The sequence below is a fragment of the Pelodiscus sinensis genome, chromosome 16 (genome assembly GCF_049634645.1).
Source record: "Pelodiscus sinensis isolate JC-2024 chromosome 16, ASM4963464v1, whole genome shotgun sequence".
In the NCBI taxonomy this organism is placed as follows: domain Eukaryota; kingdom Metazoa; phylum Chordata; order Testudines; family Trionychidae; genus Pelodiscus; species Pelodiscus sinensis.
The window spans coordinates 13,433,364-13,577,146 of NC_134726.1; the positions used below are offsets into that span (position 1 = coordinate 13,433,364).

The window sequence follows — 143,783 nt, forward strand, 5'->3', positions numbered from 1 at the left end:
TGTTTGATCTGGTCCATCTGACTTGGAAGTGGCTGTGGCCCGACATCCACAACCCTGAGAAGATTATCGAGGTGATTGTCCTTAACCGGTACATGAGGGGTTTACCCCCCAGGCCTTCAGGAGTGGGTAAGCCAGAATGACCCCACAATGTTTGATGAGCTAGTGACTCTCGTTGAGAGACGATTGACTGCTAAGGGACTTTCCCTCAGCCCCAGGGTCAAGGTGCAGCGGAGCAGAAGGTCCACCTTCACCCCGAGGACCTGTGCCCCTGGAGTTTCCGACAGAGTCCAGACAGGAAGAAAGGAAGCAGAAGAGCAACTGGAACTGGCAAAAGACCTTGGAGAGTGGACTGGAGAGGGCCAGAGATCAATCCCCAACAGCCCAAAGTGAAGGGGGCCATCCCACCCAGGTTATGGGTGTTATGCCTGTGGAGAGATAGGGCATATTGTGGTTCAGTGCCCCAACGCAGACGAGCCTATGCAATGTGACCTGGGGAACCTTCAAGACCCGAGTGCCCTAATCAACCTAGCAGGTGTAGCAGTGGGCTCCCATCAGTATCCTCGTCTGTGAAAATGAATGGGGTGGAAACCACTGCCTTAGTAGATTCCAGAAGCGCAGTTACATTGGTCTCGGGGAAGCTAGTAGGGCAGGACCAGCTGGCCCGAGCCAAATGAACTGGGCTATCTTGTGTAAATGGGGATGCTAATTATTATCCCACCATCCCGGTGGAAATAGAAGTACAAGGGCAGGTCACAGAGGTAACTGGGGGGGGGGGTGGTCCCCAGGCTCCCGTACCCAGCGGTCATTGGATGAGAATTTCCTGGGTTTAGTGACCTGCTGCCGCGGGACTGGGTGGAGGAGGATAGCTCCCTCCCTGCCTTCCATGAATTCTCTCAGGATCTGTTCTGGGTGCCTGGGGAACCCCAGAAAACCCAGTGGGAGAGAAGGGCTGCTAAAAAATTTGGGACAAGGATCTTGGCCCAAGGTCGGAAGCAGGCACTGGTAGAGGGGGAGGCCTACCCAACTACTAGGGCAGAAGCCTGGGGACAGGATGAGCCTGAAGCAGGACCCAGCTCATCAGGGGAAAAAAGGGGGCTAGGTTCCCTGGAGCCTGAGCAGGGTGAGACCTTTGGGCAGGATCAAGCCAATGATCCAATATATCAAAATATCCGTAAGGAGGTGGTTGAAGTTAATGGGGTCCCAGTGGAGGGGAGGAACAAAGGCACTGGGCCCTACTATATAATCAAGGGGATCTTCTATATAGGATAGCTCATATCCAGGGCCAAAAGGTGGAACAACTCTTGGTACCTCGAAAGCTCCGGAGGGCAGTACTGGAATTGGCACAAAGTCATTTATTTGGAGGGCATCTACGGGTGGATAAGACCCTGGACCACATTCTTTGGAGGTTCTCTTGGCCTGGGGTCTATGTAGAAGTCCGGAGGTATTGTACTTCCCACCCAGAGTGCCAATTACATGGGCTCTGACCGAACCTGAGGGCCCCACTAGTACCCCTACCAATCATTGAAGTCCCCTTTGAGCAGATTGCTATGGACATAATTGGCCCCCTAGAGAAGTATGCTCGGGGCCATCAGAGCATACTGATTTTAAGAAGGAGTTTATCTTGCAGACCGATGCCTCGGAAGTAGGACTAGGGGCTGTATTATCCCAAATGGTTGGGGAAGAGGAGCACCCAGTCCTGTACCTCAGCAGAAAGCTTCTGCCGAGGGAACAAAACTATGCAGTAGTTGAAAGGGAATGTCTCTCAGTAAAGTGGGCCATGGAAAGCCTTCGCTACTACCTCTTTGAGTGGAAGTTTACCCTGGTCACCGATCATTTACCCCTACAGTAGTTGCACCGAAACAAGGACAAGAATGCGAGGGTTACCTGGTGGTTCCTGTCCCTGCAGCCCTTCCACTTCCGCATGCAACACAGATCAGGAACCCAGCATGGGAACGCAGATGGGTTATCAAGGATGCATTCTTGTCTGACCCAAGTAACCTAACCCCATGGGGTTGAGCGAGGGGGGGGGGGGAGGAGGAATGTGTGACAGGATCAGGCCAGGGAGCTGCCGCAGAGTGGGTAAAGGCAGCCCAAAAGGGTAAAAACCCCTGCGAGGAAAAAGCAGAGAACTGCAGCCCAATTAGATGCAGTTGGGAGGGAGCTGGCTCAAGCAGATTGGGGCCAGCTGACTTTTCTGCTGACTGACTGAAGGCCTTTAAAAGCCTCAGCTGCTGGAGCAAGGCAGTGGAAAGACAGAGAGGAAGAAACTGGAGAGAACAATCTGGATCAGCACTAGGTAAAGGCAGCTAGGGAGGGAGCCTGAGGGCAGGTGGCCGGGCTCCCTAGCATTGAGATCTGCTGCAAAACCCCAACCCCTGGAGCTAGGAGGAAGAGGCCTACCCAGTGGTGGCTTGGGGAAGAGGGGCTCTTGCCACAGTACCTATAGCTAAATTAGCCCCCATCATACTGTATGTATAGCTGGGATTATTTTTTTTCCAATGTGCATTACTTTACAGTTAACATTAAAATTAATTTGCTATTTTGTTGCCTAATCACTTAGTTTGGTGAGATTTTTTTGAAGTTCTTCACAGTCTGCTTTGGTCTTAACTATGTTGAGCAGTTTAGTATCATCTGCAAATTTTTCCATCTCACCCCTTTCTCCAGATCATTTATAAATAGGATTGTTCCCAGTATGGATCCTTGGGGGATACCACTAGTTACTTCTCTCCATTCTGAAAACTAACCATTTATTCCTACCCTTTGTTTCTTATCTTTTAACCAGCTAGCAATACATGAGAGGACCTTGCGGCTTATCACATGACCAGTTACTTTTCTTACGAGCCTTTGATGAGGGCACTTGTGAAAGGCTTTCTGGAAATCTAAGTACACTATAACCACTGGACTCCCCTTGTCCACATGCTTGTTGACCCCTTCAAAGAATGAGTAGATTAATAAGGCATGATTTTCCTTTACAGAAACCCTGTTGACCTTTCCCCCCCAAAATATATGTTCATCTACGTGTATGTCTACACTACAGAGTTTTGTTGGAAAAAAGGCCATTTTTCCAACAAAACCTGAGTAATGTCCACACTGCAATCAAGTTCTTCTTCAGAAAGTAAATTGAAAGAACCCAGGGGTTTTTCCAGCATTGATAGTCCTCTTTGTGATGGACCACCTCCCTTCCTCCCATTCTTTTTTAAATCAACTTATGGACATGAGTTTATGTAACTCAAAGATGCTTTGAGCAAATTATTTTGTGTAACTGTAGGGGTTCCCCCCCTGTGCGGAGGGGCTTACGTCCGCCCCCCTCAGTTCTCTGATTATAAGCGCCTTGAAGTGGCCGATTCCGTTCGGTTTTGTTAGGCGGTTGGGAGAAGGGGGTCCGGGCCCGCCCTCGCTCCGGACCCCAGCCCAGGGCCCTAAGGTCGGGGAAAAGAACTCCCCACCTAGCGGGGGGGTCGAGACCCCTAAACTCCCCTGCCCTCAGGGTCCGCGTCCCTGCCCTGGGCTGCTTCTTCCCCCAGGACCCATAGGCTCACCTGGGCTCTTCCTCTGATCCTGCCCAGGGTCTCCTCGGCGTTCCCCCCTCTGGCTGGTCCACTGCGACCTTTTAAACTACCCGCCGGTCGCAGGCAGATTACGTCACCCCCCTCGTCGGCCTCCGGCCCCTCCCAGGACCATCCTCCCCGTGATGTCATCGCCACGTCAGCTCGGCCCCGCCCCCGCTCTGCGCTGCCGGCCGGCCCCGGCTCGTCACCCGGCCGGTGTGCCGGCCCCCCCATCTCTGCGCTGCCTGCCGGCCCCGGCTCGTCACCCGGCCGGTGTGCCGGCCCCCCCGCTCGGGGACAACGGGCGGTGATCCACTCCCCTCCGGGGGGTGAGCCTTCCCCCCGCGGCCGCGGCGTCCCGGCAGTTTCCGGGAGGGGCGGGACTACCCTGCCACAGTAACCCATCAATCTTCATGTCATAAACAGAACCAGCGGATCATCTTACTTAGGTGTATCTATCATTTGGGTGTGTAAAATTAGACCTATGGGGCTGTGTCTAGACTGGCAAGATTTTCCACAAATGCTTTCAACGGAAAAGTTTTTCTGTTAAAAGCTTTTGCGGAAAAGAGTGTATAGATTAGCACAGACGCTTTTGCGCAAAAGCACTTTTTGCAGAAAAGCGTCCATGCCAATCTAGGCGCGGTTTTGCGCAAGAAAGCCCCAATTGCCATTTTCGCCATCGGGGCTTTTTTGTGCAAAACAGTCCTTCCCTGTCTACACTGGCCCTCTTGCGCAAATACATTTGTGCAAGAGGGCTTATCCCTGAGTGGGAGCATCATAGGATTTGCGCAGGAACACTGACAATCTTACATTAGATCGTCAGTGTCCTTGCGCAAATTCAAGCGGCCAGTGCAGACAGCTGGCAAGTTTTTCCGCAAAAGCAAGTGCTTTTCCGGAAAAACTTGCCAGTCTAGATGCAGCCAATGGAGTGGGGAATACCTTGTGGGTTTCAAATGTGTGAATGAGACATGGAGGGTGTTACTTCAAAGTCTTGATGAGCAACTGTTAAACAATCTCTTTTGTCCTTCAGTCTGAGCAGTGGTTGGTAGGGAGTAGTCTCAATTCCTTAACAAAAAGAATAGGAAAGCAGAGGCCTTGGTCTTCTGGCTGGGCTAAATTATGAAGAAATCTAAACTTTAGAATTTTATCCAGTGAGAAGGCAATTGTGATAAATTATCTGGGAGGCACCTCACACCTCCCCTGTATTCCCTTCACACCTCCCCTGAGGAGGCGCACTTCACTGGTTAAGAACCCCTGACCTGAAGGAAAGAAGCCAAAGATCCCAGGGGTGGGATGTGGGGGAAAAGCCCTGGATTGTAGTGGCAGCTGGAAAAAAGGTTTTAGGGTGAGTTTGAAGAGTCTGTACTGAGCTTTTAGTAAAGAATTAGCCAAGCGTTTTTGTTTCTTTTGATTTGTAACCTACTTTGCTCTGCCTGTCCTCACTTATTGTCACGTAAATCCTACTGCTTCTCCTTAATAAAATCACTCCTATTTTCTATCAAACCCAGTGTAAATAATTGTTACCGGGGGGGACAATCAGCATGCACATTTCCCCTTTCATTGTTAAACGTGGCTTACCCGTATCTAATTCTTTGGGGAGTGTTATCCCAGGAAGCTGGGCCCTAAACTGCACTCTCCTTGGACCTGAAGAGGTTCGGAGTCTGTACTGCTTCTCAGTGGGGGCAGAGACGTCAGCTCGGGGCTTTAGCTGGGGAAGACCAGCAGAGCTGGCGCAGTAGAACCTGGCGGTGAGGAGCCCCTAGAGCGGGAAGATGAGTGGCAATGGCCGTGTCTGCATCCCAGGAGGCATCCCCAAGGGGTCATCTGTGACTGCACCCCATCACACCCTTTCTACGAGGAAGAAGCCGTGTGTGGACAGGGAAGAAGCTGTGTGTAGACAGCATGTATGATTATCTGCACTACAGACAGGTGGCATATGTGTGCATCTGATGCATGGAGCTCCTGGTTCTCTGGGTGTGTCTACACTTCATTCCTCTCGAGAGAGAGGAATGCAAATGCAGACACCCAAAATTGCAAATGAAGCGGGGATTTAAGTATCCTGTGCTTCATTTGCATAATCACGTTATGGTGCTATTTTGAAAGAACCCCATTATTTCTCTCGAAATAAAGCTATTTCAAAATAGCACCATAACGTGATTACTTAAATCCCTGCATCATTTGCAATTTTGGGTGTCTGCATTTGCATTCCTCTCTCTCGAGACAGAGAGGGGAATGAAGTGTAGACACACCCAGAAAGCCAGAGGCTCTGAGAAAGGTCCCGTATGCTTCTTTTAAGCATAACATTCTTACCCCAAAATCCTCACTCCAGCCTTCATCTTCATTTTCCTTCATTTTTAAAAAATACAATCATTGAAATAAATCATGCACATTTTTCATTTATTAAAAAAAATATTTCAGGTAAAGACCCAAGCAATGCTGGGCACATCTGCTAGTGCTGATATAGTGGTCTTCCTTTCTTTGTAAAGTAGCATGATTCCCATGCTCTGACTGGTTGTGCATCATGATCTGAGAAAGGAAACTTGAACATATGGCAATGTGCAATTTTAATCTTTTTCAGGTCACATCACTCAGGCCGGCAATTAAATCCACAGAAAGGGGTAAAAGGCAGGAAACCTCTGTGAGGATTCACTTGCAGAATTCCTCCCTGATCATTCTGGTGGAGAATGAGGTTTGCTTCTTACTACCTTTTTTGGAGATGGTGGGATAATAGCATGCTCCTTTGGCCTCACCCATGCCTAATATGGATCTATCTATGGGTATGTCTACACGACTAAGTTAATTCGAACTAACAGCCGTTAGTTCGAATTAACTTTAATAGCGATAGCGACTATACATACAAACCGCTAGTTCGAACTTAATTCGAACTAGTGGAGCGCTTAATTTGAACTAGGTAAACCTCATTCCACGAGGACTAACGCCTAGTTCGAATTAAGTAGTTCGAGTAAAGGCTGTGTAGCCACTTAATTCGAAGTAGTTGGAGGCTAGCCCTTCCCAGGTTACCCTGGTGGCCATTCTGGGCACAACCAGGGAAACTCTTCTGCCCCCTTCCCAGCCCCGGAGCCCTTAAAGGGCCATGGTGCTTGTGCCAGTTGCAAGTCTGCCAGCACCCAGCCAGCAGACCCTGCACCTGGCACGACATGAGCCAGCCACCTGCTGCCACCCAGTCCTCCGCCTCTTCCCAGGACCAGGCTGGCGGCTCCCAGGAGCCTGCCCGGGGCTGCAAGAGGCAGGCACCCGCCTGGTCTAGTGCGGAGATCATGGACCTCATCGAGGTTTGGGGGGAGGCCTCCAACATCCATGACCTCCGCACTAGGGACAGGAATGCAGCCGTCTAGGGCACGATAGCTGCCAGCCTGGCCACCAAAGGCCACATGCGAACCCAGGAGCAGGTTTGCAAATCCAGTGAGATTCCCGACCCTGATCCCTGAGCTTAGAACATAAGAATATAAGCCTTCCACAAACCGAGGCTAGGGACACCATTCCTACCCCCTGGCTAATAGCACTCCATGGACCCAACCTCCATGAATTTATCTAACTTCTCTTTAAACTCTGTTATAGTTCTAGCCTTCACAGCCTCCTGTGGCAAGGAGTTCCACAGGTTGACTATGCACTGTGTGAAGAAGAACTGTCGCTTATTAGTTTTAAACCTGCTGTCCATTCATTTCATTTGGTGTTCTCTAGTCCTTCTATTATGGGAACTAATGAGAAACTTTTCTCTATTCACCCTCTCCACACCACTCATGATTTTATAGACCTCTATCATATCCCCCCTCAGTCTCCTCTTTTCTAAGCTGAAAAGTCCCAGTCTCTTTAGCCTCTCTTCATATGGGACCTGTTCCAAACCCCTAATCATTGTAGTTGCCCTTTTCTGAACCCTTTCCAAGGCCAAAATATCTTTTTTGAGGTGAGGAGACCACATCTGTACACAGTACTGAAGATATGGCGTACCATAGTTTTATACTTCCCCTCCTCATTTTTCCCCCTTCCAGCTCCCTCCTCCCAGGTTTCCTCCTCCCCTCTCCCACCCTCTCTCTTCCCCCCCTCCCACCTCCTTTTCCCAGTCTCCCCAGAAGTTAATTCCCCCCCTCCCAGTTTTGTTAAATAAAGAGAGTTTCTATTTTTTGAACACCCGTGTCCTTTATTTTTTACATCAGGAAGGGGGGCTAGGGAAGGGTAAGTGGAAGGAGGTGAGGGAGGAATGGGGCACGAGCCCCTGATGGGGAGGACTAGGGTGGCTCTGCAGGCTCCTCGGGGTGGAAGCTCTCCTGCAGGGCCTCCTGGATCCTGACAGCCCCCGATTGACCTTCCCCCTCCCCCCGGATGGCAGCCTGCGGCAAGTGCAGCCAGGCTGATGGCCGAGTGCTGTGATGTGCTGAGTGTGGGCACTCAGGACACTCCAAGTCAGGACTGCTTTGCTGTCCCTCATCAAAGTAGACAAGCAAGCGGGGAACCCTGAGAACTGTCTGTCTGGGGTGGGAATCGGGTCCCTTTAAGCACAGCTCTCGGCAAGCCTGAGGCAGCAGCTCCACACTCTAAGTCCTAACCTGATGCCCTGCCAGCACTGCTTCCGGCCAGCCTTAACTTCGGTTCAGGGTCCACTTAGTTTTTAGGTCTAGATGCACTAGTTCAAATTAGCTTAGTTCGAATTAACTAAGTTGAATTAAGTTAGTTCGAATTAGTGCTGTAGTGTAGACATACCCTATTTCCTACATACAGCCCACAGAATCTCCTCATTTCCCTCTTGCTGTTTTTAAGTGCTTGGAATTCCCTAAAAAGATAATGAAGAGAATGGTGCTGTGGAGGTGCCTTGCCCCACCGGCAGGTGGAACAGGGAAGTGTTAGTAGATATTAACTGTTCAGTCCTCTTTTACTTGTGTATTAATTTAACTATTCTCTCACAATCTTTATCTTAGCAAAGAGTTTTTGGATTCTAAGGTGCAAAGTGTTCTCTCTTAACCTGTGAATGCCCAAGGCAGGACCAATCCCAACTAAATCAACCCAGCCAGGGCTTTGTCAAACTGAGACTTAAAAACCTCTAGGGATGGAGATTCCACCACCTCCCTAGGTAACCCATTCCAGTGCTTCACCTCTCTCCTAGGGAAATAGTTTTTCCTAATATCCAACCTAGACCTTTCCCACTGTAACTTGAGACCATTGCTCCTTGTTCTGCCACCCATCACTACTGTGAACAGCCTCTTTCCATCCTCTTTGGAACATCCCTTCAGGAAGTTGAATGCGGCTATCAAATCCCGCCTCACTCTTCTCTTCTGCAGACTAAACAAACCCAAATACCTTAGTTTCTCCTCATAGGTCATATGCTCCAGCCCCTTAATTATTTTGGTTGCCCTCCACTGGACCTTCTCCAATGCGTCCACAACCTTTCTATAGTGGGGGGCCCAGAACTGGACACAATACTCCAGATGTGGCCTCACCAGAACCAAATAAAGGGGAATCTCTAAGTAGACAGGGAATTAAATGTCTATTTAGACATGATTAAGTTATCTTCCTTGTTTTGTTGTTGAGTTAAACATCTCTGTGCTAAATCCATGTGCCTCCCCCCTCCCAGACATTGCATCAAGATAAATCCCAGAGATACACTTCTCTGTGTTTGAATCTGTTCTTAGTTGCTTTATATCACCTAGCAATCAACTATGCTTTATCAAGTATATCTTTTTGTTTTGCTAATAAAATCACCATTTTTAAGGCTATTATTTGATTCTTGTGTCTTGTAAGGTAATAGAAGATCTATGTAGACGGAGCTTGATCCTGCCTTGAGGGCGGGGGGCTGGACTCGATGACCTCTCGAGGTCCCTTCCAGTCCTATTATTCTATGATTCTATGTATGCATGCCTAAGACTGCAAGGTCAGCTATCAGAGATTAGTTTGTTTTCTTTCTTTTTTCAAGATCTCTTGTGAAAAAAGAGCTTGGAGGTACCCCTCTGGAATACACTGAAGTGCTTTTTTCTTAGGTTCAAGCAGAAGGGGTTTTCACTTGATGGTGTCAGCCTATCTCCCAAGGCCAGAGAATCTGTGACCTTGGGGAGATTTTTTAAGCAGAAGCTTATAGAGACAAAGCATTTTAGTTCTCTTGCAGGCTCCCACCTTCTCCACTCTGAGTTTCAGAGTGGGAAATAGCCTTGACAGATCTATATTCAGGAATCTCATGTGATTTTTGAATAGTGGATTGTACCTCATTATTGCTGATGCCTCCAACTCTGTGAGAATCCTAGAGTCCATTGAAATGGCCCTTCAAACTAAGAATAATAAACAAAGCTTGGTAATTGGTAAGGGATACTTATTACAGATAGATTCTGTAATGGATAAATAAGGTCCTACTCAAAGATGTTTCTAATTCCCTTGTCATTTGACTGGACTGATGACTAAAATGGAATCTCTATTTTCCATTGTAAAATAGTAAATTGAGGACTATGAAAGAAATTCCATTAATAATTAGGAAAACAGAGCACATGGGAAAAATTAATCCTGGGAAAGTATTTTTTCTTTCCAAAAGGAGTTTTTGCATCTTCCCCTTTAAAAGACAGCAAGGCCAGGAGTTAGTGAGAAATATCAACAATCACCATCCTACCTGGGGCAGAGGAAGAAACAGAAGCTGTCTCACTACCTCATGCCAAGGGTGATAATGCAGAACTCCTGCACTAGAACTTAAATTCATAGATGACAAACTTTCTAGCCCTTTTAGAATTGCTGGTCTCAGGGTCAGTTGTCCCTTCCTTCTCCCACTCTTCTCATCTTGGCAGTCCTGCCTGGAAGCAAACTGACCAGGGAGGAGAGGTAAAGCTTGTTAATAAGGCTTCTATCAATAGAGGCCTACAAATCCACTGAAATAAACTTTATAGCTGCAGGTATCCGCATCTCTGGAGGTGAATATCCATAGCGCCTCTTTGTGGATGCAGATACAAAATTTGTATCTAGAACCTTGCAAATTTGCTGGTATCTGCTTCATCCTGCACGGTGCTACACTAATCGGGTTGTCAAATAACAGGCTCAGATATAAAGATGAACAATCTCAAGCCATTTCAAAGCCACAACAGAAGAAACATGCAGAACGCCCCCCATGGACATTTTGGAGATTCACTCTGGGCTTTCCCAGGCACGAGCCGGCAAGACAGTTGGCATCCATTAGTATTTCTAACTATGTCCCCCTCCCCCTCCCCCTCCCCCTGCGGGTGCGCTGGCACGAGCGCCCAAACCGCCGTGGATTTTCCTTTCTCTTAATCAAATGGGAGTGAGCACGTTCCACGTGGCTCGCGCACCAGAGGCTCCTCCCCCGCTGTGACGTCAGGGTTGGGCTTTGGGTCTAGTCCAGGAGGCTCCGGAGAAGTTACTGCCTGACGCGGTTAAGGTGCAACGTAACGACGCCGCGAGCTGCGGCCCCTGCTGGCGCCCGTCTCCTTCCCGTCCAGCCGCTCGGGCACGTCACTAGCGCCGCGCAGCCACGAGGGGGCGCCCGTGCTGGAAGGTGCCGCCGGCCTGCTCGCTGCTCGCTGCCGCGCCTCCAGGCTCTGCCCAGCCCCGAGGTGACGGAACTCAGGTTTCTAGCCCATTGGCCGCGGGGTTTCTGACCCGGAAGCAGTTTGGCGCCAGGCGGAAGCGCTCGCAGCCGGCTGAGCCATGGCTGAGCTTCCGGGAGCCGCGCCGCCGCCGCAGGGTGAGGGGGGACTTGGCTGCGCCGCGCCAGGGACCTCGGCGGCGTCTCGTCTTCTCTAACCCGGATCCGCCCGTTCTCTCTCCTTCCCTTGCAGGCTGTCCCGGCACCAGCAGCGCCCAGGCGGGCACAGCCGCCGCCTGCCAGGGATGCCCCAACCAGGGGCTGTGCGCCTCCGGCGGCCCGGCCGCTCTGGACCCGGGTGAGCTGCGCTGGGGGCGGGAGAGGAGGGACCGGTCTGCCGAGGGCGAGAAATAAGGAGAAGGGTTCAACTCTGGCCCGCAGCCCTGTCAGGGAACGCTCCTGGGGCGCCCTCCCTTTGGTGCTCGTGGCTCAGACTCTTGGGACCGCCTTTGCCGTTACAGCTGTAGCAGAAATAAAGGAGAAAATGGAAATTGTGAAGCACAAAATCCTGGTTTTGTCGGGGAAAGGAGGAGTCGGCAAGAGCACTTTCAGTGCCCACTTGGCTCACGGCTTAGCAGAGGATGAGACTAAACAGGTGAGAAACACCTTTCACCTTTTTTTGTATAGATCAGTGGTCACCAACCAGTCGATCACGGACACGCTGCCAGTCAATCTCCATGCAGTGTTCCCAACTATTAACTATGGTTTGTAACCTATCCTTTAAATCAGCTTCTGTACCCAATGACTAGAAGATTGTTAATGTAATGCCAATATTTAAAAAGGGCTTTAGCGGTAATCCTGGCAATTACAGACCGCTAAGTCTATTGTCAGTACCAGGCAAATTAGTTGAAACAATAGTAAAGAGTAAAATTGTCAGACACATAGAAGAACATAATTTGTTGGGCAAAAGTCAACATGGTTTCTGTAAAGGGAAATAATCATGTCTTACTAATCTGTTAAAGTTGTTTGTTGACCCCTTCAAAGATGTGGATAAGGGGGATCCAGTAGATATAGTGTACTTAGATTTCCAGAAAGCCTTTGACAAGGTCCCTCGCCAAAGGCTCTAACATAAATTAAGTTGTCATGGGATAAGAGGGAAGGTCCTTTCATGACCCGAAAGGTCAGTCCTAGAACCAGTCAGTTCACTGGACTTTGCAGTGTAAGGCCTTTAACTTGCAGCCACTTATTCATGTAAAAACAGTGAGGAGTACTACGCTACCTTAGAGACTAACAGATTTATTAGGACCTTCACTTCCCTCTCAGCAAGCTAGGGCAGCACTGCGGGATTGGGCCTGGGTCAGAGACATGCTGCAGCCTGCAGCATCTGAAAGCTTGCAGAGGTGCCTGTGTCCCCCCCGCATGCTCTCGGCTGCGGGTCGCTGGTGGGCAAAGAAGGGGCGGGTTGGCTATGCACCACCTCCTGCGAATGGGACTCCTAGCCCCGTCCCACAATGCCGGCCTCCCTCAGTACCGCCTGAATGGAAACACCACCGGGCGCGGGTGGGGGAGTGAACCCCCCCATGACCTCCTACTGATTCCTTGCCGCACGGACCGGAGGTTAACTCCTTGCCAGCTCTGCGCCACGTGGGCCGGAGGTTAACCCCCTCTCCCTCCATGTGGCTCAAGTCTTGGGGCTAATCCTCCCCCCCCCCCCCCCCCCACAGTTCCCTGAGGCATCACAAAGGGGTAGCTCAGCAGTGTTCATAGCAACTGCCAACATGCTAGTGCCTGTTTCTTGGTTGGTTAGGGTGGCCATTCATGGGAGGGGGCAGGGTGTGTGTAGGGCAGGAGAAATGAGGATAGGGTGTGTGTGGAGATGGGCAGTGCAGTAAGGGGGCATGGTAGGGGTGAGGGGGATATAGGAATGGAAGCAGGAGGATGAGCAGTGTGAGAGTCAGGATGGGGAGCGGGTGTAGAAATAGGTGGGGAAGGGAAGGGTTATAGAGGATGAGTGGGTGTAGAAATGGAGGTAGAGGGGTGCGGTAGGATGGAAGGAGGGGTAGGGGGGTGCAAAAATGGAGGACGGAGGTGGGGGTAAGGAGGGAGATCGGCTGTGGTTCATGGAGCTCTGGGCCTCCCCTCTCCACAGCAGCACGCGTGTTTTCCCACAAGCCAAATCTGGTACAAAGCCTCAGGGTGTCTTTCTATCCCCACTCCCCTGGCAAGCGCTGGTGCTGTAATCTTGCCAGGGAAGGGGGTTTGAGGCTGGAGCATCAGGCAGGCAGCATCCTGAGTCAAGCCACCACCTCACTGCCCGCTGGCTTGCCCACCCCTTAGGCCAAAGGGGAGCTGAGAGGCAAGGGAGGGTTGTTGGGGGACAAGAGGATGGGGGGGGGGGGCCAAGAAGCCAGGACTGACTCCCTGGCGGCCAGGGGGAGAGCCAGACCTGTCAACCCCCAGAAACAGTGGTTGGCGAGCGTAGTGAGCAGGGTGCAATGTCCCCTAGCGTAATATAAAATAAGAAAATGATACTAAGTGGCAACTCTAAATTTCTCTTAACTGCAGTTTTCTGTGTTGTATACAGGCAGTCCCCGAGTTCCGCAGTTATGAACGGGGTTTGCTGCCCGTCTCCCTGGTCTGCTGAAGACAAGCAGACCAGGGAGACAGGAAGCAAAGCCTCTGAGGACGCTGGCAGCAGGACAGCCGAGGCGCATCTGGGCTGTCCGCTGCCCGCGTGCTCCGCGGCTTTGCTCCACGTCTTCCCAGACCAGGGAAACGGGGAGCAAAGCCGGGGAGCACGCGGGCAGCAGACAGCCCAGATGCGCCGCGGCTGTCCCGCTGCCGGCGTGCTCCGCAGCTTTGCTCCGCTTTGCTCCCCGTCTCCCTGGTCTGCTGGAGACTAGCAGACCAGGGAGACGGGGAGCAAAGCCACGGAGCACGCGGGCAGCAGGACAGCCGCGGCGCGTCTGGGCTGTCCCGCTGCCCCTGTGCTCCGCGGCTTTGCTCCGGACGCCTGTGGTACAGCAGCTGGGGCGCTGCCGGTTGGTCCGGTAGCGCTGCTCTGGGCGCTACTGGAGCAACCCAGCAGCACCCAAGCTGCTCTGCCCCAGGCATCCCCAAGTCAGCCGCTGCTGAAACTGACCAGCGCTGACTACAGGAAGCCCGAGGCAGAGTTGCTCTGCCCCGGGCTTCCTGGAATCAGCCGCTGATCAGTTTCAGCAGCAGCTGATTTGGGGATGCCTGGGGTTTTTAAGTTAAATCTGTATGTAAGAACTGGCGTCCAGATTCAGCCTGTTGAAACTGATCAGCGGCTGATTCCAGGAAGCCCGGGGCAGATCAGCTCTGCCTCGGGCTTCCTGTAGTCAGCCGCTGGTCAGTTTCAGCAGCGGCTGAATCTGGATGCCAGTTCCGACTTACATACAGATTCAACTTAAGAACAAACCTACAGTCCCTATCTTGTACGTAACCCAGGGACTGCCTGTACTTGGGTAGTAGATTCTAAACCTAGTTAACTAATTAAACAAGCCATAAGGATTAGCTAAGAAACTTTTTTTTCTCTCACAGCATCCAACACAGCAAACAGCTTGGGAATTTCTCAAAACGCATAGAGTCTTGAAGAATGAGGCATTGCTAAGTGAATTATTTAATTTACTAACCAGTTGACCCACTCTAGGGATGTCAATGGTTAATAGGGCTAGAGCAGCCTCCCATCCAGTGCAACCGGAGGGGTCCCCAGCCCGACTGGAACAGCCCACCGTGTAGCGGATAGGGAAGCACTCGAGCCCACATGAAGCAGTCCCTGCCCGTAGTTGGCCTGGCCGGAGCAGCCTGCCTAGCCAGAGTAGCCCCCACCCGACACTTGTTCTCATTTAAGCAGTTAACCAGTTAAACATAACATGTACCTGTTTAACTGATCAAACGGGATATTACATCCCTAATCCACTCAGCCATATTCACATCTTCATCTATATAATTTTCTCCCAATAAGCAGTTTTCCTTCTGATGTTACATTCTTGCAGCTAGGCCCCGCATCATCTTTTTTTAAGTGCTTACACTTGAAATCTTTTCATTTTTTACCCAGAGAACGAATTTCTTCAAAATATGCCCATATAGGGTCTCTTTTATACCCAGAAACCATGACTTTTTCTGCAGCAAAAGCGTATGTGTGTGGGGAGGGGGGGAGGATATTAAAATTGTGTGCATGCTGAATAATGTCTTTCCTTTTTCTTTCCAGTCCACTCCACTTTCTTTTGATGTTGCCTTTGACCTTTCCTTTATATCAGGATTGGGGAATCTTTTTTGGGTTGGAATTGGCTGACAACAGAAAAATTTGCCAGAGGCTGCACACATATGAGAAGCAAAAAAAAAAAAAAAAACCAACCCCCCCCCCACTCTCACTCACTGATGTGACCCTGACTGAGAAGGAGAAAGACACTCCCTACATTCCCCTCTCACACCAGAGCCCAAGGGGGCCCAGGCTAGTAGATTTTGTGTGCTCCAGCCCCGTGGACGGGGGAGGGTGGAGCATCAACATGGGCTCCCAGTCCTTGCTATATATTGTGTCTGTCTCTAAGACAGTGTCTTAACAAACTCCTTTGCCATACTTGGCCCAGGCATACCACCACATAAGCACAAAACAACCCTACCCAACTTGTGTATTTCTTTAACACGTGTTACTTTTTAGTCTGCTGAGAAACTGAAATTGAAAGCCCAGAACTTTCAAGAATCAAGAGCTAGTAGTTAAGCTGGACAGACTAGAGCCATTAATTCACTTTTATGAGACTGTAAGTGTAGGTGTAGTGTGTTTATCATGAGGTTTAATTTTGACTGGTATTTTTAAATGAGAAATTTAGTACTGATTTTAAAATAAAAAGATCAGATTTTTTTAAAAATAAAAACAGACTTATTCGCTCTGCTACATGTTATTACCAATGTGATGTATGGGAAAATTTGTTTTACATGCTTTCTAACCATGCTAGCAATAAAACTTAAAATGGAATGCCCTCTAACCATTGAAAATATGCAACTTGGACTTGTTCTTGTAGCTTAGATATAGCAGAGGGTGAGGATTCAGGTGCTATCCCTATGCAATTCCTGCTGCAGCTATCAAGGAAGACATTAAGCTATCAAGGAACATTCATTAAGATAGTGAATGAGTGCCCATTAGGACTAGGGATATGAAAGGTTAACTGATAGGACTGGAGCAGCTCCCTGCCCACTATGGACAGGGGCAATTCCAATCCCACAGGGCCTGCCATGGACAGGGGCTGCTCCTGTTCACAGTGGGCCTGGATGCATCAGAGGCAGGGGCTTCTCTCGATGTGCTGGAGCAGGCCCTGCCTGCATCTGTGGGCTGCTCTAACCTGGCCGTGGGCTGGAATGACCCTCCTTAATTGGTTAACCAGTTAATCATGAAGTAAACTCCACTGTTAAACAATTACATGGGAGTTTACATCCTTAATTAGAACTGGTCCTGCTGCTGAAAATAAATTTAGTAAAGGCAGTCTTGTCTTTAAGCTAGTGATCTAATGTCTGAATACATCGTTTCCCAGTGCTAGTCTAAGCTAAACACTCTCCAAATTTAAACTCATTTTAGTGTTTGCTTCCAATTTATATCATGTAAACAACTCTGTGCAAACTTACTTCCAACTTTTTTTTTTTAAGGTTGCTCTTCTGGATATAGATATTTGTGGACCATCAATCCCAAAAATAATGGGTATAGAAGGAGAACAGGTAAGATTGTTTTTATATTTTAAACAGTAAGAGAAACTTGTCGCAAGTGGCCTCATAGGTTATTTCCAGGAAGCTTTGCTTGATTCAGTTTGCCTTCAGTTTTGTGTATATTTAGGGCTTAAGAATAATTTCTTGGGAAATATTTGTGGAAATGCTTAAATAATAAAAAGCAAGTTGAGCTCCTCCAAATTCAGTACATCTTTAGCTAGCTTATAGAACAATACACACTCTTCAAGTAGACAGTTAATGCCAGGATAACACAACATAAAATGAACTTCATTTTTTTTGAAGATTATAATATTGTGGAATCATCTGTAGATATGCAATCTTATTATAACTTGTTCTTTAATTCTGGAGAAGTAGAAGCAAACTGTGTTTTGGTACTGGAGTAGATCAGAGTGGGGTCTCAATACCACTGCAGGTCAGAAGGTGCTAACCTGGCTCACTACAACCAGTAACTAGCCTGTGCTCTGGTTGGGTGTGAGTCAGTCTCTGAGTCGGTGAGGTTAGCCTGGCTGCAGGCAGAGCAGGAAATTAGTCCAGCCGAGGCTCTACTGTCTACTTCAGGGCAGGGCAAGCACAATCACTGAGCTTGGCCTGGCCTCAGGCAGAGAAACAAACAAGTATTTTAGCTGTAGCTGGGTGGAAAAAGAGAATACCACCCACGAAGGGTGGGTGGCAGGAGGGGCAGAGGCTCACCCATTCTGCTGTGCCCCAGCCCAGGTCCCTAATGGCAGCAGACTAATCTGCTGCGGAGTCAGCAGGGAGTCCACACTGCAACCCAGTGACTCATCAGGGTCCTTGATCAGCTGCTGGCTTCCCCTAGGTCAGTGTCAGGTGGTGGTCTTGGTGGTCCAAGTCAGTTGTCCTCCACCTCATCTCAGTCTCCCAGCCCAAGGAACTGTGAGGAACATCTGTCTCCTGTGGTGTCTGCACCCTAACTGAGCTCTCAGCTCCAGTCTTCTAGTCCTGCTGCTTGACTTCCAGGGAGTGGAGAGAGGCTGATCTGGCTCTGTCCTCCGGGGTATATTGAAGTGGCATTCCCTTTTTGGTCGGCAGGTGGCTAACTTGCCTCATTACAGATGCTAATTGGGAACACCATTGGTCTTAGCAAGAAGCTTCAGGGGGTAGCTGAGTTAGTCTGTACAGGATAAACTTAAAAAACAACAGCAAATAGTCTGATAGCACTTTATAGACTAACAAAACATATAGATGGTATCATGAGCTTTCATGGGCACAGCCCACTTCTTCAGATGACAGGAGTTTTGAGTTTAGGATGTGCAGAAATAAATAGGGGAGAAGGGAGAATTCTTTCTGGTAACCATGCTACACAACCACATCATAAAAACCCAGGAACCCAGCCCTGCAATCAGCCATAGTGCCAACTCCGCTCACATATCTATACAAGCGAATTCATTGCTGGAGCCAACAACATAAGCTATCAAATCAGAGGATCATTCAACAGTAATTTGATCTATACCATCAAATGCCAGCAGTGCCCCACTGCTATACATATTTGACAAACTGGACAGTCCCTATGGGAAAGAATCAATGGACACAAATCAGATGTATGTAAAGGGAACATACAGAAACCTGTTGGAGAGCACTTCAGTCTATCTAAACACTCTTTAAAAGATCTCCAGGCTGTCTTATCACAAACCAATTCTACAAGTCCAATACACAAGAGAGGTACTAGAATTACAATTCATCCACAATTTAAATTCTCATGCTGATGGCCTCAATCGAGATGAGGGATGGCTGGGACATTATCAACTTAACATTCAATGAAGGTGCAAACAGCTCTTTGTCTATGTAGATTCTTGCACAAGTACCCTTCCTTTCTATTGTTGTCCTTTGGTCCTTATCTGCTTCTTTTTAACTATCCAATCTTCAGGTGTTTGCCAGTTCTGCCTACTTGTTTTTCCCTTTGATATTTTCATACCCTCTGCTCCCTGTTTCCTGCCCCCTCCTTTTTTGTCCTCCTTCTCTCCCTTCCCTTCTTCCCTATTTATTTTGAGTCTGCACATCCTAAACTCAAAACACTGGTCATCTGAAGAAGTGGGCTATGCCCACGAAAGCTCATTCCACCATCTATGGGTACGTCTAGACTACATGGCTCCATCGACAGAGCCATGTAAAATAGTTTACTCGGCGTAATCAAAGAAGTGGGGATTTAAACGAGGTTTACCGGAACAGTCAACAGAGGCTTCCCTTGTCAACTGCACCACATCTAGGCTGCCGCGCTGTGCCAAATCAGCTTATCGTTGGCACAGCGCGGTGGCCATTTTTATTTTAATGAAGTGGGGATTATTTAAATCCCCGCTTCTTTGACTATGCCGAGTAAACTATTTTACATGGCTCTGTCAACAGAGCCATGTTATCTAAATGTACCCTATATGTTTTGTTAAGTCTATTAAGAGCTACCAAACTATTTGCTGTTGTTTTTTAAGTTGGTCTTAGCAAGGTTTGCCTTTGTTTGAGACTATCTGATATAGGACAAAGACACTTAACATTCTGAACAGGGAATTTACTTTTAAACAGTATTTATAGGTTATGGTACTGTTTGTATTAGAAGGATATTTGAGCCCTCTTTGCCATGGGATTAGCAGCTTCTAAAGCATTTATTTATGATCAGGTTAATACATTAATAGGAAAGTAATGTCATTGGCATAAACAAGTATTGTCTTTTGAGAAATGTGTATACGCTTGGTTTTTTTTTTTTTTTTTTTTTGAGTTGGTTGCCAGTCCCCTTTTTAGTTTTTGTATTTTATGATAAAACCTTCTCTGCATAGCAGACTTTTAGTACGTATCCCTGTATTTACGGGCAGCATCTGGCTTTTTTCTTTTCTTCCTGTTAGTGCTATATTGCAAATTGCTAGGCAGCATGTTTGCTGCCATAACCATTTAATCCACATCAACAGAATTCATTGTTTACAAACTAATTCAGGAACTCTTTCTTTTTGCAGTTTGCTATGGGATTTTGACTCTTTCAGTACAGATAGACTATTTCTTGGCATCTGGTTTGAAAGGAACATTACAATGTAGCTTATATTTTACATACATTGTGTATCTATTCTATATAAAGGTTTTTAAAACATTGCTTTTATCCTCAGGTTCACCAGAGTGGTTCTGGATGGTCTCCGGTGGTAAGTAGTGGGTCTTTTCTTTTTCTTAAAAAAAAAAAAAAAAAAAAAAAGAATGAGGGAGAAGAAAGAACCTAGTCCAGATAGAAACTAGGACTGGCTTCTCCTTTATCCTATTCTTTTCCATATGTAGAAGTCCTACTTCTTAAAGGGGCACTACAGGTTAAGAATCATAGCTTTAAAAAATTCCTTCTGTTACTAACATCACAGTGGGTGATTATAACTGAACATTTTAAAACAATGTAAAGTTTCTCTTTTTTTCAGCTTTCTCCCTTTACGCTTATTTTGGTTTGGACAATGAAAATAGATTAGTCTGTTTATTTCTGGTTCTAATGTAACCTTCACTTTCTGTTACAATACTGCAGGTACAAAATCCCAAGGAATAAGAGGTGATATTCTTAACAAAATGCATGGAAATATTTCAGATTTTGTTGAGACTTTTTGATGCTGAGAAGGGAAATCATTTTAGCAACATGTCTTCTCGGTAATAATTCTGTGAAGATTATTGCAGTAATTGGCATTATTAGTTTGGGCTCTTTAAAATATAAAGATAGTCAGATTAATGGCTGTATAGAAATCATTCAGCCTTTGACTGATTTTTAAAAAAAGTGTCCTTAATTTTCCACTAGGGATGTTAAATTGTGTGCAATCAGCTAATCAAGTAGTCCAGTGGTTCCCAACCTTTTTGAGCATATGGACCACTTTTCAATCTATTAAAATTTCATGGACTCTTCTCTTCTCCCCCTCCCCGCCCTGGTGATCCATTTTTGCTAGCCCAACTAAACCCTTCCTGCCACTCTAATTGCTTTTGAACAGTTCGAGCAGAGTGTCGTAGTCAAAAAAGAGAAAAAAAATTTATCGAGTGGTTGACCCATTTATGGGCTGACTCCAGAGAACAGTTGCAGCTTGCAAGCTTCAGCATGGACTGAGGGACATGCAAACTACAGGTCACAGAGCTTCTCAGGTCCCATTGGCTGCTGCCCCCCTGCACTCCGGGTTGTGGCTTGCTTTTGATCCCGTTCTCTGGACACTAAGAGGGTGAGGGGAAAATGTTTGCATCCCATGCATGTGCCTCACACACCAGCCAAGCATGAGAGACATGCATGGAATGCCAACACATTCACCTTGTTCCCTTAGCTTCCAGAGAACAGGATTAAAAGCAAGCCATGTCCTGGCATGCATGGCTGCTGCTTCCCCTCCTCCCATGCTCTGGGAAGGAGGGAGGGGAGGAAAAGAAAAGTAAGGAGTGAGCTGGGAATCAGCTGTCCCAGCTTGGCCAGGTCCCAGCTATGCCTCTGCCTCCCCTGCCCCCCCAGACAGTGCTGGGGGGAAATGGCTTTTAAGATGGCTTCCCCCTCCCCCAGCACTGGCTTCTGCTCTCCCTCTGCTGCCCCTCTCTCATAGAGGCAGCAAGGGGGTGGGGGAAGCAAGTATGCTTATCAGGTAGTCGACTTGTCACTTGCATCCCTATTTTCAACCAACAATAATTTTTTTAAACTATATTTTGCTGCGTTAAAATGTAAGAACTGTTAAAAAGATGTTTTGTCAATTAAATTTCTTTCTGGGCTATTTTAATAGTAAACTTCCTCTTTTTTTTAGTATGTTGAAGATAATTTAAGTGTCATGTCAGTGGGATTCTTGCTCAGTGGTCCTGACGATGCTGTTATCTGGAGAGGACCCAAAAAAAATGGTCCGTATCAAGTATTTTCACTGTTTTTTTTATTGTTGCATAAGGGAGCCTAAACTATTGCAATTTATCAAGTGCTTCATTTTTTCCATATAAAACTTAGTTTGTTAGAAAAGCAGTTAATCTTAACTATCCTATAGTGACATGAAATGCTATCTTGTATTGAACTGAGCTCTCTAGCATAATCTGAACAATTTAATTGTACGCATTCTATGGATTAAAATGTAAATCTACTTTTTTGCACTTGGGCAGAATTTATATTTAGTTTAGTGCTCCATGTTAACTAATGAACTTTCTGAATGGGCATGGATATAGCTCATGTTTTAAAATAAATCCTAAATTGATTGCATATCTAAAAGAAATCTCAATGTACAACAGCATAATTTTCAAATAATTTGACAATCAATTTTTGTAAATGAATGTAGGTAGCAAAACTGTCTTATTTGGTTAATAGTTTGTCTTTTTAACTGAATATTGTTTTACTATTAACTATTCTTTTGTGCATCAAAGAAAACTGGTAGGAATTAGACTACTTAGTTTGGTAGTAGAAGTAGCATTCTTTTGAGTCAATTTTGCTGATGAATTTATGTGATAAAACTGCTTAACCTTTCTTGAGACCTTAACGTGTGATTTCTGTGTTACTTTAGTTTTAAAATTACTTTGTTGTAACACTTTCAATCCCATTTCCCATTGCTTTCTACTTACATTTAACTAAATTCTAAATTTTCAGAAAACGAATATATCTAGCTTTTTTACTGCTAAAAGTCATTTTTAGTTTGACAGTAAATAATTTTAAATATAGTGCAATTTGAGTAGAGTGTTCTGTTGGAAGTACAGGCCGTCCCCGGGATACATACAAGATAGGGACTGTAGGTTTGTTCTTAAGTTGAATTTGTATGTAAGTCAGAACTGGTACATATTGTAGGGGAAACTCTAGCCAAACATTTCTCCAGAGCTCAGTTTTATTTTCCCACACCTCACTTCCCTCAGTCCTTTATTCTCAAGCTTCATTCTCAAGACCCTCCTTCCAGCCGACGGTGTGGGGGGGGGGAGGTGTTGGAGCTGCCCAGGGGCGTCCATGGGGCCAATTGACCCAAAGCTGGCGGGGGCGGGGTGCCTCCCCCACTGTTGCCGCCTCCCGCGGCATGGGGGGTGCTTCCCCTGAGGCGCTCGGGGCAGCGCCGGCTGAACTGCCTGTCAGGCGGCACATCTCGGAACAGGACCAGGTACCTACCCAAAATAAACCCAAGGACAGGGAATAGCAACACAAGTGAGGGATATCTACAGGGTGAAAAAGTGCAATGAGCATTTCTCCATTGAGTGTAGTGCTGAGGTCTGCGGATAGACATGGCTCTGGGACACCTTAAATTTCAAGCTGCTGCCTTTAAAGGCAAACAAGGGCCTCTACTGCTGCTCTTTGTGCAGCCGTGCGGGAGCCCGGCTGGCGGTGCACAGGAAAGAGACCTTGCACACAGCAATCCCCTTTCAACACCCCACCCCACCCCACCCCCGGAGGCTCTTCCACGGAGCTGTGCAGAAGCGGGGGTGGGGGGCACGGACAATCTCCCTTACACATGAAATTATTAGCAGGAAAAGCACGGAGGAAGGGGGTGAACAGGTAAAATGTCAGCAGGGGCAGAGTTAACCTTTCGCTGCAGGCAGAGGTGCCGGGGCAGCATTTGGAGGCGAAGCGCTGCAGCCGCCCCCCATTGCTGCCGCCGCAGCCCCGGGGAGGGCAGGGAAGGGGCGGAACGTTCCCCGCGAGCGGCGCATGCCAGGCTCCCCAGCCAGGGGACTCGTTGCCGCTGGGGCCCTGCGCCATAAAAAATGTTGGTGGGTGAAAAATTTAACCCGTCGCCTGCTGGCCTCGGCGTGGGGAGTTTTTTAAAGCGGTCCCGGCGGCGCTTCGCATCCCCTTCTTCCGCCCGCCGCCGCCCCCCCCCCCCCCCCCCCCCCCCGCGGCCGGGCTCTGGGGCCGGGCTCTGGGGCTGGGGCTGGGGCCAAGCAAGCCCCGTGCGCCCCGACCGGCCGCTGCAGCGCCCTGAGGCCGCAGCCCGGCGCAGGGCCGGGTGTTTAATGGCGGAGGTGGATTCCCCTTTAAATCTCCCTACCTGCCCCCCCCCCCCCGAGGTCTCCCTCTTACCGGCTCGCTCCTCGCCCTCCCTCCGCCTCCTCCCGCAAACGGGACTCCCAGCCCAGTCCCACAATGCGCTGGGCTCCCTCAGTGCCGCCTGAATGGAAATGCCGTCGCCGGGGCGCAGCTAGTGCGGGGTGCCTCCCCCACTGTTGCCGCCTCTGGCGGCACGGGGGGCGCTTCCCCCCCCAGCAGAAAAGGGAGACGCGGAGCTAGCGTGCCCCCCCCCCCCCCCCAGCAGACCAAGGAGACGCGGAGCGGCTTTTCTCGCTGCGGAGGACGTAGGCGGCGGGATCGCGGCGCGTCTTGGCGGTCCTGCTGCCCACGTCCTCCGCAGTGAGAAAAGCCGCTCCGCGTCTCCCTAGTCTGCTGGGGGGGGGAGGGGACAATAGCTCCGCGTCTCCCTACTCTGCTGGGGGGAAGCGCCCCCCGCGCCGCCGGAGGCAGCGACAGTGGGGCTGCCCCCTCCCCCGCCCCGTTTGTAACTAGGGATCCGACGTAAGTCGGATTGATGTAACCCGGGGACTTCCTGTATAACTTTTATGGTGCAGATCTTTCTGAACAGTGATTCTGTACTAATATTGTGAGGTTCCACGATTGATGAAGCCAAAACTTTCTATATTTAAAATGATCAAAAGATGGTGATTTTTAAGTACCAGTTTTGCAAATGATGGGATCTGAGAGCAGAACTAAAATCTTCACTTTTTATAGCACAACTCCAGTAATGAAACTTCTGCAGACAAAATTATGGCTTCAGCAACTTCTTTTATTACTTGTCTTAGATGGAGTTTTATGGATGTAAGTGATTAGAACTTGCTAAATAATTCTAAATAATTCTGATACATGCGAAGTAATACAGTCCACTTCATTCTTCTCTGTTGGCTCTATACTGTTAACAGAAGTAAAAATACATTGTTGCTGAAGTCAGATATTTTAAGTGGAAAGGTGCCATTTTACATACTCTCCTTGCAGAGTAGACGCATGCTTTGAGATTTTGAGTGTGGCTGCAGTCATATTTGGAGTAATCTTTCACCACAGAATAAATTCTCAAACTGCCTTTCTGACCTTTTTGAATAGCACACCACATTCTGATTTTATCATTCAACCTTTTGGGTCCTGTAAGTTTACAACAAATGTTGAATAAACTGAACAATTTGTGTATTTCTAGTTTGTATATTTCTAAGTTTCAAATTTTAGTTATGCATCTTGCATCTGTTTTTAGGAATGATCAAACAGTTTCTGCGTGATGTGGATTGGGGTGAAATTGACTACCTTATTGTGGACACACCTCCAGGAACTTCAGATGAACATTTATCTATTGTGCAATATCTAAATTCCACACACGTAGATGGAGCAGTTATAATCACTACTCCTCAGGTAAGACGAGTACAGTTACAAATTTAATGACAATTAAATCAAATACTTATTACCTTTACAGCTATGACCATGTCAATCAATTGTCGCGTGTGTACAAAAAGGGGAATAGATAAAAGTCTTTCCTTAGAAGGAGATGATTTAATTTAACCCAATTGGCTCCAGAGTCTACTTCCTGAATTTGGGATCCATGCCGAGTATAATTCCTTCATCACAACCAAATTATTTGATGCTGATCCTTAGAGATCAAATACATTGCATTAGCAGCAGTGTTAGCTCAGAACATCAGTATCTGAAAATTGAGGTCAAGAAAAGAATTTTCCCATCTAAATAACATGATGCTGAGCTTGCATACATCTCTATGGCAGATTATAGAGTTTCTTTGCCTTTTTCGAAAAAACCCCTGAGTCTGGACACAGCCCATGTAAAAGAAGCAGTGAGGGACAAAAAGGTATCTTTTAAGAAGTGGAAGTCCAATCCTAGTGCGATAAATAGAAAGGAACATAAACACTGTCAAATCAAGTGTAAAAATGTAATAGGAAAAGCAAAAAAAGATTTTGAGGAACAGCTAGTCAAAAACTCATAAATAAATAACAATGTTTAAGTACATTAGAAGCAGGAAGCCTGCTTAAAAAAAAAACCTGTGGGTCCCCTAGATGATCTAGATATAAAAGGAATAATCAAGGATGACAAAGCCATTGCGGAGAAACTAAATTATTTCTTTGCTTCAGTCTTCATGGCTGAGGACTTTAGGGAGATTCCCAAATTTGCACCGTCCTTTGTGGGTGCTGAATCTGAGGAACTGTCACGGATTGAAGTGTCATTAGAGGAGGTTTTGGAACAAATAGAAAAACTTAATGTTAACAAAACTCCGGGACCGGATGGCATTCATCCAAGGGTTCTAAAAGAATGGAAATGGGAAATTGCTGAACTATTATCTGTGGTTTGTAACCTATCCTTTAAATTGGCTTCCGTACCTAATGACTGGAAGGTAGCCAACGTGACACTAATTTAAAAAGGGCTCTAGAGGTGACCCTGGCAATTACAGACCGGTAAGTCTAACTTCAGTATCGGGCAAAATAGTCAAAACATAGTAAAGAATAAAATTGTGAGGCACGTAGAAGAACATAATTTGTTGGACACTTCCGTAAAGGGAAATCATGTCTTACTAATCTATTAGAGTTCTTTGAAGGGGTTAACAAACATGCAGACAAGGGGGATCCAGTAGATATAGTATACTTAGATTTTCAGAAAGCTGTTGACAAGGTCCCTCACCAAAGGCTCTTGTGTAAATTACATTGCCATGGGATAAGAGAGAAGGTCCTTTCTTGGATTCAGAACTAGTTAAGACAGGAAACAAAGGGTAGGAATAAATGGCAAATTTTCAGAATGGAGAGGGGTACCTAGTGGTGTCCCCCAAAGGTCAATCCTGGGACCAATGCTTTTCAACTTATTCATAAATGATCTGGAGAAAGGGGTAAGCAGTGAGGTTATAAAGTTTGTGGATGATACCAAACTGTTTAGGATAGTCAAGACAGAAGCAGACTGTGAGGGACTGCAAAAAGTTCTCACCAGACTGAGTGATTGGGCAACAAAATGGCAAATGAAATTGAATGTGGATAACTGTAAAGTAGTGCACATCGGGAAAAATAACCCCAACTATACGTACAGTATGATGGGGGCTAATTTGGCTATGACAAATCAGGAAAGAGATCTTGGAGTTATCATGGATAGTTCTCTGAAAAATTCCACACAGTGTGCAGCAGCGGTCAAAAAGGCAAATAGGATGCTAGGAATTATTAAGAAGGGGACAGAAAATAAGACACAGAATATCTTACTGCCCCTGTATAAAACTATGGTACATCCACATCTTGAATACTGTGTACAGATGTGGTCTCCTCACCTCAAAAAAGATATTTTGACCTTGGAAAGGGTTCAGAAAAGGGCAACTAAAATGATTAGGGGTTTGGAACGGGTCCCGTATGAAGAGAGGTTAAAGAGACTGGGACTTTTCAGTTTAGAAAAGAGGAGATTGGGAGAGATATGGTAGAGGTATATAAAATCATGAGTGGTGTGGAGAGGGTGGATAAAGAAAAGTTATTTATTAGTTCCCATAATAGAAGAACTAGAGGACACCAAATGAAATTAGTGGGTAGGAGATTTAAAACTAATAAAAGAAAGTTCTTCTTCACACAGCGTGTAGTCAACCTGTGGAACTCCTTGCCAGAGGAGGCTGTGAAGGCTAGGACTATAACAGAGTTTAAAGAGAAGCTAGATAATTTCCTAGAGGTTAGGTCCATAAAAGGCTATTAGCCAGGGGATAGAAATGGTGTCCCTGGCCTCTGTTTGTCAGAGGCTGGAGAAGGATTGCAGAAGATAAATCGCTTGATCATTGTCTTCGGTCCACCCTCTCTGGGGCACCTGGTGCTGGCCACTGTTGGCAGACAGGTTACTGGGCTGGATGGACCTTTGGATGACATAAGTCATTCTTATGTTCTTATGACTTACAGGTGGTGTTAGGAGGAAAGTAAGGCCTGGTAACAAGGAAGTTACTAGTGTTGTTCATACAGAAGGGAGTTGTGGTGAACTGCTTTTTCTTTTCTTTAAGGAAAGTAGAACCTCTATGGTTCACTCTACTTCTACTCTTCCTCCTTCGGATGTGTATGGAGGTGAGGGAGAATGTTTAAGTGGAGAAGAAGCTCTCCATTTGAAGTCATCCAGCAGAGCTGAGTTAGTGATAGAAGTCTAGCTAAATAAAAAGTGTATTCTTAGTGGGCAATTTGAAAGAGGGGAGAAGAGGCCAACTGAGCAGGAAGAGGCACAGTTTTCCAGGAGTTAGGAGCATCAAGAAAATGTTCAGAGGCACAAGGGACAGGAAACAAATGGAATACTGAATAGGGAGTAGGGAGCAGAATGCAAGGTATGGGGTAGGAGGAAGTAGAAGGAAATGAGGTCATGCATGTGTATGAGAAGGGTGAGAGGGAATGGTGTTGAGTTTACTTTGGAAATAGTGAGTAAACCATTCTTGCACGTTTTCCTCAATACCTTGACCAGATTTTGATTGCTCTTTCTGAACTAACAGTAGATGCAAATGTAATCTCTGCTTAATGTTTTATTTAAAGAATACTTTTCACTGAATATATGATATGAATACAGGTGATAGACATAAAGGTGGTTGATCCTCATGCTAGAGATAGTGAATAGATTTAAAGATGCTGGAAGCAAAGTTGTTTGAATAAAGATCTAAACAGTTTGATAATCTTTGGTTAGTCTCAAGACAGAAGATCCTTATTTGAGTAAACCAGATAGTAGGTTATATGTTTAATCTGGTGGTGGAAAACATACTCAGAATGTGAAGAGAGGTCTGCAAGAACTCAGTAAAAGCTCTTGAAATCATTGCTTGAAATATTTCTGTGCTAGGAAAGTTTTCTCTGCAGGAAATTCCATAGATGAAAGACAACTATATGTGGACTGACAAAAATAACACTTTCATTTGATAGGAAGTATCACTTCAGGATGTTCGAAAAGAGATCAGCTTCTGTCATAAGGTGAAATTGCCCATCATAGGTGTTGTTGAAAATATGAGTGGTTTTGTATGCCCAAAATGTAAGGTAAGACTATCTAAATCTTATTGCTAATATTTTTCACTCTTGTGTTAATATACACATTCCAAATGTATGTATGTTAGGTGGTAAAGGATTTACTTATCATGGCAGAAACTTGTTTGATCTGCTTGATAAAGCTGTTTATTTCAAAAACCATTTTTTTAACAGTACGGGGTGGGGAATCTGTTTCTGTTGGTGGAAACAGCATCAAGCGCTTTTATAACAGGTACTGTTGTCTAAGGATAGGCATGAAGGGTGCTTCCCTGAAGCCAAGGATTAGTTTTGTCTGTTTTTAGGAGCCAGGACATCATATAAATATGGCAGTTCTAAAGTGCAGGCTTCGGTTACACATCTGTGTTTAACAATTTAATGTCTTAAATTCTCCTGTTAAAAGGAGCCACTGGCTGGCATCTCTGAACAGCTGATGTGGGATGCTGCAGCCTTTGAAATGTAATACAATTCCAAAGTACTCTGCATTCAAGAACTACTGTATCCTCCCTTCAGTTTTGCTCAAAATGATCTTCTCTGAAGTTGTCTTCTGTTACTTGTCATGTATTTATTATTATCTTTTTATATTACAGATTGAAACTCAGATCTTTCCTCCAACAACTGGAGGAGCAGAGAAGATGTGCCAAAATTTAAATATTTCTCTACTGGGTAAAGTGCCACTAGATCCTCGAATAGGTAATCCTGGCAAATTACATAATAAAAAACAACAATGTACCTGCCATTACTTGGGATTATTTTTGGTGTATCTGCTAAGTGTTAGTTGCTCACTGTGACAAACACACAACATAGGGTCCAATAGGTAACCTTTGTAGAATTAAAATCCTGTAACTATGGAACTGATATAACATGCCTTGGGCATGTTAAACGGGTAAAACGATGAATTGTTTAGGTTTAAATAGTAATCATCCAGTCCTGCACACTTGAAATAAGTCATGTTAATAAAGGTAAAATATTTTGAAAAATTGCTCATTTATAATTGCAGACTGGATGAAAACATACCATAAGGAAGAATACAGTTTAATACAGTTAAAACTAGAGCTTCTATAACTGAAAAACTGCTATTCAGAATTTAGTTGGAATTTTTCATTGGGTAATTAGATATATTAAAAAATAATAGTTGGTATGTGATCAACCAAGTTACTAATACACAACATACACCAAACTACACTGAATCGAGTCCAAAGAAAGACCAGATTGGTGGTGCTGTTTTGTGGAGTAAAGGAAGAGCATCCCAGGTAGGTGGAAAGAAGGTATAGACAGAGCGACTGCATAGATTTCTAAATCTAGGACTTCAGTCTGTTACTTCTAATAGCCATCTATAAGAAAATAGCTATCATGCTTCATTTGTTTCACCGCGCAGGAAGAATGTAAATCTTTTGTTTCACTGGATTAGTACAGTAACTCCTCAATATTGTTATGTTCCTGAAAAGTGCAACTTTAAGCAAAACGGTGTTAAGTGAATCCAGTTTCCCCATAAGAATTAATGTAAAAAGTGGTGGTTAGGTTCTAGGCAAACTTTGCCAGACAAAAAAACATTACTTGCAGTTTGACTCACAGCTGTGACTAGATAAGTGACTATCCTCTGGCCCCAGAGCTCTGCTGAGGTTGTGGAACAATGCCACCCCTATTCCTAGGCCTGCAGAGTTCTTTCTGTATAAGCTTTGTAGGTTAGGTTTAGACACAAGGGCCAGGCAGAGCAGGCAAGCAGCAGCACATAGGAAAGGACACTGCTTCTTCCTTCCTCAGCAGCTGATGGAGATGTCTCTGCTGGCTTCTGATCAGGAGATCATACATATGCCTGCTCCAATTATTCACTGAACATGCCACCACTCCCCGGGGTTTTGGAGACAGGTTGTCTCCTAAAGGAACCAGGTTACATGTTACATTTGGACACAACACTGAAGGAGGCGTTCTCCATATTTGTTGCACAAATGGAGACAGCCGTAGGAGGGGCAGCTAATCCCATGAGAAGGAGGTGGAGCGAGCAGTAGCAGCCATGACACACAGCGATATCGCAAGAGGAGAAAGCAGCTTGAAGGCAGCCACTCCGCTGGAGCAGGCTGCTGTTGGTCATGACAGCATTTGTAAGCTTTGCAGAGCACATAATCTGCAGGCACATGTTTTTCAAATTGGCTCAATCCCCAACTCCCCCACAAACCCTGCCCCCACTCCACTGCTTACCCCAATGCCCTGCCATGCTTCTCCCTGCCCCTGTTCTGCTCCACCTCAGCTCACTTTTTTCCAGTTCTGCCACCTCCCCTGAGTGCACAGTGTTCTTGCTCCTGCTCCTTCCCTCCCAGCCTCCTGGCATGCACTGAAATATCTGATTGTGGCAGTCAGGTGCTAGAGAGAGAGAGGAGATGCGGAGACCATTATAACAGAACATTGCATGACTTTAAGCATATTTTCGAATAGGACAGCAATGATACAATGTTAACAGGAATGACTTTAAGTGAGGAGCTACCGTACAGTAATTTGGGGAAATAATTTGGGGCGTTGTTTTAGGATTACTCCCTCCCCCTTTTTTTTTTTCTTTTAGGGAAAAGTTGTGACCAAGGCCAATCTTTTTTTTCTGAAATACCTGAGTCTCCAGCTACTTTATCTTATAGGCATATCATCCAAAGTAAGTTTGTCATGTTAGAAGGCTGATGAGTGAATGACTTGAATGAGCAGTTCTGTTATGAAGGTGTCAAAAGCTTGATTTTTGACAAATATGCAGTATAAGATCATGAAATTCACCATTTGTTCTCTTGTCTCAGAGAATTACTTCAGTCACTTATATTTTAAACTATTAAATTCTGTCAAAATGATAGCTACTTAATTCCCAATTAAAAATAAGTGTGTCATTTATAGGTTTTTTGACCTTCATTGAGTTCCAGCAAATATATCATAAAACAGTTTATCAAAACTTTCTACAAATCGGCCTTTCTTAAGAATTTTTATAGCTTACCAGTAGGGATGTTAAATTTCGATTAATCAACTAATCAAATAGTCGATGGAATTTCCATCGACTACTCAATTAGTTATGGTAAGGCGCTCATTATCCCTGCTGTCCCTCAAATAGTCCCCATTCATCTTGGATTCCGCCTTTCCCTTTAAAATGTACCAAGAGCCCTGTGGAGTGGACCACTTCAGTCCCTGCTCGCGCCATTTTCTCATGGCACCTCTGCTTCCACTGCCCGCCTCCCTTCCCCCTCTCCCCCCCCAATGGAGAGAGTGCTGGGGAGGAACTGGCTTTTGAACTGCCCCCCCCCCCCCCTTGCTGCTTCTCTGATAGAGGCGACAGGGGGGAGTGATTAGTCATGTCTCTACTCCACTACCCAATACGCATACATCCCTACTTATCAGTGAGTGAACTTATAAATGTCCCACTTACATTTCTGGAAGAGCAATTGTACAAAATACAGAAAGTATTCAAATTGCAGAAGAAAAGTAGGTCTAAAAGTCATGTTGAGAAATTCTTTTACCATTTCAAATGTAAGTCAAGGTAATAGACAAAATGTTGTGATTTATTCTCCAAGCAGTCACCTCTATATATATATATATATATATATATATATATATATATATATATATATATATATAGACAGAGACTGACTCTGTTCAAGAACTCCTAAAACAGTAAGAAATTCGGTATACAGCTTCTTATAACTTAAAGCAGTGTAAGGGTTTGGTTGTGTTGGGAAAGTGGGATATGCCTTGAATCGGATTTTCTTATAAAACCATACAGAAGAGAGACAGACAGAATCACCAGGCAGGTGAAAGTGGTTTGCTAAGGGTGTGTCTTCTCTCCCCCCCCCCCCCCCCCCTTACCTTTGACTGCCCCAGCCCTGAGCCTTCAATCCTCCAGGTGCTCTGTAGGCTCCCACTGCCCAGATTCGTACAGGGACATGGCTGGCTGTTCCCCCTTTGTTTCTCTTCCTGTGCTGCCCAGCCAGAGTGAAGAATGCAGCAAACTGCATTTTCCCCTTGCTCCCTGACAATCTGTGCACTTTGCCCTTGCTCCCTGACAGGGACAGGAAGGGGAAAAGCCAGCAGCCCTGATACAGCTCTCAGGAGGGTGAGGGGAGTCTTTGGCCCTCCCAATTTCCCATCCACATGCATGCGCGCACACCAGCCCAGAGCCCCGCTCTCATCCACCAACCCTGACTCCTCTGCCTTTCACGCTCCCAGCTCTCTGCCCTGAGCCCCTCCTTAAGAACCTGAGCAATGCGGGTAAATGTGCTAGTAATACATAATATAAGTTCACTGCTACCTTGTTTCTGCCTCTTTGCAGGGATTCAGGAATACTGTGGCCTACACCACACACAAGAAAAATTATCTAACTAGGAAACGGAATAAATGTGCAGTTAATTATAGGAAAGCAACTATTTTTTCCTGAATTGATAGTAAGAATGTGGAGACTTCTATTTCTTTTCTATATTATGAATAAATAATTAAATTAAAGTTCTTGTGTTAATTTCTCTGTGTGATCACCTTAATATTTGAATACAAGGTAATCTATCTGATGTCTTAAAGCTTTATTACTTTTATAAATTTATAAGTCACCTTACTTATCAGAGAGGTAATTTAAATGCAGTATTTTGTGGTATCTGAAATCTTGCATATGGGGTTAGTGAAATTAATCTCCATAGATGTGCACACACAGACTTTATTCAGAAACTCTTATGCATTACATTTTTAATTGCACTATTTACCTCAGTCTTTTTAAATATTCATATTTTCAATCCTTCTTAATTGTGTGTGCATTTCCATGCTGTTTCATTGGATAAGATCATTTGGACATCTTTTTCTTTGACTAGAGTTCCATATTTAGAGTGCAGTCATTTAAATTTAAGGTGGTCTCTTTTGTGACCACAGTGTCTGAGGAAAGAAAAATAAGTTTCAGCCTAGTGAGAAGAAACTACTAACCAATGTTTTTTAAACTTAAAGTTAATTTTAGTTTCTTTGTTTGTAATACAAGTAAATTGGAGGACAAATGGCAGGAGAGGATAAACTGTATCTGCTTTTAAATTTAAACCAATATGAACTTGACTGCATGGCTGCATAACAGAATGAGGCCTGGTTGATTTTATAATGAATGAGTATACACCACCAATCCCCTTCTGTGAATCTTAAAGGCTTTTAAGGTCAACAGGTGTATTAGTACTAAATTTGACCTTCGGGGGGGGGGGGGATCAGCTTTGAGGTTGTGCAGACATAGCACTGTTGATGTCTGTGTTCTTGGACTTTGGGAGGTTTCCCAATGTGACTGCTTTGGCCAGCATTTTCAATTATGGTGCATTCTCAGGTACACAGGAGGGGCCCTAGGAACTTTTGAATTTCATTTCCTATGTCGCCAGCCCAGCAGCATATCTGAATATGAATGACTGGGGTCATCAATGATCTCCAGCATGGAGTGTGCAGGAGATACTGGATCTGATTTCTGTAAGGAGAGAAGAACTCCAAAGCAGTGGAAGAAGCACTAAGATCTGTGCCAAAATTTGCACAGGGGATGGTGGAAAAAGGATACAGTATGGACACCCAGCTCTGGTAAATGTACCAAAAGACAAAGGACACAAATGGCTGGTCCAGATTAGAGCTTCAGATATGCTGCTTCTATGAACAGCTGCATGGGATTCTAGAGAGGGACCTAACCACTGTCAAAAACTGTCCATGGATACCTCCAAAGCTACTCTTCAGGCAGTCTTGGGCAACAACAAGGAGGACATTTGTAGATGATGAGGAGGAGGAGAATGCTCCACAGGCACACCAAGAATCTGACATCACCAACAGCAGGACCTTTTCCAATCTTTGGAACGAGTCTCCTTCTAGACCCTATTGTTGCCGGACTCTGTTGGCAGGGAGGGCACTTAAGGTGAGTTCACTCTTGTAATCACGCTACAGTGGTTAAATGTAATTGGGTTTGATCTGCCCAAAGTAATTGGGATATGGTGGTGGTTAGTTGGCCTTCTCAGTGGGAGGTCCCCAGAAAAGTTTAATGTGTCTGGTAATGGAGCAAGAACCCTCCTTGTACATCTCTACAAAGCACTCATTGGGGTACTCTTCAGCCCTCCTCAGATGGTATCTGGGGAGGGCTGCCTTATTCCATCCATTAAGCTACCAGTAAGTGATCTGGCATCATTGCAGTACAAAGCAAGCATCATAAGATCCATGTTTCTGGCCACATTCATTCAGCATCTACTTCCTATCTTTCTCTCTGATTCAGAGAAGCATGGCCTGGTTATCACGCATGGTAATCTGGAGAAGGTTTTGGAACAAACTGATAAACTTAACAGTAACAAGTTACCGGGAACAGATGTCATTCATCTAAGAGTTCTGAAAGAACTCAAATGGGAAACTGGAGAACTGTTACCTTTGGCTTGTAACCTATCCTTTAAATCAGCTTCCATACATAATGACTGGAATATAGCTAACGTGACACCAATATTAAAAAAGGGTTCTAGAGGTGATCCTGGCAATTACAGATTGGTAAGTCAACTAATTTGCCCGGTACTAAGTTAGAAACTATAGTAAAGAATAAAATTGGCAGACACGTTGATGAACAGAATTTGTTGGGGGAAAGTCAACATGGTTTCTGTAAAGGGAAATCATGCTTTTCTAATCTGCTCGAGTTCTTTGAGGGAGTTAACTATGTGTACAAGGGGAATCCACTAGATACAGTATACTTAGATTTCCAGAAAGCCTTTGACAAAGTCCCTCACCAAAGGCTCTTAAGTAAAGTATGTTGTCATGGGATAAGAGGGAAGTTCCTTCTATGGATTTAGATCTGATTAAAAGACCGGAAACAAAGGGTAAGAATAAATGGTCAGTTTTCCAAATGGAGAGAGGTAACTAATGGGGTCCCCCTAGGATCTGTCCTGGGGTCAAACCTATTCAACTTAGTTATAAATGATCTAGAGAAAGGGGTAAGCAGTGAGGTGGCAAAATTTACAGATGATACCAAACTTCTCAAGATAGTTAAGACCAAAGCACACTGTGAAGAACTTCATAAAGATCTCACCAAACTAAGTGACTGGGCAACAAAATGGCAAATGAAATTTAATGGGGATAAATGTAAAGTAATGCACATTGGAAAAAATAACCCCAACTATGCATATAATATGATGGGGGGCTAATTTAGCTACATCTAATCAGGAAAGAGATCTTGGAGTCATTGTGGATAGTTCTCTGAAAACATCCACTCAGTATGCAGCAGCAGTCAAAAAAGCAAACACAATGTAAGGAATCATTAAAAAAGCCATAGAGAATAAGACAGAATATATATTAATGTCTCTATTATAAAACCATGGTACGCCCACATCTTGAATACTGTGTACAGATGTGGTCACTTCATCTCAAAAAAGATATATTGGCTTTGGAAAAGGTTCAGAAAAGGGCAACAAAAATGATTAGGGGTTTGGAATGGGTCCCATATGAAGAGAGATTAAAAAGACTTGAACTTTCAGTTTAGAAGAGAGGAGACTAAGGGGGGATATAATAGAGGTCTATAAAATCATGACTGGTGTGGAAAAAGTGAATAAGGAAAACTAGGGATCACCAAATGAAATTAATAGACAGCAGGTTTAAAACAAACAAAAGGAAGTTTTTCTTCACTCAGCGCACAGTCAACCTGTGGAACTCCTTGCTAGAGGATGCAGTGAAGACTTTAACAGGATTCAAAAAAGATCTAGATAGATTCATGGAGGTTAGGTCCATCGATGGCTATTAGCCAGGATAGATGGGAATGGTGTCTAGCCTCTGTTTCTCTGGAGGTGGGTGACAGGGGATGGATTGTGTGAGGATTACCTGTTGTGTTTCCCCTCTCTGGGGCACCTGATATTGGCCACTGTTGGCAAACAGGATATTAGACTGCATGGACTGCTGGTCTGACCCAGTGTGGCCGTTCTTATGATGAAATGAGAGAAGTTCTGTAACTGATAGCAGGGAGGCAATCCACTTCTTTGCTTATCCCCCACAAATCATGATCCCTAGGGCAGCTGCCCTGTTCGTGATGGGTTTGAAGGGATAATCTTGGAGAACAGCCATGCTGTACTGAAGGAGGTGCAACTATGTGCTTGCTATGAGCCTCTATAAACTTGCCCACTCTATTTGGCAAAGGAGGATTGCAGCCTGCAACCAAGCTGTGCAGAAGACCCACTCTCCCCTCCCATCTTCCCCCCATGTAAACACCTAAACAATGAGGGCTGTAGTTTGTAAGCACACTTTCCCATATATTTTCAAAGCAGGTGCGAAAGAGCACTCCAAATGTACTGCTTACCATGCCTGCCATCAGAGTTCCGTTGCCCAGTGCTCTGCTGTGTGTTGTATCTTACCGGTAGGGGCTCAGTTTTAAATGTTTTTATGCAGTTTAATAAGTTTTTTGTGCAGCATAGTGCTTCATTCATTGTAAAAGAGTTAACCTTCTTCTTTAAAGTCTACTCTTTTCCTAAACCAGATGGAACAATCGATCTACCTGCTGCCCTCACTCTTCCCACTGTTAGGCTACCAAAGTTTAAAAAAAAAAAAAAAAGTACACCAGATGAAATCTTTAACAAGATACTGCAATCCACTTGCACTGATAGGGCTCAACTGAATGCATGGAGACTAACACTGTTAGAGGTCATCCACATTGAACAGGAGGACAGGAAAGCATGCAAGGAACATGATCATAAGGTACAGGATGAGACATTGAAGCTCATGGGGGAGCAAACAGAGCTGATGAGTAGAAGTGTAGGAAAAGCAGCTGGAACACTGAGTATTCCTGTATCATGTGGTAAACTACCTTCCTTTCCCACCAAGTTCCACAGCGGCTTCTCCTAGACATCTTAGAACACTGGGTGTGAGATAGGAAGGGGAAAAGCCAGGAAGCCTTTCACTCAACTTTCAGGGATGGCTCCTGGAGCAGAAGGCTGTCATTCCCAAAGTTTTGATTGTTACATAGGTATATTATAATAAGCCTTGTCCTCCATTATCAGATCTTACACTCACACCCCTCTTCTATTCAGCTATATCTGTTTTCCCTAAATAAGTGTATGATTTCAGAATAACAGGATGTTTATTCATTGTGCCATTTACGTTTGGGCAGGGGCTACACGTATAACGGGACATCTTGAAAAGAGCAGTATATGTAACACATCATTGTCTGATCATTCCCAAAACTGGTTTTCAGAGCCTCTCTGATGCGCAATGCCCCTTGATGTGCTTTCCTTATTGCCCGTAATTAGCTGCTAGGCGCAGTGCCCCTTGATGTGCTTTCCTTATTGCCCGTAATTAGCTGCTAGGCGCAGTGCCCCTTGATGTGCTTTCCTTATTGCCCGTAATTAGCTGCTAGGCGCAGTGCCCCTTGATGTGCTTTCCTTATTGCCCGTAATTGCCTGCCAGAAACCCTCTTATTTTCACAGTTATTATGCTGCACCCATCAAGCTGCAATAACAATGGAAATATTGCTTTTGCTGAGGTCTAACCTAGTCAAACTGCACCAGCATCCCTTTAAACGGCCAAAGGTACATTCTACCACCATTCTGCACTTGTTCAGCCTATGATTGAACTGCTCGTTACTGCTGTGAAGGTTACCTGTATAGAGTCTCATGAGCCATGGGAGCAAGGGAGGCCCAGCTGGCCCAAGATAACTATTGACATTTTTAAATCTCTACTGGTAATTTTCTGATCCAAGAAGAAAGTTCCATCACGGCTTTCTGAAGAGAGCAGAGTTCCTAAAGATACATCATGCATCTTTCCGGACCATCCCATGATGACATCAATGAAACAGCCCTTGTGATCCAGCACCACCTACATCACTGAAGAATATCTCTTGTGGTTTTAGTATTCTTTGTCAAGGTAATCTGGTGCTAAGATAGTTATAGATATGAGTTCTGTCACCCACTACAGTTTGGGAACTCCATTATGGCAAACTCATCCACTATGTCCTGCATGTTCCCCAGAGTTACTATCCTTCCTAGCAGAAGGGTATTGATTGCCTGGGCTAGTTGGCTCAAAGCAGCCTACACTGGAGATTTACCCACTCCAAATTGATTCCAGACTGACTGGTGGCAATCTAGCATTGCAAGCTTGCACCAGGACTATTGCTGCTAGCTTCTCAACTGCCAGAGCAGGTCTCATTCAGTAATGCTGCACTTAAGAGTTGGGGGAAGCAACTAGCTAAGTTCTATGAAAGTGGCCATACATATGCAAAAGTTTTGCAGCCACTGGTCGTCATCACATATCCGCGTAACTATGCAGTCGCATCAGTCTGTACTTGTTTCCCAGGACCAAAATTGGCATTTTACCCATAAAAGCTCCATGATACTATATATATTTGTTAGTCTCTAAGGTGCCCTTGGTGAGCAGATTTCAGCCGTGCGTCCCGTTTACCAGCGGCGCGCAAATGCGCAATGCGGGGCTGGCAAGCAGCTTTCACTGCCATTTGTCAAGCCCTAGGTATTTTCATGCTGCGTGTGACAAGTCTTTTGTTCAAACTCTGAGAAAGGAGTAGCATGTAGTATAAGGGGGAAAAATAGTTACCTCTGTAACTGTTGTTCTTCGAGATATGTTACTCATCTTCATTCCATGTAGGTGTGGGCGTGCTGCATGCATATGTCATGGGAAGGTTTTTTTTTTCCCCTTAGCATCACCCATTGGGCCAGCAGGGGGGCCCCCTGGAATGGCAACTCTGTTTTGGCTGCTGGCCCTCAACCCCATCAGTTCCTTCTGACTGAACTACTCCAAAGAAGGGAAGGTGGGCGGGATTTGGTATGGACATGAGCAACACACCTTTGTAATTGCTGTTCAAGGTAAGTAACCATTTTTTCTTCTTCAAGTGATCGCTCATGTCCATTCCATGTAGGTGACTCCAAAGCAGAAATCCTAGGAAGCAGGGTTGGAGTTCTAACCCACCCAGGGCTGTGTCCTCCCTAGCCTAGTGGGCCAATGCATAATGACTGGCAAAGGTGTGGACTGAAGACCATGTGGCAGCGCTGCAGAGATCCAGGATTGGGACCTGGGCCATTAGGGCAGGTCTCCATCACAGCCTTCATGGAGTGAGCCGTGGGGTAACCACCACCAGAAGGATCTGAACCTGGACCTCTGGAACTTAGTACAGGAGCTGCTACCCTTTGAGCTAAAATCCAGGTGGCCCTCAGCCCATGCTCTAGAGGTCTCTTGTTCTTATCTGTGGCTGTGGTCTAGGTGTCACTGCATGGAACAGTGAACTACGCCAGATATGTGGGTTACACTGGCACCCCGTCAGCCCAAAGCACTCCTTGATACAGGATGTGATCTACGAGGAGATCCTCTGCCCAGAGACGGGCTGGCCCTTCAGCCGTTCTGTGGTTGCTACAAAGAGCTGTGGAGATCTATGGAAGAACTTTGTTCTTTCCAAATAAAAGGCTAAAGCTCTCCTGACATCTAATTGGTATAGTGCCTATTCCTTACCTGAAGCATGAGGCTTGGGGTAAAAAACTTGGAGAAAAATGTCCTGAGATATGTGAAAGTGAGAGACAATCTTCAGAAGCAAGGCAGGGTAGAGGTGCAACCTGACCTTGTGCTTGAAGCAAACCATATACTGGGGGGGAGGGGGGGGTCCTGAGGTGAGAGCTTTCAGTTCGGACACATGCCTGGCTGACATGATAGCCACCAGGAAGGACACCTTCTAGGAGAACTGCATCAGCAATCATGTCTCCAGCAGCTCAAAGGAGGCCCTATGAGCTTGGACAGTTTAGGTCCCACTGACGGACGTGGAGGTAAAGTCTGTCCAAACCCCTAAAGAATCTGTGGACTGTGGGATGTGCAAAGAGTGTTGTGTCCCTAGAGCCCAGGTGAAAGGCGGAAAGAGCCACCAGGTGAACCATGATGGATGAGGAGAACAACCCTTGGACCCTAAGGTCAAGGAGATAGTCCAGAACCAGCGGGACCTGTGTGCACATTGGGGCAATACCCTTCTGAGCAGCCCAAATGGAGAAATGTTTCCATTTATCCAGATAGGTAGCCCTAATGGAAGGTTTCCTACAGGTTTCCAGCAGGACTTCCTGAACCCACTCCAAGCACTGGAGCTCCGCCACTGTCAGCCGTGGAGCTTCCAGGCCATTAGGTGGAGGGACTAGTTTTGGGTGGCAAAGCCTGCCACAGTCCTGAGTTATTTGGTCTGGATAGAGGGGGAGAGTGATCGCTTTCTCACACATGTTCAGCAGGAGCATGAACCAATGCTTTCTGGGCCAAGTTGGCATTATAAGAAGGAGAGAGGCCCTGAATTCCGTCACTTTCAGAAGCACCTTATGCACCAGCAGAAATGGGGGAGCGCATAAAGCAGGCCCTTAGGCCAGACAGGTGAGTGTCTCCTAAGAACCCATGACACATCCCCATGAGGGAGAAAAATCTGGGGTACTTCTTGATCTGCTGTTTTGCAAAGAGGTACAGGAGGGAAAATCCCCACCTGTGGAAGATGTGGAGGCCATTCCCATAAAATGCCATTCATGGCAGGAGAAGGACCGGCTCAGCTGGTCTGCCAGAGTGTTCTGGACCCCAAGAAGATAGGCTGTTATATTCACTGGGTGAATATCTGTCCCTATGCAGACTTCCCAGAGCCAGAGGGCTTCCTGGCACCGGGGAGGGGAGCACACTCCACCCTGCCTGTTGATACAGGCAACCACCATCATATTGCTGGACAGGATGAGAATTGTCCAGCCCCTGAGAAGAAGGAAGGTGGACAGCCCACAGTGCATGGATGCTGAAATGCAGGGAACATTCCTCCCATGACCACATATCTTGCTTCCTTATGTTGACAATGTGGGCTGCCCAACCAATGTCAGAAACATCCGTCACAATCCTCAGGTTTGGAAGGGGCCTGGAGAACGGGACTCCAGCATGAACCATCTCCTCCTGGGTCCACGAGTCTAGGGACTGAAGAACGCCTGAAGGCACTGTCACCACTCTGTCCCAGGAGTGAATGGAGGGGTTGGGAACCTGCACCAGCCACAGCTGCAGGGGGTGCATACGAAGTCTGGCATTATGAATCACATATGTACAGGTGGCCATGAGCCCCAGGAGGCACATGCAGTTTCTGACCATGGTCATAAGGGAATGCCCTTAAGGATAGCTTCCTTGATAGCCAGGAAATGGGATCTGGGTAGGGAGACCATGGCCGATATGGAGTCCAGACAACTCTATGTCCTGAGTGGAGACCATGGTAGACTTGGCCACATTCAGGAGGAGACCCAGCTCCGAGAAAAGGGCCTGCATCAAAGCAATATGCACTAGTACCTGGTCTGAGGATGAAGCCTGCACCAGCCAGTCATCGAGATAGGGGAATATTTGGACCCCTTGTTTTTTTTTTAGAGAGGCAGCTACTATGGCTATTTCGTAAATACTCGCAGGGGCTGTAAATTGGTAATGGTCTGGGCTAACTGTAAAATACAAGAATCTTCTGTGATCGGAAGTGATTGAAATGTGGAAATAAGCGTCCTTTAGATCGAGGGCAGTGTACCAGTCTACGAAGACTAGCACTAGGAAGTACCTTGAGTAGAACCCTTTTTCCCTGAACTTCTGAGGGACCGCTTTGGCAGCTCCCAGCCTTAACAGCTGTTGCACCTCCTCCCTGAGGAGATGCTCATGAGAGGGGTCCTTCAAGAGGGATGGAGTGGAAGGGGAAAGTGGGAGGAAGGGGATGGTGTATCCCTTCCCTACTGTTTCTAGGACCCACTGTAGTGGAAATGCAGAAGACGATTGTGAGCTCGAAGAAATTAGGTGGTGTACCACAGTCATTCCTTTTATGCCTGCATCTCCTGTCAGGCCTGGATGCTCTAGGCAGCCATTTGTGCTGCTTGCTTCTTACTATTCTTTTGTTATTCTCAAAGAGTTAGCTGTTTGCTCAGTGTAGGAATGCACTGTTGACTTTAAACAAGTTCTGGGACAGGTCCCAAGGCTATGCACCTGGTATGGGAGTGCAGGAGGGCTTGGGAAGATCACATAGCTATCTTTTGCTGAATGTTTCCCATCTGATAATGCTAATTATTTGGCCTGGTAAATATGCAAAGTATCAACAAGCTAATTATTGGATGTGGGAAAATATGGAATGTATCAACGATTTTGTTAGGTTCTCAAAACAACAGGGGTGATTACTGTAGATCCAACAATATATAAGTGCCAGGGATATTCCTAATATTAGAACCTCGGCATAGACCGAAGCTGCAGGAGTATCAATGCAATGGTGCTACGTAATGGCCACTGGGGTCCGTCTGCTGTCCTCCTTCAGGGGGTTCCCGACAGCAGAAGGGACGTATGCATTGCATTTTATTCTGAGATCTGCTTAGGCTTAAGTACTGTATTTTATTCTAAGATTTGCTTCATTGTACTTTACTCCAATATTAAGTATTGTTCTTTACCTTAATATTTGCTTAGTAAAATCTTTAAGCCTTCACCCAATTTGTGCACTTATTGCCTCCGAATCCCTTAAGGACCATTGTCTCTTGGCAATACACCCACCTGTCAGAGGTGATAGATTCCCATGCCCGGTAGAAAGGGAATAGGTGATGTAAAAATGGGAGAGGTGAGGCTGGTATGCTGTTCCTGGGTGCATCTTCAAAACCCTTGGCGTTGGCCCTAGGAATTGTTAGAGGGGCCCGCACCTTGCTTTGATGGGTCCTGGTGAGAACTTGAGTCCATCGAGAGCATAGATAATAGTACCCCTCCGAGGGCCTCATCAGGGGATGAGGAAGTCGACCTCCTGAGACCCACCTTCTCTGCATCCTGGGATTTGCGAAGGGGCCTGGGAGGCTGCTGAGGATACTAGCATGGGGAGCTGTGATGAAGATGGCCCCCTCTCCACGGAGGGTCTGGTCAAAGCCTGCCTCAGGGGTAGCATCTGACCCAATGTAGAGGAGCAGCTCAGTGGGATTGCCAATGGACAGGTCTGGGCCCAGAGATGATGGACTCCATTCTAGAGGGACCCATGCTCTGGCTCTGGTGATATGCCCAGGGGGGTCAGAAGGGCCATTGTCCAGGAGCCTGCCACTAGGGTGGCCAGGACTGCTGCCCCAGCTGCATTGTGGTTGGTTGTGGGGCCCAGGACTGTTGCAAGTGCCTAGACTTCAGTGCTTCGGTGCCTATGTGCTTCGGTGCCAGGAGTAGGACCTGTGCCTCAGTCTCAATCTGGAGCCCCATGACAACACGGATGACTCCACCTTCAAGTCGGGTGAATATTTGGAGGTTGACCAGGGTGGTGCCATAGCTGTTGCAGCCGGCGACCTATGCCTGGGGCATTCCAGGCCATAGATTCTCACTTTCCTCCGTGCCGAGGGAGAGGTGGTGGCGGCATCGAGGCAATACTGCTGGGCCTCTTGTCACCAAGGACAAAGCAGACAAACTCGGTGCCGCGTGTGTGTTCTGGCTCGAAGACGGCGACGGTGGTACCGCTATGGCTGATGCCAGCATCGATGTCGATGGCACTGGGACAGTGCAGTGGTGGGCCCTCATATCCGATGCTGGGCCTGGCGGTGCTGTGGTTGCAGCCCGGTGGTGCCTCGCTTGACACTTCCTGATGGGGGCCGGTGGAGAGATCGGGGACGTGATCAGTTTGATAAGGTCCCTCACAGCCTCAAAGGTGTCAAGGGCTCCAGGAAGTCTGACGCAGGCTGGAATGGTGCCCACCCAACCTCCATCGTCTGGCTGCTGATCCTGCTGGTGCCATGTGTTCTGCCTGAGGGCGCACTGACACACGTGTCTCGATGGAGACTTGCCCCGGCTAGGTCTCCGTTTCTTCTGAGGCATTGGAGACTGGGACTGGTGCCGATGCCTTTGCAGTACTAGAGAGGTGCTTGAGTGGCTGAGTGTCTCCCACACCAAAGCTGGTGCACTGTGGGTTGTCAGTGCTGGGTCCGATGCTGGTGCTGGGCAGAGAGCCACTTCCATGAGTATGATCTTCAAGTGGGACTCTCTTTTTTGCTTGGTCCACGGCTTGAAACCCATACAAATTTTGCAGGCCTCTGACAGATGCGCTTCTCCGTGGGGGTCTCCATAGGGCATAGGCTTCTGGCACTTAACGCAGAGCTTGAAGCCTTGCTACTTAAACTATTTACAACTGTGATAAGAGCTTTCTTGTTCTTCGTTAACTAACAGAACTACAAATGGGTGAGACCTGCTAGGAGCACTTGCAAAGCAAGAGCAGAGCAGGTTCCAACAACCATCATGAGCAGAAAGTAAGAGTGGGTGGAAGTCCAGCAGGGGCATATATTAGCCGATATAGTGGCACCACTCCAGGGGGCTCCCCTGCTGGCCCAATGAGTACTGCTAAGGGAAAATACTTCCGACAACACGTGCACGCAGCACAAACACACCTACATGGAATGGACATGAGCAATCATTGGAAGAAGAAACTGCAGTTGTCTTTTATATTACACTTCTGAAATTATGCTGCCTGATCTTTATAGTATGAATACCACAGAGCTGTATTATAAGAAATACCCAAAGAAATCCTCCAGTGTTTATCTTGATGATTAAAATGACCCAATTGTTAACAAACTCGATATTAACTTCTCAAACAGAAGCAAAAAATTACTGCATAGTAGGATATAAAGCTACCCTTTAGCCTGTTTTAAAGTAAAAAATGAAATTTTACTTTCTTTACAAAGGAACTCAGTCAGTAAAAGTAGGTTGACATGTTTTAACCAAGCAATTCTTTATTCGTGTTCAGACAGGATTGATTCTCTAGAATACAGTTACTTATGAAGAACTGCTTTAGTAAATGTTGTCTTGTTGCTTATATCAATTTTTCCAATATCAGTTCTCCACTTACATGGTCACTTAGTGGTTGTTTATTTCCATATCCTTCAGGACATCCATACCCTGAATTTCTTCTTGTCTCTCCTGTTGAATGAACACATGAAACCCAATGATGTTGTTCTGCTAACCTAGTGCTTTTCCATTCGTATCTAGAACACTTCGTGTGATTAACACAACTCAGAGTGCAATCCAGCATTCCTCACATCCTCAATCATGTCCATCAAGTGTAATCAAGTCCATCAAATCAGCATAATGCCTAATTCATAAAAAGCTGCTATAGAAAATATAGACATAATGCAACTACTGAGAATAACTAACCTTAATACTTACCCTCTGAAACATCTGTTGTGACAAAAACCTTGAAGTTACTTTGGTGATGCTTTTTTTCCCTCCTAATTTACAGTGGATGTATCCATATAAATTAGCAGTTTGAAGAGAGATTCCAGCTATCACGAGAGCCTGCAGAAGTTAGCCCAATAAAAGATATTAACTCACCCAACTTGTCTCTCCAAGAGGGTTACAAATGAAAAGCATACTATGGACAAAATGACAGTGTTTAATGTAAGCAATAACGAGGAATTTGCCATCAAATAATAAATTAAAACTTGCATTTTATGAAGCGTAAATAACCAGTTACACCCCTCCTTACTTACTGACAGATTAGCCTCAGCGGAGAGAGACTCACTTTATATTTTAAGGGTGGAAATAATTATTTTTCTAGCTTTGGTCTCTCTCCTTCCAGGTTGGGCCATTTTTTCAGTGCTTTTTACCTAATTGTAATGCATCAGTCTAACTCAAAAGAATCTCTTTAAATCTACACAACAGTATTTGGTAAACATTTCTAATAGTACAGTTTCAGCAGCTTTCTGAATCATAGAAATGTAGGGTTGCTGGAAGGACCTTTATCAAGGCCAGCACTCTGTGCTGACACAGACCCAATTATATTTAGACCATCCTTATATTTAAAAATGTTCATTGATGGGAATTCTGCAATCTCCCTTGGAAACCTTGTCCAGAGCTTAACTATATCACTGTCAAAGCATTTCCTAATACAGGCAGTCCCCGAGTTAGGCGGATCCGACTTATGTCGGATCCGCAGTTATGAACGGGACCCTCTCCCTGGTCTCCAGCAGACCAGGGAGAGGAAGCAAAGCGGCGGAGCACATGGGCAGCGGACAGCCCAGACGCGCGTCTGGGCTGTCCGCTGCCCGCGTGTTCTGCCGCTTTGCTCTGCTTTGCTCCCCGTCCCCCTGGTCTGCAGACCAGGGGGACGGGGAGCAAAGCAGAGCAAAGCCGCTGAGTCCGAGGGCAGCAGAACAGCCACGGCGCGTCTGGGCTGTCCCGCTGCCCCCATGCTCCGCGGCTTTGCTCCAGACGCCTGTGGTACAGCAGCTGGGGCGCTGCTGGTTGGTCCTGTAGCGCCGCTCTGGGCGCTACTGGACCAACCAGGCAGCACCCCAGCTGCTCTGCCCCAGGTGTCCTGATTCAGCCACTGCTGGTCAGTTTCAGCAGCAGCTGAATCAGGACGCCTGGGGCAGAGCGGCTTGGGTGCTGCTGGGTTGGTCCAGTAGCGCCGAGGAGCGGCGGCGCTACTGGACCAACCCAGCAGCACCCCAGCTGCTCTGCCCCAGGCATCCCCAAGTCAGCCGCTGCTGAAACTGACCAGTGGCTGACTACAGGAAGCCCCTGCCCCGGGCTTCCTGGAATCAGCCGCTGATCAGTTTCAGCAGCAGCTGACTTGGGGATGCCTGGGGTTCTTAAATTGAATCTGTATGTAAGTCAGAACTGGCATCCAGATTCAGCCGCTGTTGAAACTGATCAGTTTCAGCAGCGGCTGAATCTGGACGCCAGTTCCGACTTACATACAGATTCAACTTAAGAACAAACCTACAGTCCCTATCTTGTACGTAACCCGGGGACTGCCTGTATCTAATCTAAATTTCCCTTGCTGCAGCTTGAGCCCATTATTTCTTGTCTTACCTTCAGCAGACATAGAGAACAATTGGTCACTGTCCTCTTTAAAATAGCATTAAAACATATCTAAAGACTTAACAAGTTCCCCCTTTGTTGTCTTCTCTCAAGACTTAAGTACACCCAGATTGTTTTAATTTATCCAAAGGTCAAGGGTTTTCTAAACAATTTAAAAAAGTTACATGATTGATTTTTTTCCATAATTCCTGTGGAGAAAGTGAGCTTATTTGGTGATTAAATGGTGATAGGTGTTATCTTTTTTACTCTGCTCTGGACTCTTTTCACTTTCTCCAATCCTCCAAGAGTAGCACTCAGTACTGGGCACAGTACTCCACGTGAGGCCTCATCAGTGGCAAGCAGAGTGGGGTAATTGCTTCCTGTGTCTTATACATGACTGTTAATGCACTGCAGAATATTAATCTTTTTCACAACTACATTGCGCTGTTAATTCATACTCAACAAGTGATTCTCTATAACACCTAGATCCATCTCAGCAGTAATACCACCTAGCCAGTTATTCCCATTTTGTAACTATGAATTTGATTTCTTCCATCCTAAGTAAAGCACTTTGCACTTCCCATATAGTTTTGTACACTGAACTTAAGAAAATTAATATTATTGGTAGTACTCGCTTCCAAAGAAAGTATTCAGATGTTTTCTAAAAAAATAGTATCTTTGTTTTTGAACCACTAACTGTCACTGAATTTTAAAAGGCCTCAGTTCAAACATATACTGTCACAGGTGTAGGAACTAGAAGAGGGTGGGGGTGCTGCAGCACCCTCCAGGTTTTAATTGGGATTTTATCTGCTAGCCCCCCATGCCTGCTTCCAACTTGGGAGGGGAAAAAGGCAAGAGAAAGGGGACTGGCTTTCAGCTATTTGAATACTGCTGCCCCACTGAATGCTATACACCAGTGTTTCTTAAACTGTGTTCCGCAGCACACCAGTGTGCCATGAGGCAGTCAGAGATGTGCTTTGGAGAAAAACAGAGCTTAAAATGGCCGTCTTAAAGGGGCAGGCGAGTTTTTTCAACTTTCCCCATGAGTTTTTTGGGTTTTTTTTTGCTCATTAACTCCCCTCGACCCTTATTTTTTCTCAACAAAAAATCCTTGGTGTTCCTCATAAAACAATTGTTTGGTGTTCCATGGTCTTAAAAGGTTTAAGAAACACTGCTATACACCGAGTAATTTCAGTATCTTAATTAATATTCATTGTTACATATATGAATCCTGCTATATCACTTGTCACGTTATAACCCTGGAAAAGCCAGTATAATGATACAATCAGCACCTGCTGATTTCCAGTAATGCCTGTCAAAATATTAAATAATGCAACCACTGACACTGCAAGTCATGGAGACCAAGTGGCTGGGTGATGAAAGGATTAGAGGATTTTAGTAAAAATATTATCAAAGTCCCAAGAAGACATAGAAAAGTAAAACCCAGCTACAGATTCTAGTCTTCTGGGTAGGGTTCTCTGGTACTAGCAACTTTTTAGCTGTGCATATTGTATAGGACATGTGGAGTTCTCTGAAATGAAGCTTGCAGTGGTAGCTGCCAGGTGAAATATCTATTTGACTCGGAAGAGGGCTAATTGACCAGAACCTGTTGAGGATGGTGTCATAACCATGAGGGATGGCCAGCAGCCTGGGGACTAAAGGGTTAACTATGTCCCCTGTACCTAGCCAGGTACCAGTCAGCCAACAGAAATGCAGGTAGGGATTTCAAACTGAGACGCAGGAATTTTGGGGTTTTCCCTCCTTTGTCTCTGAGCCAGTTTTGCTCTCTAGATACTGAGGGAGACAGAAGATAAGTCTCTCTCCAAGAAAAAGACTCCTCATAATGTGTAAGTAGGGTAAAGTCTAGATAAATCCATCAGGTTTTATTGTTGTTCTGGTTTGGGAATTTGGATCTGATGTCTGTGCTGTTAGAAATGATTTTTACTTTCTTTTGTAACTAGGTCCCCCATGAGTATATTAATTGGTGATTTTTCCATCTAGTCATTATACTTACAATGATAGTAGTATTTTGGATAAGTTTCTTTCTTTTTTTTTAACTAACCTGGTATTGGTTCATTTCTGTGTCCTGGAAAATCTGTCAGTGGATATCTGCATACTTCTAACTACAGGACAGTGACCACAGACTGCAGCTTGTATTTTCTCTCTTCTTTTTCAAGCTCTTTAGGGATTTCTTTTTTAAGCTCTGAGGTTTTTAGGGAGGAGGTTTCCCAAGTTACCTCTTCCCTATTTTTTTTTCTTGTGATACTTGGGTGGTGGCAATGGTTTTTATTTCCCAAAGTCCAGGTATTAGGATTTTGGGGGAAGCTTTTGTACCAAAGCCTGTAGAGATCAGGTTTTGGGGTTGCTTTTGTAGGCCCCCACTTCTGCATTCATTGTGCCAGAGTGGGGAACAGACTTGACAGATGGAGAGTAAAGATATATTAAGTCTGTGCCAGGCTTAGGGGTTAACTTCAGTTTGGGAACAGAAGCTTGCTCTACAACTTCTTGAAACTGTCATTGGAATCTTCTACTTAGATTAGTAAGACTCTAACTTCAAGCTACATTTTAATAGACTTGTTTTTCTGCACCCCATCATTGCACTCATCACCCACAGATCACATGCAGTTACCCTATGCTTACCAGCCATTTCAACTTTAAGGAAAACAAAGTGCTAAAAAAGAACACTGTCCAAATAACTGGACATATAATCAGTCCAAGCCAAAAGATTCGAGCTTCAGCTTCAGTTGAGGCAGCTATGCTTGTAGATACCTAGAAAGAAAAACATATGTTTTCATTACTTTAAAACCCTAACCGTGGTTAAGAACTGAGCTATTTATTTCACAGGTTATTTGTATGCACTGTCATGTGCTTGTTTCTGCTGAGTTTTATAGACTATCTGCTATAGCTACTTGAAATAAATTATTTCCTATTCCTGGCTTTATGCTTCCTTGGTATTCAGTCAATGCTGGAAGAATGATATACAGGTTCTAAATACAGCATTCATTTTATTTATATTGGGCATGACCAATTTGTCTGAACTAAGTTCAGGAAAGACCTTCTCCATCAAGCTGTGCAGGATCCAAACAAGAAGGGAGCTCTACCAGCTCCTGCTACTTCAGGAGGCCAGAAGAGAAGTCCTGAAATTGGCCCATTCAATACCATCAGCTGGCCATCTTGGCCAGGAGAAAACATTATCCCACTTACTGGCTCGATTTTTCTGGTCAGCAATCCATAAGGAGGCTGCTAATTTTTGTGCATCTTGTCCTAATTGTCAGTAAGTGGCACCAAAAGGTTCAGGGTGAGCTTCCCTGATACCCTTCCACATTTGTGGATACAGCCTTTGAAAGAATAGGGGTTGATATTGTGGGCCCCTTAAAGAAAAATGCCTGGGGCCACCAACACATACTGGTGATTGTGGACTATGCCACACATTATCCAGAAGTGGTCCTCTTGCACTCAATAACTGTGCGAACCGTAGTCACTGTGGTCCACCTTTTCTCTCGGGTAGGTCTACCTACTGAAATCCAGATGGACTAGGGGACAAATTTCATGTTGCAATTGTTAAGAGAGATTTGGACCCTTCTCAAGGTAAAGACCCTCTGAACATTGGTGTACAATCCCCAAACTTATCTACTCACTGTCTCTTTTTTTTTCTTCCTCCCCTCCATTTTTTTCCCTCCTTCCCTTATTTATTCTTGGATCTGGACTTCCAACACTCCTGTCCTCTGAAGAAGTGGGTTGTGCCCATGAAAGCTTATGATACCATCTACTTGTTTTGTTAGTCTTTAAGGTGCTAGTAGACTATTTGTTGTTTTTTAAGTTTTTCCTGTTACAGACTAACTCAGCTACCCCCTGAAGCTTTTAATCCGCAAACTGATGGCTTGGTAGAGAGGTTCAAATGAACCCTGAGGAAATTTGTAAATACTGACTCTCATAATTGGGACTAACTACTTCCCTACTTGATGTTTGTGGTGCAGGACGCACCTCAGGCCTCAATGGGGTTTTCTCCATTTGAGTTTATATATGGCCGGCAGCTTCAAGGAATACTGGAGGAAGAAATATGGGAAGAACAATCCTCCTAGACTCAAAACGTAACCCAGTACATGGTACAGATGTGGGAATGACTAGGCCAGGTTTGCCCAAGAAAATTTTAGAAAGAGCTCAACAAACCTAGGCTTGCCATTATAACAAGGGTTCCCTGAAAAAGCTCTGTCAACCTGGGGATCGTGTCTTGTTGCTGCGACCTAGCTCCAAAAATAAACTCTTGGCCAAATGGCAAGGTCCCTATGAGGTTATATGACAAGTAGGTGAGGTGGACTATGAGATCCATTGTCCAGCTAAGAAAAAGAAAAAACAGATCTTCCATGTGAATTTACTAAAACCCTGGAGAGCCCAAGAGGCCCTATTCATAGACCTCCAGGATGAGCCTGATGATTTAGGCTCAGAGGTGAAACCCCAGCAGGCCCTGATGAAATAAATACCCATTGTAGAAATAACCATCATCCTGCTGAGGCATTTCAATGATCTTTTTTCCTCCTGACCCAGTTGGATTCATTTGATGGCACACCAAATCTGGACACAAGATTTATTGAGTTCCCAAAAAGCTCCAGGGGACCCTGGAGCAGGATGTTCAGACAATGTTAGAGTTGGGGGTTACTGAAGAGTCCCAAAGCCCTTCATGCAATTCAGTTGTCTTAATACCTAAACCCAATGGCACAGTCCGATTCTGTGAGGACTTCAGGGCCCTGAATACAGCCTTGCAGTTTGATGCTTATCGCTTACCCTGCATGAATGAACTCTTACACTGGTTTGGAAAAGCATGGTACATAGGCCTTGGTTAAGTCCTGAGTGGTTATTAGCAAATACCGCTCTTGGACTATGTCTACACTGGCGGGTTATTGTGCAAGAACAGTGGTTCTTCCGGAAAGCGTCCACACTGTCCACCCGCTCTTGCGCAAGAAGATTTACAGTACAGCGTGGTAAAGAGGACTTCTTGCACAAGAGCTACGCTCTATTTTAACAGGTGTAAGCCCTCGTGCGCAGGAGCTCTTGCACAAGAGGACAGAGTGGATGCTCGGCAGCGGTTTCTTGTGCAAGAAAGCCATATGGCTAAAATGGCCATCGGAGCTTTCTTGCACAAGAGAGAGTGCACACTGCCATGGGCACTCTGACACAAAAGCACATATCACACATGGCAGCGTGGACATGTTCTTGCGCAAGACTTCTTGCACAAGATGTTCTTGCGCAAGAAGCCACCTGTGTAGACATAGCCTTTCAGTTTACAGCTATGCCCTTCGGACTACATGGGGTACTGGCCACCTTCCAGCACCTAATGGATCAGGTGGTGTGATATTGTGGGCAATTTTCTGCAGCCTATTTAGATGATGTGATGATCTGTAAAGACTGCAGGTTACATTTATCCTATATAGCATCCATTCCACAGGCACTGTTGAGAAACTGGGTTCACAGCAAACCCCAAGAAGTACAAGTTTGGCATGGAAGAGACCAGGTATTTGAGATATCTGGTGGGGAATGGGAAGACACAGACCCTACATGACAAAACTTAAGCCCCAGACAAAACCCCTATACCTCAAAGAAGCTGGTGTGGGTCTATTCCCCATTTTGCAACCCTGGGTTTATTCCCCATTTTGCAACCATTGACAGACCTAACCAAGATCTAAGCACCAAATGCGGTACTTTGGACCTCAGAAAGCCAAAAAATGTATCAAAGTATAAAAAACTTTTTGTAATGGCTAGAGAGCCCTATAAAACTGTAACCATAGTTTCCAACACAAGTTCTTGAATTTCAGTGCAGAACTGCCGTCAGTAACAGGAATATACAAATCGTCAGGCTATCACATGAGGTTCTCTCCCCTAGGAAATAGAAACTAAATGTACAAGCAGTAAAATAATATAAATTTGTCATAAAGCCAGGTCCTATTGTTGCTGCCAAAGTCAGAGTTGAAAATGTACCATGACAAAAATTTAGTACTATGAAAAGAACCTTACATTTGTGATATATCTATGTAATCTCAATTCCTTTAATATTGCTCTGGAAATTTACTCCAAGAGAGAGAAAAATCTAGAAAAAAATATCCTTTATAACAGGGGTGGGCAAAGCCTCTCAGCAAGCCAGATCCAGCCTGCCTAGGACTTTGATCTGGCCCAAGAGGAAGTTTCAGGCCCTGCACCCTAGCTCATTGCCTCAGAGTGAGAGAGGGAAGTGAGCCTGTCTAACTGCTTCTATTTAAAGGGCTCATGTCTTTCCCACGCCTTGCCTAGCAGCTGCGGGGAAACCACAAGCCCTTTAAACAGAACCAGTTCAAAGGGCTGGTGTCCCTGGCTTCCTAGCAATGCACTAGAGGCACAGGGAGCTGTGAGCCCTTTCAGCTGTTTCTATTTAAAGGGATCTTCTGTTCCTCACAGCTACTAGGCAGTGCGTTGCCTGACAGGCACGGGGAAGGGTCCAGCCCTTAAAGAGAAACAGCTGAAAGGACTTGCAGCTCTCTGTGCTTCTAGCACAGGGCTAGGGAGCCAGAGACTTCAGCCCTTTCAACTGTTTGTGTAACAGGGGAGCCCTTTAAATAGAAACAGCTGAAAGGGATCTCGGTCACTGGGCAGCACCCTAGAGGAGTGGGGAGCCCTGAGAGTTGTTTCTATTTAAAGGGCTGGCACCTTCCCTGTGCCTGTCAGGCAATGTGTTGCCTAGCAGCTGCGGAGAACAGGAGAGCCCTTTAAATAGAAACAACTGAGAGGGCTCGCAGTTCCCAGTGCCTCTAGCACATTGCCTGAGACGCAAGCTCTTTCTATTTAAAGGGCTTTCCTGTTCCCCAGGTCTGCTAGGCAAGCATTGCCTGACAGGCACAGAGAACGCACCAGCCCTTTAAATAGAAGCACTGTCGTTAACAGACTTGAGTCTCTGATTCCCTAGCAATGCATTAGAGGCTGGGGGAAGCTGCAAGCCATTACAGCTGTTTCTATTTAAAGGGCTGGCACCTTCCCTGTGCCTGTCAGGCAATGCTTGCCTGGCAGCTGTGGGTAACACAAGAGCCCTTTAAATAGAAATAGCTGAAAGGGTTTGCAGCTCACCATGCCTCTTGCATTGCTAGAGACCCAGGATCCCTTTCTACTGCTTCTATTTAAAGGGCTCTCTCGTTCCACGCAGCTGCTAGGCAACACATTGCCTGACAGATGCAGGGAAGGCACCAGCCCTTTAAATAATTATTATTAAAATTTAATTTCTTTGTTGTGTAAAAAACATTGGCATCATTTTACAGCACATCATTTTACCTACCCCTTTTGCCCGAGGCCCCGCCCCTTCTGGGTCAGCTCGCAGACACTTCTGAAATTTGTGAAGTGGCACCCCTTGAAAAATTATTACCCACCCCTGCTTTACAACATTAAAATTCCAGAATTAATTGCACATAATAAGTACCAGTGATATTGATCATCAGTTTATTATTATACATTGTAATGTGGATAATATGTTACTATCATTCTTACTTTAAAAGTACCTTTTTTGCTTCAAAAATCCAGTGGCTTTTTCCATCTTCATCAATCTGGTTCCACCAACGTAAGCCAACTAAGAGTCTTCCAGTTACATTCTAGTGACAGAGTTAGTCGGTTATTTCCACATATCAATGAAATAATTCATATTAGTAGAAATCTTGAGCTCTATAATACTGTTCTAATATAAGACTTAATATAATAGGTTTTTTTCAGTGAGAGTCCATTACAAGAGGAGTTATTTGGCTAGTTAAATTCAATGGGGCACATTTAGGCTACATCTGGACTGCAGAGTTCTTGTGCAAGAAGCTTTTTGCAGAAGAGCTCTTCAGAAAAGGGATGCGTTTTTGCACCAGAGAGCATCCAGACTGCATGGACGCTCTCTGGCAAGGAAGCCCTGATTGCCATTAACAGAATGAACACTTGTGCTTCTTTTGATAGGCTGTTTTTGCACACAAAAAAACTGTTTCCCTCCCCACACACCTTTTAGTGCAAGAGCTCTTGCACAAAAAGGAGTTATTCCTCATAGAAAGAGGAATACCTATACCGCAAAAACCCCTCTGTTCTGTTAATTCACTGTACATTTTCTGGTGCAAAAATGTGCTTGAGGTGTGAATGCTCCATGAGTTTTTGCACAAAAACTCTGCAGTGTAGACGTAGCTTGAGAGGGAAAATCAAAAAGAGAATAGAACAGGTGTGACGTAGTGTGGGTACCTTGCTGGGGCTGTGGGTGACCTCTGCTGTCTGTAGCATGACCCAGCAGGGCAGGGGGTGAGTCATTATGCAAAGGGGGCTCCAAACCTGTCTGACCAGCTACCCCCCAGGGAGAGAAACAACGGAAAGTGGAATGCCGCCCCTGGCTGGGAGGCAGGGCTGGAAGAGAGTGAGTGAGTTTCAGTCTGGGAAGCAGGGGAGAAGGAGCTGGGGAAGGGGCTGTGATTGTAGGGCCCAGCCACCCCCCATATCAAGGGGGGGCTGAGGCATCCTAGCCCCAGTCCCTGTAACCAGATTACATCTGTGCTGTGCTGTGCCCTGGAGAGGCAATAAACTCCCTCTATTCTAATGGCTGGTGGAGTCTATCCGTGCCACTACGAGGGTGCAGGAGACGGGAAAACCCCAACGCGCCGTCACAACAGGCAGAAAAGAACACTCATTATAAACAAGCAAGTAACTGAGATTCAAGATTCACAAACAAAAAAGTTAGACATTAATCTTTTCATTTGGATGAATACTGTAACAATTTTTTCAATATGCACCTATAAACTAACACACAATCCCTGTTCCATTTCTCTCGCTTTTCCCTTCTTTCTAAGACTCTTTGAATGTAAGGTTAACACACATTCAGCTGCTCATTTTAATCCAGAGGCCCTCCCCAACATCAAATATGATCTATACACTTTTGAAGTAAAATGGAAAGGCCTATGAAGGGGCATCCACAGACTTTATAGCTCAGGCTTATTTTTTCTCCCAGATGAAAAAAAAATCCTACATTTAACATCGAGCTCCATTTGTGACCAGCTCTGTTGACCAAAAATTTAAATAGAAAGCTTTGGACTACTTTAAATAAATTTAAGACATCCTAGCCAGGCAGAACAAGATTAAAAGTTTATTTTCTTCACTTTGTCTTAATTTTAAATTTTCTTTTCAAATAACTAGCTAGTGACAGATTTTTTCTGTCAACATCACTAGACTTTTCTGCAAGATGGGGTTAAATCCAGAAGGCCTACCATATTAGTGGCAATATTGCTGTTTTGTAATGTTCAAGCTGCTGAATCAAGACTTCACTGGTCCTTGTTACCTATGCAGAGCCCCACTAGTTTCTGTGTGAGTTCCATGCAGGCACAGGAGTCTACTCACTAATTTGATTGTAAAATCAGTGCCTTAGTGCTTCTCTCTTGTATTCTTTGCAATTTCTCTATTATTAAGTTGTTTAGAACTGCAATATGCTGTGGAATTATAGTCTGAAGTTATTACAGACTATATCACTTTACACTTTCAGAGTACGTAGACTACAGGCTTTTAAAAAGATGTATAAATGAAAATTCATGTTAGTGATTTTCCCCCTTCTACATCAACAGCTTTTCAATCTCAAAACCTGGTATTATAGCCAACATCCCTTTTGGAGCTAATCACTCTGTCAGTTGAGTGTAAAGATCAACATTAAGGCACAGAAAGCTATACTACCTGATTTCAGAGATAAAGCATAAATATACTACCATAAGTGAGGTAATTTCCTTAATATTTGTACTAAATTGTGTAAATGCGGCTTCCATCTTGTTAAAACAAAGCTGTTCAGTGGGTTTAATAAAGAAGGAGCAGTAGATTGATATCTAATGGTTCTTTTGCACTGTATTTGCCATTAAGAAAAATCAAAATCAAGAAATAGAGTATTTTATACTTCATTACTCGTTCAGGATGTTCTTACCTTAACAGACCAAAAGTCGAAGGACAGAAGGAGAAGAATAGTGACAAAACAGGCAACAAAGCTTTTGCTGAACCAGTCACAGAGCAAGTAGGTAACAATAGCACTCACTCGGAAAAACAAGTGAAAAAAGGTGGCCAACGGATGCCTAGAAAAACAATCCAAAACACTTACTAATTTAAGAGACAAAACATATTACAAAATTTACACTTTGTGGGTGCTCCACCTTAGGTGTTCGAGCACCACTATACCTCAGGTCAGAGAATTATGATAGCAGTGTCCTTGGTAGGCTGCACACATGGAACAGCCAGCACACAGCGTTTGAAGTGGTTACCCCACATGCACAGCAACCATCCCTTCAGTTCCTTCTCTGCCCCAGAAATTAAATGTTCCAAAGCAGAGGGGAGAAAGGGTGGGTGGTGGAGCACTCAAAGGGATAACCAACTCAAAGAACTTCAGTTACTGCACAAGGTAAGTAACCTTTTCTTCTCTGAGGCGTGTTCCTGTGGGTGTTCAACCTTAGGTGACTATAAAACAGTACTTCGGTTCACAGAAAGGAGCTTCAGTTTCTCAGTCTGTACCATAGACAGTGTGTCCAAAATGCGTGTCAGAGGCTGAATATTTCTCTAAAGTGTAATATTTGGTAAAAGGTGTGTGCGGAAGCTCAGGTGGTGGCTCTGCAAATGTCAGTTATAGGTATGTTTTTTAGGAAGGTTGTAGAGGCAGCCATTGCCCTCATGGAGTCAGCCCAGACTACTGTTGGGGGTCTTGATTAAGGGTGTGATAAGAGAGCTGAATGGATTTGGAGATCCATTTGGATAATCTTTGATTAGAGATAATTAAAGGGTCTTGAGGATTTGCACAACGGCTTAGTTCTTTCTTTTTTTAAAAAAAGAAAAGCAATTGCCCTGTGGACATCCAAGTTGTGCAGAGCTCTTTCTGTTGTCTGCATGAGGTTTTGGAAAGAAAACAGGTACTCATTGGCTCATTACAGTGAAAGGAGATAGGTACCATAGGGAGAAACTTGAGATGTGGACAGAGAATGACTGGCAGCTCTTAATACATTTAAAAGGTAGATCCGCAGAGGGATTAGCTCCTAGGGTCGGAAGCTAACCCCACTGGGGCTCTGCAGTTTCACCCCCTTATCAACTAATCAACTAGTTGATGGAAATTCAATTGACTAGTCGATTAGCTGATTAAACACCTTTAAACATCCCATGTGTGCGTGCGTGCAAGTGCTAGATTGGTTTTTGTTTTTAAACCACCCAGCTGGTAGCCTTTTTTGAGATTTTAAAAAATTTTAAGTAAGAAGTATTATTTTTAGTATTTTATAGGAATACCTATAATTATTTTTACATTTTTATTTTATTGATTTTTATTGTTTTATAGAATACTAAGACTGGAAGGGACCTCGAGAGGTCATCGAGTCCAGTCCCCTACCCTCATGGCAGGACCAAGTACTGTCTAGACCATCCCTGATAGACATTTATCTAACCTACTCTTAAATATCTCCACAGATGGAGATTCCACAACCTCCCTGCGCAATTTATTCCAGTGTCTGACTACCCTGACAGTTAGGAACTTTTTCCTAAACCTCCCTTGCTGCAGTTTAAGCCCATTGCTTCTTGTTCTATCCCCAGAGGCCAAGATGAACATACCTCCTCCTTATGACACCCTTTTAGAGATCTGAAAACTGCTATCCTGTCCCCTCTCAATCTTCTCTTTTCTAAACTAAACAAACCCTAATTCCTTCAGCCTTCCCTCATAGGTCATGTTTTCTAGACTGTTAATCATTCTTGTTGCTCTTCTCTGGACCCTCTCGAATTTCTCCACATCTTTCTTGAAATGTGGTGCCCAGAACTGAACACAATACTCCAATTGGAGCCTAACCAGCGCAGCGTAGAGTGGAAGAATGACTTCTCGTGTCTTACTCACAACACACCTGTTAAGGCATCCCAGAATCATGTTTGCTTTCTTTGCAACAGCATCACACTGCTGACTCGTATTCAACTTGTGGTCCACTATAGCCCCTAGATCCCTTTCTGCCGTACTCCTTCCCAGACAGTCGCTTCCCATTCTGTATGTATGAAACTGATTGTTCCTTCCTAAGTGGAGCACTTTGCTTTTGTCTTTATTAAACTTCATCCTATTTACCTCAGACCATTTCTCCAATTTGTCCAGGTCATTTTGAATTATGACCCTATCCTCCAGATTAGTCGCAACCCCTCCCAGCTTGGTATCATCTGCAAACTTAATAAGCGTACTTTCTATACCAATATCTAAATTGTTGATGAAGATACTGAAGCGAGCCGGTCCCAAAACAGACCCCTGCGGAATCCCACTTGTTATGCCTTTCCAGCAGGATTGTGAACTACTCTCTGAGTACGGTTTTCCAGCCAGTTATGCACCTACCTCATAGTAGCCCTATCTAAGTTCTATTTACCTAGTTTATTGATAAGAATATAATGCGAGACCATATCAAATGCCTTACTAAAGTCTAGGTATACCACATCCACCGCTTCTCCCTTATCCACAAGACTCGTTATCCTATTAAAGAAAGCTATCAGATTGGTTTGACATGATTTGTTCTTTACAAATCCATGTTGACTGTTCCCTATCACCTTGCCACTTTCCAAGTGTTTACAGATGATTTCCTTAATTACTTGCTACTTAATTACTTGTTTTAGTTGCTTTATTATTGACAGAGGGATTTAGGGTGTTTAATTTGGGTCTGTCTCTTTATTTTCACTCATTTTATGTTTAATATTAATCACTCGGGAAAAAAAAGTTAAACTGTGAAAGCATCAGGACACTTGAAGAGATAACTAACAAAGTTACGGCTGTTAGTAGACACTGCCAGCTAAAGAGTAGCTGTCAGTTTTGCAACCTTGTATAAAATATTTGAATGTATGTTTAAAAAGTTGATTTATTTTATATATATAATTTTTAAAAGTGTTTTTTTTAAAATGTGAGGTCCCTTGATATGTTTATTATGAGAGACTAAACATTTTAAACTTTCTTGGCTTACCTTTTACTAGCTGAAATTTTGAACTTTTGTTTTGAAAATGATTTTAGACTTTCAAAGAGCTTTGGGGAAGAGGGTATAAATTGCAAGTTAGGAACAAATGACTCATTTAAGTTGCTTACATTTCTAAACTGCTATTCATTTCTATATTTAAGCTTTGACCAAGGTTGGGGTTTTTTCCATCTGAGATCTTTTGGCCTGGGCTTTGATTACTTCCATATTTTAGCAATGTTTAGTTCCATCTTTTCCTTACATGTTTCTGCTGTCTGATCTTAACTAAATTTTATATAGTTAAACAATTTAAATGGGATTGTTCTTGTACCTGCTGCAGTCATCACAATTCATTATTTACAGGCTCATTTGTTAGGAAGCATCCATTTCCTTTAGAATGGCTGTAAGGCCTTCTGTGTTGTGTGTGGTGACAAATCACATAGTGCAGGGGTAGTCAATAAGCAGATTGCGGGACAAAGACAATACATTAGCACATAGGGTCAGCCATAATAATAAAGATGTATGGGTGAAAGTGCTGATTTAACAGCTCTTTTTATTCTTTATGACTGGGAAAAGGCAGTTTAGTACTCTTTCTTCCATAGCATACATATATATTTATATATAGGCGCAAATGACCTTAATATTAGTGTGCAAGACAAAACTCACTCCACTCATGATGGATGGAAAATCTTAGAGCAGGGGTCAGCAAACTTTCCGAAGTGGCGTCCCAAGATTTAACCCTCTAGCCCTGGACCATGACGCTCTCACGGAAAGGCGTGAGGTGCTCTCCCACTGCAAGCGCCATGGACCATCTGGGTCAACGCAAACCTTTCCACGGACTACCAGTTGCTAATGGAAACTCACTGTCAATTACATAATTACACCTAAGCCATTTTGCTAGTGCTGCAGCTGGAGAGAAGTTTAATTTAAATTATTAAACAGATTAAGCATTTTCTACACTTTTGCTAGTCTCTAAGGGTATGTCTACACTTCAAAGTTAATTCGAAATAACAGCTGTTATTTCTAATTAACTTTAATAGCGTCTATACATGCTATTTCAAAATTAATTTGAAATAATGGAGCGCTTAATTTGAATTTGGTAAACCTCATTCTATGAGGCGTAATGCCAAATTCAAAATAGCTATTTCAAATTAAGTGCTGTGTAGATACTTAATTCGAAATAGGGGTCCTTCAGCCCTTCCCAGGGAGTCCTGCTGGCCACTCTGAGAACAACCAGGAAAGCTTACTCTCCTCTCCCCCAGCCCCGGAGCCATTAAAGGGGTAAACCCTGGCCACAGTGCCTGTGCCAGCTCCAAGCCTGCCAGCCCAGAGCCAGCAGTGGCCACCGAGGCCCCTGACCCAGTGGCCCTAAAACATGAGGCAGCAAGCCCCTGGCAACCAGCCCTCCACCTCTCCCGGGGAGCAGTCTGCCAGCTCCCAGCAGCCTGACAGGAGCTGGAGAAGGCAGACGCCTTCCTGGTTTAGGATGGAGATCATGGACCTCATTCAGGTTTGGGGGGGATGCCCCCAACGTCCATGATCTCCGCACTAGACAGGAATGCGGCCGCTTATGGCAGGATAGCTGCCAGCCTGGTCACCAAAGGCCACATGCGAACCCAGGAGCAGGTTTGCATGAAAATCAAGTTGGTCCGGTGAGACCCCTAAACGTGAGCCCTGAGCTTCCCCTCCCCCTTCTTCTCCTGGCTTTCCCCTTCCAGCTCCCTCCTCCCAGGTTTCCCCCTCTCCTTTCCCACTTTCTCTCTTCCCCTCTCCCACCTCCTTTTCCCAGTCTCCCCAGAGTTTCATTCCCCCGCCAGTTTTGTTCAATAAACCCAGCTTCTGTTTTTGAACATGTGTGTCTTTTGTTTGACATCAGGAAGGGGGGCTAGGGAGGGGTAAGTGGAAGGACGTGAGGGAGGAATGGGGCATGAGCCCCTGGTGGGGAGGACCGGGGTGGCTCTGAGGGCTCCTCGGGGTGGACGCTCTCCTGCAGGGCCTCTTGAATCCTGACAGCCCCCTGATGGATCCCCGGATGGCAGCCTGCAGCAAGTGCAGCCGGGCTGATGGCAACGACTCCACAAGGTGCACTGGCATGCCCAGGGGCAGCTCTGGCTCTATGTGGCCAAGTGTTGTGGTGTCCCGAGTGCGGGCACTCCAAGACAGGGATGCTTTACTGTCCCTCATCGGGGGCGGGGGAGGAGACAAGCAAGCGGGGAACTCTGAGAACTGTCTGTCTGGGGTGGGGGTAGGGTCCCTTTAAGCACGGAGCTCAGTTAGCCTCAAGCAGCAGCCCCACACATTAATTCCTAACATGATGCCCTGTTGGCACTGGTTCTGGCCAGCCTTAACTTCGGTTCAGGGTCCACTCAGTGTGGACGTGCTATTTTGAAATAGGTTTTGTGTGTAGATGTGTTAATTCGAATTAGCTTAATTCAAATTAACTATTTCGAATTAAGTTAACTCAAATTAACGTCGTAGTGTAGACATACCCTGAGGTACTACAAAGACTATTCATTATTCTTTACGTTTTTTCAGTTACAGACTAATACAGCTACCCCTTTGAAACTTTTTAACTTTCTCATGTTAGTTTATCAAACTTCGTTTTAAATAAAGTAAAATATTATGTCCAATACAAAAGATTTCAGTATTTTCTTTATTTATGACAAGAGTGAGGAACCTTTCTTGGGCCACAGAAAAATCAGATGGGGACCACACAAATAAGAAACAAAAACGCCTCCAAAACCCCCCAACCTTCATTGATGTGGCCCTCAACTGAGATACCTTACTCTTCTGGCATTCCAGCCCCCATGGGATGAGGGGAAGGGAGAAGGAGGACTGAGGTTCAGGGCTTCCTATAAGCCAGATTTAGTTTTCTGGGGTTCCAGAGTTAATGGATTTTGAGGCCCCCCTTAGGCTCAAGGGTGGGAACAAAAATGAGTGGTTCAGTGTTTGGGACAGGGCTGCCAGCAAGTGGGATAGAGATGCAGGGTCTAGAAGGGCATTTGGCAGCAGAAGAGGGTCTGGGGTGGGGGTATGAGAGGGAGGTTGAGGATGGAAGGGGGTTAGGGGAGTAATGCAGAAAAAGTGAGAGGATGAGAATGCAGCTAAATAGCTAGTTGAGGAAGGAGGCAAAGAAATGGGGAGTAAAGGAAAGTGCAGCTTCTGCAAAGTAAAATTGTATCCCCCCCTCACATCTTCCCTCTGCTCCAGTCTTGCTCCCCTCAGTCCCATGATCCCCCCATCTGATCCCTTGCATCTCCTCATGCCCTTCAGTGACTCCCCTTTCCCCTCCCATCCTGCCTTTGCAGCCTGTTCCCCTGCATCATCCCATGCCCCTCAGTGCACACCCTGCCCCCTCCCATGCTGCCCCTACATCCTTCTTCACCACCCCCCCATTTGCCCCCACATCCCTGTGCCCCCAATGCACTCACCAGCAGGGCAGCAGTGCTGGAACGAGGAGACGCAGGGGGGAAGGCAGAGTCTCTTCCCTGCCCAGCCCAGCCCTTTGCCTGCAGCTCTGGAGCTGGGGCAGGCGGGGCCTGGGGCTTCCCAAGGCTGATTCCAGCTCAGTGGGGCACCCGGGAAGGGACTCACTGACCCCATACACAGCTCATGGGGAACAGCCCAGCCTCCAGCACTCCACATGTGACTGGTTGCCCAGGCTGGCTCTAAGCTGGGCAGAGGCAGACCCAAGAATGTGCACCTCTCCCACCATCCCCAGCAGGAAGCTGGAGCTGTTGTTCTAGCATGCAGCGGTGCAGCTGAGACTGGAGCAACAGCACGGGCTCCCCACTGTGCAGGGGGGAGAGAATGGACTCGCATGCTGCTTGTGGCACATGTGCCAGGGCTTGCCGATCTGTCTTAGGGTACATCTAGACTACCACGTTTTGTCGACGGAAGTTTTGTCGACAGATACTGTCGACAAAACTTCCGTCAACAATTTGTGTCCAGACACATGGAGTTCTGTCGACAAAGCAAGCCGCTTTGTCGACAGAACTCCGTAGTCTGGACGCAGTGTTACAGGCAATAACACCTTCTGTCGACAGAGTTCTGTCGACAGAAAGTGTTATGCCTCGTAAACTGAGGTATACCAGCGTCGACAAAACCGCGGAGTTCTGTCGACGTTATGTCGACAGAACTCCACGGTAGTGTAGACGCTGGTATTGTTTTGTCAATAAAAGTCCACTTTTGTCGACAAAACTAGGTAGTCTAGACACACCCTTAGAGGGAACACTGTAGCCTGCTCCTGCACCCTCCCTTGCTGCTGCACTCTCCCCCTGACCCTACACCATCCCCCTTGACCTGACACCCTAACACAAGCCTGCTCCTGCACCTTCCCTCCTGGCCAGACTCTGCACCCTCACCCACTTCTACACTCCACCTCCCACGCTCCTACACTCCACCTCCCACCCAGATCCTGCACTCCATCCTTATCTCAACTCACTGGCAGAGTGTGAGAATGCAGGGAGAGGGAGGAGGCCAGGTGGCTCCTGCCTCCCTGGCCCTGGAGCAACAGGGATGGGGGAGGGAGGAGTCTGCAGAGGGGCTGCAGTCAGTAGGATTGCAGTGTCACGAATCATGGGTAGTGTGAATGGTTAGCATGAGTGAATCAACAGTAAGTGAGCTGAAGAGAGGCCATGCTGAGGTCCAGGCAAGAGCCCTGGAGGATTATGGATTTGTTTGGTCCAGTCAAGGGCCCTGTAGAATTATGGACTTGTTTACAACTTTAAGAAGGACTGTGTGAAATAAAAGAACTGTATGGCTGTGTCTACACTGCACCCCTCTTCCGGAAAAGGGATGCAGATTAGACACTTTGGAATAGGCAAATCCGCGGGGGATTTAAATATCCCCCGCGGCATTTGCATTAACATGGCTGCTGCTTTTTTCCGGCTTGGGGATAAGCCGGAGAAAAGCGCCAGTCTAGACGTGATTCTCCGGAAAAGGGTTTATTTTCCGGAGAATCACGTCTAGACTGGCGCTTTTCTCCGGCTTATCCCCAAGCCGGAAAAAAGCAGCAGCCATGTTAATGCAAATGCCGCGGGGGATATTTAAATCCCCCGCGGATTTGCCTATTCCAAAGTGTCTCATTAGCATCCCTTTTCCGGAAAGGGATGCCAATGTAGACACAGCCTATGTGTGCTAAGGCAGCGTTTCCAGCATTTTCAGATAAGAAAAAAGTAACAAGGGAAGAATCTAACCAAGGACAGACTATTGTTTTTCACTTGTGGTGAGACACGCAAAATTGGATGGTGCAAAAAACAGGTGTTTCTGGATCAGTTGTAGACACACCAGTAAGAAGAAAGGGGTGTCACTAGCGGACATCACCCCACCTGGACTGTGTGCAACCAGTGGATGGCATCCCACCGGACTGGCCCCCTGCTGAGGGGATATATACCACACCATTTTGCCCCACAAATTGGAGTCAATTGATTCGGCATATTGGGGTGACGTGCACGTTGGACTTCCGCCTCAACCAAATTAACCGGCATTACCTGGTGTCCAGCCAGACCCAGAGGGTGAGTGTGTGTGTGTGTTAAATTGAATTAAGAATTAGGCTCCTAAATCGGGTTAAAGATTAGATGTAGATTAATTATTCCATTTAAATAATGTCTTTTAATGCTGTTTTAATTGCTTAATACTAAATATACATATACACAGGGGTCGACAAATTATGGAAAACCCTACTCACCAGACAAAAAAGGGACTTGCCACCTTTCCCCACAAAAAGTGTTTTTTAATGGCATAAATTCCTAATAAGAATAAGAACAGTAATTACTAATAAGTTATTAATAAATATCACCCAAGTTATTAATAAATATCTTATAAACCTCTACCTTTTGTCTCTGCTACCATGTCTCCTCCCCTTGCTCCATCAGCTCCCCTGGTGCCTACTGCCCCCCAACCCCTCATCCTCCTCTGCTGTCCTGACTCCTGCCCTTTTCACTGCCCTCAGCATTCCTGAGACCTGCCCACCTCCGCCAGCCCTTCTCTCCCCCCTGTGCCCACTCCTCCAGTAGCCCAACTCTGATCATGTGAGCTACCCCTCCTCATCCCCTCTCCTAAAACCTCCCTCAACACACCTGCCCTGCCTCTCTCCTCTGGTGCTGGTCCCTCCCCTGCAGGTGTCTGCCCTTCTGCTTCACCCCCAGAATCCTTTGGCACCTGCACCTTCCCTTACCCTTGCACCCTCCTAGTGCCTCCCCCTTCCCTCACTGCCCCTACTCCCTTTGCCCTCTTTTTTCCTGATACCCACCCCCTCACCACCCTCTGCCCCGTTCCCCTCATGCCCCTGTGCCCTCACAGATGCCTTGCTCCATGCCCACCCCTTCTTTCAAGCTTTCTCCCAGCACCTCCTCCTCCTCCCTCTAGTCCCCAGTGCCCTTACCCTCTCCTCTCCCAGCATCACCCTGTCCCCCCTCCCACTGACACCTCCCCTCCTGCCCTTTTCCTCATTGTCTGCACTTGGCCCCCTGGCATTTGTCTCTCCTGCACTTCTGTCCCTTGGTGCCTTCCCCTTTCTTCTTCTTCTGACCTCCTCCCTTCCCCTCCCTTCCCCTCAGCACAAGTCCCTTCCCCATATTTTCCCCCTCCCCTACATTTCCCACAGCCCAGCCCAGCCCAGCACCTTCCCCTCCCGCACAGCCAGCTCTAGGTTTTTTGCTGCCCCAAGCAAAACATTTTTTGGCCGCCCTCCCCCCCTTTTTTGTTGTCCTTTACACGTTTGCATTTTGCAATGGGTTTTTTTTGTTTGTTTTTGTTTTTGTCCCAACATTTTAGCTCTATAAATAGCAAATAGCATTTTCATTCATTTTTTTCCCATAAAGGCAAAGGTGCTTCAAGTGAACTCCTCCTTTCACTCACTGCTGGGTCACAGCAGCCTTTTCTCTCCCCTGTCCAGCCCCTCCCTATGGACAAGTACCCTTCACTCCCGACCCACAGGGAGTGCAGGGACAGCACAGAGCCAGAGGGGTGCAGAGAACAGTGGGGGGATACGGGGGTGGCACGGGGAATGGGAGGCACAGAGCCAGAGGTACGCAGGGATCGGGGGGAGCAGGGTGCAGTGGAGGCATGGGGAATGGGACGCGGGGAACGGTAGAGGCAGAGGGAACGGGCAGTACAGAACTGAGAGGGGCAAGGATTAGGGGGAGCAGGGTGCGGTGGAGGCACGGGGAATGGGACGTGGGGAACGGGAGGGGCAGAGGGATCGGAGTCTAGGGGCAGTGCAGGGAATGGACAGAACAGAGCTGGGGGGCAGGGATCAGGGGGAGCAGGGAGCGGGGTGCAAGGGTAGCGCAGAGCCGGGGCAGCGGGGGGCACAGAGACAAAGGGGGGCTGGAGCCGTGGCAGGACTGGAGTCAGCGGGGCAACCCTGGCTGTGCCGCATCCAGCTCCCAGGGACACACGGCCAGAGCCGAGAAGCCACGGCCCTTTAAAATCAGCGGGGCCATGTCACGCCAGTGTCCTGGCATCCCACCCCGCCTCCTCACGCCGGAGCTGCACGCAGGCAGCCCAGTGGGAAGAATCGCCGCACTTCCCCCTTCCCAGCTGTGCTCTGCTCCTCCACCGGCCGGTGGATCGGATGGGGCTGTGCCACCCGTAGTGCGGGCTTCTGCCAGCCTGTCACAAAGGCCCACTGGGCCAGTCCGCCCCTGCACTCGCCAGCTGGTAAAATCTACTCACCATGGGCGAGTGTATTTGTCGAGCCCTGCATATACATATAGGCTGTGTCTACACTGGGCCACTTATTCCGGAAAATCAGCCGCTTTTCCGGAATAAGCTGCGAGCTGTCTACACAGGCCCTGGAATTTCCGGAAAAGCAACGACGCTCTACTGTACAAAATCAGCCGCTATTCCGGAAAAACTATTCTGCTCCCGCTCAGGCATAAGTCCTTATTCCGGAACACTGTTCCGAAAAAGGGCCAGTGTAGACAGCCCAGTAGTCTTTTCCGGAAAAAAGCTCCGATCGCGAAAATGGTGATCGGGGCTCTTTTCTGGAAAAGCGCATCTACATTGGCCACAGACGCTTTTCCGGAAAAAGGGCTTTTCCGGAAAAGCAGCCTGCCAATGTAGACGCTCCTTTTCCGGAAAAACTGAAAACGGAATAGTATTCCGTTTTAAGCAGTTCCGGAAATTCATGCCAGTGTAGACACAGCCTTAGTGCTTTAAAACTGCCCCATAATTGCATGTAATAAAATTTGTTAAAGGTATGTTTAAGATGCTATGGAAGACTCTTTTGTTCTGTGAATGCTGAACCATATGCGTATTGTGATACAGCTTGATCAACTGGATCACAGCGCCCTCTTGTACAGCGGGGAAGAGGCCAGTCAGTGTGAAAATTGGCCAGGGCCAGGGGGCAGGCCCGGATGACTGGCGGCAATGGTGGCATGGCGTGAGGAGGGGCTGCAGCCAGTAGGGCTGTGGGGAAAGAGGCTGGTCAGTGTGGAAGGCAGCTGGGGCTAGGAAGTGAGGGCAGAAGCTGGTGGTGGTGGCCTAAGATGACCCCGCCTCCCATGGGCGAGCGATGTAAGGGCTAGAGGAATTGTCTGGAGCTAAACATGGGCTGGGGATGGGGCGATGCAGAGTGACGTGGTGACATCATTTTGTTGTCCTGCAGGAAAATTGTTTTTATAGAGAGAAATTATTTAACGGGAGCCTGCCAGAAGGGCTCAGAGCTCACCCACCCTTCTTGCCAAAGTAATGGCTACTAAAGAGACCATTTTGATGGATAAGTGTAATAGTGAGGAGATAGCCAGGGGTTCACATGGCTTGACTGTTACAAATTGAGGTCCCAGGCTGGATTTGGGGTTTTTATAGGCAGCTATGTATTTTGAATTCCCTTCATAAATTGTTTGATGCTAGGATGAGTGAAAACAGAATGGTCTTGTAAGGGGAGATGAAATGAATCATAGAATCCTAAGGCTGGAAGAGACCTCAGCAGGTCATCGAGTCCAGCCCCCTGCCCAAAGCAGGACCAACCCTAACTGTTGCTGTTATTGCAGCTAAATGTACTTTTAGGGAACTAAGGGAGATGCCTATGGTTTTGAGAAATAAAAGGTACAAGAGTATATAGGGAAGTAAGGCTGATATGAGTAAAATGTGGTGAATCTGGAGAATCTGTGCCATTTGTGCAAATATGTTTTTCTGGTAGATGGCCTGTGGTAATTCAGGGGGTTCTCCTGGATAGGTACGGAGCAAGACATTTCAAGTGATGTCAGTCAGCAAGAAGCCACGTACAAAGTTGCAGAATCTATATGGTTGCATGAGAAGGCAAGGGACAGGTGGAAAGTGCCACAGCACCGTTACCATCATTTGGAGAAGGTAAGGGAACCAGGTTTGTCTGAGCCAACTGTGTGGTATTAGAATGACAATGGATCTGTCCTGTTTTATCTTGAGGCGTATGCAATGCAGAAGCATACATGAGGGGAGCATCCCACTTTATTGTGAAGGTCTCCATTAAGTCCGTGGTCACCAACCCATAGATTGCAATCGACTGGTCTATCACGAGGCCTCGATCAGTCGATCGCGAGGCGTTCGGGCAGCCCCGCCCCCCATTTTCCCCACCACCACCGAGAAGCCCCACTACCTACCTCTAGTGTAGTGCCGGCTTCCCGCGGGGTGGACGGAAGACCTACCTGAAGCCCGCGTCACTTCCGGGGGTTCTGGAAGTGCACGGGCTGCTCCTCCTCCCACAGCTCTGTTGCGTGCTGGGGAAGGGGGCGTTGGCCCTAGAGGAGGAGTGCGGAGGCTTCCCTGTGCTGCTGTTGCCGGAGGGGTGAGTTGGGCACAGGGGTTTCCCTGCACCGCAGGAGCAGGAGTGGGAGTCGGCCCCGGGGTTTGGCCACGCTGCGGGAGGGGGGTTTGACCTGGGGCAGGCGCCCGCGGGGGTTGGCCATGCTGCAGGAGGGGGTTGGCCGCACTGCGCCGCAGGAGGGGGATTTGGCCCTGGGGCAGGTGCCCGTGGGGGTTGGCCGCGCTGCAGGAGGGGAGGGGCCACGCCGTGGAAGAGGGGTTTGGCCCCGGGGCAGGCGCCACGGGTGGGGTGGAGGTTGCCCCTGGGGCAGGCTCCTGCAGGGAGGTGGGGGTTAGCCCAGGGGCAGACACGCTCGGGGTTTCCCTGCGCTGCAGGGGGGCCCAGAGGAGGCATGTGCTGGCTTCCCTGGGGGGTGAGAGAATCCTGGGAGGAGGCAGATGCAGGGGACTCTGCTGCCACTGGCACCCTGCCCCCTGTCCCCGCTCCCCAGACTCCACTCCCCTGTCCCCAGCTATAGAATTCTGTCCCCACTTCCATCCCCACTCCCTGAACTCTGTCCCCACTCCTCTGTCCCCAGCTACAGAGCTCTGCCCCCACTCCCCTGTCCCCACGTCCCTATCCCCAGCTACAGAACTCTGTCCCCATTCCCGTCCCCACTCCCCAAACTCTGTCCCCACTGGTACCCTGTCCCCTGCTGCAGAACCCTGTCCTCTCCCCTCCTAGCACCCTGTTCCCTCTCCCCTGCCCCAGCCGCAGAACTCTGTCCCCACAAAATGTATTACTATAAATGCTTCATTTTAGATTTAAATATCATGAATAAAAATCAGACCATTTATTTCATAACTATAAACACGTGATTTTAATTTTATATATTGCATAATTTAAAAATAAAGTGTTTATCATAGTGTGTAAGGGCTGGGGATAGCAAGTGATGGACAGGAGGAGAATAGAGAGGGCGGGGCTTCAAGGAAGGGGCAGGGCGGTAGATCTTCCCCTGTTCTGAGATTTAAAAAGTGATCTTCGGTGTAAAAAGGTTGGAGACCACTGCCCTAAGTACTAGGGACTGATGATGTCTGCTTGGGAGCAGTAAAATGGGCATTTAGTATTGGTATTGGTGCTGGTTGCAAATAGGTCTATTGTTGAGTAGCCTCACCATTTGAATACCAAGGCTAGCATTTTGAGGTTAAGTTCCCACTTCTGATTTACAGCAAAATGTCTGCTGAGTTTGTCTGCCGTAAAATTGTCCTTGCCTGGTAAGTAGATGACTCTCAGATGTATGTGGTGAATGTACCACTTCCATAATTGAACTGCTTCTGAGCATAGTGACAAGAACGGGCCCAGCCCTGACTGTTTATGAAGTACACTGTCATTAGATTGTCCGTAAAAATCTGGAATGGGTGTTCTGTTCTGAATCAAGGGTAGAAAGTGTTGACATGGATTGTACTCCGCTCTCAGTTTTATATGAAGCCAGGAATCCTCTGGAGACCAATGTGATTGGATGGTATGATGACTGATATGGGCACCCAAACCGATAAGAGAAGTGTCTATATTGATAGTTACAGATGGTGGTTTGGGGTAGAAAGGGACTTCACTGTAGACATTGCACTGTCCACCAGGATAGGGACTCCTTTATTTTGGTTGGCATAGAAAGCTGCTTGTTGATGTGGTAATAGTGTGGCCTGTATACTATTGGTAACCATTTGTGTAGTGGCCTCATGTGTGGCCAAGCCTGGACCATGAATGTAGCTGCTGCCATATGGCCTAGAAGTTGTAGACAAAGTTTTATTGTGACCTGCATGCTGTTCTGTACTGTTGATACAAGATCTGCAAGCACTAGAAACCTCTGACAAGGGAGTGATGCTTTGGCGGACACGCAATCTAGATAAGTGCTGATGAACTCCCACTTTTGGAGACTAGTCATTCTGTGTCATGGTAGGATTGTCAAGAGATAATTTTCCAAATACGGGAAAATGACTCTTCCTAGTTTGTGGAGGTATGCCACTGCCATCATCAGGACCTTGGAAAAGACCCAAGTGACCATGGAAAGCCCAAATGAACGGACGCTGTGTGCCACGTTGTAACAGGGCAGCTGCCCTGTACTGGCCCTTTAAGAGCCAAACCCCAGCCTGGAGCAGGCCCGGGGAGTTCAGCCCAGCTGGGCGGCGTTGGCCAATTAAGGCCCAGCTGGGAGCTATAAAAGGGAAGGGCTGCTTCAGCAAAGGGAGTGTGAGCCTGGCTGCCGAGGGAGCAGGACGCTCTCTGGAGCTAGGGCAGGGCTAGAGAGTCAGGCTGGGTCAGGGCGCTCGGACAGCCAACCGGCCAGCCTGCTAGGCCTGCGGAAAGGCCTGCTGGAGAGACACCAAACCCCCGGAAGGGGGGCTCAGAGCGAGTGACTTGGGCACTGCCGGAGGGCAGTGTGGCGAAGAGAGCAACGCGACTGGAAGATTCCAGAGGGGAAACGCCACGTGAGCGGAGGCCTGTGCGGGCGGAATGGACTGATCCCGGGGACAGATGACGGACCCCTGCTACGGTGGTGAGTGACCCCCTCACACACGTGTATTGTGATATGAAAATATGCATCCTCTAGGTCTAGAGTCGGCAGTCAGCCTCCCTTCTCCATGGCAGGGATTATTATGGCAAGAGCTGGCAAGAGTTATCGCCAGCTGCCCCCACCCCTGCCCTGAGCCCTGCCTCTTGAGGCCCCCCCACCTCCGAATCTCCTGCCTTGACTCCTTCCCCCCCACTCTCTGTCCTGAGTCCTTCCTCACTCCTCAACCCTTGAGGATTGAATCTTGAAACCGTGTGCACGAATGAATTGGCTGAGGTTGCATAAGTAAAGGATAGGTCTACATACTCCCGTTTTCTTGCTTGTAAGAAAAATAGTGGAAGTAAACCTCCCTTCTCCTGGGTTGTTGAGGTATATGTTCTATTGCTCTGAGCTACAAGAGATGACTCAAAGAAATGACTTTGTGAGATGGGTCCCTGAAGAATAATGGTTGAAGGAAGTGAGTGGGTGGGGGAGGGGAGTTGACATAAAAAGGGAGGCAATAACAATTTGTTTGCACAATTTTTAGCACTTATTAGTCCATGAGGATGTTATCCCAGGCTGTATAGAAAGATGCTAGGGGGTTCCTGAATGGAGTAGAGTTGATCGGATGTGACCTTGGAGAGTTTGGCACTGTCCAGGCTTTGCCCAACCCTTTAAAAGGTTTGTCTGAATGTTTAGGGTTGAGAAGTTTATTGGTTTACGGCAGTGGTCTCCAACCTTTTTAAGCATGAGATCACTTTTTGAATTTAAATGCAGTCCAAGATCTACCTCAAATATAAATACCCTTGTCCCGCCTCCCTCCTGTCCCTTCTCCAAAACCCCACCCCTGCTCACTCCATCCTCCCTCTCTTGCACATCCTCCCTCACTTTCATCAGGCTACGGCAGAGGGTTGGGGTGCAGGCTCTGGTCTTGAGAAGGATCTGGAGTGCAAGAGGGGCTCTGAGCTGCTCTTGGGGGAAGCAGTTGGGATGTAGGAGGGGGGTTCTAGGTGCAGGCTCTGGGACAGTGTTTGGATGCAGGGGTGCTTGGGGCTTGGAGTGCAGGAGGGGGTTAATGACTGGGGTAAGAGTTCATGCTGAGGGCTCCAGCAGGTTCCTGCCTGTCTTGGCTCCTGGGTGGTGGTGCAGTGGGGCTAAGGCAGGCTCACCCCTGCCCTGGCCCTGTACCACTCTCAAAAGCAACCAGCAAATTTTCTCCATCCCAAGTCCTGTTGTGCCCCCTCTCTGCTCCACGGAGAAAGGATACAGAATGGGAGGGGGCACCTCGACATCAGCATCCTCCTCTACCTTCCCTGCCCTGCGCAGAAAGCAGGAGGTTCCCCAGGGGAAGGGGAAGGTCCAAGGCAAAGGGCAGGAGATGCACAGCAGTGTGAGGAAGGGCAGCTGAAGTGCCAGCACTTGATAGTCTCTTGGCCAAACCAGTCAGGATCACCTGCCAGAGGCTCCAAGATCTACCAGTTGGTGACGACTAGTCTACGGGCTGCTTATGTCTGGTCTGATGTTGTTTGCACCTGTTGTCGTAATGCCTCTGAGGCTATGTTCTATCCTCTGATTAAAGAATCTCCTGACTTCTCTTGGTTACAGGCACACGTATCCCAAGAGTTTTGAGAGCAGAGCAGGAGTCCTTCAAGGTGTGTTGAGAAGCATCAATGGATTTGGAGAAAAGTTTTGAACCTTCAAACAGCAAAACTTCTACCATGGCCTAGACTTCCCTGGGGAACCCTGATAGATGTAGCTAGGATGCCCAGTGCATGACTATCATGGTGGAGATGGAACATGCTTCTGTACCCACTGACTCTAGTGCAGCTTATTGTGTGGTATGGGAAATAAGCACACCTTCACTGATATTTGCCTTGTACTGTTCTCGTTTGTTGTCTGGCAGGTGTTCAATAAAAGATGACATTTGTTCGAACACATTGTGTATGAAATATCAATCTGAAATCGTGAACTGGAGGGTGTGGCTGATGAATATATTTTCCTTCAAAATAAATCTAGGTCAGTGTTTCTCAAAGTGTGTTCTGCAGACCACTAGCCTTACAGGTGGCCCGTGGCTTGAGCTTAGCCCCACTCCTTCCCCCCACGCAGTGCAGAGCCCGCGCTGCAGCACCAGCTTCCCACTCGGAGGGCACATACGTGCATGGGATGTGTGTGAAGAAAGCCACGACCTTTCCCACCAGACCAGCTTGCATAGAGAGGCAGAGCATGTGATTTTATGCGCTGCTGCTCTCCCTTTCCTCCCCACTCCATTGGGGGGAATGGCAGTGCATGGAATTGCTTGCTCTGCCTATCTCTGCAAGCTGGGTCTGGCAGGGAAAGTCAGGGCTTTCTTCATTCCCCCCAACCCCCACACCCTCTGAGTGGAAAGCTGGATCTGATGCTCCAGCCTCATGGCTGCACAGCGACAGCAAGGCTGGAGCAGCAGCATAGGCTCCCTGTTGCATGGGAGAAGAAGGGGGTAATTCCCCCTCGATGGGGGAACAGCAGCGCAATGATGCATTGTCCAGAGGTTTTCTCCGCTGCTCCCATTGGCCAGCCAAAGGGACCAGTTGGAGGCAGTACTTGGGAGCAATAGGGGTGCAAAGCCAAATAAGTGACCCTCATGCCCACACCCCCACACCCTAATTTCCTCACTCATCTCTCCCAAGATCCCCAGCTTGCTCCTGCAGTCTCCCTCCTGGCCACACTGAACCCTCCCTTGTTCTTGCTTCCTCCCCCTAGCCAGACATCCTACTCCCAGTCTGCTTCTGCACCCTATCTCACACCCAGACCTTGCACCCTCACCCCCTGCCTGTACCCCACCTCCTGCCCAGATCCTGTACCCCCAACCCTATCTCATTCACTGGCAGCCCTGTCCTGCACTCTGAACCCCTCATTTTTGTCCCCACCCCAAAGCCTAAGGGGTTCCACTAACTCCAGAACCACAAAAAAGTAAATCTGGCCTATGGGAAGCCCTGAACCTCAGTCCTCCATGTCCCTTCCAGTGTTCCCTCTAAGATTTTCCATTCTTGGGCAGGTTGAATTTTCTTTTGGGCGGGTTGAAATTTCTTATGTACAACACCAATACTGAGGCAGTGCACGGCTACTCAACTTTGGAAGCTCCAGGGGCCACGATGACAATCACAGCACATGCTGAGGGCTGCAACTTAAGTGTGATTGTGTGTGTGTATATATATATGCAAATAGCTTCTTTCACACTGACGGGCATGAATACAAAGATTAAGCCTTAAGATTAAGCCAAAGATTAAGCCTTTGGGTGCCAGACCCAAACATGGCCAGTGTGAGCCAGTTAGCACCTCTCAGCCTCTGACCACAAGGCTAAGCGGTCAGAACTTCTCACAATGCCCCAGTGCTCCCAGCACCTTCTCCCTGGGGGCTAGAAATGCTGACACCCTGTACCCGTCTGTTCCAGCCAGCCCATCCGCTTGTGTCTTTCAATGATGCCTTGCTGTTGTGGAGCATGTTCCCAGTGGAGGCCATGTTCAAAGGTTCCCACCCACGGGCCACATACTGAGCCCTGCGTAAACCCAAACCACACCACAGGCCGCAAAAACAACGGGCTGCTGTTGCTGAGAAGCCCTGAGGAAGTGTGTGGATGTGCATCCACCAGTACAAACAAAAAGGCTACATCTAGACTGGCATGATTTTCCGGAAATGCTTTTAACGGAAAAGTTTTCCGTTAAAAGCATTTTCAGAATAGAGCGTCTAGATTGGCACGGACGCTTTTTCGTGAAAGCACTTTTTGCGGAAAAGCGTCTGAGCCAATCTAGATGCGCTTTTCCGCAAAAAAGCCCTGATCGCCATTTTCGCAATCGGGGCTTTTTTGCGGAAAACAAATCTGGGCTGTCTACACTGGCCCTTTTGCGCAAAAGTTTTGCGCAAAAGGACTTTTGCCCGAACGGGAGCAGCAAAGTATTTCCGCAAGAACACTGACAATCTCACATGAGATAATCAGTGCTTTTGCGGAAATTCAAGAGGCCAGTGTAGACAGCTGGCAAGTTTTTCCAGAAAAGTGGCGGATTTACCAGAAAAACTGGCCAGTCTAGACACAGCCAAACTGTAGATATAAATATATATTTCAAATAGTCCATAGGTTTGGAAGAAAACATATTTAAACAAGGGATAATTAGCAAGGAGCAATGCTTATGATGTTTAATATGAAATCAAATAAAAAAAATTAACATTACCCTTGGTTGAAGAAATGGGTTGTACCCATGAAAGCTCATTATATTTACATATTTTTGTTAGTCTAAGGTGCTACAGGACCATTGTTGTTTTTAAGTATTTTTAGTTGCAGACTATAACACAGCTGTCTGAGACCTTGGAGTACATGTATCCTCATTCTTTCTAACAAACAAATACATGTTTCAGAGATCTTGCAAATAAGGTTTCATCCTACAAAACAGCTACTTCTGACTCATAAGAGCCAGAACTCTATCAGATAGCAAAGATCTGGCCATAATGCAAAACAGTTTACCATGTGTTAATTAGTAACATAGGATTAAAAAAATCCTTAAGATCAGAGTTTTAGATATTCGCAACACTAAAAAAAATTCCATTAAAAGAATCTTTTTCTTAAGTCATTAAAACACTTACGTAAACTTTGTTTGAAATGAAAAGTAATCATGCAACTGTCCTGGTGCATGCGCGCGCACACACACACACACACTTTGTCTTGATTCAAGCAGAAAACCATCCCCTCCACCCATTTGCAGCCTCTGCACATGTAGACTGTGGCTGTCCTGTTTCCTGCAGCCAGGGAGGGAAGTTTCCCAAGCATAGATCTCAGAAAGTTAAAAAGGGGAGAGGGCCAAAGTGATCAATGAGCTGCTGAAACTGGGGGGGAGGGGTTGTTTCCCATTTTCAGTGACAGTGCATGAGAAATTTGTTGTTGCTCTCACTGTAGGAGATACTAAGCTGATTCCAAACAGGGTGAAAGTATGAAAGCATGGGGGAGGGGGAAGAAAGAGGTGTTGTCTTATTACCGTGGAGTGAGGGAGGGGTGCAAACTGGCAAGAGCAGAAGGAAAATAGGAGGAAGAGAAGTAAAAGGTAACGGTCTTGCTCTGAATGTGCAGCAAAGGAGTGGACACAGGTGAAAACCTTACCCAGCCAATTCCTCAATGGGAGGGCTAAGGGAGAAGCAGGAAAGGGTGAGGCTGCTGCCCTTTTAGCAGTTCACGGGGCAGGGGAGGATTTGGGAACAAAGAGAAGCTGATGGATTTCCTGTAATTTACCCAGCTTTTTCCACATGGCTAATGGCAGGAAATGAAGCATGAATCCCTCTCCCCTTCAGCTGGCAGCTTCCCCATGATCTGGGTCACATGATCCTCTAAGTACCTCCTGCCTCTTACTGGAGAACTTGCTCACACACACTCTTCCCCCAGTACAGACCTTCCAAGGAAGGGGGGAAAGAAGGTGGGGGAGGACCAGAGCAGAGTCTGGAGCTAGTATAGCAGGCAGCAGTTGCTGCTGCCTCTATTCCTCCACCTCCCCAAAGCAAGTGCCCTGCCCCCTTCTTCAGCCAACCAGCTGAGCTCACTGCCTGCCTGCACAGGAGCTCTGAACCTCTGTGTGGGACTCAGAAAAGGGCTGCATGGGCATGCAACTTACAGGGAACCTTGGTCCCTTCTCCTTGCCCCATGGGGCTAGAGCACCAGAGGAGTGAGTTGTCTCAGTTGGGGGCCACATCAGTAAGGGTCGTTTTGGAGGGTTTTTTGGGTTTGGAGGGTTTTTTTGCTTCTCACTTACGTGGTCCCCAATTGATTTTTTTCTGTGGGTTCCCCACCTCTGCCATAAATGAAGAAAATATTGAAACCTTTTGTGTTGGGTATCAATTAATATTTTACTTTATTTAAAATGAAGTTTCATAAACTAACATGAGAGTTAAAATGCTTAATCTGTTTAATAATTTAAATTAAACCATTCTCCCTAGCTGCAGAACTAGCAAATGGCAGAGGCATAATTATGTAATTAGTGGTGAGTTTCCATTAGCAACCGGTGGCCCACGGAAAGGTTTGCATTAAGCCGGGTGGGCCATAGGCCGAAAAATTTGAGAATCACTCATTTAGGTGCTTCCAATCCCTATTGTAGTCATAGGTTGTAATGTCACCAGTGTTCTCCTTGTGCAGGTAATAAATCAAAAGGACAACTAAGAAATTTGGAGTGGGGTGAGAAAATAAAAAGTCTGCTCCCTGCCATACATTCTTTTTATCAGACTTTCTGAGGCTGGAGGAATTGTGGCTGTAGTCTGCTATATAGTCTTAGCGGGGTCCATCAAAACTGGGTTCATTGGTAGAGCCAGCTTAGTAGCAGGGTAAGCATGGAGGATATCTGTGAGCCTGTGTTGGGTCTCTAGTAGGTTCACCAGAGAAATCTCTAGGAGTCTGCCACCCTTTTTTAGGGTTCTTGAAAGGACCTGAAATCGTCCCCTGCAGTGGATGGCAGGGGTATGATGGTATCATCAGGTGAGGAAGAAGATATTTGTGTTGGTGAATCAACTATTGGCTTTTCCTCCATCACCTCAGGATCATCTTCCTCTTCAGCTACAGCCTGACTGAGCTGGAAAAGTCTGTAATCTGTATGAGGGAGCAGGCAGTGGAACAGGCTGAGGCTGTTGGGACTTACATATGGCAAATGGGTCCTAATACGGCCGATTAGCTGGCATTGGCATAGGCAGAGGCAGCCACTGTGGAAGCTGCCACTTAAGTGGTTGTTGTGTTGGCCTTGGTGAGGAGTGATGAAGAGTGCAGAGGTACAAAGAGGATTCTTCTTCCTCATGGTTTGAGTGGGGGTGCTGATCTCACCTGTGTGACTGGTAAACTGAAGTGAGAAATAGAGGGAGTGCCATTTGTGCCGAACAGCCATGTTCTGGGCACTGAGGTAACTAAGAAGTACACTTCAGTAGTAAATGACTGCAATAATGGGAGCGTCAGTGCCGGCACAGGGGAGCAAATGCTGGTACGGTGTCAAATGCTTGGCATGTTTCGATAGCACATCAGGTGGTGGCATGGACGACCTCAGTGCCGAGGCAGAACATGATTTTGCCAGTGCCAAGGCAGTCTGTTGGTGCCAATGGTGCTGACTTGGGCTTTACTTGGGAAGATGCCTTGGAGCTGATCCATGCTGGGTCTTTTGCTCCTCTGGCCATCTCAGTGCAGGATGCACCCAGTGCCTCACGGTCTAGTGCCTTGGGTGCCACTAAGGCTGGGGCCAATTTCTTTGGCAGAGAGCACTTTTTTGCAGAGGAATCACCCCAGGATGAAGAATGGGAGTACTTCTTTAAGGACTGTGCCAAAGCAGAGTCTGTAGTGCTAATCCCTGAGGGAGCTGCCTTCTTTGACACTACCATATTAGACAGTTGTCTTGGCAATGTCATATGCTCTTGATCAGAGGCCAGATGGAGTGATATCTCCAGGAGCAGCAGTTTAAGTTGAAGCTCCCTAACTTTCCTTGTTCTTACAGTGAGCTTTTTACAATGTGGGTACTCACTAGTTGAGTGTACCTAACCCAAGCACTGAACGCACTGCAAGTATCAATCGGATCCTGGAATCAAAAATCTGCAAGTCATACACTTTTTAAAACCTGGAGATCCAGGCATCTCCAAAAACTACCGCAAGAGTGGGAACAACAAACAAAAATAGCATGAAGAACAGTAAACAGACCCCCCCTTCTGTTAGGTGAGGGATGATAACTAGGTAACAGAAGGTGGCAACCTGGTACGTCAGAAGTGATACAATTTGTTTGTATATGTCTATAAAAGGGCACTGCAAAGGGTGATCGCCAGCTGACCATGGGGATGTACGATGGTGCTTAATGGGTGTTAGCACATTGTCACAGCTTACATGAGGTATAGTGGCACAGTGGTGAGTCTGTTCGCTGCTAACTATTAGGCTGAGTCTAGACTGGCCACTTTTTCCAGAAAATCAGCTGCTTTTCCGGAAAAACTTGCCAGCTGTCTACACTGGCCGCTTGAATTTCCACAAAAGCACTGACTTCCTACTGTAAGAAATCAGTGCTTTTTGCGGAAATACTATGCTGCTCCCGTTCGGGCAAAAGTCTTTTTCCGAAAGACTTTTGCGCAAAAGGGCCAGTGTAGACAGCTGAGATTTCTTTTCTGCAAAAATGCCCCGATCGCGAAAATGGCGATCGGGGCTTTTTTGCAGAAAAGCATGTCTAGATTGGCCACGGACACTTTTCTGCAAAAAAGTGCTTTTGCGGAAAAGCGTGCTGCCAATGTAGACTCTCTTTTCCGAAAATGCTTTTAACAGAAAACTTTTCCTTTAAAAGCATTTCCAGAAAATCATGCCAGTGTAGACGTAGCCTTAATGTATATCATTTGGCAATAAACTTGCTCATGTGATTTTGATCCTTATTTTATTTTGGTCTCTGGGAGTCTGTTATGGTAACTAATTGCTTAGACAGGAGCAAATACAGGCGCTCATGCAGCTGAGAGTTTATCATCATTGCCGGAGTTGAGGCTCTGTCAGGAACCCATTGGGATGAACCCTGAAACCAGACTGTACAACAATAGTTATATGAAAGTATGCGTCCTGAAGGTTGAGGGCTAAGAACCAGTCCCCTTTGTCCAGGGTTGGTATAATAAGAATCACCATTCTGAATTTGCTGTTACGAATGAATTTGTTGAGTTTTCAGAGATCTAAAATGGACCTCCAACCGCCTGTCTTTTTCACAGGAAATAATTGGAATAGAACCCTCTCTTCCTTGAAATTCTGCTGGAATTGGCTCTTGCCCCTAGGCTGAGTAGTTTTTGTACCTCCACTTGTAGCAGGGATTCGTGGAGGGGACCCTGAAGAGGGACAGGGAAGGGAGGGTGTTTAAGAGGATTGTGTAGTCCAGGGGTGGCCAACCCGTGGCTCACAAGCCGCAAGAAAAAAACTGCACCTCCTGACGGAACCGGGACGGAACCCAGAACTGCTCAGGCCAACCGCTCTCACGGACGGGCGGCTGTGAGCCGCATGCGCGTTCACGGCCCGCGTTGGTCAGCTCACGGTCCCCAGCACACAACGTCATATCCAGCACGTGCTGGCCAGCTCGCACACAATGTCCCAGCCTACATGTGCTAGCAGCCAGCTGCTGAGCGCAGGCAGCGGCTCTGGTTGCGGCGGTGGTGCCAGTGGAGGCTCCAAGATCTGGGCATAAGCTTAGTGAGGGAGGGGGATTGGGTTAGAGTGGGGAGGTGAGGTGTCTGTCTCTGAGAAAGGGGGGGAAGAAGAGAAGAGGGCAGGGGAGGAGGGGTGCACACAGCGTGCTGGCCGCTCAGCGCACATGTCCCAGCACCTGGAGGGAGATGTGCTGCTGTAGCAGTGGCAGCAGCTCCAGGACCTAAGAATTAGGTTAGAACAGGGGGTGGGGAGTTGCCTGGCTCTAGTCTGGGAGAGGAGAGGAGGGGAGGGGAAGGGAGAGAAGAGGAAGAGAGGGGGATTGGGTTGGGGGGGTGTTCCTAGCTTTGGGGAAAGGGAGGGAGATTGAGTTAGGGGGTGATTGTGTGTGCGCCTGGCTCTGGGGAATGGGACGGGGATTGGGTTAGAGCAGGGGGGTGCCTGGCGGAGGGGAAGGGAAGAGCAGCCAGCATGCTTCCTAAAACCTGGGACCCCCAGGTATTGGCCCCAGCTGTCTCTGTCCCTTCCTCCTGGTCAGACCCCCGCACCCGCACGAGTACCCTGCCCCAGCACCCTGTCCCCACCAGCACAGTTGGGGCCACATTAGTGAGGCTTGTGGGGGTTGGGAGTGGTTGTTTTTTTGCATCTCACTTGTGTGGCTCTGACTGACTTTTCTGTGGGTCAGTCACCCCTGACTCAAAACAGGTTCCCCGCCCCTCTCATAAATAAAGACAAAGCTGAAACTTTTTGTGTTTGACGTAATATTTTATTAAAATGAAGCCTGGCCAACAAGCCCCCAGTTGGGGCCAAGCCCCCATCTGGCAGCAGCATCATAACACTCCTGCACCACCCCGACCCCAAACCTGAGCCTATCATACACTGGAACCCACTGTCCTGAGCCTCTCACATCCCCAAACTCCTGCACCCTCACATCCCCAATCTTCTGCCACAACACTCCTGCAAATCTGTGTCCTGAGCCCATCATACTCCCAGACTCCCTGCCCTTGAGCCCCTCATGCTTGCTTAGCACCCCAACCCTCCACCTGACCCCAACACTCTCCAGCCTGGAGCCCCTCCCTGAGCCAGCATCCTCTTCTCTACTTCCTCCTGCACCCAAATTCCCTCCCAGAGCTTGCACCTCTCACCCCTTCCCAGTGCTTTTTTTGTGAGCCGCAATAGCAGTGGAGACAAAGTGAAGATCCAGGGAAAAGTAACAAAAAAAAAAAAAAAAGCCGTGGATGCACTAGCATTTATTTTCCCCCAGTGCGACTGCTTTTTTTTTTTTCGCTCAACAACTTTGCCCCGGATCTTCACGCTGTCTCCACTGCTATTGTGGCTCTTTGTCTGGAACGGGTTGGCCGCCCCGGTGTAGTCCAATTTGATGATCTCAAGAATCCACTTGTCCACAGTAATAAGGGCCCACTGTTGGTAAAAGGGTGTCAGACGGTGACAGAAAATTGTCTTGGTATGCACTGGATCTTCGGGGTGGTTGCTCAGACCCTCAACCACGTCTTCATATCTGCTGTTTGTTTGAGGTAGATTGATTATTGGAGGGTGTTGAGCCCCCTCTCTTTGGATGTTGCTTGGGTCTGCTATCGTATGGCCTTATTGCTGCCTCTGATCGTTCAAGTCTTTTGGTCTTTGGTATGGGGTGTATCTGCATCTTTTATTAGGTGGGATGTACACGCTTAAGCTATGCAGTGTAGTACGCAAGTCTTTCATTAACTGAAGTGTAGGAGCATAAGCTTTCGCGGGCAAAGACCCACTTCATCAGATGCATGTAGTGGAAATTTCCAGAGGCAGGTATAAATATGCAGGCCAGAATCAGGCTGGAGATGACGAGGTGGATCCAATCAGGGAGGATGAGGCCCACTTCTAGTAGCTGATCTGGAGGTGTGAATTCCAAGAGAGCAGAAGCTGCTTTTGTAGTTAGCGAGCCGTTCACAGTCTTTGTTTAATCCTGAGTAGGTTGTGTCAAACTTGAAGATGAACTGTAGCTAAGCAGTTTCTCTTTGAAGTCTGGTCCTGAAGTTTTTTTTGCTGCAGGATGGCTACCTTTAGATATGCAATTGTGTGTCCAGGAAGATTGAAGTGTTCCCCTACAGGTTTTTGTATGTTGCCATTCCTAATATCTGATTTGTGTCCATTGATTCTTTTATGTAGGGACTGTCCAGTTTAGCTGATGTATATAGCAGTGGGGCATTGTTGGCACATGATGGCATATATTACGTTAGTAGATGTGCAGGAGAATGAACCAGTGACAGTATGGCTGATCTGGTTAGGTCCTGTGATGGTGTTGCTGGTGTATATATGTAGGCAGAGTTGGCACCAAGGTTTGTTGCATGGATTGGTTCCCGAGTTAGAGTTACTATGGTGCGGTGTGTAGTTGCTGGTGAGAATATGCTTCAGGTTGGCGGGTTGTCTGTGGGCCTCGTCCTCCCTGATTGGATCCACCTCGTCATATCCAGCCTGATTCTGGCCTGCATATTTATACCTGCCTCTGGAAATTTCCACTACATGCATCTGACGAAGTGGATCTTTGCCCACGAAAGCTTATGCTCCAACACTTCAGTTAGTCTATAAGGTGCCACAGGACTCCTTGCCGCTTTTGCAGATTCAGACTAACACGGCTACCCCTCTGATACTTGAAGTCTTTAATTGAGTGTAAAACCTGATCTGTTTTTATAGCAAAAAGTTGGTTCCTATCGAAGAGGAGATCCTCCACCTTTGTTTGTAGCTTCTTTGGGACTCCAGATGATAGTAACCATGACATTCTGTGCATGACTATTGCTGTAGCTATGGTTCTAGCTGCTGTATCAGCCACATCCATCACAGCTTGGAGAGCTCTTTTTGCTATAGATTGCCCTTCTTTTATCATCAACTGGCTCTCTGGCTGGTTTTCAGGGAGATCCTGTAGGAGCTCTTGTAATCTGAGATAATTAGCATGAGCATAGTTAGCCAGGAGGGCAGTATAATTTAATAATCTAAACTGGAGGGGAGCAGATGAGTATATTATCCTCGAAAAGATGTCTAGTCGTTTGTGATCTTTCTCCTGAGGCATAAATTTGTATTGAGGGTATTTTGATTTCTGATTAACAGAGTCCATGACCAATGAATTTGGGTGGGGATGTGAAAAGAGAAAATTCATCCTTTTGGCCAGGACAAAGTATTTTCTATCTGCTCTCTGGCTGGTGAGAGGGATAACAGTTGGCATTTGCCAGAGTATGTCAGATGGCTCCATGATTGGTAATGCTATCTTGGAGGATATAGCCAGTTGAAGTATTTTGAGAAATTTGTATTGTTTCTCTTGCACCGCTTGAAGTGCAGAGTCCTGAGCCTGAGCCACTCATTTGAATAATTATTGAAATTGTCGTCTGCAGGTGGAGAGGATGATGATTGGAAAATGGCCTCATCTGGAGAACAGGAAGACTACGGGACCTGTGAAGAGCTATCTGAATTGGCCTGAGGTAAGTTCTCATCCTTGTTTGCTGGTTCAGCCTGGGTTATTACCCATGGAGGACGAGATGATGATGATTGTGCCATTGTAATCGGGGACTGTGTAGCCGTATGCACTGGTGTGGAGACTGGTGTGTTGCATGGGCAGTGGCAATGGGAAAAGCGGCATTGATGCCATGGTTCCCAATGAGGCCACTGAGATTGAAACTGTTGCAATGGTACTGCTATTGGTGATTAAACCCTGAAAACTGCAGAGGTTGTTGAAAAGCTTGGTGTTGAGTGGAGCACCATGAAGCCACTGATCCCATGGGGGATGAGTGCTGTGACAAAAATCTACTTTTCTGCCCAGAGCTGTGTTAAGTTCCCAGTGACGACAGTGAGGGAGAGTAAGAAAGAATATCCACAGCTTGTTTATGTGGGCTAACGTGAGGTATTGTTGGACAGCTTGGTGGTTAAGCTACATTCAGCACCGATCAAGATGATGTGCCCAGCTGTGGGATTCTATGTATGTGGTACTTTTTGCTCACAGCCTTCTTAGGTGTCAGTACATGCTTCAGTTCTGGCTGCTGGGAACTGGTGCATTTGGCCGGTGTCATGTTGCCTGCAGGTGCCCAAGGCTGTGGCAAATTCGGCTCTGTCAGTGTGGGTCGAGTAACCACATCGGTGGGTGTCAATGTGGTTTTCCTCTTTAGTTCCAACTCAGTTCTCTTAGATGGAGCAAATTTTCATTTCTCTGCAGTGCCGGAAGTTAATGGCACCAGAGAACAAACAGCCTGAGATGTAGCAGGCAATGATCGTGCCAGAGAAGCCTGTGGCACATGATACACTCTGGGGAAATGAATTAGCCCTCTTATGGGGCATTGAGTGCGCCCGTGTCTTTGGGAACATATCCCCCAGTAGTTGAAGGGATTTCTCCCAGAGGAGATTCTTCAGCCTCATTTCACTCTGGCCATCATGTTTTGGCAATGTGGGCACTTTTGTATTACATGGCTTTTGCCTAAGCATTTTATATAGGGTGCATGTCTGTCAGATATGGGCACAGAGTCCCGACATGAGTTGCATTTTTTTAAACCAGGAGAGTCTGGCAAGTTGAAAAATGTGAGGATTCAGAACTTGAAGAAAACCGGCATGGGGAGGAAAAGTAACCCAGGGAAGTGGTTTATTTTATTTATTTTTTTAATAAAGAACTAGGTAAAACTAACTACAAAGTGACTAAAACTACTGAAAAACTGTAAATCAACCACACTGTTTTTCCATTTTCTGTCAGTAAGGAAAGCACTGCTGTGACTGTCTTCAGCTGAGGATGGTATAAAAAGAACTGAGGGACACTCACGTGGCACCTGCACCTAACAGACAAGAACAGCGTGAGACGGTAACTGCGCATGTGCGGTGCAGGAAGGCACTGCTAGACAAAAATCTCAGGGACGCACCAAGACCTGAGTGGAGCACTCACAGAAACACTACTCAAAGGAGAACTATCTAATTTTTCAACCAGCAATCTAACAAATTGTTGAGCTTGATTGCTGGATTCCAACCAAATCCAATGGCAACAGAGAAGGAACTGGGGACTGTTGGCTACACATGCAGGGAAACCACCCCAAATGCTGTGTGCCAGCTGCTCTGAGTGCACAGCCCACCGAGGATGCCTCTATCATAATTCTCTGACTTGAGGTGCAGTGGTGCTCAAACACCTAAGGTGGAGCACCCACAGGAATACTCCTCAAAGAAGCAGCTGTTTTACTAAGGAATGTTTTATCTTGATTACTCAACAGCTTCCATTTGCAATGTAGCAGACTAACTATTAATTAACAAATTAATGCCAGTGTTGGCCAATTAATTTTAGAGGCAGTTCCATTTTAGGATTCCGCCAATCACCCCCGTTCCCTCTTTGACAATGTGCTAGAAAAACAGAATTCACCTTCTGAATAAAACAGATAATTTGTTATATTTAAATCAATTAGTCTAATTTCCTATTTTAATAATTATGTAAGCTATAGGCAAAACTACAGTATATCTCTTTACTTACTCTCTAAAGAAAGTTATTTTAAAAAAATGAATAATAACTGTTATGAACAGGAGGAGTGCTGATCACCACTAGGTGACTAAGGGGCTAACTCAGGTACCTAGCAAAAATGTCAGCCGGGGGCCAGAAGAGCCTATCAAGATAGAGGGTTGAAATTTGAATTAGATATAGGCTCCCTGACTGCTTTCCTTGTTTGGGAGAGTTATACCAAGAGCTGAGAGACACAGAATGATTTAAACCCAGGAAGGACTACCATGCCTCCTCCCCACCATGGAATTCAGAGTATGGGAGCAAACTGAACAAAGAGAAAATTAGAAGGTGAGTACCAGGGAAATGTGAGTCCAGTCATGTTCAGGGTAATTTTTCTTTATTTTGTGATTTGGTTTGAACTGCTCTGTATGACTCTATGCTTCCTCTCCTCATTTACTATCATCTAAGTATTGTGCCAGAGGTTTTTTTCTCTGTTTTAATTTGGTTTCCTCAGTTGCTCTGTAACATCTAGCAACCAAGTATGCTTTATCAAGTTTATCTTTTGTTTTGCAATAAAAATCACTTCTTTTAAGGTGATGATTTGATTCTTGTGTCCTGGAAGGTCTGTCTATGGGTATCTGCAGGCCTTTTACTGAGGAATCAGCTATCAGAGACTGCAGCTTGTTTTTCTCTTTTCTTTTTCAAGCTCTTTTGGGCAAAAGAGCTTGGCGTACCCGTGGGGGTGATTTCAAGTGTTCACCCCTGGGTTTTTTAAGGGATCAAAAAGCACTTGATGGTGGCAGCAAGTTCCTAAAAATCTGTGTATTACGATTCAAGTGAATGGGGAGGAGAGTTTTTATAACCAGTGTCTGTAGAGGCAAGGTTTTGAAGCTCTCTTGTGGGCCCCCACCTTCTGCATATAGGGTATGTCTACACTGCCACCCTAGTTCGAACTAGGGTGGCTAATGTAGGCATTCGAAGTTGCAAATGAAGCCCGGGATTTAAATATCTTGGGCTTCATTTGCAGCTTGCTGGGCGCCGCCATTTTTAAATCCCCGTTAGTGCGGACTCCGTGCCCGCGGGCTACACGCGGCACGGAGTAGGTAGTTCAAATTAGGCTCTCTAATTCGAACTACCGTTACACCTCGAGAGCCTAATTCGAACTACCTACTCCATGCCGTGTGTAGCCGCGGGCACGGAGTCCGCACTAACGGGGATTTAAAAATGGCGGCGCCCGGCAAGATGCAAATTAAGCCCGGGATATTTAAATCCCGGGCTTCATTTGCAACTTCGAATGCCTTCATTAGCCACCCTACTTCGAACTAGGGTGGCAGTGTAGACATACCCTCTGGCACTCTGAGTGAGGAACAGCCTTAACAATAACTAACTCAAATCTGACAAGTAGCAGGAAGGGGAAGGTATACCCAGTGTTGGGTCTCTAATATAAAACTCACAACATTGCCTACATATAAAATGTTAGCATTCTATCTATAAAGATGCCATTAATTAGTATAATCAATGAACTTTACATGATATAATCAATATGTTATTAACAGATTAGAGGCAGCAGGGGGAGGAAGGGTAGGGGATGCTGCCATGAAGCAGCCTCTCTCCATGGTGGGCTGAGGCTTGCTGCAGGCAGAGGTTGCTCTGGCAGCAGCTCCTGTTCTCAAGGATCCCAGCAGGGAGCTGGGCCCCCCATGGACAGGGATGGATGGGGCTGCTGCCATGAAGTAAGAGCCTGGTGGCTCTTATTACATTTAAAATGCAGAGCTGCAGTGGTCCAGAGCCAGTGTGAGCCAGGACTCTTCAGCTGCAGCTCTGCAGAGTGACTCCCCTTATTGACTAATTTATTAGTCAATACAAACTGTATCGACTACACAATTAGCCAAATAATTTCTCCTTAACATCCTTATATCGCATTAGAGGATGTGCAGTTGTATAAGCCTCTAATGTAGTGGCTTATTTGGTTAGGTCCTGTGATAGTGTTGTTTGTATAGATGTGTTGACAGAGTTGGCAACAGAGTTTATTGTGAGGGTATGTTCCTCGGTGAATATGTTTGAGGTGTAATGTGTGGTTGCTGCAAAGAATTTGCTACTGGTTAGTGGGACTGAAGCAAAACTGGATGTACCTTAGGCCCTGACTGTAAACAACTGATCGTGTGATGTGTCCTGGATGGAAACTAGAGGCAGGTAAATAAGAATAATGGTCAGTAGGTTTCCGGTATAGGATGGTGGAAATGTGGCCATCATTTAATTGTACTGTAGTATCAAGGAACTGGCTGTGTGGACTGATTCAGGCTAAGGTTGATGGTGGGGTGGAAGTTTTTAAAATTCCTGTGGAATTCTTCAAGGGTCTCCTTCACATGGGTCTATATAATGAAGATGTCAATGTAGCGTAAATAGAGTATGGGTACTAAGGGACGAGAGCCGAGAAAATGTTCGAGGTCAGCTCTAAAGATGTTGGCATATTGTGAGTCCATGTTGGTGCCCATAGCTGAGCCACTGACTTGAAAATGTAAGTTGTCCCCAAATTGGAAATAGTTGTGGGTGAAGATAGTCACATAGCTCAGTACCCACGTGTGCAGTGGTGTCATCTGGGATAGTGTTCCTGACAGCTAATACTCTATCATCGTGTGGAATGTTGGTATAAGGAACTTCTACATCTCTGGTGGCCACAATGATATTTTCAAGATTACCGATGCTCTGTATTTCCTCAGGAAGTCAGTGGAAAGGAAGATAGATAGGAGTTCTGGTAGCATAGGGTCTGAGTTGAGAGTCAACATAACTGGATAATTCTGCTGTAAGTGTGTCAATGCCTGAGATGATGGGATATCTGGGATTTCCAGGTTTCTGGACCTTGGGTAGCAGATAGAAAACTCTCTGGTCTGGGATTTGGGGGTGCATTTGTATAGATTTGGTCTCAAGTTTTAGCAGGGAGTTTCACAAGCAGATGGTGTAGGTTTTTTTGGTATTCTCCAGTGGGATCAGAGGGAAGAGGCCTATAGAATGTGGTGTTAAGTTGTCTGGCAGCCTCTTGTTCATAATCTGTCCTGTTTATGTGACTACAGCACTCCCTTTACGAGCCTTACAGTGGGCTCTCAGAAGGCGTTTAGGAGTAAATTAGAGTTAAATTACAGCACAGAACACAGAGAGCCAGGACTGGTGGCTGTAAACAAGCTTTATGGGATCACAGGAAACTTGGCCACACCCATGGTAAGTGGACATCTAGCTAGCTAAAATCATGCTGGACCACAGATGTTGCCGGACCAGAGTGTGTCAGACTAGAGAGGTGCAACCTGCAGCAGTATTTTCAAAAGTACATGATTAAGATATGGTTGGTTATGACAGTTACAATCAAATAGCACTATAGTGTGCCATATTAATGCACATCAAATCAATTCAGCATTTTTACATGCCACGCCACATCATGGAATCTGGAAATTAAGCTGGTTTTTTTCCTAGCTCATTAAACTAGTCAAAGTTTCTGTAGGTCAGCAGTTCTCAAACTTTTTGGGCTCTGAAATCCTTTACATGTGTAAAAATTTATGCGGCGCCCCAGCAGTCCACTAATTGTATGAGCAGAGCCCCAGCGGTCCACTGGATTGTATGTGTTGTATCTATCAATGTTTCCAGTTTGTCAACCATGCGGAGCCCCTGGAGATGTCTTGCGGAGCCCCTGGGGCTCCACAGAGCACAGTTTGAGAAACACTGCTGTAGTCAAAACTAGGTTAGCAATGGTTTATGATGTGCTGGCCAGAACAGAATACTTAATTCCTCCGGAACTACCTGGCAATGCAGTGCTCACAGAAGAGGTAAACTCACTTTAATAATACAACAAGAATGACATAAGGAGCAAATCCAAGTAAAGATGACTTGCTATTTTATCACTGCTGATCATACACTAAACTCAAACTTTCAAAAAAATCTTCTAGTTTACAACTAAGCATACAAAATTTTAGATTAAAACTTTCTGCTTCCTCTGAGTAGCTTCTATGTAAAAACATGGAAATTGTTAAAACTGGAAGGATTGAATTGCTATTGCAGTTTTGTAATGTGTGCTGGCTTCACTCCAGGGATGTAATGAGGATTCTATGTTTAATACTTTCTGGATTCAACTAGGAATATAAAATCCTGTTTAATTATAACTAATTAGTTAACTAACCAGTTAACTGATTAAGTGGGAGCAAGGATGCTGGGAGCTGGCAGTCCTCTCCCCAACCTCCACCCATGTGTGTCTCAGAGAATGGTTAACTGTTACCCAGTAATCATCATCCGTTAAGAGTGATGGCTACCGGGTGACCATTTAACTGGTTACCCATTCACATCCTTAGTTTCAACAAAAGGGAAATGTAGGGTGTCTGAGCAATAATCATTGCCAGGGTGTTTGAGAAGATTTGTGATATTAATGAAATGGACCAAAAGAGCAAGTGACTGTTATTCTGCTGTGGTAACAAGGAGAGGTAATACAAGGCAGGGCTTCACATAAAAGGTGTGTAGTGCTGATAAAGATTAATGATGGGTAAGGACTGCCAGAATAGTATTCAGAATACTGCTGAAAGGTACTAGCAGTACTAATGCTGAGGGATGTTAGGGTATTAACAGTGGTACCAGGATGTAGAGATGTTCTGATCCCAGACTTGGAGAAGTATTCCCCGGAAGAAGCATTCTTTGAAGCAGTAGGGATGAACTGGACATGGACAGGACTCTGAGGTGACACCAAACATTCTCTCTCTCAGATGCTTGACTGGCTGGTTCTTGCTCACATGTTCAGATCTAATTGATTACCATATGTGAGACTGGGAAGGAATTTTCCCACAGGTCAGACTGGCAGTGACCTTAGGGAATTTTTGCCTTCCTCTTCAGTAAATGCTTGCAGGTCATTTGCCAGGATTATCTGGATATGTCTTACTTAATCATTCTGCTGCCACTGTGGAGGTCTCAAGCAGTGGGAAACCAAGGTCCCTCCTATTCTCTACCAGTGGCCCACACAAGTCTAGTGTCCTGTGAGCTGTACTACTTTAATTCTAGATGTTGGATTATACGTGAGGGTGTTGGGTGGTGTTGGCTGGTAGCATTACATCCGCAGGCTAAATCTGATGGTCCCTCCATGACTACATTTTGAATATATGGTTTACAATGAAAGTCCTGGGTCTGGCTTGGACTGAGTCTTTCTACGGAGAACTGTTTGTTGGAGGCTGATTAGTGTTAGTCTAACAAAGGCACCATGCAATGAAATATGCAATGAAATGAAATATAAAACTGGATAAGGCTATTCAATATGTAAATGAAATATAAAACCGGATATACTATTCAAGTAACAGTTACTTATTACAAACTGATGGTTCTTCCCCTTCCAGGGCCAAGCAAAACAACCCCCTTGAAATGTTACTACCTATAAAAAGAGACAGTATTTAGGTGTCACTTAAGGTATGTTTATAGTACCAAGTTTTGTTGACAAAACTTATGTCAACACCCAAAAATCAAAAAAACAAGAATCACCAGAGGATGTTCACACTTTCTCTCTGTCAAGGGATCATGTGCACACTGAGGGCGCCATCACTGACACCGTGAGCAGTGCACTATTGGTATGTATCCCACAGTGCAGTATTATGGAAAGGCAGAACTGATCCCTGCTCATCTTGTGATTTCCTCGGCATTCTCCCGTAGCATTCTCAGCTCCTAAAAGCAGCATCATGACTAGTTCTGTGAGCTCTCTTCACTGAGAAATGTCAAAGCAGCACACCACCTATCCCCCTACCCCTGCAGCAGCAGTCTGCCTGCCATTGTGTTCTTAGTGCAGGGCCGAACAGGAGCATTGAAATGATTTGTTTGTTACCCAAAAGGAGCAACTCACTAAGCAGTCAGATAATTCCCAGAGCTTTGAAAGGAAAGGGGATGTAGCCTGCCAAATTACACTGGTCTACAATTTTTTAGAAGTCGTCTGCTTCAGAGATAAAATGTGCTATTTATTATGTATTTTGATGTGCTGAATTCAAATATGACAATTAAAACAACTGATTGGCTACTGTTTCCAAGATATTTAAGTTTTTACATTTTACGTCTATGTATATTGCGTAGATAGTAGAGTTTTAATCATAAATTGTAAACCTAGGTCTTTTCATGTGTTTATGGTTGCTTTACATGATAATATTTCACCTGTCCTGTTTATGTAACACTTTAAAAATCAGCAAAAGGGTTATATAAATAAAATTTATTATGAAACAAAAGGCAAAAAACTATTATGTACATAGTTTAGTCCTATTCAGTGTCTACTCGGCGCTTCTTGGCTTGTCTCTTATATTCATTAAATGGAGCATCTCTTGTTACTGTCCAGCAATAGTCTGCAAGCATTGATGGGCTCCATTTGCCCTGATAGCGTTTCTTCATTATTGCAATGTCCTGGTGAAATCGCTTGCCGTGCTCGTCACTCACTGCTCCGCAGTTCGGTGGAAAAAAATCTAGATGAGAGTGCAAAAAATGTATCTTTAGTGACATGTTGCAACCAAGGCTTTTGTATGCCTTGAGAAGGTTTTCCATCAACAACCTGTAGTTGTCTGCCTTGTTGTTACCGAGAAAATGTATTGCCACTAACTGGAAGGCTTTCCATGCCGTCTTTTCCTTGCCACGCAGTGCATGGTCAAATGCATCATCTCGAAGAAGTTCACGAATCTGAGGATCAACTGTGATGGACCGGGCCGGTCTGGGCACATCTGAGGGCGTCCGCTCAGGGCGAATTGCTCAAATCCGGGGCACCTTACAGCCCCCGGACTGGTGACCTCTCCAACCAGGCCACAAACCAGTCCCACAGAGTGCTCCAGCAGCCTGCCTGAAGCCTCACGAGCAAAACCCCTCCGACACCCCAGCAATATCCGTGCCCCAGATGGCCCCGGGCCTCATACATACGTGGGGGGTCCTAGCACTCAATCCCACCTACCCCGAACAAGTTCTGTCCGGTCCCAAGAAACCAGCCACAGATCCCTGGTCAATTTACCCTCTGGACCTTACCCACAAATCACGCGGAGCCAATCCTTTAGCATCTAACATCTAAAGGTTTATTATTACAAGAAAGAAAAGCATGAGAGTAAGGTTGTTAAAGAATAGTACATTACATGCACTGAATCTCCCAGTTCTCGATGCAGGCTCTAGCAGAGATGTTACAGCTGCTGGTTTAAAAGTCTTTGTTGCGCATCCTAAGATCAGGATGGGTCCACAGGATGGGTCCGGGCTCTTCGATCCCTGCACTGCTGCCTCTGGGATGAAGTGCTGAGCTGAAGACCAAGATGGAGTCCCCCACATGGCCTATTTATCCCTCCTTCCTGGTCTCTTCTTGGCTATAGCAGGTCACCTGGTCCACGGCTTATTCCTCTGTGTTCCCTGCTGGTAGCCCTTAGGTATGAGTCACCACTCATTCTTTAGGTGTGTCCTTGGCCCATTGAATGCCATTGTCCCACAGGGCCTCACTGATTAGCATGTCCATAAGCTGGGCTCTACCCACTGGTCAACCGCATGCAGAGAAATATTCAGTATCCATACAAGTACATGCTTATAATTGCACACACAAACATTATACAAACACATGAATAGCATACACAGGATCAGCAGCCAATAAGCTCCTATGCAACATCCCACATGGCCCCCCTTTTATACCATTTTTTTGGGGCCAGCAGTAATCTGGCTGCTTCCCACAAATTCAGTAATGTGACACCAACAAAGACACCTTCCTTTATCTTAGCTTCACTTAACCTTGGAAATTTTCCACGGAGGTACTTGAAAGCTGCTTGTGTTTTGTCCATGGCCTTGACAAAGTTCTTCATCAGACCCAGCTTGATGTGTAAGGGTGGTAACAAAATCTTCCTTGATTCAACAAGTGGTGGATGTTGAACACTTTTCCTCTCAGGCTCCAATGACTGTCGGAGTGGCCAGTCTATCTTGATGTAGTGGGAATCTCTTGCACGACTATCCCATTCGCAGAGAAAACAGCAGTACTTTGTGTATCCAGTCTGCAGACTAAGCAAGAGAGCAACAACCTTCAAATCGCCACAAAGCTGCCACTGATGTTGGTCATAGTTTATGCACCTCAAAAGTTGTTTCATGTTGTCATAGGTTTCCTTCATATGGACTGCATGACCAACTGGTATTGATGGCAAAACATTGCCATTATGCAGCAAAACATCCATGACTTCTAGGAATAACATGATGAAATTCATATTACGCAATACCAGCTTCAGATTGCATCATTCATAGTTTTGCCTAAAAAGCAAAGTACTGTCCAAACCCAGTCGTACATTTATTCACAGATCCAGTCAAAGATGTATTTTAGTCATTTCTGGTTTAAATTGAGATCCCTTCCCTTTATAACTCACTTATCCTCCGCCATTCGCAAGTCAAGGGTCATATATACTGACCCAATAGCATATCTTGAAAACTAGAGCCAATCGACAATTTTAAGCATCATTTTCGTTCTCAGTGACCCAGAATTAGTAAAGTTTGACTATGTTTATTTCAGAAGCATTTTGGCTGTAGATCAGTGTTATAGTAACCTTATACTATCTTGTTTTTAATAGATAGCTAGTAACTCAAGGGACCTACAGGGTTCATTTTCTCTGATACAGATAATTTTCTAATGATACAACTTTTAGAAACAAAATATATATGGAAAAAAGTGGCAACAAGTTAAGATTTTGTTGTTATTTTCCGAGAGATGTATTAGGCAAGAGGTTTTTGTGGTTGGCATAACCGATTATGTTTTAATTTTGATCGGAACCAACAGCAAAATCTGCTAACTAGCATTAACTGATTCTGTAAAAACTCAGATGCCAGATTTCCTGGACAAAACCGCAGGTTCCCGCTTTTTCTTGGCTGTTCTGGGATGTGACCCAAGAAAATGTCATTCATATCTCATACATATTAATGGGCCCCCCTGTATTTTTTCCAATTTGAGATAGCACCCACAGAAACCTTGGTGTACACCAAGCCCAACTTTGGACAAGGGGTTGAACATCCAGAATATTCTGGCACCAAAGGAAGTATGCAGACCCAGAAAATTGGGAGATCGGGGCTGCTGCACTGCTGACAGAAACCACTCCGGTGGTGCTTATCCTTTTAAGGTCTGAAACCAAATACTTATCTTTAATCTATCTCTGTATTTCTATCTTGCTTCTCTTATTTCGTTTAAGTTTTGCTTTTAGGTATCTCACAGACCACCTGCTCCAAGGCCTATCAGGCAAAGGGAGGCTGGTCCTTCCATGCCCAGCCTTGGGGGCATTAAGATCCTGAGAGTATGAGATATTGTTAGATATTTAGTATCTGTCTACATAGATAAGTTTTAGTTTGATTTTGTTAATGCCATCTGGGGAAGGAATTCAGTTAATCTGTGTTCTTACTGCCATATTTTTTGTAATCGTAATTTCCTTGTCAATAAAATTGTTTTCCATTTCATTTCCTGAGTTAAAGTATGATTGCTGTCAGTCGTCTGCAGACCCTCATAAGGGGGAATCTTATAGTTCCAACCCATTGTGACTTGGGACAGAGAGGATGAATTTAGAATCTCTGATCAGACTGGTGAGCCTGAACCACCTAAAATTCACTATAGCTCCTTTCCAAGCTACTGGGGGCACACCTGTGGCTATGTCTACACTGCTGCTTTTTATTGGAAAAAGGTACACAAACTGTGCTCCACAATTTGCATACCTTTTTCCAATAGCTTTGTCAGAAGAGGCTTTTCTGAAATTTAGCAGATCTACACTGGGCCAAATTTCGGAAAAACTGCCTTTTTCGGAAGAGCCCTTCTTCCTCACGGCACAAGAAAGACAGGGCTTCCAAAAGAGCACATCTGCTCTTCTGCAAAAAAAGTTGGAAGAGCAGATGCATTCCCTGGACACAGTGGAGTTTTTCTGGGATGCCTCCGGTATTCTGGAAAAACTCCGTGATCTAGACATAGTCTGAAAGGCAGCAGGGATCAAAACAGTGAGCATAGCCATCAGAGCAGGCATTGTGTGATACTGTTAGAAGCCAGTTCTGTTGACTTGACAAAAACAGCAGTCTATACTGGCTCTTTGTTGTCAAAGGAAGGGGAAAAGTCTCTTGTAAGGTTGAGAGTTTTTTGTTGCCAAAACCAGATATTTTGTTGAACAAAAGTCACATTTTAGTGTGAATGCTCTCATTGTTCTGTTTCCAAAAGGCAGTTTTTGGTGACAAAACTTGGTAGTGTAGACAAAGTCCTAGCCTGCTAAACAGTCCTATGCTTTGCTTCATTTCCTCCGAGCCACACTCTGTTCCTGTTGAATCACTGATTCTCCATACCTCAAACAAGTGTACTCCTATCTAGATTCCTGCAAAGGTTTCAGAAAGCAGCTTTAGCCAGCTTTCAGGGAAGCAAGATAATCACTGCCTCACTTCCCCAGAGTATAGGTCCCATTTCAGTTCTTTAAATTGGGGCTATATTTTATTTTTGCACAATACACTGTCATTTTCAGGAGTTTTGGCAAGAAAGCAGTGGAGTTTGAAGATATATTGATGCCATTAACTGATTATGTCTCTCTATGGAATATGAGACTTGATCTACAGCTTTCTAACTTCTTCACAAATTCCAGTCCAATCTCTCTATTTTTAGAGATTGGGTGGTTTGTTATATTGGACACCTGCACTTGGTTTCATCTTCAGGAGAAGTTCAGAATGTAAATCACAAAGTGGCATAATAAGTTGAAAGAACCATTAGGTTTATTTTTTCACCATGGAAATTTGTGACAAAAAAAAATAAGGTAGGATTTCAGTAAAAAACAAGTTGCATATTTGGCTGAGTGATGGCCTTCTGCTTCTTCTAAAATATTTGAAGCTCTCTCAAAGGTATCCCTGTCAATTTTGGACTGCCACATTAGATAATGATGAGCAAAAGTCATATTTTATTCAATGATACATATTGTTCACTAGATTATGGCTGATACCTTTTTCTACTTAGGAAATAGTGAGTGAAGTGTATTTGCCCATCTTAGTTGATATGTCACACTGATATCAGATACTATTGACTAAGTGGTGGGTCTGCAGCATGTGGACCACCTTCCAGAGATTTAATTGATCAAAAACCTACTCACAGAGCTAAAGTTCTAGGCTCTTCTGCCTTGTGCATATATGTGCGCATATGTTAGGATGCTAATGGTTAACTGGTGGGGGCTGGAGTAGCCTGCTGTGGGCAAGGGGCGCTCAGCCTGGCCAGCACAGCCCCCTAGTATGGTGGGCCCAACCTCAGCATGCTGCCACAGGTAAGGGTGCTTAAGTCCAGCTGGAGCAGTCTTGTACCGCTCATTCTGTTTAATCGGTGAACCAATTAAACTTAATGTTTAATGGGATAACTAAATGGGATTTTACATCCCTACTGTGTGTATGTGCATTATAACTTTCCCCCATTGCTTAGAATAAACTCTCAGAAGTTTAAAGAACTTCACACTATTGTATTTCCATTTCTACGTATGCCAAATAATCTATAAATTAATCTGGTACAGTAATTTACTTCCTCATTTATGCCCCAGAAATAACTTTCAGATACATTGTTTACTTGTTCACTCTTCTGCTTCAGAGCTGCAAATTACAGTTTCTAGTTCCTACTATCTACATAAGATTTTTAACAGAATATTCCCAAACAAGAAAAAGTTATAAAGCAGGTAAAATATTAAGACAGAACACTTGTGTCTCTTTTGAACAAAGGGAAATGTATACTTTCTGACATCCATTCACAGGTAAATGCGATTTATTTATACTTAATTACATATTATTTTTTCAGTGGGAAACAGACATTTCTAAAATTCCTAGATATTCAACAGCAGTCACGGTCCAATGTAATTAGTAAGCAAAAAAGCCAATTCATATTAAGTAATGTGCAACTCAAAGAAACAATACAATTGTTTTCCTAAGGTAATAGGTATCAAAAGGCAGAGAAATAAGTGAGATAGGATGGCTCAGAAAATATTTAAAATGTAATGACCCTTTGGTATTAGGTCACGCATTCAAATCCAGTACAAAATTTGCCATCTGGCACTTTGATCCTGCATTCATATAGCATACATTGGGCTCCACGCAAACATTATAGTCTGCCTGTGAACTGCACAATGGGATCTTATAGTTAAACAATTGCATACAGATTAAGTTGGCAATATCAGTTCAATTATTAATGGACAATTGCCATCACAGTAGGCAGTCTCAGGGCTCAGTTTTTGAATCACTTTATTGAAGTGGTGGAAAAATCAATTTAGTTGTATAAGGTGCATTTCTCTAGTTACGCTGATAGAAAGGTGTTTACTGAATTAGCTTTACTGAAAAACTATATACTTTTGTTTTATACACTGGTATATTATAACTTCATCCACATTAAGTAAAGCCCTTAGGGTATGTCTACATTACAAAGTTAATTTGAAATAACAGCAGTTGTTTTGAATTAACTTCAATAGTGTCTCCACAGCCAAACCATTATTTCAAAATAAATTTGAAATAGTGGAGCACTTATTTCAAATTTGGTAAACCTCATTCTACGAGGAACAACACCAAATTCGAAATAGCTAATTCGAAATAAGTGCTGTGTAGACACTTATTTTGAATTAGGGGGCCTCCAGCCCTTCCCAGTTTCCCCTGGTGGCCACTCTGGGCACAACCAGGAAAATTCTTCTCCTCTCCCCCAGCCCCAGGGCCCTTAATAGGGGTAGAGTCTGGCCACTGGACACGTGCGAGAGCCAGGCCTGCCAGCAGCGACAGCCCTTCACCCAGTGACTGTACAATGCCATCCAGTGGCAGCCAGCCGTCGCCCGCTCAGTGCCCCGGCACCCAGGGGCCAGCCAGGGGCCATAGACAGCGTGCGCCCTCGTGGACTAGTGCAGAGATCATGGACCTCATTGAGGTTTGGGGGGAGGCCCCCAACGTCCATGATCTCCGCACTAGGTGGAGGAATGCGGCCATCTACGGCCGCATAGCAGCCATGGCCAGGAAAGGCCACAGGCACACTCAGGAGCAGGTGTGCCTCAAAATTAGAGAGTTGCGGCAGGCGTACACCAGGGCCACCAGGTATTTTTCTCAGAGTGGCCATTTATCTTACACAATTGATCTTATCTGTAATGGGTAGGCTACCTTTTTTAACTGAATAAATTGGGTCCTTCCAATCAAAGAAAGAGCAGGCAAAGCTGATTTTATACAATAAACTTTCGATAATCCGGCACCTTTAGGACTCAGGGGGTGCTGGATTATCAAATATGCCGGACTATCGGAAGGGGGGGCTATGAGGGGATATAACCCAGACCCCTCAAAGCCCCCCCTTCCGATAGTCTGGCTCTGCCCCAGGCAGACCAACCAGGCAGCGCCCCAGCTGCTCTACCCCAGGTGTCCCCAAGTCAGCTGCTGCTGATACTGACCAGCAGCTGACTCCAGGAAGCCCGAGGCAGAGCTGCTCTGCCCCAGGCTTCCTGGAGTCAGCCGCTGGTCAGTTTCAACAGCAGCTGAATCGGGATGTCTGGGACAGAGCAGCTGGGGCGCTGCCGGGTTGGTCCCCGCAGCTCCGCACCTCGACGCTGAGGGGACCAACCCGGCAGCACCCCAGCTGCTCTGTCCCAGGTGTACCCAAGTCAGCTGCTGCTGAAACTGACCAGCGGCTGATTCCAGGAAGCCGGGGCAGAGCAGCTCTGCCTCTGGCTTCCTGGAGTCAGCCGCTGATCAGTATCAGCAGCGGCTGAATCGGGGACAGCTGGGGTGCTGCTGGGTTGGTTCCGCAGCCCCGAGGGGCAGCGCTACGGGACCTACCCGGCAGCACCCCAGCTGCTCTGTCTCCGGCTTCCCCGATTCAGCTGCTGGTCAGTTTTAGCAGTGGCTGAATCGTGGAAGCTGGGGGCAGAGCAGCTCCAATGGTCCGGCTGCCCAGAGCACTTCCGGGTTCCTGATGGTGCCGGACCATCAGGAGTGCTGGACCATCAGATGCCGGACCATCAGAGTTTTACTGTATCTAGTACATTTTTATCAGAACAAAAACCCTGCAGTAGTATATGTGGTATAGAAAACACAATCTCAAGCAAGAAAGTATTCTTTAAGGGCATTGTTGTGAGATATAGTCAAAATGAGGGAAAATCTTTTTTTCATATACTCCTCAATTTGAAACTTTCATTAGCTGTCAAAAGATAATCAGTCTCCACTAAGCCATCCTATATGTACTGCTGGTTATATTCTGCAGCTATGCATGCAGTAGAGGAAACACATGCTAACAAATGGAATATTCCCAGAGTTCTGATTATATCTGATGCTGTCATGACTTGCTCAGCCAAAAAATCCCCACACTTTTAAAAATCCCCACACTTGCTGAACAGCTGAACAAAAACAAACAGTAAAGCAAACAGACACTTCTCCTGTCCACTAGCCTGCACTTTCAATTCTCTTCAAAACTAAAATGTGACTTGTTTTTTAATATTCCACATTTAGTTTTTGACAGTAGCTGTGGAACTATACGTGATATAGGTATAACTATACATGGGTGCACAATTGTTTGAAAAACTGTATAATCATCAATGGGTCTCTGTCAAACTGGAAAGATATGCCTAGTGGAATCTTGCAGAGGTCAGTATTGAACCTGGTACTACTAAATATTTTCATTAATGAATGGATAATATTACAAATAAGTATGCTAATATTTACAAATGACACCAAACTGGGAGGTTGCAAGCGTGAAGAGAGAATTAGAATTCCAAAAAACCCTTGCAAACTGGAGAATGTCTGAATTCAACCAAATAAATTGCAATAAAGACAAATGCAAAGTACTTATTTTACTTGGAAAGGAAAAATCAAATGCACAGCTAGAAAATGGGGAATAACTTGTAAGGTGCACCCCCCCCCCCCCCATGCCTGGAGGCTCTTTACTGGTATGTTGGTAGGCAAGATGACGGAGCTGGTGCTGCAGCTGCTTCCAGTGGCCACTCTTAGTATCACCCCTCTCTATGGCCCTCTCTTTCACGTCCAACCTGTCTCTGCCTCCTCCCTTTCCAGGTTATGAGAAATAGAACAATTCCCAGCACTTTCCATTTTCCAGGAACAACCAACCTTCACCTTGGTTTAAGTAAGGGTAAGAGGAAGCTGCATACCAATTTTGTTAATCATAGCACCTACGATTTAGGAGGAGTTCTTGAACAAACAGACAAACAGATACACATACATCCGCACTCTAAAAAATGTATATATAGATTAACCTGTTGAACTGGAAATAGTTCACCTGCTAATGACTTAGAATCATAGAGCTGGAAGAGACCTCAGGAGGTCATCAAGTCCAGACCCCTGTCCAAGGCAGGACCAATCCCAACTAAATCAACCCAGGCAGGGCTTTGTCAAGCTGAGACTTAAAAACCTCTAGGGATGAAGATTCCACCACCTCCCTAGGGAACCCATTCCAGTGCTTCATCACCCTCCTAGGGAAATAGTTTTTCCTAATATCCAACCTAGACCTTTCCCACTGTAACTTGAGACCATTGCTCCTTGTTCTGCCATCCATCACTACTGTGAACAGCCTTTCTCCAGCCTCTTTGGAACCTCCCTTCAGAAAGTTGAAGGCTGCTATCAAATCCCCCCTCAATCTTCTCTTCTGCAGACTAAACAAACCCAAATCCCTCAATCTCTCCTCATAGGTCATGTGCGCCAGACCCCTAATCATTTTGGTTGCCCTCCGCTGGACCCTCTCCGATGTGGACACATCCTTTCTATAATGGGAGGCCCAGAACTGGACACAACACTCCAGGTGTGGCCTCAACAGAGTCGAATAAAGGGGAATAATCACTTCTCTAGATCTGCTGGCAATGCTCTTCCTAATGCAATCTAATATGCCACTAGCCTTCTTGGCTACAAGGAGACACTGTTGACTCATATCCAGATTCTCATCCACTGTAATCTCCAGGTCTTTTACTCCTGAACTACCACTTATCCATTCAGTCCACAGCCTGTAACAATGCTTGGGATTCTTCTGTCCCAAGTGCAGGACTCTACACTTGTCCTTGTTGAATCTCATCAGATTTCTTTTGGCCCAAACCTCTAATCTGTCCAGCTCACTCTGGACCCTATCCCTGCCCTCCAGCATATCTACCTCTCCCCTACCTTAGTGTCATCTGCAAACTTGCTGAGGATGCAATCCATCCCCTCATCCAGGTTATTAATAAATATCAGCTTCAATTACCTTTGGTAAATGAAATAACCACACAATATTCATTTCCTGATATAGAAGTAAAATTAATCAAAATTTTCAAAATAAGTTAGGGCACATCTAGACTACGTTTGATTTTCAAAAGAGGAAAATCAAATATCTTCTTCCGATTGCTTTTTCAAAAGTGGGTCTTTTGAAAGTGAAAGTAGTCTGGATGTGTTTTCTTCGGGGGGGGGGGGAACCTTTTTCGAAAAACCAGTTTTCCTTAAAGAAGGAGGTTTACATGGTTTTTTGAAAAAGCCCCAAAACACGTCCAGACTACTTTCACTTTCCAAAGACCCACTTTCGAAAAAGTGATCAAAAGAAGATATGCAAATTCCCCCAGACAGTATTCACCCAGACAATCCGGTATTTTCACCTCTTGTCCGGTAAAAAAATTCAGAGAATACCAGACACCTAAGATGTCCGATATTTTCTGAATTTTTCCCCGGCCAGGAGGCGAAAATGCCAGGCACCTGGCAACCCTACAAATACTCAGCACCCAGCTTCCCCCTCACCCCCAGCTCTACCCTGGCCTCCAACACTCACAGCCCCCATGCTTACCTGGTTCCCCAAGGCTGCCAGCACAAACTGGCTGCTGGCCAAAAGACCTGGGGGACGCAATGCTTCCCCAGGGTCTTAGTGCTCAACAACTCCCCTGTTCCTATCCCTCTTAAAGAGTCCTTTCCCCCTCCCCCCCCTTTATTTCCCTTCAACAGAATTTTTTCCTGGTTTTTTTGGGGAGGAGGCTGTTAAGTATTTTTGTTTCAACAATCTGGCAACCCTAATCCTCTTTCAAAAATAAAACTTAGTCTAGACATGCCCTTACTGTTTAAAAATATATAGTGTGTACCTTCTAAAACTGAAACCTACATATTGCTGAGTTGTGAAGAATACGTAGTAAGGTTATGACAATCACCAAGAATGCACTTTTATGTAGAAAACGATGATTATATTGAATCTTCCTTACTAACGATTTAAATCAAATCCACTCTGCATACAGCTAAGGCTGCGCCCATGGGTCTGGCACTTCTGGCGGATAGTGTTCAGCTTACGAGGCTCACTGTGTCCCATCACATGTCCTCTTTTTACTAGAGGCAGGGTTCACAGCATAATGAGCCATACTCATCTCAGGCTAGTCCATAATATTGAGGTGCAACCCCTCTGTAGTGGTGTGGGGAGGGTTGGGGGGAATCCAGGACTGCCCACTACTCCAGATTCCAGCCCAGGAACCCTAAGACAGTGGCCACAGATGGGGGATTTTCTACTTGCTATGTGGCAACTATTTCCCTGAACAATCCCTCCCAGTACTTTTCCTCTGGTACTTGATCCTCCAACACTCTTCCTGACTTGCAGCTCCCAGTTCTTACCCAAACTCCTCTCACTCTCAGCACTTTAGCACCTATCTGCCTGCCACCTGACTAACAGAAAAGGAACCCTTTTAAATCAGTCTCATCTGGTTCTTGATTGGCCCAAGGTGGTCTAATTAGCCTGACCCCTTTGCTCTGGAAGGCTTCTAATTAATTCCAGGTGTTCTAACTGGCATGATTATCCAGACTGCTTCTGGAAAGTTCCTGCTGGTTCTAGGCTAGCCCCTGCCAGTTTACTCAGGAACCTCAGACCTACTTAGTCTAAGACTCACACACTTCCCTTCTAGCACTCTTTTGTAACTCCACGGCCCATCGGGGACAGCAGCTGGAGAATCCTCCATGGCACTGTGAGCATAGGCGTGTACTTGGCACGGTTCACCCCTGTCCCCGACACTTGCCCCTTCTGTGGTGAGAGAGAGACCCTGGTGCATGTTTACCTTGAGCGTGCCAGGTTATAGCCCCTCATTCAGCTCCTTCAGAACCTCTTGTTGAGGTTCTGGCTGCACTTCTCCCTTCACCTATTAATTTATGCACACCTCATCTGTGGCTCCACAAAGTCACAGGACCTCCTCGTCAACCTCCTCCTGGCTATGGCCAAGATGGCAATTTATAAAACCAGGAAGTGAAGGTTGGCTGAGGGAGGGGCCTGTGACTGTGGGGCCTATTTCTGTTGCTGTATCCATTCACACATCTGGGCCGAGTTCCACTGGGTGGCATCCATTGGCTCTCTCAAGACCTTTGAGGGGCAATGGGTGCTGTCTGGGGTTCTCTGCTCAGTGTCCCCATCTGGTTCACTCGTTTTAGCCCTTTGACCCTCACACTCATCCCTGTTTTCTTTTTCTTTGTCCCCCGGAATCAGTTGGGGTATGTCTAAACTACATGGCTTCGTCGACAGAGCCATGTAAACTAGTTTACCCGACATAGTCAATGAAGCGGGGATTTAAATAATCCCCACTTCATTATAATAAAAATGGCCACCACGATGTGCTGACAGTCAGCTGATCTGGCACAGCGCAGCAGTCTAGATGCGGATCGGTCAACAAAGGATGCCTTTGTCGACCGGTCCCATAAGCCTCATTTCACACGGCATAATGGAGTGGTCCACAAAGGCTTCCCTTGTCAATCGATCCACGTCTAGACTGCAGTGCTGTGCCAGATCAGCTGACTGTCGGCACAGCGCAGAGGCCATTTTTATTTTAATGAAGTGGGGATTATTTAAATCCCCACTTCACTGACTATGGCAGAGCCATGTAGTCTAGACATACCCTTGGAGTTTAGGGCCCTTTAGATCCTCGCTGTAGGCTGGGGGAGGATCCTGTAGATGTGGGTAGACCCACCCACCTACCAGACCCAAATAGGAGCACTCTTTTGTAACCCTCTGACCTGACCCTGTCACTATATATACAGTGTGGATGCAAATCACATAACACAGAGAGCTGCATTGCGACCCACAAGGGTAAACTGAGAAGCAACGGATTGGGTCCCACCTCATGGGAATGGGCTGCACTTGATGATTTCTCAAGGTCCATTCCAGCTCTAGATTTTTTTATTCTAAACCACCAGGGAAAGGAGAATTAACTCTGGGAGTAGAAGGAAGAGAAAGGAGGAATTTAAAGGCCTAGCAAACAGGAAAGAGAACATAATCACTTTCTTAGGTTATGTCTACACTAGCACTGTTGTTGGCATAACTTATGTTAGGCAGGGGTATGACAAAAAATACCCATGAGCAGGGCTCGCCGAACTGCGGCAAGCCCCGCTCGCCAACCACACTGTCCAGCGATCTGCGCATGCGCAGATCGCCAAACCCGGCTTTTCTGGGTTACAATCTACTCGCCCATGGCAAGTAGACTGTATTATTTGTCGAGCCCTGCCAATAAGCAACGTTACACTGACAGAAACGCCAATGTGGACAACACTGTCGAGGCACTCCTGCTGACATAGTTGCCACCACTTGTTGAGGGTGGTTTAATTACACCAGAAGGAGACCTCTCTCATTAGCATGGAACCGCTACACATAAGATCTTACAGCAGCACACATACACTGGTACATAGAATCATACACTGGTACATAGAATCATAGACTAGAATCATAGAATACTAGAACTAGAAGGGACCTTGAGAGATCATCATTTCCCCACTTCCTGGATTTGTAGTTGCTGCGGGCTGGTTTTAGCTCCCCGGTGCTCACAGTGTTTGCAGGGGCAGGTGTGCGGCAGCTTGAGAAGTTGGACCATGGTGCCCAGGACACGGGCAGTTCTGTTCTAGACACTAATAACCCAACAGGGAGAGCAGGGAAGCTTGCGGGAAGACATGGCAGGAGCACCCCCTACCCCCATTCAAGAAGGGACCTTGAGATGTGGACAGCACTGTTGACTGGTGAGGCACTCCTGCTAACATAACTGCCACCGCTTGTTGAGGGTGGTTTAATTACATCAGAAGGAGACCTCTCTCATTAGTATGAAGCAGCTACACATAAGATCTTACAGCAGCACAGATACATTGGTACATAGAATCATAGAATAGAATAATAGAATACCAGAACTAGAAGGGAACTTTAGAGATCATCAAGTCCAGCAGGTCCCCTCACAGCAGGACCAAGCACTATGTAGACCATCCCTGATAGATGTCTTGCTAACATGCTCTTAAATATCTCCAGAGATGAAGATTCCACAACCTCCGTAGGCAATTTATTTTGTTTAACCACCCTGACAGTTAGGAACTTTTTCCTAATGTCCAACCTAAATCTCCCTTGCTGCAATTTAAGCCCATTGCTTTTGGTCCTATCATCAGAAGCCAAGGAGAACAATTTTTCTCCCTCCTCCTTGTGACACTCTTTTATAAACTTGAAAACTACTATCACATCCCCTCTCATTCTTCTCCTTCTCCAAACTAAACAAGCCCAGTTCTTTCAATCTTCCCTCATACCTCATGTTCTCTATACCTTTAATCATTCCTGTTGCTCTTCTCTGCACTTTCTCCAATTTCTCCACATCCTTCTTGAAATGTGATGCTCCAACTGACGCCTAATCAGCACAGAGTAGAGCAGAAGAATGACTTCTCGTGTCTTGCTCACAACTCTCCTGTTAATATATCCCAGAATCACGTTTGCTTTTTTTGCAGTAGTGTCACACTGTTGACTCATATTTAGCTTGTGCTACACTATAACCCCTAGATCCCTTTCCACAGTACTCCTTCGGAGACAGTCACTTCCCATTCTGTATGTGCGAAACTGACTGTTCCTTCCTAAGTAGAGTACTTTGCATTTGTCCTTATTAAACTTCCTCCTATTTACCTCAGACCATTTCTCCCGTTTGTCCAGACAGATCATTTTGAATTATGACCCTATCCTCCAAAGCAGTTGTAGTCCCCCCCTCCCAGCTTGGTATCATTTAGAAACTTCATAAGCGTACTCTATCGCAATATGTAAATCGTTGATGAAGATACTGAACAGAACCGGTCCCAAAACAGACCCCTGAGGGACCCCACTTGTTATGCCCTTCCTGCAGGATTGTGAACCATTAATAACTACTCTCTGAGAATAGTTGTCCAGCCAGTTATGCACCCACCTTACAGTAGCCCTATCTAAGTTGTATTTCCCTAGTTTACTAATAAGATCATGCGAGACCATAACAAATGCCTTACTAAAGTTTAGGTATACCATATCCACCGCTTCTCCCTTATCCACAAGGCTTGTTATCCTATCAAAGAAAATTATCAGATTGATTTGACATGATTTGTTCTTTACAAATCCATGCTGGCTGTTCCCTGTCACATTATTTTCTTCCAGATATTTGCAGATGAATTCCTTAATTACTTACTCCACTATCTTTCCTGACACAGAAGTTAAACTGACTGGTCTGTACTTTCCTGGGTTGTTCTTATTTCCCTTTTTATAGATGGGCACTATATTTGCCCTTTTCCAATCTTCTGGAATCTCTCCTGTCTTCCGTGATTTTTCAAAGATGATAACTAAAGGCTCAGATATCTCCTCTATCAGGTCCTTGAGTATTCTAGGATGCATTTCATTAGATTCTGGTGACTTGCAGACATCTAACTTTTCTAAGTAATTTTTAACTTGTTCTTTTTTTATTTTCTCTTCTCAACCTACCCCATTTCCACTAGTATTCACTATGTTAGGCATTCCTTCATCATCAGACTTCTCAGTGAAGACCAAAACAAAGAAGTCATTAAGCACCTCTTCCATTTCCAAGTTTCCTGTTATTGTTTCTCCCTGTTCACTGGGCACCAGTGGCCTTGAGCATTTAAAGTTATTCTATCTCCCTGCCCAGCATTGCCAAATAAATCATCAGTGAACCAGAAATGCACAGGCTACTATGGTTGTTTGTATAAGACCCATTTTGAGTTGAAACTATGTGAAGTGGAGATAAAGGGGAAGTTAAATCAAGTAGGAGGTTTGCATACCATTCTGATACCCAGACTCACAACAAACTATTTTCCATCCTATTTCCTTTACACAAAAAAATTCAGAAAAATAAAAATAAGCTTTCATGGCAATGGCTGTGAAGGAATCACACTTCTGTAAATTAAAACAGATTTTTTTTGCAAATTAGATGCATTTTTTACTGTCGTACTGTGAAAACAGGTTAAGTCCTGAGGAAGTAATGCAAGTAGATGAATTAAGATACACTGATTATCTTGCATTTTCCCCTAGTTTCCTTCTCCCATTTCTGCCAATAAATAAGTAATACAATCATCTTCTCAGTTAGGGGAAAAGAGAGGGGAAGGTAATACAAACCAAAGCACAAGGTTGTTACAGGTTGCATCTCTATAAACCAGACTCTCTGGTGCAGCAACATCCATTGTCCAAAAGGGCCACAGAGGTCCCGGCATGATGTGAAGGGGAAGGGGTGAGAACTAGCTCAGTACTGTGTATTCTTCTATTCCTGCTGGCATAATAAACACCTTAGCAGATGTCTAGTAGACTATGAAAGAGTCTCCTAACTAAAGTAATTAAATCTCCATATATTGCGACATCTAAATGAAGAACAGGCAAAGCACTATGATACTGCGGAAAAACAAATCTACTCTGCTCCAAAGTAATGGATCAGATAAAACAATAAGTGTTTTCCAGTTCTAACAGTGAAATGTACAAGAATGGGTTAAATTACATGACAAAGGAAAGTCTGGTCATTTGACATAGCAAGCTATCCTCCCCACTAGGTGACAGTTGTACTGCAAGTGTCATTTTAAAGCTAGATGAAGTAAAATGGCTAGTGAAAGGAACATTGTCCCTCTGGGATGGAATAATGTTCTAAATAGAAAACTTTTATTTTCAACAAGATCATTTCAAACAAGAAAAATGAATGGAAGAGAATGTTCCTTTGAGCAGGATTTTTAAAGGCTAACACACTGTCCACAGCCAAGAGAGAATGCATATTTTCTGTGTGATACATACAATTATAGTCTTAAGAACTGAAAAGCAATGCTTGAATCCTGACACAAAACATGAACAATTCTTGGGACAGTTTGTCAAGGAGGAAAGACAGACAACTGGTTTTCATGCACATGGAAAAGTATATTCCTGTTCTGTTTGTCTAGCAGCATAATCAGTGCCTTTTCTCACAGATTCCTGCTTTTAAAATGTGACATTTAAAGGAATAATTGTTGAAATTTACCCTGAACTTCTAAGGCACAAAATGGGGGTCCATGGTCAGCAGGTATAAGAGGCAGGAGAAGGCAATGCCTTCCCAAATGGTCAGCCTGGCCTCGACCACACTCCACCTCCCACCTGTGCACCCATCTTGTGAGGCTGCCTTGGCTTCAGCTCCAGAGCTGGAGCTGGGCACCACCCACACACAGGGGCCAGGAGGACCCACACTTCCCATGCTCCAGGGAAGCATGTCAGCTACTCTCCCCAGCTGTGCTCCAGCCACTAGCAGTGCCAGGGAAGGTGGGGGCTGCGTGCTAGCGGCTGGGAGAAGGGCAGTCTGAAGGGCAGAGCTTGGCTTCCATGCAGCCCTGGACAGCAGGAGTAGAGCCAGGCAGCAGGGGAGGAGCTGGGGGCTTGCCTCCCCCAGCCCTAACTTCACCCACCAACTATGCTGGGTTCCAACTGAATCCTGCTGCCTCACTTACCTGATTCTCGCTTTCCTTAAGGCAAGTTCCTCTTCGTTCCCAAAATCAAGCGAGACATCCTCAGTGTCATCCACTAAAGGCTGGAGAGAGAAGCCCCCCCAGCACCCAGGCATCAATGGAGAATGAGACAAGTCCGCACTGGCACCTCGGCTGCCCTTCGTCTGACCTCCCCAGCACATCAGCAACCTTCCTGACACCCCAACTCCCGCAGCCCGGCCTCATCCCCGGCTGACACCGCACCTCCACCCAGGCCCTCCCTCGCCGCTCGCTGAGGCGCCGGGGCTGCTAGGGCCCACCTGCTTCATCCTGCCGCCCGCGACGAACGCTTCGCGGTCCCCACAGCCCTAGGGCGGCTCGGACGCCAATGGGCTCGGCCTCGCTGACCAGGCGCGAGCGGTTGCTAAGGAGCGCCGGGGCTCGGGGGCGGCCGGGTGTCACAGCGAAAACGCTCCGGTGTAGGAGAGTTTCACTTTCTGTCGCTACACCGGCCCGGGGCGGGGTGAGGACGGAGAAGTGCCAGGGTGTGTGGAGGGCTGACTAGGGAGCCAGGCTGTTGGGGAAGGGCAAATCCAGGCTATTAATTGGGGGGTGAAGAATGGGGCAGGCTGTTAAGTGTGGGGGGAGAGGCCTAGGCGTTTACTGGGGCGAGTAGGGGACCAGAGTGCTGCCAGTGGGAGGGAAAGGACCGGGGTGTTGGGCAGGGAGGAGAGGAGCAGACTGTTAGAGCAGGTGCTGGGAAGGTTGGATGGATTTTTATTTTATTCCGGGGGCTCATTGAGCAAGGTACCGTACAAAGACCAAACCCACAGCAGAGAGGCTTGTCCTCCCTAAGCCATTTACCTACTAGTTTGCTTCCAATTACCAACAGTATTTTTTAAATTAAGAAACCAATTAATTTTTAATTTAAAATGTATTTGTTTAAAATTAAGAAACAAACGTAATTCAGATATAGGGTCTTGCTCTCAATTTTATTTTTGTTTATTGTATACCAGAAACCAGAACTCTTTTTGGCTTTATTAAACTGAAATACAGAAAAGTTAAATTGATTAAAACCAAAACATGTCCCAGTGCCTTTTTATTTTAGTGAGCTCCTTTTTTTCTCTTATTTTTATAGGTTTTTTAAAGAAAGAAACCTTTGCTTGAGTCTCAATGACAACAAAAATTGGTTTTGAAAGCACACCCAGCGAGTGTAAGAAGTAGCTCTTACACTCAGTTATTGAATACCTAAACTCCCTGACAAGGGGTAGACAATGGCAAAAAGTGTAATAGAATAGAATGGAGTCTATATAAAAAACTAATTGTAATTCAAGCCTGAGAGTGGATTAAGCTGCCTTTAATATATTATTTTTCTTATGTTTGTAGTCTGTTTCCTTATCACTGCTAGCTGGCAGCTTGCAAACTTTGTATATCTTACAGAAGAATAGATATACTTGTAAACTTTGTAAAACAATGTGGTTGGGGGGGGGAGGGGACTTTTCCCCTCCTTTCACATCATTGCCACGAGATTAAATTGTTGTTCAAAATATTTAAATAAAATGCCCAACATAGTAGAGGAAAGCACACAGTGTGTTTTTGTGTTTTTAAATCTTGATCCTCCCCACGTGAATAGTCTCATTGAAAACTAAATTACTAGTGTAAGTCTATTATTGGTCAAGTACATCTGTAACTGAAGCAAGGTTTATCTGAAGGTTATTTTAAGAATCACCTGCTTTTTTGTTTGATATTCTTAAATACAGTTTATGTAGAGTAGCTTAGCTACACTACATAACGAAAGCATGAAATGACATAGCTGAGCTACTCCTAACATTTTAGCAACATTAATTAGTTACTGTTCTGAGATGAAGATAAGGAGGGAAATGTGGCATAAATTTTTAGGGGCTTTCTGAGACCAAAGTGTGAAACATTTTAGTTTGGTAACCTTTGAGTGAAGGCTTAAAAAAGAGTTAATGTCTACAGTACCTTTGTTACAAATATTTAGTCACTAGATAAACATGCTGAAGAGTAATCTATCACAGTGCACTAAAACATCTAACTTTTCTGGGATCCTGGAAAAGCTATGTCACATTCAAGGAACGTGTCCATTTTTTCAGAACAGTTTCCAAAAAAGCAGATGCAATCTTTCGGCATCCCTGTATTCCTCATTGTATGAGAAAGAAGGGATGTTCTAAAAGAGGAAGTTTTTCCGAAATTTGGCCCTGTGTAGACAGGTCAAATTTCAGAAAAGCCTCTTCCAGAAAAAAAAGTGGAAGAAGTTATGCAATTTGTGTATCTTTTTCTCACTTTTCTTTTCAGTCTAGACATAGCCCAAGAAAGTACATCTCCAAAATGTTGCACAGGACCTAGCCTTAACCAACTATCAGTACAGCAAGAAAATGCATAATACAGTACAAGCATTGTCAGCTGAATTTTGCAAATAGGCAAATAAATACGCAAACATTAGGAAAGCAAAGGTTATTAATAAGATGATTTATTACTTTGACAATTGTAGCTTGATTTTTAAAATTGTAACATGTTACTACAGGGCCTGGACGCTAAAAGTTTAATTGCTGTTACTTGAACAGTCCAGTTTACTTCAGTGTGAGTGCTCTTGTGCAGGAGCCGTTCTTCCTGAAAATAAGCAGCAGAATGGCTCTTGCACAAGAGCAGTTTTCCTTCTTGCACAAAAACCCCTTCCACAAAAATGGCAGCTGATTAGGTATTCATCACCACACCTCATTTGCATATCTTCTTGCACAATAATGCACAGTGTAGATGTAGTCTGATAGTTTGTCTCCTTTGAACTGAGTTAAACACAGTGTAACTTTTCTGCATTCCCAATAACTGCAAGCACTGGCCATCATATCTTACAATTCCTGCATTTAGAGTTAACACAGTTTGTTACCCCACAACAGCCTAAGTGATTACAATAGGCAAAATACCAGTCTAACAATTGAATATCTAGCAGGCCTAAGCAAAGTGAATGAACTGTATTTATATAATCACACCCAGGATTTCTTTCCCACTCCAGCTGGCTGTAGGGTTGCCAGGTGTCCAGTATTGTACTGGATAGTCTGGTTTTAGTGCCCTCTGTCCGGTAAAATAATTCAGAAAATACTGGATATGTGCAATGTCCGGTATTTTCTGTTTTTCTGTCTGGGCGCCGGACGGAATCCTGGCAGGGGCAGAGGGAGTGGATAGGAGGTGGGGTCATGATCAGCGCTGGGAGCCTGTGGTAGCGTGCAAAAGGCTGGCAGGGGCGGGGGGAGTGGCTCCCCCTGCCTGGCTTCTGCATGCAACCAGAGGCTCCCAGTGCTTATCGCGGTCCTGCCTCCTAGCTGGGAGCCTGTTTTTGTGTGTGTGGAAGGACTGCACACTATTTGGCATACTGAGTGGTAGATGTGTACATTAGATGCCAAAACTGAGTTTATAATGTTTTCTCTAGAAGAAAAAAACTAACCAACTTCCAAACACATCTAAAATCCATATCCTTAAACAGTTATTTCAAAATCTACTATCAAGACATCACATCTCAAATCCTATGATATTTTAAAACAATGAACTGAGCTTCTCCTCCCAGATCAGATATAGTTAATGAATGTATTTTCAGGTTCATTATGACCTCCAATTCTTAGCAAATATTATGCAGTTACACATGCCATTAGTTGCTACCTAACTGATGAGCTATGAACTAGCATTAAAGTCAATTAATATTCTATTAACAGTATCTGAGTAGAGCAGACTTCTGAAGTTGAAAATGCTTCTGCTTAGCTGAAGATTTGTGTAAAATTCTCATTGGTGCAAAAATTATGTTTAGGAGCCTAATTACTTTTAGTCTTATAGAGTCTCCGTCCCATTTATGTCCTCTCTTCTCATGCCATGTACACTAGTGCAGAGCCTGTGCCAAATCTGGTTCTGACACTATGAACTTGCTATCCTTCTCATGTTGCAACATTATGTGAGCTGAGCTAATTCTCAGGTGGTTGTTATGAATGAAAAAAGTTGGTGATGGGCTATGTTCTGTGGGAGAGATGGGAGTTTGGCTGTAACAGAATTTTCTGACTTTTTTAGGATCTGGTTCCACAATTCACTTACACCCTTGGCAGTCAAATGATTTAATTTGAGTTGGTCTGGTATAACTGGAAGGGAAACAGAATGCAGTATTTTAGTTGTCAACTTCAATCTTTACAATGAAAAGAATGAATGCTTCTGATTCTCCTCTGTCTCCCAAATGATCTATTATAGGTATCATCAGAGTTTTCACAGTGTGTGTTATAGGGTGAGTGGCCTCTTTAAGGAAGGATGCCTTGATAAGCTGCTTCTCAGGCTGACATGTGAGAACTAAAGAGGAGGTCAGGTGACACATTAATGGAAACTTGCATCTCACAAAAGCAAATTGAAAGAGCCAAATGAATACCTAGAAACCATCTACTACAAGACAGACCCAAGAAAACCAACAATAGAACACCACTTGTCATCACCTACAGCTCCCAACTTAAACCTGTCCAACACATTATCAATAAATTACAGCCTATACTGGAACAGGACACTAAACTCCAAGAAGCTCTGGGAGACAGACCCATAGTCTCCTATAGACAACCACCTAACCTCAAGATGATTCTTACCAACAACCACAGGACATACCACACTAATACCAACCCTGGTACTTTCCCTTGCAACAAACCCCGTTGCCAGCTTTGTCCACATATTCATTCTGCTGATACCATTATTGGACCTAACCAAGTGAGTTATAAGATCAAGAACACATATTCCTGCGCATCCAGAAATATAATCTATGCTATCATGTGCCGAAAGTGTCCGTCTGCTATGTACATTGGACAAACGTCTCAGACACTTCGCCAAAGAATCAATGCCCACAAAACAGACATTAGACAGGATCATGAAGAAAAAACAGTTTCTTGCCATTTCAGCCAGAAAGGACACTGTCTTAATGACCTAATCACATGCATCCTACTTCAGAAGACTTTCAAATCTGCACTTGAAAGGGAATCCTCTGAACTGGCATTCATGCTAAAATTTGACACTCTCCGCAGGGGGCTGAACAAAGACCCCAACTACCTTACCCATTACAAAGATAGCTTCCCCAATTATCACCTCTAATACCATTAACTCACAGAGGGTATGTCTACACTACCCCCCTAGTTCGAACTAGGGGGGTAATGTATGCATACCGAACTTGCTAATGAAGCCCGGGATTTGAGGAACGAGGTGTACAGAAGCCTAATCCGAACTATCTAGTCCGTGCCGCGTGTAGCCGCGCGGCACGGGGTTTGCACTAGCCGGCTTTTAAAAATGGCGGCGCCGGCTTTATGCTAATGAAGCCTGGGAAATTCAAATCCCGGGCTTCATTAGCAAGTTCGGTATGCATACATTACCCCCCTAGTTCGAACTAGGGGGGTAGTGTAGACATACCCAGACATCTCCCCTTCCCCACCTCTAATATCATTAACTCACAGGCATTCACCTTCCTTCCCGCCCTCCCCCCCCCCCCGCATCCCCCTTCTGTTCTGAAATGTGATTTGTCCTTTTCATATGTGTTCATTTTTTTAATTGTATCCTTTGGTATATATGGTTGTGACTATTTTCTTCCACTATTTGATCTGAGGAAGTGGGTATGGCCCACGAAAGCTCATCATCTAATAAACCATCTTGTTAGTCTTTAAAGTGCTACATAGTCCTGTATTTTGTTTCAGCTACACTAGACTAACACGGCTACATTTCTATCACTATCTCACAAAAGGATTGAGTGAGGTCAGTTTGGCAACTGGAATCATGTGTAATAGGCTTCTGTAGAAAAGGTAACCTAGGATTGTAGGAGGATGGTGTTTCCTTCCAGCTGTGGGAATCTGCCTGGGGCAATGGCTCTGTACTAGAGCACAGAAGAATGTCTGAAATAGAGTGTAGTAGGGGTTCAGAATTGTATGTTGGGGATCTATTCTTGGAGCTGACTCCTGTATCCTGGGTCTCAACACTGATGGCCTGCCTGTGAAGGGTGGCTTCTATGTACTAGACTGGTTTCTTTTTCATTTTACTTTAAAAATAAAGCTTATCAAAGAACAAGAAAACAATTTAAAGAGAAGCAATCAAAATATAAGTAATAATAATTTGGCTCCTCTGTGCCTATGCATTATGATTCAGTACAGGATTATATGATTGCACTATTTTTACAACACAATAACACCTTCATTTAATGTGTAGACTGAACCTGCTATGGGGATGGAAGAGGGTTATGTAATGCAAGAAGCTGTTTGTCTGTGGGAATGAATTCCTGCTTCAGTTATAATAGAAGCTGTGAGCCTGGGAGACTCCCAGAAGAACAAGGAGGGTCTTGTGGTTAAGGGCAGTTCTCCGGGACACTAAAGACAGAGAATCTTTGTGATAAGGTATGGTCACAGAGGACCTCTTGGATTGTTCCCCAGTGTGGTGATCATGCCTGTAGCACCCACTTTCTTGCTCTCTGGAGCTTCCCACCATCCTTTCCTGCTGGGCCAGATCCTCTGGTCTCTCCCAGACAAGGCACGGAGTTAGAGTTAGTGCTCCTCTGAAGAGCAATGCAGACACTGGACCACTTCAGTTCTGGGAGAATGCAGTTCTAAGGCACAGCATCTAGGAAACCAGCTCCCAAAAGGAAGCAAAATCCCAAATAAATCCATCTTTGTCTGTGTAAAAGCTTTACACAAAGGAAGCTCATTTAGGTAAGCCCCCTGTATCAGTGAAAGAAGGATATGGACACTGGTCATTCCCTCCAGATAATCCCTCCAGTGTGAGAATCTTTTGTTTTATCTCTCTGTTTCCATGGAAAAATATCAGGTCAAAATGAAATGCCAGTACCAGGTGGTATAGTGACATGTTTTCCTAGGACCATCTGGACGTAAAGAACAAACAAGGCTGTTGACAAGTTAAGTTGATCACCAAATTGTTAATCAGGGGCACCAGTAATTAGCACATTTAAAATTTTAAATAGTCTAATACTTCATATTTCTAACTTCACACTCAAGAATGATACATGCACCAAAATAGGATATACAGATCCTACAGATTATAACATTAAAATTGATAGGTTACATGAGAAATTTGGTCCAACATATCTCCAACGTATGCATATTTATATTCATATGCCAATTTCATAAAGCATGGGAAGGGGAACCATCACATTCTTATCCTTACTTCTGCCACAAAGTTCCTAGGTCATGCTACATTTAAACTAGACCTACATTTTTACATCTGGCCATTCCTCACTTTCTGGGTGTCCAGGTTGAAGCAGCAATGGTCAGATGTGCAGTAATTCTAAGCAGGGGCGGACTGGCAATCAAAATAGGCCCAGGAAATGGGCTGAGAACGGCCCACTTTTTCACATCAAAGAATTTTTTTTAATTTTACTCTTTGACCCCCATTAGCCACACTCCCTGACTTTCATTAGCCAGGCCTCTGGAGGTAACACTCTTGGGGCAAGATGGAAACATGACCAGAAGTAAAAGGTGTCATGTGACCTCTCTCTAAGGACTTTTCCCACCATCCTCCTACCAATAGGGATTAGTTTGGCCCCCACCAAACCCCCCTCATGCAACTATCCTGAAATTGCATTAACCCAATGTGTGTGACATTAACTCGGGGGCGGAGGGGGCAGAGAGGCTGGGGGAAGTATTCCCTATAAGAGTTTCCTCCCATGAGCAGAATGAATTTTGTGTTATGCACCAGTACTGAGTTCACGGGGCTTGTTTGGATGTGCCACTATGGCACCCAAATTATTAATAAATATCTTATAAACCTCTCCCTTTTCCCTCTGCTGCCCTGTCTCCTCCTCTTACTCCATCAGCTCCCCTGGTGCCTGCTGCCCTCTCCCCCCCCCCCGCTCCCCACTGTCCTGACTCCTGCCCTTCTCACTGCCCTCAGCCCTCCTGTGACCTGCCCCCCTCTTCCAGCCCTTGTCTCCCCCCTGTGCCCACTCCTCCAGTAGCCCCACTCTGATCATGTGAGCTACCCCTCCTCATCCTCTCTCCTAACACCTCCCTCTACACACCTGCCCTGCCTCTCTTCTCTGGTGCTGGTACCTCCCCTGCAGGTGTCTGCCCTTCTGCTTCACCCCCAGAATCCCCTGACACCTGCACCTTCCCTTACCCCTGCACCCTCCTGGTGCCCCCCCTTCCCTCACTGCTCCTGCCCCCTTTGCCCTCTTTTTCCCTGATGCCCATCTCCTCACCACCTTCTGCCCCCATTCCCTTCATGCCCCTCTGCCCTCACACATGACTTACTCCATACCCACTTTCCTCATGCCCACCCCTTCTTTCAAGCCTTCTCCCAGCACCTCCCCCTCCTGCCTCTAGCTCCCAATGCCCTTACCCTCTCCTCTCCTCTCGCAGCATCACCCTGTTTCCCCTCCCACTGACACCTCCCCTCCTGCCCTTTTCTTCATTGTCTCCACTTGGCCCCCTTGTATTTGTCTCTTCTCCACCCTGTCCCTTGGTGCCTTCCCCTTTCTTCCCCTTCCCTCAGAACAAGCCCTTCCCCCCCTTCTGCCTTCCAGTTTGCTATGCTGGAGTCTTTGATCAGGCCCCAGAAGTCCCCGCAGCCCTGGCCCCAGCTGCCTCCAGGGTTCCAGACCACTTGGCGGGCCTGGAGTTGGGTCGCGCGGTGCAACTCTGGGCCAGGTAGTTTTAAAGTCCCAGGCTGTGACGTAACGACACGCCTGGGCATCTCCTTTCTCAGCTGTTGCACGGCATTTGAGCATGCCGTGCATGCGCGTCCTCAGCTCCACCATGCCCCATACATGGCTGGTGCTGGGGAATTTAAAGCGTGGGGCTGCAGTGCCCCTTCACAACCCCCGTCCTCCTTCAGCAGCCACTAGTCGGCCCTTCAGCCGGCCCTTCAGAGGACGGCCAATTGGGAAATTCCTGGTATCCCGCCAGGCCAGTCCGCCCCTTATTCTAAGCTCTTCAACGGATTTCAAATGAAATACTTGGTGAACTTAAACACAAAGGCTGTGTCTAGACTGGCAAGTTTTTCCGCAAAATCATCTGCTTTTGCGGAAAAACTTGCCAGCTGTCTATACTGGCCGCTTGAATTTCCGGAAAAGCACTGACGATCTCATGTAAGATTATCAGTGCTTTACCGGAAATACTATGCTGCTCCCGTTTGGGCAAAAGTCTTTTTCTGAAAGACTTTTGCGCAAAAGGGCCAGTGTAAACAGCACAGTAGTGTTTTCCGCAAAAAAGCCCCGATTGCGAAAATGGCGATAGGGGCTTTTTTGCAGAAAACCGCGTCTAGATTGGCCATGGACGCTTTTCCACAAAAAGTGCTTTTGCAGAAAAGCATCCTGCCAATCTAGACGTGCTTTTCCGAAAATGCTTTTAACGGAACACTTTTCCGTTAAAAGCATTTTCGGAAAATCATGCCAGTGTAGATGTAGCCAAAAGGTAAGCTTACAACAAGTGGAAACTTGAATGCTACATTTACACTGCACAGTTATTTAGGAATAAGCTATTCCAGAATAGTTATTCCAAAATAGCATGTCTACACTGCAGGGAAGCCTCAAAATTAGACTGAGGCAGGCTTCCCTAATGTAGACATGCTATCTCGATTTAAAGCCTGAGGAAGAATAACTTAGGCCATGTCTAAACTACACCCTGCTATTGGCAGAGGGATGTAAATTAGACATATCAAAAGTGCAAATGAAGCCGATATTTAAATATCCCATGCTTCATTTGCATAATGGCAGCGGCCATTTTTTTCTGAAATGGGGCTTTTTGAAAAAAATGGCAGTTTAGACGGGGCATTTTCGATAGAAATGCCCCGTTTTGAAAGATTCTGTAGTCCTTTTTTGAAACGGGGCATTTCTGTTGAAAATGCACCGTCTAAACTGCCTTTTTCTTCCAAAAAGCCCTGTTTCGAAAAAAAGCGGCATCCACCATTATGCGAATGAAACACGGGATATTTAAATCATGGCTTCATTTGCACTGTTTCAAAAAAAAAAGCGGCATCCACCATTATGCAAATGACCAAAAGTCCTGTTTTGAAAAAAAGCAGCATCCACCATTATGCAAATGAAGCATGGGATATTTAAATCACAGCTTCATTTGCACTTTTGATACGTTTAATTTTACATCTCTCTGCCGACAGAGGGGTGTAGTTTAGACATAGCCTTAGAATGGCCCTGGTGAGAGGCTATTTTGAAATAGCAGAAGAGGAGTGTCTACACATGCCTTATTTCAAAATACCTATTTTGGAATAGGCATTATTCTTCATAGAACGAGGTTTACAGAAGTTGGAATAAGCCATCTGTTAATTCTATATTATTTTGAAATAAAGGAATTGCTGTGCAGACGCTCATATCGTTATTTTGGAATAATGGCCGTTATTCCAAAATAACTTTGCTGTGTAGACACACCTGAACAGATGACCAGGGAGGAGTATAACTATATTGCTGAAGAATGCAGGGAAGTAATCTGGAAGGCAAAAGTGCAGTTGGAATTGCATCTTGCAAGGGATGTGAAGGGTAACAAGAAAGGTTTCTACAGGCATGTTAGTAATAAGAGGGTGATCAGAGATGTTGTGGGGCCCTTACTGGATGAGGGAGGTAATCTAGTGACAGATGATGTGAGGAAAGCTGAACTATTCAATGCTTTTTTTGCCTCCGTCTTCACAGACAAGGTCAGCTGCCAGTACTGCACTAGGTAACGCAGTATGGGAAGGAAGTGGGCAGCACTCGGTGGAGAAAGAACCGGTTAAGAACTATTTAGAGAAGCTAGACATACACAAATCTATGAGTCCAGATTTAATACATCCAAGTCTTCTGAGGGAGTTGGCAAATGTCATTGCAGTGCATTTAGCCATTATCTTTGAAAACTCGTGGAGAGGTCCTAGATGATTGGAAAAAGGAAAATGTAGTGCTCGTCGTTAAAAAAGGGAAGAAGGACAATCCAGGGAACTATTGACTGGTCAGTCTCATGTCAGTACTGGGAAAAATCACGGAAGGGGCCCTCAAAGAATCCATTCTGAAGCACTTGGAAGAGGGAAAAGTGATCAGTAATAATCAACATGGAATCACCAACAGCAAATCATGCCTGACCAACCTGATTAGTTTCTATGATGAGGTAACTGGCTCCCTGGACATGGGGAAGTTAGTGGATGTGATATACCTTGACTTTAGCAAAGCTTTAGATACAATCTCCCACAATATTCTTGCCAGCAAGTTAAGGAAGTATGGATTGGATAAATGGACTGTAAGGTGGCTGCAAAGCTGGCTAGATTATTAGGCTCACCGGGGAGCGATCAATGGCTCGATGTCTAGTTGGAAGTCAGTTTCAAGTGGAGTGCTCCAAGGATCAATTCTAGAGATGGTTTTGTTCAACATCTTTACTAAAGACCAGGAGGAGGGTATGGATTGCACCCTCTACAAGTTTGCGGATAACACTAAGCTAGTGGGAGAGGTAGATATGTTTGTAACCTTTCCACCAGGTAGGCCCGGCAGCAACCAGGGGTCCATTTCACACAGAACCGGTTTGAGCCCCCACCCAGTAGCCTGGGAAATTCACACAACCCTGGGCGCCTCTGAGAGGCAATGCTTCCCCACTCGCAAGCACAGAGTCTGAGTGTAGAAAAGAAACTTTTAATGAAAGAGAGAGGGAAGTCACATGGCATTATCTTGGGAAAATACCACAAACAGAGTTCATAGCCCCCTCCCCCACGAGTAACTGTCCCAGCTCAAAAGGATTAAGCAATGTCTTTTGCCTCTCAGGCTCACCAGTCCAACAAGGTAAGGGTTCCGTTCACTTACCCAAACTTTCTCCGTACCCCACGTCAAATGTCCCACTTACAGCTCTGTCCAGTCAGTGCAGACCCTGACACATCATCCTGATGACTCTACTCCTTGAGCCTGAGGCTATGCCACCTTTGTGCTGCTTCTACCGGCCACCCACCGGTCATTGCCACCAGCCGCTCCTACCAGTTGCCCGCCAGTTGCTCCCACCAGCCACTCCACTGGCCGTCTGCCGCTTGTTCCCACCAGTTGCTCCACTGGTTACAATGGGTCTGGTTCCTAGCCAAACCAGTGATTTCAGCTCTTAGGGTATGTCTACACTACAAAGTTAGTTCGAACTAACGGACGTTAGTTCGAACTAACTTTCATAGGTGCTACACTAGCGCTCCGTTAGTTCGAATTTAATTCGAACTAATGGAGCGCTTAGTTCGAACTAGGTAATCCTCATTCCACGAGGATTAAGCGTAGTTCGAACTTGCTAGTTTGAATTAAGGAGTGTGTAGCCCCTTAATTCGAACTAGTGGGAGGCACGCCCTCCCCAGGTTTCCCTGGTGGCCACTCTGGCCAACACCAGGGAAACTCGTCTGCCCCCCTCCCGGCCCCGGACTCCTTAAACGGGTACGGGCTGGCTATGGTGCCCGTGCCAGGTGCAAGCCTGCCAGCACCCAGCTAGTAGACCCTGCACCTGGCACAGCTCGAGCCACCCACCCGATGCCCCCCAGCCCTCCCCCTCTTCCCGAGACCAGGCTGGCGGCTCCCGGGAGCTTGCCCAGGACCGCAAGACGCGGGCACCCACCTGGGCTAGTGCAGACATCGTGGACCTCGTCCACGACCTCCGCACTAGGCACAGGAAGGTGGCTGGCTAGGGCAGGAGAGCTGCCAGCCTGGCCACCCAGGAGCAGGTGTGCATGAAAATCAAGGGGGTCCAGTGAGACCCCCGACCCTGAGCCCTGAGCTTAGAATGTCCGTACTGGGTCAGACCAAAGGTCCATCTAGCCCAGTAGCCTGTCTGCCCACAGCGGCCAACCCTAGGGACCCTGGAGGGGATGGACCGAAGACAGTGACCAAGCCATTTGTCTCGTGCCATCCCTCTCCAGCCTTCCACAAACTTTGGGCAGGGACACCATTTCTACCCCCTGGCTAATACCACTCCATGGACCCAACCTCCATGACTTGATCTAGCTTCTCTTTAAACTCTGTTCTAGTTCTAGCCTTCACAGCCTCCTGCAGCAAGGAGTTCCACAGGTTGACTCTTTGCTTTGTGAAGAACAACTTTCTGTTACTAGTTTGAAGCCTGCTACCCATTCCTTTGCTTTGGTGTCCTCTAGTCCTTCTTTATGGGAACTAATGAAGAACTTTTCTGTATGCACCCTCTCCACCCAACCCTGCTTTTAGAGACCTCTATCCTGTCCCCCCTCCATCTCCTCTTTTCTAAGCTGAGAAGTCCCAGTCTCTTTAGCCTCTCTTCATATGGGACCTGTTCCCAACCTCTGATCATTTTAGTTGCCCTCCCCTCTCCCAGCCTCTCTCTTCCCCTCTCCCACCTTCTTTTCCCAATCTCCCCGAGTTTTGTTCAATAAAGAGAGTTTTCTATTTTTGAACACACGTGTCCTTTATTTTGTACATCAGGAAGGGGGGTTAGAGAGGGGTAAGTGGAAGGAGGTGAGGGAGGAATGGGGTACGAGCCCCCGATGGGGAGGACTGGGCTGGCTCTGCGGGCTCCTTGGGGTGGAAACTCTCCTGAAACCCCTTGATTGACCCCCCCTCCGGATGGCAGCCTGCGGCAAGTGCAGCCGGGCTGATGGCCGAGTGCTGTGATGTGCCGTGTGGGCACTCAGGGCACTCCAAGCCAGGACTGCTTTGCAAGCGGGGAACCCCTGAGAACTGTCTGTCCGGGGTGGGGGTCGGGTCCCTTTAAGCACAGCCCTCGGCTAGCCTGAGGCAGCAGCTCCACACTCTAAGTCCTAATCTGATGCCCTGCCCGCATTGCTTCCGGCCATCCTTAACCTCAGTTCAGGGTCCACTCAATGTGGACATGCTAGTTCGAATTAGCAAAACACTAATTCAAACTAGTTTTTAAGTCTAGATGCACTAATTCGAATTAGCTAAGTTAGTTCGAATTAGTGCTGTAGTGTAGACATACCCTTAGGGTGTATTAGGAGGTGCATTTCCACCAGATGTAGAGAAGTTATTATTCCCCTTTATTTGGCATTGATGAGGCCACATCTGGAGTATTGTGTCCAGTTCTGGGGCCCCCACTATAGAAAGAATGTGGACACATTGGAAAGGGTCCAGCAGAGGGCAACCAAAATGATTAGGGGGCTGGAGCACATGACCTATGAGGAGAGACTGAGGGATTTGGGCTTATTTAGACTGCAGAAGAGAAGAGTGAGGGGGCATTTGATAGCAGCCTTCAACTACTTGAAGGGAGGTTCCAAAGAGGATGGAGAGGGGTGTGATAGATGACAGATGACAGGAGTGATAGATGACAGAACAAGGAACAATGGTGTCAAGTTGCAGTGGAGAAGATTTATGTTGGATATTAGGAAAATCTATTTCACTAGGAGGGTGGTGAAGCACTGGAATGGGTTCCCTAGGGAGGTGATGGAATCTCCATCCCTACAGGTTTTTAAGTCCTGGCTTCACAAAGTCCTGGCTGGGGTGATTTTGTTACGATTGGTCCTGCTTCGGGCAGGGGACTTGACTCAATGTCTTGCTGAGGTCTCTTCCAGCCCTAGGCTTCTATGATTCTATGAGAACTGGAATTGTGCTTTGGACATATAACATTATATAATAAAGTCCAATGAAAAATCTGGTATGATATACGAGAAATATTGCAACCCCAGGCAGCATGTTATATAGTATTAAATTTAGTATGATTGTATTTTGTTCTATGAGGGGTTATTGCTGCTCCTCTAGGAATTAAATATAGTGGCTGGTGATTAAGGTGAGTCACTGAGGTGTGGTCTACACCCATGGTGTCCAACATGCTAGCCACTAGCCACAGGTGACTATTTGGCCAGTTGAATGTGGCTGGTTGGGTTGAACCATGTGACTATTTGGCCGATTGAGTGTGGCAAGTTCACTATAGCATTAGCCACTCTAGTGGCATCAGAACTTGTTGGACACCATGCATACATCTAGACTACATATCTCTGCCGACAGAGGCATGTAAAATACCTGACACAGTCAATTAAGCAGGGATTTAAATATCCCTGGCTTCATTAAAATAAAAATGGTCACTGCGCTGTGCTGGCTCAGCTGTTCATCGGCGTGGCGCGCAAGTCAAGATGCTGATCGGTCGACACGGGAAGCCTTTGTCAACCGCTTCCTTATGCCTCGTGAAATGAGGTTTACAAGAGTGGTCGACAAATGCTCCCCTTGTCCATCGATCTGTGACTTGACTCGCGCACTGTGTCAATGATCAGCTAAGCCGGCACAGCACGATGGCCATTTTTATCATAATGAAGCCAGGGATATTTAAATCCCCGCTTCACTGACTATGTCGGGTATCCTATTTTACATGCTTCTGTCAGGAGAGGCATGTAGTCTAGATGTACCCTATGGGTCTACACAAAAAGTTTAGCTTAAATTTAGCCCCATTAGGTCAATTTTCTAAACAGTGAGTCCACACTACCAAGCCTGTTGCATCAACTTTAAAGGTTGCTGAAATCAATTTAGCTACTCCTGCTTTTCATGAGGAGCAACGCCAAAATATTTTCCCGGATGGCCATATACCTGGCAGAGCAAGGTCACCCTGCCCAGACCATGGAGCAGATCCAGATTACAATGAAGGAGCTCCATCAGGCATATGTGAGGGCCACCAAGAGCAGCACGCACTCAGGGGCAGGTGCTCCACCACATCTTGTGGGGTGGTGAAAAGTCTTCCCCATGCATTGTGGTGGACTCCGGTCTGAAGACCCCAGTTGTTGTCCACTCAGAGGTTGCCCCCAAGGACAAACAGGAGGTTCAGGTCCAGTTCCAGTCAGAGGAGGAGGAGCAGGAGCCAGGGACTGTGACCTTGTCCCTCAAGCCGGTCACTGTAAGCCAGGACGTCTCCCAGGCCTCCTCAGATGCCTGAGAGGGATCTTCAGGTGAGTTGTCACACACACAGAGGGTGGGGGAGGCGGGCACACAGGGAGCGGGGGACAAGAGTTACTCCAGCTGCTCAGGCTGCACATGGTGCTGCAGTCTGTGCACATGCAACCATGTGCAGCGTGAGTGTGCAGCATGCAGACACAATAGGCAGCACCTGAACACGTCCAGGATCCTGCCGCCAGGCTCAGCCCCCGGCCGGAGGTGCACCCTGCTGGAAGCAGGCTAGCCACAAGGTCATAGGCACGACCCCAGATATACCCAGGAGTGCTGCACACAGCACACAAGCATGCCTGCATGTGCAAGGCAGCAGCTGCTCACACACACAGCACAGTGAGCCACAACTGTGTGTGCAGACCCCAGGGAGGGCCAGGCTGTTCCCAGCTCTTCTGCCACCTATGAGGGGATCGTACCGTGGCTGGACACTTCCTGTGTCTGCCTGTCCGTGGTGTGTGTTTGTGGGGGGCGGGAGGGAGAAGCAAGCAGCACAGTCCTCTGGATACGTCAGAGCCCCTGTGAGACAGGGTGTGCTGTGCAGGACACACATGGCCTGGCACCCAGGACATCCCCCTCCTGTGGGCCATGGACTGTTATGATCACAGCTCTCAGAGGAGGCCACAGCCTCAGGGAATGTGTCTGCAGGGATGACTGATGGCCTCTCCCTCTTATGTGTTATCCATAGCTGGACCAGTCAGGACAGAGGGTGAAGCCACACCACCACCAGGGGCAGATATAGGGCAGGGCAAGCGGGGCGGCCGCCCTGGGCCCCGCACTTCAAAAAGCCCCGCGCATGCGCCGTGGCAAAGGGGGGGCCCGGTGAAATTTTGCTGCCCTGGGCCCCGCAAAACGGTCATCTGCCCCTGACCACCGCAGCCACCTTCCAGAGTCCAGGGGACCTGGAGATGAGCCAGGGTGGAGGAGGACCTGATACGCCAATACGTCAGAATCCTCTGTGAAATCTATCAGACCCTGGTGCACAGGGTCAATGTGAACCTTGAATGGAAGGAGCACGCATGGGTCCAAATGATGACACGGTGGGACACCATGTGTGGCATCATGTCTTGCAAGGCAGATGCCTGCCTGATGCCGCTGCTCCTGCCTTCCACCCTCCTGCCCCCGCCCCATGGCCATTGCCTATCCGCCTTCCCATCCTGCTATGCCTCCTCTCCCTCCCTTAGCAATGCCCATCCCCCTCCTCAAGTGATACCTATGGCCCCTCCTCCTGCCCCCCACCATCCTTGATCCTGCTGTAGCCCTCCTCTCCTGCCCACCCCCTTATAGCCCCCTGACCCACACAACCCCAGTGAGGTCTCCACACTTGAGGTCCATCCATCAGGAATAGTCAGCATGGATTCACAAAGGGCAAGTCATGCCTGACCAATCTGATAAGCTTCTATGATGAGGTAACTGGCTCTGTGCATATGGGGAAGTCAGTGGATGTAATATACCTTGACTTTAGCAAGGCTTTTGATACGGTCTCCCACAATATTCTTGCCAGCAAGTTAAGGGGATGTGGATTGGATTAATGGATGGTAAGATGGCTAGAAGGCTGGGCCCAGCGAGTAGTGATCAACGCTCAGTGTCAAGATGGTGGTCGGGTTCTAGTGGAGTGCCCCAAGGTTTGGTTCTAGGACCAGTTTTGTTCAATATCTTTATTGATGACCTGGATGAGGGGATGGATTGCACCCTCAGCAGGTTTGCAGATGACACTAAGCTAGGGGGAGAGGTAGATACAGTTGAGGGCAGAGATAGGGTCCAGAGTGACTTAGACAAATTGGAGGTCTGGGCCACAAGAAATCTGAGGTTCAACAAGGACAAATGCAGAATCCTGCACTTGGGATGGAAGAATCCCAAGCATTGTTACAGGCTGGGGAACCAACCAACTAAGTAGTAGTTCTGCAGAAAAGGACTTGGGGGTTACAGTGGATGAGAAGTTGGATTTGAGTCAACAGTGTGCCCTTGTAGCCAAGAAGGCTAATGGCATACTAAGTTGCATTAAGAGGAGCATTGCCGGCCTATCCAGAGAGGTGATTATTCCGCTTTATTCAGCTCTGGTGAGGCCACATCTGGAGTATTGTTTCCAGTTCTGGGCCCCCCACTACAAAAAGGATGTGGGAGCATTGGAGAGGGTCCTGCGGAGGGCAAGCAAAATGATTAGGGGGCTGGAACATATGACCTATGAGGAGAGACTGAGGGACTTGGGTCTGTTTAGTCTGCAGAAGCGAAGAGTGAGGGGGGATTGGATAGCAGCCTTCAACTTCCTGAAGGGAGGTTCCAAAGAGGCTGGAGAAAGGCTGTTCTAAGTAGAGACAGATGGCAGAATAAGGAGCAATGGTCTCAAGTTATAGTGGGAGAGGTCCAGGTTGGATATTAGGAAAAACTATTTCACTAGGAGAGTGGTGAAGCACTGGAATGGGTTACCTAGGGAAGTAGTGGAGTCTCCATCCCTGGCTGGGTTGATTTAGTTGGGATTGGTCCTGCCTAGAGCAGGGGGCTGGACTTGATGATCTGCTTAGGGCTCTTCCAGCTCTATGGTTCTAAGAAATTTATTTGAGCATATCCACCCAGCTAAATACAAAGAATGACAAGAATGGTGCATGCTCCTGTATATGACTTCAGACTCTTTCCAGTCTAGAATGAAAGCAGCAAGGGCTGAACCTTTTCTACTACAGTGAATGGAGCTATAGCCAAGCCAAAGAACAGCACATTATGCAAAATATTTATGCCTCTATAACAGTGCAAGTGTATAGGCCTCCATTTTGAGTGTGTGTAGGGGGTTTCCAAGCATGTTTCTGATTTTGTTGTCGCTTTACACAGTTTGTGCCTCTTTCAGAGCTTCTGCTTATTCTGTGTCATTCTGAAACTTGACGTGACATTGTGGTTATGCACACGTCTCTTTCTTTCGTTATTTGAGTTTGGCTTTTTTAATACATTTCCCATTCTGGTTTTGTCTGACTTCAGTATGATAGCAATTTATAGCATGTTGTAATTTCCAATTAACCATACTTACACTATTTATACTCTCTGTTGGTCACAGTACCATTATTAATTTCTTGACTTTTTTCTTAATAGTATTAGTTATTCAAGTGACTATTTTAAAGCATTTTGACTGGAATTAGGTAACTCATATGTTAAATAAATGAGCCTGTTGAAACAAAAGACAGGACTATGCAGCACTTTAAAGACTACAAGATGGTTTATTAAGTGATGAGCTTTCGTGGGCCAGATCCACTTCCTCAGTGGTCTGTTGATCTTGTTAACAAGAATATCTTTAGGCATTGGCTCACTTGGAGAATTGTAGCAAGAGGCTTTTTTACCGCCTGTTATTCATTTATGTACAGCACATATCTGAAGTGAGATTGTCAATGATCTACATGGAATTAATCTGTGCAGAAGTCGCTACATCAGATACCACCCATGGTGGTATCTTAGTGAGGAAGTAAAAGTGGTTGACTGTTATGGAAGCTTATTTCACCATCTCATGAGAGCAGCCCACCTGTCTATTGTGTCACCTCTTATGACTTTCACATGATTCTCTAGAAGGGTCAACCCTCGGTACTTAAAAATCATGAGACCAAAAATCTCAAATATTTTGGGGTTATTTTATTTGCTTTCTGGTTTGAGTCCTTTGGGAACACTCTGATCATGTTTTTCCAGCTCTGCTCAGCAACCATGAGGACTAGAAACTTCTGGTACTTAAATGAAAGGTGAGATTATCTTGGCTAGTGGAACTGTGGCCTTTAAAATCCATTAAATATTATGTGATTCATGGTCAAATCAAGAGTATTGTCAAGTCTCCCTCAATTTTAAATCTAATATAAGTGGCTTTTTGGGCAAGAGAGCAGTTAGTTTATGAGAGTTGGGGAGCTGCTGCTGCTGCTGCAGATATTGGAATCCTACAGATGTCTGCTGTAGTAGGGAGTGCTGTCATCTCCAGTGCGATGTGAAGAAGGGCTAAGGCTGGGATTTTTAGAGGCATATAAGTGTTGGGTGCCTAAATCCCACTGAATTTCAATGAGATTTGGGCACTCAGCTTCCTTAAATGCCTTTAAAATCTCCATCTTAAGATGCTTAAATTCCCCCATTTTGCCAGACTACCATACAACTTAAACACTGTTGTCATTCTGCAATGCCCCAAGATATGGACCCAGTGTTGTATAAGCTGATGGATGACAGAACCAAAGTCAACCTCCTGAGGAATACAGAGCTCCACTGATTTCAAGCATGCACAGCTATTCAAGGGCAGAACTTGATCCTAGGCTTTTCTTAGAAAGACTTTCATTAGTTCTTTTGCATCTACAAAACTAAAAACAGAAGCTACTATTAAATAACATGCTGCAGTACCTGGGGATGGGGAAAAGGGAAAGCTTCCCACCAAAAAGGGAGAATGAAAGATAATAATTAACTACTTGGCAATGCCCTCTTCTGCTCTATTTCTTATTCTCACATTTGATTTTCAATTAGCAGTACTATTTAAATATATGTTGGCTATAACACTCTGCATATGCAATCATGTTCCCACCCTTCTCTCCACACTCTCACTCAAATCCATCTCTTTGGGGCTCTGAAACACATTCCAAATGCAGCCCGTGGCTGTGGGTATTGTTCTCAAGCAGAAGTCACAAAAGAAAAGAACTTCCTGATTACAGATCAGTTCTGTTATTACTTTCGCTCACTTGACCTGTTGCTGCGCCCATGCAAACCCTTTGTCTGGGGTTGCAAAACAATGCTTCTCTTAAGGAATTTTATTGATATTCTTTACCCTGGTGTAGCCGGTTAAGCCGCTTGGAGAGGTTCTTCCACCTCCAGGTCAGTGGGCAGCCACTCCGCCCCACTACTGCAGGTACTCAGTATAAACTCCCAAGTCAGTAATCCCTTAAAGTCCACCTTGGTTCAGGGCAGGCAAGAGGCAAACAGTTCGGGAGTCCACCCTTGCTGCCAGGCAGCAGTAGGCAAGGAATACTGTCAGTCTATAAGTCCAGAGCCCATCCTGGTTTCAGGCAGGGCAGCAACTCAATCAAGGGCCTGGCCAACAAATAAACAATAATTGGCATTTCAATGCCCAAGCCTTGTTTCAGGTGCGGGGAAACAAACACTGGTTCAGGGCGAGGCAGCAAATAAGCAGTTAGTTCATATAAGCCAGGCCCTGGTTCAGAGCAGGACAGCAAACAAACAGTGTCCCAAAGAATTTAGGGTCTCCTTGTTCAGAAGGGGTGCAGGCAGCTCGCTTAAAGTGGTGGAGAGGGGTAGACTGCCACTTGGTAGGTGTGGGGCAAGGGGAGCACAGGCCCACCCACTCCACTGCACCCCGGCCCAGGGCCCTAGAAGCAGCACTGCAGGTTGCTGCTGTCTTAGTGGGGGCTCCAGCCCGAAACGTGCTGGTCCGAGGCCCCTATCACCCGTGGTATCAGGGGGATTGGTGGGAAGGTGTATAGAAGGTGGTACATTTCCCAATTGAAGAGGAAGGCATCTCCCTTCAATTCGGTGCCTATGCCAGCCCTCAAGCAGTAAAGGCAGCACTTCTTGTAAAGTCACACATAGATCTATGTCCGGATAGCCCCATATTTGGAAAAGACTACTTCGTCAAGCAGTTCCCATTCGTGTTGCAAATGGAAGATTCCATTTGCAACACGAATGGGACTTCCTTTCTCCCCCACCGCACATACTTGGGAGTCCTGCCAGTTTCTCAGGGAGTTGAGGGTCAGTAGGTCTTGCTGGGGTCTGGATGGCCCAGGCCAGTCCTTGGAGGCTTGCAGTTCCAGGGGGCTCAGCCAGTTCTCTGGATCAGGCATTCAGGCTGGTCATCAGGCGTGGTCGAGGGTCCAGGCCAAGCCTCAGCCTTGGCCTCCCAGTCAGGGAGCACTGAGTAAGCCTCTGGTTCCTCTGGAGGCCGGGCCCAGATTGAGCTCCCAGGTAGGGCTTTTATAGCCCTGGCTATGCCTCCTGGCTTCTGGTTAGGTGATGGGAAGGGGTCAGGCTCTGCCCAAAATGGCTGCCAGAGGAGTTTTTCTGCCTCCAGGTCAGCGGGCAGCCACTTCACCCCACTATACCCCCCCCCCCAACTTAAGTCTAGTTCCCAGCTATCAGGACTGGGCTCTTGCTCTTCCCCTAGGAGGGATAACACGTTGGCATTTGTGTTTTTCTTCCCTGCTCTATGTTGGACAGAAAACATGTATGGCTGGAGGGACAAGTACCACCTCATTATGCGGCCATTAGTGTCCTGCACTCTGTGGAGCCATTTTAAAGGGGCATGGTCCATAAAAAGGATAAGAGAGTCCCCGAAGAGGTAGTACCGTAGGGCCTTGATGGCCCATTTGATGGCTAGGGCCTCTTTTTTAATTACTGAGTACTTCTGCTCCTGAGGAAACAATTTCCAGCTGATGTATACGATGGGGTGTTCCTCCCCGTCAACTTCCTGTGTTGGTACCTCTCCCAACCCGCTTGTGGACGCATCAGTCTGAACCATAAATGGTCAGTTGAAGTCCAGGCTGAATAAAATGGGCTCCTGGCATAATGTGTCCTTAAGACCCTGGAAGGCCATCTCACACTCAACAGTCCACCGCATCTGTTGGGGTTTCTCTTTGGTGAGGAGGGCCATAAGGGGCGCTGTGAAGGTGGCGAATTCGGGAATGAATCAGCGGTAGTACCCCACTAAGCCCAGGAACTGCCATACCTTTCTCTTGGTGGTGGGGATGGGATAGTTCTGGATAGCCTCGACCTTCCCCATTAGTGGGCGGTCGAGGCCCCGTCCCAGCCAGTACCCCAGGTAAATGGTCTCCTGCCACCCAATCTTACATTTCTTTAGGTAGGCTATCAGGCCAACATCCCGAAGGGTCCTCAGGACAGCAGCTACCTGGAGGAGGTGTTCTTCTGACCCTTGACTGTAGATGACTACATCGTCCAGATAAGCAGCAGCATATTCTATATGAGGGGCAAGTAGGTGGTCCATCATCCGCTGGAAGGTTGTGGGTGCCCCATGGAGGCCAAATGGCATCCTCACAAAATGGAATAGTCCCAACAGGGTAGTGAAGGCCATCTTTTTGTGGGATTCGGGTTCCAAGGGAGGTCACACGTTGTTATAAAACTGTCCTTCTTGAATCAATCTAAAAATTCATCCTTTCTTGGCATTGGGTATGCATCGAATTTAGAGAAGGCATTGACTATTCTAAAATCAATGCAGAACCGCACGCTCCCATAAGGCTTTGGGAGTAGCACCATCGGGCTCCACCATTCTCTCTTGGACCGTTCCACTATCCTCAATTCTAGCATGGTGCAGACCTCTTCTTCGACTACCCACATGACTCCAGCCATTGAGGCAGGCTGGCTAGCAGCTGGAGTAGAGGGACAAGGTGCACTTCAGCCACCTCAGTGCCCATGCAGCTGGGATGGTCACCCTGTTCTCCCCTGCCCTATGGCCCGAGGTGCTAGGGGTTGCCACGGTCATCCTCAGCTGCTTGCTGCACGTCTGGGCCCGCATGGAGGGGCCAATGTTGAACTTGCTCAATGTCTATGCCCCAAATGCTGGCCCGGACCGGGTGATCTTTTATCAGTAAGCAGCCACCTTCCTCAGCACCCTGGATCCTCGCAAATGCTTGGTCCTGGAGGATCGGGACTGTGCAAGAGTCAAGGACAGCCAGGCCACAGCAGGCATCCTCAAGGAGATCATGGACCATGACTCCCTAGTAGACATCTGGCACGACCACCCACTGGACAACACCACCACAGCTTCACCTACGTCTGGGTGGGGGACGATTGGTCGAGTCACTCCCTGTTGGGCCACATTTATCTATTTCACTTCCATCTAGCACGAGCCCATTCCTCCAGCATCCAGCCAGCTCTGTTCATGGACCATCATTTGGTGTCTATGAAAGCCTCTCTCAGTATAGAGAGACGAGGGCCGGCCTATTGGCACTTTAACAATGGCCTGCTGAAGGACATGGGCTTCATGGCATCCTTCCAGGAGTTCTGGCTGGCCTGGCTGGGACAGCGGCCCGCCTTTCCCTCAGTGCAGAGATGGTGGGATGTGGGGAAGGTGTCGAAGCAAACGCCTCAATCAGTTTACGCGGCTAAACAGACAGTTTTATTGGCCAATAAAAGCAAAGTGAGCCAAACGTGGTCTCAGCAAAGCCGGGTCCAGTAAGGCTGCTTAATACAATCAATCCTAGTATTTTATACCCTTAACCAAACAAGTCTGACGTCAGGGCAAGAAATCAAAGAGAACTTCAAAGAGGAATTATTATCAGCATAGAAAGAAACAGGTTAAAAGGGAGTTCGAGCTTCAGCTCAAAATAGTTCATTAACACATTCCAACAGCGCATCCCTCTGGTCTCTCCCCACCTCGGTGAAGGCCAGTTCACTCCCTCGTGCAGACACAAGAAACTGAAATGGCTTTTTGTTATACAGAATGGCTTCTAGCTAAATATGAAATAGCTTCTACAAAGGTGAGCACCCGGCTGAGGGCTTGAGGAACCCAGCACTGAACGGGCAGTCCGGGAGCCTGGAACACCCTGGCAGCCACGCTGAGGCCCGGTATTTTTTTCCCGCGGCTCGGTACCCAGGGGTCCTGGTCAGACTCCGGAGGATAGCCTGGAGTTCTTCTGGCCAGAAGTGCACTGAGTCTCTGAAGGGGTCTTGGTGTCCTCCCCTGGAGGAGGGGGGCTAGGGCCTGGTCTGCATGCGCAGCCAGGTCTGGACCTTCCGCCTCCAGGCCCTGCAGAGACTCCTGTATACATAGGGCTGCAGCCACCTTTCAATGTTTGGTTGATCGACTGTTATGCCCGCACCAGCTATATGCCACTGAGTACATAGATGACATAGTGATGTACATCCGCACATGGCACGAATACTTCCAACCTCTGGAAGCGGTACTGAAGACTCTAGGTGAGGCGAGTCGCACTGTGAACCCCAGGAAATGTCATTTAGGTGCAGGTGACTTGTCTGGGGTATATGGTGGGGTAAGGGACTCTGCAGCCCTTAATCAACAAGATCCAAGCCCTAAGGGAGTGTAAAATACCTACAACAAAGAAACAGGTACGCCAATTCTTGGGACTTGAGAGGGTGCTAGGGGCTTACTAGCTCAAGAAGATGACGGCGAAGAGCACCCTGTGCTCTATATGAGCCAAAAACTATTTCCACGGGAGCAGAAATATTCAACGATTGAAAAAGAAGTGATGGCGGTAAAATAGGCCTGTAGCGGGGTGACGGGTGTGAGCACCACTCCCCTACCTCCTTTTCTCGGGGAGCGGGGAGAGGCTCCGCGAACCCTCCGCCTTAAGCCTGTTCGGTGCGTCCCTAACGGGGTCTGTGCGTGGTGTGAAGGCTGGGTGCGATCACCCCTCTGCCCTAAGCGGCATGTGGGGCTCAGCGGACCCGCCGCCACGCCGCTCCCCTCTCCCAGTGGACTGGGCAGGGGCGGGGGAAGTCCGGCCCGACCACGGGCCTTGGGGCTTCTGCCCCTTGTCTCGCCCCTGACGGGGCAGGCGTTCGTAGGGCTGGGTTGCAACCCTGTCCTCACAATGCCCTCGTCGCGTGGGATTCGGGGGGGGGGGCTCCTGACAAGGGGAAGTTGCTTCGGGGTTGGGGTGCGTGCGGAGTGGGGGACCCGGGCCCACCCTCTCCTCCGGGTCCCAGCCCAGGGCCCTAAGTGGAGTGCGGCGACTATAGACTGCTCTCCATGGCAGATGGGGCCGGCGCCCTCAACTTGTCTGCCCACGGGCGCCAGAAAGGCCCCGCCCCGGGCTCCTTCCACTCCCCGCCCGCCGGTTCCCTCAGCCGGGTGCGTCCCCAGTCACTCACCCCGTCGGAGGCGTCGGGTCCGTCCCAACGCAGCCCTCCAGCTGCAGGTGCTGTCCTTCTTGGCGGTGCGGGGGTCCGGGGGCCTGGCACCTCTGGACGCCAGGATGGACGCTTCCTTGCTCCCCCCTGTCTTGGTGTCCGCCTGCCGCATTTAAAGTTCCCAGGAAGGAATGTCAGGGGGGTTAGCCCTGCCCCCCCGGCGGCTCCCCCACTGGGCTTCCCTGGAGGCGTGCCCGAGGTTCCGCCCCTCCGGGCGGGCCGCAGCGCCCTAGCCAGACGCTGCTCCGCGGCTTGGGTCCTCCCCCGCCTCCCTCGGCGCACGTCTGGGTTCCAGTGGTCCAGAGCCGGCCCCGCCGCCGCCCGCGGCCGCCGCCTCCCCGGTCGGGAGGGAGCCCCTCCCCCGCGGCTAGTGCGGACCCCGCTGGGTCTGTCACAGGGCCATAGATGCCTTACGGTACTACTTATTGGGTAGCCCTTTACAGCTGTTGATGGACCAGTTGGTGATGAACCAGCCAACTCTGAGATGGCTACACAGCATAAAAAACACCAACCCCAGGATTATGAGGTGGTACTTATTGCTACAGCCATATAATTTCATCGTGGCCCACCACCCAGGTAAGACCCACACAAACACAGACTTTTTCTCTCGGATAGAGGGCAAGAATTCCGAGCCAAGCCAGGGGCCAGCCACCACTTTAAGGGGGAGGGTATGCGATGGGGCATACCTACCCTGCGCTGAAGGGCAGAGAGTTGCCCTGGCCCAGTTGGCTGAAAAGGCCCCACCCCCACAGCCCTGCTGGGCATGCTCCCAGTGGAAGCAGGATATAAAAGCTCAGGGAGCCATTTAGTTGGGGCTGGCCGCCAGAGGGGAAGAACTTGGGCCATGGCTCCTGAGTCATCCCTCCAGAAGCACCTGTGGCTGCAGTCTCCCAAGGAGCAGCTGCCACTGCAGCCCCAACGACAGCCCCGACTAAAGGGGACTGCCTACAGGAGCTCAACGAAACGATCAACCCATAGACAGTGGTAGGAAGTAGCCCAGGTCAGAGGATTAGCCTCTAGGGAACTTGGTGTGTATCAGCAGGAGTCCCCACCGAGAAGGCAGTAGCACTTGCCTCTGCCTACAGGGCCCTGGGCTGGGACCCAGTGGAGCGGGAGGGCCCGGGTCCCCCTACCCCTTCCATGCCCCACTGATCAGGCTGCTCCCTAGCCTTGGGAGGGCTTTCCTGACGACTAGGCCTCAAAGCCATAAATACCCTAATCGAGGGACCTGTACCTTTGACTGGGCCATAGGGCCGTAAATACCCTAATAAAGGGATCTGTATTTGTGTCTGGGCCGTAAGGCCATAAGAACCCTGATAGAGGGATGTACTCTGGACTAGGAGTAGGCCTTAGAGCTGTATATGCCCTGTGAGAGGGACACTGGTTAAACTGAGCCTGTGGGTCGCGGTGACCCTTGGAAAAGGGGTGGGGAGAGTTCCCACAGATGTTGGGGGACTTCCCATACTGTTGAGGGGGCATACCCCTCGACACTGTGCCTTTAATAAGGCTTCTTTAAAATACTGCCAGCTCTCCTGGACTCCTTTCTCCTTCTTGTAGGGATACCAGGGAATTATGCCCACCAGTTGTTTGAGGGAGTTAAACCTTTCGATTTCCCCATTGGCTTGAGGGTAATACAGGGATGATCTTCTATGTAAAATGTTTCTCTCTGCTAGAAAAGTTTCAAATTCCATGGAAGTAAATTGACTACCATTATCTGAAACCAGTTCTTTGGGGTTACATTCCCTGCTAAAAACTGTAGAGGGGAACTTAATTACTGTAGCAGAAGAAACTTGCAATGTAAACGCTACCTCAGGCCATTTTCTGAAATAGTCTATTAAAGTGATGGCATAATTACAGTCAATTGGAGCAGTTTCAAAGGGTCCTACAATGTCAATTGCAACTTTTTCCCATGCAGAATCAGGAAGAGGAACAGGCTGTAATGGTAGGGTACATGTCACTGCTGTCTTAACTTGAATTTGGCAAGTGACACAGGATTTTATGATTGCTTCAGTTTGGGAGTCCATCCCTGGCCACCAATACAGATCTCGTAGTCGTTGTTTGGTTCGGACAATACCATGATGAGTATCGTGTGCTAGGTGTATGAGTTTTGGCTGTAATTCTTCTGGCACAAGTTGCTGGTGTGTACCTTGTAGCACACAGCCATCAAGCAAAGAAAGTTCATCCTGAATTCTAAAATAAGACAGCAAAACTGGGTCAAGGTTTTTAGGGTTACTGGGCCAGTTCTTTGTCAGAAATTCCTGTAGCTTTTGTTGAATTGGACATGCTGAACAAGCAGCTTGGAATTGCTCTCTTGTAACTGCAGTAAGAGTACTTGTAATAAGCGCAACTATTTCATCCTCATCCTCCGGTGGACCATCTGGTGAAGACAAAGGCAGGCGAGAAAGGCAATCAGCTATCACATTTTGGTTTCCAGGCTTATATTTCAGTTCATAATTGAAAGAGAGTAGTCTTGCAGACCATCTAGCAATACGATTCACTGATCTTCCCAGTCCTTTTGTGGTTAGCAATGTTGTCAAAGGGCTGTGGTCTATGCGCAACTTGAACATGTGGCCCCACTAATAAGTTCTCCATTTTTCAGTAGCCCAAACACAAGCAAGTGCTTCTTTTTCAACTGTAGAATATTTTCTCTCGGCATCACTCAGTGTCCTTGAAGCAAATACAACAGTCCTCTCTGTGTTGTCCTCATGAAGTGTGAGGACAGCCCCAAGTCCATAATCAGAAGCATCAGTAGTCACAATTGTGGGCAATGCAGAACTGAATAGTGCAAGTACTAGACTATGTACAATCAAGTCTTTCACAGTTTCCAATCTAGCTTGTGCATCCATTGTCCACACCAAGGTTGAACTTCTCCATAGTAATTCTCGTACTTGTTCAATGACAGAAGCATAATTGGGAATGAATTTTGCATACCAGGAGGTTAGACCCAAGAAGGAACGTAAGGTTTGCAAATCTGTTGGAGGAGGAGCATTTGAAATTGCTAGGATATGATCTGGATCAGGTTTTAGTCCAGTCAATGAAATTGTATGCCCCAGAAAGGAGAGTTCTGTTTGTCTAAATTTGCATTTAGACATATTGAGCTTGAGGCCTGCTGTGCTGATGCAGTTTAGTACAAATTTTCAGATTATTGTCATGCTCCTCAGGAGTATTTCCAAACACAATAATATCATCCAGATAGCACTGAACTCCATGTTGATTCTTCAGAATCAATTACATCATTTTTTGGAAGGCCCTTGGGGCAGATGCAAGACCGTATGGAACCCGTTTAAAACGAAATAGTCCCTCATGGGTAATAAATGCTGTGAGGTCTCTGTTATCTTCATGCAACATAACCTGGTGGTACGCACTCTGCAAAATCAAGAGTAGAAAACATCTTTGCTCCACGGAGTTCTGCAAATACTTCTTCAATGTGAGGAAGAGGGTGGCTGTCAATCACAATAGCTTTATTTGGCTCCCTTAAGTCCACACAAAGGCGAATGCCTCCATCCTTCTTCTGTGTCACTACTATAGGTGAAACCCATTCCGAGGAGTCAATCTCTTCAATAATGTCTTCTTGAACAAGTTTAAGTTCCTCTGAAACAGATTCCCTGACTGAAAATGGTAAGCGTCGTAACTTGTCGTACAGGCATCACATTATGTTGCATTTTAACTTTATGCACAAACCCATAAGCATAGCCAAGTTTCTCCTCAACCTGGTCTTGGGTCCCAGCTGAAACTGGTGCGTGTAATGCAAGAGTGCTTTGCTGAGGAAGATCAATTTGTCCATTAACTACCCTGAGGTTTAAAGCAGCCAATAAATCTCTGCCAAGGATAGGAGTGCCTTTGTGGACAATGTAGAATTCTGTATTTACACAGCAATCACCAAAAGTCACTGTTGCTGACAGGCAGCCATGTACTGGAATTTGGTTTTTCAAATAGCACACCAAGTGAAGTTTGGGTTCAGTAAGAGGCACATCTTTAAAGTAATGCAAATAGATGGAATCAGGTAGTATACATACTGCTGAACCAGTGTCCAACATTAGCTGAATAGGATGTGATTTGCCTGAAGGTGTGGCAGAAACATTTACAGTGCACCTTATCTGTTCTGGAATATGTGCAGGAGTGACTTTGTCCACACTCAGCTCAGTAACATCTGGTATTGTAACTGCATGCACCTGTTGATTGGACTGGCTACTGCGGCAGACCTTAGCAAAATGCCCAAGTTTTTTGCAATGATTGCACTGAGCTTCTTTTTCAGGACATTTTGTGTAGCTTGCAAGGTGCTGTGGGGAGCCACAGCGAAAGCATGCTTTTGCTGTGCTTTGAATTTGCTGATTCTGTGGTTTTTCATTAGTTTTCCCCTTGTGATTGTTTGTCTGCAGCAATAGTAGACTTTTCTGCAAAGGAGTCACAGCCTGGAATGGGCCTCCTGTGTCCATGCTCATTATTTTGGCTTCTGCTATAGCTGACTCAATCTGGGTAGCAATGGTTATTGCTTTTTCCAGTGTAAGTTGTGGTTCTAGAAGCAAGCGTTCTCTTACACGAAGCATGGTTGTTTTCTCAATGAGCTGGTCTCTAATCATCTCATCTGCCATATTCCCAAAGTCACAAGTTACAATCAAACTCCTTAGAGAAGCAACATACTGCATTATAGTCTTCCCTGGTTTCTGCTCACACTGGCAAAATCTATAGCGATTAGCTACTACAGTCACTTTTGGCACAAAAAAGTTCTTTAGTGCAGTGAGTGCAGTCTCATATTTATCATCTGCAAGGGAAAAAGTGTAAAATATACACTGCCCTTCTGCTCCAAGGCAGTGGATTAGCAGAGCACGCTTTCTTACTTCAGAAATCTCTGTAGCACTGATTGCAAGCAGATAAGTCTCAAACATATGGATCCAGGCAGTAAAAACAATTGGAGGCTCACCTGGGCTTTGCAGAAAGGGTGCAGGTGGGTTCAGAGGCAGAAGATCCATCCTCATGGCCAAAATGTTGCATCATGCAAGCAAGATAGTAACAAACTTCAACAGGCCTTTATTTAACAAAGGTGAAACCTCTTTACAAAGCTACTGCTGCTCCCCTCTGTAGCTCTCACTCAGGCCTGGCCCATCTCCTCCCCCCTCCTTTCTGTTTCCTGTGCTTCCAGATTCCCAACAGCCAGTGCTCCCAGTTCTAATCATTACAAGCAGCATCTAAAACACCACATGGGGCTTGCTGCCTTGCCTGAAGCACCACCCAGGACTGTTCCTCTGCTGTAGCGGGTGAAGACTGAGCCCCCACAACTACTCATGGGTGCATGGTCCCCCCCTTTGGACTTGGCCCCCCTCCCTCAGCTACGTTTGGTGAGCTCCCTTATCCCTGCTCACCCCGCCTTGCCCACCACCACAGCAGTTTGCCTCCCTCTCTGCTGCCTGCCCCACCCTGTTAGCCAGTTTTGTTTTTCCCTCTCTCCCTGAGTTTGCTTATATGCCCCCTCAAGCCCCAGAGAGTTTGTTTTTTGACTGTCCCACCCCCACCTTGAGGTAGCCTGCTGCGGTGCGCCTCCCAGCAACTGCTTTGCTGTGCCCCACTCTGCCTTGCCCTCTACTCAACCAGCATTATCTCTTCCCCCAGCCTCCCATTAGCCCTCTATTACTGCCCTGTGCACCCTGGTCCCCGCCCTGAGTGCTTGTGTCTCTTCCCCCGCTTTAAATAGCCCCCCTCCATACACTGCACCCTCCTCAATGGCCCCATAATTTCCCCCAGCCCCAGTGCAGCCCGAGGAGCCGGCCCCTGCCCTGAACCCACTATCTCGTCCACTGTCCTATTCTGCTAGTGACCTCCTCCTCTGCCTCCAGCCTTCCAGGGAGGAGTGGCCGCTGGCTCCCGATCCCCTCGGTTCTCCATTTGTGTCCTGCCTTTGCTAGCGCCCTTCCTCCCTGCCAACAGTCCAGAGGGAGGGAGTGGTTGCTTCTCTCCCCCCTTCCTCCCCAGCTGCGACCTCTCCCCCCGCATCTCTGTCCCTTCCTCTGGCACCTGCTTCTTCTGCTCCAGCCTCGCAGGGAGGAGCAGTTGGTAGTTTCCCCTTTTCCTCAGTTTTGCATCCGTGCCCTGTTTCCATTGGTGCCCTCCCTCCCTGCAAACAGTCCAGCGGGAGGGAGTGGTTGCCTTCCCTACTTCTCTTCTCCCTAATTGTGACCTTGGATTCCTTCCTTGGAATCCATACCCCTCCCTCTAGCACCCTTCTCATCTGCCTTCTGGTCTGCAAGGAGGAGTGCATCCTCATCCCCATCCTCCTTTCCCCATCCTCCCAGTTGTGTTCCCCCACCCCATGCGCACCTACTCCTCTGCATCCAGCTAAGCAGGGAGGAGTGGTTGTTTTCCCCATCCCCCCCACATTGTGAACCCCCCTTCCCTCGAATCCCAGCCCCTCCCTCTAACACCCTCTTCCTCTGCCTTCATCCCTGCAGGGAGGAGTGGTTGCTTTCCTCATCCCATCCTCACAGTTCCCCCCATGCATCCCTACCCCTCTCCCTAGCACCCTCCTCCTCTGCATCCAGTTACGCAGAGAGGAGTGGTTGTCACCCCCTCCCTCAGTTCTCCCCCCCACCCCCCGCATTGAACCTCATGCCCTCCTCTTCGGTCTAGCAGAGAGGAGTGGTTGCTGCCCCTGATCCCCATATTTTCTTTCCCCCATTTAGCACCCTCCTCCTGAGCCTCTACTCTCAGCAGTGGTGAACCTGTCCCCCTATCTCCACTACTCCCTTCCCCTCCATTAACACCCTCCTCCCCTGTCTACTGCTTGGTGGGGAGGAGTGGTTGCCCCTTGTCCCCTTCCCTGCCATTTGTGATTCCTCCAACCCCTCCTGTCATGATGGAGGAGGCCCTCACCTCCACTCCCATTGACCCTGTGTTCACCCCATTGCCACTGAACCCAAAAACCAGTGCTGATGACCTCTCAGCCCAGGCTCTGCCACGGCCATGGCCAATGCTCCCCCTGATTCAGGGGGAACCTCCACCCCAACCAGTAAAAAGGGCCAGGGGAAGAAAAAGGACAAAGGCCCAGCCCAGAGGGCCAAACCCTCCACAGCCAAAACCACCCTGCCCTCTGAGGCCCCAACACCCACCACAACCCCTCCTTCCCCTGCCATTCCCCCCACTACCTCTGGAGGCATCCCAC

The 143,783-nt window shown here is 46.6% G+C and overlaps 2 protein-coding genes across 4 annotated transcripts; one reads left to right on the forward strand and one right to left on the reverse strand.

Annotated features, from left to right (window-relative positions):
- Positions 1-10,894: 10,894 nt before the first annotated feature.
- Positions 10,895-33,223, forward strand: NUBP1 (NUBP iron-sulfur cluster assembly factor 1, cytosolic). 2 transcript variants are annotated; one of them, XM_075899294.1, is made up of 11 exons: positions 10,895-11,107; positions 11,333-11,437; positions 11,601-11,734; positions 16,744-16,812; positions 19,926-19,958; positions 21,555-21,645; positions 24,999-25,153; positions 28,651-28,761; positions 29,337-29,439; positions 31,304-31,387; positions 33,041-33,223. In XM_075899294.1, exons 3-11 carry the CDS (start codon positions 11,624-11,626, stop codon positions 33,091-33,093), a joined length of 810 nt encoding a protein of 269 aa, XP_075755409.1. In that variant the 5' UTR covers positions 10,895-11,107; positions 11,333-11,437; positions 11,601-11,623; the 3' UTR covers positions 33,094-33,223. The 2 variants fall into 2 exon arrangements, with proteins under 2 accessions (XP_075755409.1, XP_075755408.1); XM_075899293.1 differs by having other exon boundaries at positions 11,100-11,238.
- A 101-nt stretch (positions 33,224-33,324) lies between these two features.
- TVP23A (trans-golgi network vesicle protein 23 homolog A) lies at positions 33,325-111,409 on the reverse strand. Of its 2 annotated transcripts, XM_025183389.2 has the most exons (8): positions 111,246-111,409; positions 110,950-111,029; positions 57,416-57,560; positions 54,999-55,088; positions 50,125-50,253; positions 45,847-45,975; positions 45,530-45,600; positions 33,325-33,627 (listed from the first exon to the last, which is right to left on the reverse strand). In XM_025183389.2, exons 1-7 carry the CDS (start codon positions 111,252-111,254, stop codon positions 45,538-45,540), a joined length of 645 nt encoding a protein of 214 aa, XP_025039174.2. In that variant the 5' UTR covers positions 111,255-111,409; the 3' UTR covers positions 33,325-33,627; positions 45,530-45,537. The 2 variants fall into 2 exon arrangements, with proteins under 2 accessions (XP_025039174.2, XP_006120711.2); XM_006120649.4 differs by lacking the exon at positions 33,325-33,627 and having other exon boundaries at positions 45,384-45,600; positions 111,246-111,406.
- Positions 111,410-143,783: the final 32,374 nt, after the last annotated feature.

Coding starts and splice junctions, on each gene's coding strand:
- NUBP1 (XM_075899293.1), top strand. CDS start 11,202: ATGGCTGAGCTTCCGGGAGCCGCGCCGCCGCCGCAGG. Junction 11,239..11,332: donor AGCCGCGCCGCCGCCGCAGG/GTGAGGGGGGAC, acceptor CTTCCCTTGCAG/GCTGTCCCGGCACCAGCAGC. Junction 11,438..11,600: donor CCCGGCCGCTCTGGACCCGG/GTGAGCTGCGCT, acceptor TTGCCGTTACAG/CTGTAGCAGAAATAAAGGAG.
- TVP23A (XM_025183389.2), bottom strand. Junction 57,561..110,949: donor TTAAGGAAAGCGAGAATCAG/GTAAGTGAGGCA, acceptor TTGTTTTTCTAG/GCATCCGTTGGCCACCTTTT. Junction 45,976..50,124: donor CCTTAAAGTTGAAATGGCTG/GTAAGCATAGGG, acceptor TAACTTCTGCAG/GCTCTCGTGATAGCTGGAAT.